The sequence below is a fragment of the Mytilus californianus genome, unplaced genomic scaffold, assembly GCF_021869535.1.
Source record: "Mytilus californianus isolate M0D057914Y unplaced genomic scaffold, xbMytCali1.0.p SCAF_8, whole genome shotgun sequence".
Taxonomy (NCBI): Eukaryota; Metazoa; Mollusca; class Bivalvia; order Mytilida; family Mytilidae; genus Mytilus; species Mytilus californianus.
Window position 1 is genome coordinate 42,870,213 of NW_026262734.1, and position 115,648 is coordinate 42,985,860.

The window sequence follows — 115,648 nt, forward strand, 5'->3', positions numbered from 1 at the left end:
CATTATCTAATTTTGTATTTTTATTCATTTTGACGATATATACTCAAACGTTGCCAAAATATTTCAAAATCTTTCCGGTTTGGACTATCTGCAGACTATTTAGCCGTTTATAATTTTGTGATCTGTTTAGAAATGACCCATTACATTGTTAGAACCTTAGAGAACATACATTGGGTTGCGATACATGTACTAAGAATTTAATTAAAAATTGATGTAGTTTTTAAAAATGGTTTAGGTGTGAAATAGATTCAGGGGAAAATAGCTCTTAGTCTTCCTTTTTAAAGTCATTTACAATTATTTAAAGCGTTCTTTTTGTACAGTAGATACGTATTAAGAACATAGCGACATCAAGAATATACGGAAGCGTATATGCACCTCGTCAATGAGTGCATTTCTTTACTAAGCGCGCACATGTTTTGATCATTTGTTTCAAACATACGTTTGCAAAGTTTACATAAACTTTGACAAACTATGCACTCGCTAAAAATGCGTCTGCAGTTTGTCGTTTGTCGTTTGTTAGTACAAACGCTACATTTGTTTCTAACTTCAACCTTTAATATATTAAAATAAATCGGGTCCAGGACCAATCCAGTATATCTTATTATAATCCTTCGTAATTCATCCATTGTCTATGTGCATATATTTAGAGTAATTTAGAGCTGATATAACTCTGTGAATGATACATATTTTTTCTTGTGGAATACATTTTTCATAATTCGTACTTGCATGCCTGTAGTATGAGACTTATGTGTGTATTTTAAGAATATAAATTCATATCTGGTATGTGTTTTTATTACCAGTATTACAAAGAGGTGTTTCGGTTATGGTCATGTAGACCTTGGCCTATCCTCATCAAGTATCCCTATATTTTACCTTTCTTGTAATATTTTAGAATGGTTCGAATTTGATTTCACTTATGGGGATACATCTGTTTACCAACAACACGTGCATGCATTATTGAATGTTCAAAACAGGGTCAGAAAACACGGATTAAACGATGCATTTGTTTCTTCTTTTGTAGCGTTTAGCAAACGATAACAAACGCCACACAACGTTTACAAAATTTTGGTTAGAAAGAAATGCACTCTTAGTTGCTTAATAACGCGAATGGCAACTAAAATAAGGTCTCTTGTGTGCCTTGTAGTGCAAGAAGACGCTTATTATTTATATGGCCATATATCAAATCATAATACATTAAAATGATGTTGTTTTAAGTAGCGTACTGTCTTATAAATTTAGCCTGGCCTGTTATTTTACATGATGTTATTTTTCATGTAAATGTGTCTCGGACAAGTTTAAAAATCAGTGCAGATCAACTATGTATAACTACTGATGTTGTAAGATTGAGTTGATGAGAGTTAATGCAAATTAAATAAGTTAGTTTAAAATGGAGGAAAAGATCGACAATAAAAATTATAGTAAAACTGTCTTTTTTTTAACTAGTTTCGCTAAGTTAAGAATTAGAATTGTGTTTCTTGCTGTGCAAGTTCTGATTTTGTGTCATGAATGGATACCCTATATCCTTTCTTTTCTATTATGGAGGGAGGTATAAAGTCCTTGTGAGAAAAACGTCGTTTACAATGAACGTAACGTTAAATGATGCATATACTTTATTGGAGTTCATTTCTGTACTAGATTTAGAGTTTAAATGTGCTATTTTGGGTATCTATACACGGGATAAAAGTCTTATGCAATTATAAGAAATTAAACACATATTACTGTTTCTGCTGTTCCTCGTCTTGAAGCTTCTGTGAGGTGTCCAACAATGAAGTCAATACAATATCGTACAGTGAGCAATCTCAAAGCGACTGACTCCTTTGGCGATAACATAATGCATGGCAATTATCACTTTTATAATCATTCATCCCTGATCAAATTTTGATTTGGATCCGATTTTCTTACAGCCCGTTAGTCTGACAGCACACAAAACAAAAATTAGTTTTACAGCGCATACCTTTAGTTACAAGCAAAGTCAGTATCAATTTGTGTCAATGGTATTTAAACATCAATACTTTAAAAGAAGTAAATTTTCTCACGAAACATTTTATTCCATTTATTTATGTCAAATATGAGAGGACGCGGTAATAATGGTATGCCGCCATTATTAACGATGATACAACTTTTAAAAGTATGAATATTATATAGATATTTAATAACAAAATTACGTTATTATGAATGTATTCTGATTTTAACCGAATCTTTTACACAAAAAAAACCCCATGAAATGCTGGTTATTACGAGGAGAAAGTATGCCATTGTAATAGTACAAAACCAAAAGAGGTACGGCCAGTTTTCCATAAATGTATGACACACTGATGGCCTTTTTTAAACATCTGAAAATCTGTACACAAATCATCACAACTATACTTTGAGGTTTCTACAACATTATGTGGTATTTCTAAATATTTACTAACCGGGTTATAAATGCTTTAAGTGACTAGCCTTAAAATTGTCATTTCGGTATCTGTTGGAAATTTGAGAAATGAATAAAAAGGACACAACCAAAGTTATGGGGGAAGTATAGGTAACATGTCCCGTCTTTCAGATATAAATTTAATCATTTTTGCAAAATAAAAAAATATGAAAACTTCGAAATTATTGTTAATATAAAAATAAGAAGATGTGATATGACTGCCAATGAGACAACTCTCCACAAGAGACAAAACGACACAGATATTAACAACTATAGGTCACCGTACGGCCTTCAACAATGAGTAAAACCCATACCGTATAGTCGGCTATAAAAGTTCCGACATGAAAAATATGAAACAATTCAAATGAGAAAACTAACGGCCTAATTCATAACAAAACAATCAACTAAAAACAAATATGACAGACATGAACCACCGACAACCACTGAACTACAGGCTCCTGACTTGGGACATACACATAAAGAATGTGGTTCAATATCCAAAATCTAAATACATTTGTAGAAGGTTAGATTCAGTACCAAGAATTTAATCTATTTATCAATGGACAATATCAGCTAAGTTTGTCAAGGGGTTAGCTTCATAAAAAAAAATTATATATATAGCATTCAGAAAATTAATTTATACAGAATAAAAAAACAAACCTACCACCAAGTTCTTAAAAATATTTACAAAAGAAATAAAAAAAAAACCCATTTTACAAAATATTATTCATCATTAATACAATATCTTTAAAAAAATCTATAAAACTTACCTTTAATTACTTTTCAAAATATCTAATATTGAACAATAAACTTCAAAATATATTTATACATGATTTCTTCTATAAAATTAGAATTTTATGCTTTATCTATTTTTAACTATGAATCTACTTACAATTTCTATTTATTGTGCAATACAGCTCTGAATATGGATTGTGATTAAATATTTGACATATCATAGGTTTCTGACACAGAATGAATGTGTCTAAGAACTTAAAAAATGAAATTGGATATTTACCTATTATGATCCAATATCCAACATATAAATACATGCGTAGATTAAGCAATTCAAACAAAGTTAAAATCAAACTAAGTTTAATTATGGACCCTTTGGACCTTAATGTTGACCAATTTGAAAACCGGGCCCAAAATAAAAAATCTAAATACAAGGTTAGATTCACCATAGCAAAGAACCCTAATAATCTAATTTTGGTGAAATCAAGCAAATTTAATTTTGGACCCTTTGGACCTTAATGTGGACCAAATTGAAAACGGGCCCCAAAATAAGGATCTAAATACAAGGTTAGATTCTGCATATCAAAGAAACCCAAGAATTCAAGGCTTTGATTTAAACCCCATTAAAATTGTTAAGAAATAAGCAAAGTATGCAAAGTATTAGAAAAGTATTGTTTTGGGCCCTTTTTCCTTAAACGATTCATTATAGACTTATGATTAAGTTTTTGTCCGGAAACCAGAAAATCCTATTTTTTTTACCGCTTTTTGGTCCATAATTCTTGAAAGTTTTGGGCCATAACCCCCACAATCAATCACAACATTCCTATTGAGGTATGAAACCTTGTGGTACAATTTCATAGAGATCCATACACTTATACACACGTTATTGTCCTGAAACAAGAAAATGCTTGTTTTTGGCCCTTAATTCCTACACAGTTAGCACAATAACCCTCAAAATCAATCCCAACCTTCCTTTTGCGGTATGGAACCTTGTGGTACAACTTCATAAAGATCCATAAACTTACATGTATACTCAAGTTATTGTCTGGAAACCAAATGTCTTCGGACGACGACGACAAGGTCATACATTATACGACCGCAAAAGCACTCTATTTCGCAAGGTTGTGCCTGAGATGGTAATGATGGATTTTTAATGTCCAGCGGCAAATTAAATGCATATTCAGGACGAAAACATGTTATTGTAATATGAATTATTAACCCTCCTTTGTATTAGATCGACACGCGGAGCCGGACGTGCTTGTTTACGATGTAACAGTTCGCAGGAAGACATGTCATCTTACGCGGATTCATTATTTTGACTCCGAGCCGACCAGTCTCTGCTTTTATTTATTAATGCCGCGTACTTGCAGAGAAGCAGCAAAAACCAATTTTAAAATCTCTGTTTTGACCCGACCGAAGTTCCAACCCACAACCTCCGCAATTTCATTCACATTACAGGTTACAACACTATAAAATGTCATTGGGTTCCAATAAATGTTTAGAAAATTATGTCAATGTGCTTTCCCATAGGGTTTTATGCAGAACAATTATCGGAAATTTATGGTAGTTTGCAAAATAAATGTCAAAATCGAACTCTAACTGAACAAAGTGGATACCCACATTGAAAGTGTTGAGGCATTGAAGGCCAAATAAATTTTCATTTTTCACGTTCTTGCGGGTCCAATTGTAATCAGATGGCCAATAATTGTAGATTTCCAAGAAGTTTACAAATTTATTTAATACAAAGGCAAAATTTAATGTAAAGTTTCATTGGTGAAATTAAGACGGCAATGCAAAAAGGTTTTGAAAATGAATAGTTTAACCTGCTGTAAATAAAAAAAAACCACTCACAAGAAAATGAAAGAATAGTGACGCTAGAGTACCAACAGGTGAAATGTACTGTTGTTTTTCTCCGCTTGACCCTCCTGATAAGTATAAAACCCGAAAAGTGCATCGGACGCAATAAATTAATAAAGTTTTCCCATTTTGTCACCAAGAAGCAAAAGAAGTTAAGAAACCATACGCTGGTAAATTATTGAGGCTCATGTCTTAATTGATAGGCATAAAAATAAAGAGAAAACGTAAGATTGCCAATATACCAGAGACAAAATAACGTTTGTATAAGCAACTAGTATGGGGGTCTGGATGGGGGGTCCTTCATTTCTATATTCTTTAATGTGTTAGGCCATTTTTCTCTATACTTTATACTTTTGCCCAATATTTTCTATTCTTTATATTTTAACACCTCATTATTCTCTATTCTTTTTATTTTTTGGTCTATTTTCTCTATTCTTTATATGTTTTGCCCATTATTCTCAATTCCGTAAACCCCAAGAAACACCCTCTAGTATAGGTCACCATATTGCCTTAACAAATGAGTAACACTCATCCCGAATAGGCCCCGAATGGCAAAATGATCGAATGCTAATCCCCGATTTGAATTGTAAACTTGCGGAAGTTTGTTTTTCAATCAAATGATCTTAGTAAGCAAAACATTCGTCCCGAATATTCGGGTAATATTGGCAGATGGACCATGTCCATCAATTCTAATCATCTTAGATTACCAACCTTTCAAAACTTAAAAGTAAAGATCATGCATCCTTATTGTTGAGATTGATAAAGTCTTTTCCATTCGTCGACATCATCTCCTATTTAAATACTATTGATCTGATAACCGCTGTGTATACTTTAACGACCGGGCTAGTTTTCTTATCAGTTAAGTAGTTACCTCCCTTGTTAATGTAATGTTGTAATCAATCTATTTATTTTTACCATCTCAATATAATATTTCATTGTATAATTTAAATTTGTGATTCATTTAATATTTAAATATAATAATTTTATTTTTTATTATAGATAAAAACAAGGAAATTTGAAAGTCTTTGATTCATTAATCACCTTATTTCAATTCATAATTAAGTCAGGCGGTCTATTTTGTCTACATTAAGTTGTAAGAACACCGGGGTAATAACGGGGATGAAAACAAACTACGTTGGCATATTAGCATATCGGTGGCTTTGAAACAAGAAAGGAAAACATTGTACAATATAAAACGAGAAATAATTAGAACAAAATACAGAAATTGAATTCAAATGTCGATTTCCTTTCTTGTTTAGTGAAATCAAAAACCAAAAACGAACACAATTTTGTTTTTCATTTTGGTTTTTGGGAAACTTTCCTTTTTTGTTTTTTGTTTTTGATATCTCAAAACGAAAAACGAATGGACGCAAATATACACGGACGCCTTTATACATTATATAAAGTTGACGTTTGTAAAGTGTAAGTTGGAAGTCGAAGGGTTATATAATCAGTTTAAGTGTATCACTTATAGACATACTTTTTATTTTGTTCTAATCTCTATTCTTTATTTCTTATTAGTATTTGTGTTACCATCATGGTCATAAATATATTTTAGTAATGAGAATAGACCAGTATTTGCTTTTATTTGATAATTATCGACCTTGAATTCATAAAAAAATTAGAACATGATTTGATGATTCTAGCAATTTAAATCAGTTTCAATGCCTATTTTGACAGGTTAATGATCTTCGTAAAATATGATTAGTGCTAATCGAAAAGTGGATTAAACATTATTTTTTCAATGACATTATGGTGTACTGGTAAACTAGTACGAATATGCTTCGTTTTTTCAATAAAGGGTAATTTCCGAATCATATTCCTAATATTGTAAATTCATACGATTTTTTCGTCTTCTATTAACATCATCAACGTAACTGAATAGTTGTGGAGATTTATTGATTGATTGTTGGTGTTTTATGCCCCCTTCAGCAATTTAAGCTATACTCGCGGTCGTCAGTTTTCATTGGTGGAGGAAACCAGAGAAGTCCATAGGCGGATCCGGGGGGGGGGGGGGGCTGGGGGGCCCGGGCCCCCCCTTTCGTGGGAAAAATTTGGTTGATTATATAGGGAATCACTGATGCATGACTGGAGCGCCCCCCCTTTAGGTCAGTCAGCGGTCCCCCCCCCCCCCCTTTATGAAAAGTTCTGGATCCGCCACTGAAGTCGTGAAGAGAATTAAGTGGTCATTTGAACTTACTAATAATAGTAGGGTCAGATTGACAAAAGAATTGTTATTGAAAAAGTCGAGTCGTCATGCAACATTAGTTTAAGAACGAGACACAATAGTTACTCATGTAGTAATTAAAGATAATATCCTTCGACTCCCGCCCAGGCTTATGGTATCTTTGTAAAGAACTAACGCTTATACGTTCAACTTGTATCTCAAACACATTACTACCACTTTTTAGCGTAAGGCTTCTTCCGAACATTTGAAGCCCCCTCCCCCAAGCTACATATAAAAATCATTCAAATCTTGTTTATTTCGACTTTTATTAGGTGTTATATTGATGAACTATATTATTGATATTTGTAATAAAGGATATGAAATAACGGAATTAACTATTGCTTGATTGTAAAAAAAACTCTTTGCATGTTTTAGATAATTTTTGTGCTTTTAAAGTTTCTAGTCATTCAATTTCTGATTATAAAAATCACTCTACACTTCCATTCAACTTTTTAAATCAGAATTCGAAGTTGTCTTTCTTCATATAAGAGAGTCCTTTGAAAACCCAGTAATAATTACAATGCTGCAGCTAAAATTTAGCCTTCTGTTATGAAGAAAGTTAAATATGCTTAAACATACTTACGGGAGTACTCTTTTTAATATTATATTTTCTCTTTATTCTTATGAATAATAGAATATATATGACCTAACTCAATAAGGATTTTTCTAAATTCCATTTTATCAAATTCAATTCACCTTGATACGATATTTGCGTTAAAAAAATCAAGGACTTTATAATCATACTACAGAAATTTAATCACGAAAACTGACTTTTTCTCATTGCCCTTGTGGTTGCTATGAGGACCGACAACCCAACTCTTTTAATTATTTAAAATATGACATGCAACTTTTCTTCGTGTGTTTTTCATTAATGTTCAACGAAATACTCTTCTTAGGGGTTTATTTTTTCAGTAGTGTCAGGAAATAACACTACTTGAATGATTTCGGAAATGAATATGCAGGTCTGGTTAGATACTTGAAATTGATAATCTTGACTCAAGAAATATTTTGCTCTACAAATATTGACAAGATGCAGAATATGATTATGTACAAAATCGAAATATAATTTTCACGTGGTAAAACCGTGCGAACTAAATAAGCATTATCTACCACAGAGTGAACATTCATATTCTGTCCGGGATATTTCAATTGTTCTTCCTCTCAGAAAATCATAAAGCCGTCCCCTTACTACGGAAGATAATCCGATATCTCGGATTGATAATCCGTTATCTTGGATTCCCAATCCATGATCTCGGATTTTTAATCCGTTATCTCGGATTCCCAATCCGTTATCTTGAATTGATAATCCGTTATCTCGGTTTCCCAATCCGTGATCTTGGAAAGTCGCAGTATGCGAGACATATGCATTAATTTACAATCCGGCAGCGGCGGCGTAAACTATTTGTATTATGCTTTATCTTTCAGAGGGTATAGAAGACCTGGATGCTCCATACATGTACCTAGTATACAGATGCCTTATGTTTCGAAGTTTCCGTCTGTCATATGTCTGTTGTCCTTGGCCTCATTTTCATGGTTCAGCAACTGATTGAAAAAAAAGTTTCAGTTTTTGTTTGTTATGTAAGTTTCTCACTTATTATGAGTAATAGGATAACTATATTTAGTATATGGGTTCCAAGACCTACCTGTCCGTCAGACAGGATTCACATGACTTCGACCTTATTCATGGATCAGTGATCAAGGTTAAAGTTACGTGATTAGGTCCGCTTTTCAGGTCAACTATATTTGGTGTATGGAGTGATTGTAAGGTGTATATGGCAATCTGGCAGGTTTCATCTGAACTTGACCTATTTTTCACTGTTCATTGGTTAATGTTAATTTCTCGTGTGTTTTGGCCTGTTTTTCTAATACTTTAAGCAATAGGTCAACTATATTTGGTGTATCGAATGATTGTAAGGGGTACATGTCTGTCTAGCAGGGTTAATCTGATATTGACTTAATTTTTATGGTTCATTGGTCAATGTTAAGTTTTTATGGTTTGGTCTGTTTATTGTATACTTTAAGCAAAAGGTCAACTATATTTGGCGTACGGAACTATTGTCAGGTGTACATGTCTGTCTGACTTGGTTTATCTGATCAGGAACTCTTTTCATGGATCATTGATAATTTTAAGTTTATGTGATACTTACGGAAGCCATAAAGGGACACATAAAAAATATTAAATTATCCCTCGCCATGCTCGTCCGAATTTAAAGCACTTCTTTACTAAAATCCTTGGTATAATAAATAAAACAAAACTCTAGGTATAGGGTTAGTTGCTCGCAGTAACTTTTCTCTTTTTTAGCAAACAATGTTTAATAACATTATAAACCAATATATATAACATCAATATTCAAATTTTATACAAACAAAATTATCCAATATATTCAAATGGACTGAAATCAAACTTAATAATGTAATCATACATTAATATGCGACAATAAACAGCAAACTGACTGTCGTAGTTACTGTGAGAACCTTTCGATGAAATGACACCCAAAAAAATTCTTTATATAATATAACGGAACCTCACCGTTTAAACCGCCAAAGTATTTCACGTGCATATATTACCTATACATATTTATATCCCAAAACAAGAACCCATTATACAACTACTCTAACCAGTATTGTACATATAAATAGTATAACTATAACACAAGGAAAAACCCAAAGTCTCAACGAAAAGAAATTAAAAAATTTAACCGTTATCTCGGATTCCAAATCCATGATCTCGGATCAATCATCCGTTATCTTGGATCGCAATTCGGTATCACGAATTAACAATCCGTTATCTCAGATTCCTGATCCGTGATCTTGGATTGATAATCCGTTATCTCGATTTCCCAATCCGTGATCTCGGATTGATAATCCGTTATCTCGGTTTCAATCCGTTATCTCGGATTTCCAATCCGTGATCTCAGGTTAATAATCCGTTACATCTTTGTAAAGTTTTTCCAATGCAGCAACCATCAACAACCATAATTAACAGTACTAGTATAATCAACTAAAGTCAAGGTCAATAGAATTAAATTTTCCTTTACATTTTTTGTAAATTTCCTTTTTATTTTCTCAAGTGATTCTCAATTTGTCTTCCCTAAATCAAAATGTCATCCATTTCAAATCTATCAAGAACCATAATTACAGAACAAATGAAAATGAAAGAAACTTAATGGCAAACTTTATTTAGTGTTACACACCTGTAAAATTTCTAAGCAATCAGTCAAATGGTTCTATTTTTATCATTGGAAAACAAAAATGGCAAAAAATTTTAAGTCTATCAAGAGCCATAACTCAGGGACGATAACAGTTAAATCAACCAAAACCGATCCCAAACTGCATAACGGAGTCCAAAACCAATGTGTAATGTGCGGACGGACGAATATGAAGTTGAATCTATATCCCAACCATATTGGGCGGTGGTAACATGGACTTTCTAGAAAAAGAGAGGCGAAAGACTCCCTAAGGACATTAAGACTCATAAGTCGAAAATAAACTGACAATGCCATGGTAAAAAACGAAAACATCAAAAGACAAACAAAAGTATACAAAATACAACATAGAAAACTGAAGGCTAAGCAACACGAACCCCACCAAAAACCGGGAGTGATCTCAGGTGCTCCGGAAGGGTTAGCATATCGTTGCTTTACATGTAACACCAGTCGTGTTACTCCTGTAAAATATGTTAATAGGCTATATCAAGTGATAAGGCATCACACGATAGCGGATTGGTAATCGACTCTTATCTATCCATTAGATATCACCAAATTTGTAAGCCATCGGTCAGGTAGATTTTCTAACCCTGAAACTTGACCAAGTGTGAAATTCTGAAATTGAAACGTTTTTCATGACAAAGGATAGACAAGACTACTACCGGTATAAACAACAACAAAAATTGACAAATTAAAAACACAAAGAACAACTCGTAAAACTAAAGCAAGAGCAACACGAACCCCTTTAAATCAAAACTAGGGGTGATCTCAAATGCTCCGGAGGGTAAACAGATCCTGCTCCACATATGGCACCCGTCGATTTGCAAACCCGGTGATAAGTCTAAATCGTTAGGTCACACTCGGGGAAAAGAGAACAGGATTGTGGTTACGACAATTGGAACATATCTGTCGTCATCTGTAAAACAGATATTCCATAACGGTCACCCAACTCGTGATGGCGTCCGTAAAATGCTAGAAGGGATGATTTCAGCTTCATCACTTAGAACTTTGGGTTTAACAGCTTTATCAAAGAAATCATGATAGGAAATGCAAGCCCTGGAATATCGTATCAACTGGGAGATATATACTCGATATGCAGGTGCTGCTGGAATGTTGCTACAAAGAAATGGAAAGTTCACAATTGGTTTCATTTGCATGTCAAAATAGTTTCAGAGAAGATTTCTAAATTTTGACCAATCAGAAATAGGTTTTGTATGTGACTGTCATATTAGTGGCTGCATCAGCAAGAAATATGGAAAGTTTGTAACGGACATGTCGGCCAATGAGAGACAAGTTTGCATATGACGAACATATTGGTTAAAGATCAGCTTTCAAGCAAAAATGAAGTCAATGAGCCATACATTTCCTGTTATACATATTTCAGCTTTTGTGCTGGGATTAAGTCAACCCTTTTTGCATCATGTCTATATAAACTATGACAATCTTGAATAGGCGAAGCGGATTATTCCCTGACCGATCAAGTCTAACATTATACCAAGTGTGTGTGTGATTCATTAATACATATCAAGTCTATATTGTCCACAAGGTAACATAAAAAGACACATTGTGGCCTTGACCTTAATCCCTGAAATCAATCCGAGATCACGGAGTATCAAACCGAGATAACGGATTATTAATCTGAGATATCACGGATTGGAAATCCGAGATAAAGGATTCAAAAACCGGGATAACGGATTGTCAATCCGATATAACAAATTGTTATTCCAAGACACGGATTTGGAAAATGAGATTACGGATTATCAATCCGAGATAACGGATTATTAATCCGAAATCACGGATTTTTAATCTGAGATAACGGATTGTTTATTTGAGATAACAGATTGCGAATTATCAATCCGAGATAATCGATGATCGAGATAATAAAATATCAATCCGAATTAACAGATTATTAATGGAATCACGGATTCGGAATCCGAGATAACGGATTGCGAATCCGAGATAACGAATTATCAATTCGAGATAACGGATTATCAATCCAAAATCACGTATTGTGAATCCGAGATCACAGATAAGGAAGCCGTTCCGTGATCTTTGATTAATAATCCGGTATCTCGAATTGATAATCAATTATCTCGGATTTCCATTACATGTTCTCGAATTAATAATCTGTTATCTCGGATTTGCAATCCGTTATCTCGGATTCTCAATCCGTGATCTCAGATTAAAAATCTGTTATTTTGGATTGATAATTTATTATCTCGATAATCCATGATCTCGAATTATTAATCTAAGATAACGGATTGGGAATCCGAGAAAATTGATTATCAATCCAAAATCACGGATTGTGAATCTGAGATCACGGATAAGGAATCCGTTCCGTGATTTTGGATTAATAATTCATTATCTCGAATTGATAATCCGTTATTTCGGATTCCGATTACACGTTCTCGAATTAATAATCTGTTATCTCGGATTCGCAATCCGATCCCAGATAAAAAATCTGTTATCTCGGAATGATAATTTATTATCTCGGTAATCCATGATCTCGGAATAATAATCTAAGATAACAGATTGGAAATCCGGGATAACGGATTGCGAATCCGAGATAACGGATTATTAATTCGAGAACATGTAATGGGAATCCGAGATAACGAATTGTCAATTTGAAATAACGGATTATCAATCCAAAATCACGGATTGTGAATCCGAGATCACAGATATGGAAGCCGTTCCGTGATCTTTGATTAATAATCCGCAATCTCGAATTGATAATCAATTATCTCGGATTTCCATTATATTTTCTCGAATTAATAATCTGTTATCTCGGATTCGCAATCCGTTATCTCGGATTCTCAATCCGTGATCTCAGATTAAAAATCTGTTATCTCGGATTGATAATTTATTATCTCGGTAATCCATGATCTCGAATTATTAATCTAAGATAACGGATTGGGAATCCGAGAAAATTGATTATCAATCCAAAATCACGGATTGTGAATCTGAAATCACGGATAAGGAATCCGTCCCGTGATTTTGGATCAATAATCTGTTATCTCGGTTTCCTAATCCGTGATTTCGGATTAACAATCCGTGATCTCGGATTGATAATCCCTGATCTCGGATTGATAATCCGTGATCTCGGATTAATAATCAATTTCTCGGATTCCCAATCCGTTATCTGAGATTAATAATCCGTAAATTTGGATTCCCAATCTGTTATCTCGGATTCCCAAATCGTTATATAGTAATTATAATCCATTATCTCGATTTCCCAATCTGTTATCTCGGATTCTTGATGAGTGATCTCGAATTCCTAATCCGTTATCTCAGATTCCTAATACGTAATCACGGATTCCTAATCCGTGTTTTGGGATTAATAATCCGTAATCTCTGATTTATAATCCGTTATCTCGAATTCTTAATCCTTGTTCTTGGACTAATAATCATTATTTCGGATTTCTAAGCCGTTTTTTCGGATTGAAAAATTTATTATTTGCCATGTCTCCACCGCCGGAAAAGCAACACCTATATCTCGCTTTCCGCGATTTTATTCGCAGGGGAGACAAAAATAGGAGAAAAATCAATATCTCAGTGGCAATAACTCTAAAACAAGTTGTTAGATTTTTCTTTAATTTTCCGGATGGATACACCTTGTCATGCTGATAATTTTTGCCATTTATACTTCAAACTAAATTAGCTCCTATAGTTTTTGAAACAAAGGCAGGGAAATGCTAAAAAAGTTAAACAAGAGTGCATACGCTGAAATGTCTCGCCTGCTTTACTAACCATGATTGATTTTATCTTCCGTAATAAGAGTATTTGTTTTAAACACAAAACCAATGTTCCGATTTCGGAATAGTTAGATATTTGACCCTATACTTTTGGCACATGTAAGATCATGTAATCCCATACAAAATATTTGAAATAGCAACACAATGGGAGGTACTTTATTATACCATGAAAAGAGATACACATTGTTCCTTTGTCTTTTGTTGTTTTCATGTACACGTAGTGATTTTGAGTCATGGATTGATACACCATATTGTTTCTTTCCATTATGTACACACAAACTAGTCAAAACATTTACTAAATTTCATCATCGGTACAAGGACATCATTCGTAAATATGAATCAACATGCAGACACCTTATACGTTCAGGTATTTCACATCCCATTTGTTATGGTAATATTCTATACAAAGCACAAAAATGTCGAAATTCACCTCAAAAGGTAACCAAACCTTTAAACAGACTTTTTACAGAAGGGATATTGTTATGATACTGTTGTTAGTTCATTAAAGATGGCATATTTTGGTATTAATATTGATTCCCTCATAGGGTCTCTGCATCGGAAATAAACACATTTATTCTAAAACCAGTTGTTGGCATGATACGGGTTATGTTTTCCTCATATATTTCATGATGGTATGATTCTAAACTCCTAACGGAAGGGAATGTGCTTGATTTTCATATGATGAAGACATAATCTTTCAATCAGTTTAATTGAGGTCTGGAGCTGGCATGTCAGTAACTGCTAGTAGTCCCTTGTTAATTTATGTATCATTGTCATTTTGCTTAGTTTCATAAGTTACCTTTTCTGACATCGGATTCGGACTTCTTCTAAACTGAGTTTTACTGTGCGTATTACTGTGAGTTTGTTTATTCTACATTGGCTAGAGGTATAGGGGGAGGGTTGAGATCTCACAAAACATGTTTTCTGCTGTTTGATCGGGTTGTTGTCTCTTTGACACATTCCTCATTTCCATTCTCAATTTTACCATACTAAGTATATTATCGTTCTAAATATCAACCTACTATTTACCTGTTATCTGCAGAAGCTAAACGCATGACTTTAACACGAAAAATTGATAGATGATCCATGAGCATGAGGTCACGGTCATAAGTCACCTGTCAGACCAACCTCAAAATCAATTTATATAGTAAGTCTTTCATAATAGTTTCTGAGATACTGACACTGTGACGAATGTTTGACCACATCTCACAGATAAGTTTACCATGATTGCAATTGTTAAATATATTTTACCCTTCACTCATGATAACAAATATTATCACTTTTAAAAAGCCTGTACAATTAATATGCAGTAATTAAATCATAAAAATGACACCAAAGACAACAAGTATATGCATTATCTTTTTCTTTTTTAGCAATGTCAAGCTGTCTATTATACACTTCGTTGAAAGCGAGAAAAATAAATTACAACTGGCAAACGACAGGTGCAAAGTTATGAACAAACACGCACCTTTGCCAATAGTGGACATACATGCAGGTCACAATACACGTTTACAATTCTCTAGTCCTTAAAGAATAAAATAAATGTATGTACTTTACCATTTGCCGATGCCATTGTGTTCAGTTTTAGTAAGTTCTGAAAGTAAACAGATATTTTACATCATGGTACATTGACATGACTTTGATATGTATGCATTTCTACTTCTTGACAAATATATGCTTAAATTAAATCCTTTTTTTTTATCTTTTTTGACAACAAAAACAGTACTGTATTCTTCAGATTGCCTGTTACATTTGTACTTTTCTGTCCAAACGTCTGTGAAATACTCTCTGAGTGTTCAGGAAAATACTCAGAATATAATTAAACTAGATGTGTCGGAACGACACGAATGGCCCCACTCGCAAAAAAAGCTTAAAGCCATTTTTAGGAGTGGAAATTTGAGAATGAAAGTCTGTATAGCTGTTATTTTTACGAAATTTTCAAGGTCTAAAGCCCGTAATTTCGGCAAAAATCAGCGGAGTGGAACCAAACGTAAACTCGATCTGTTACTCATCATAGTAGACTCGCATACATTTTGTGCTAGAAATCAGCTCAATATGTGAAGGCGTTTAGAAAAAAAAGTCCTTATAACTGTTATTGTCACGAAATTTTCAAAGTCCAAAGCCCGTAATTTCGGCAAAAATCAGCGGAGTAAAACCAAACAAACGTGATCTCAATCTGTAACTCATCATAGTTGACTCACATACTAAATATCAGCTCATTATGTGAAAGCATTTAGAAAAATAAAGTCCGTATAACTGTTATTTTCACGAAATTTTCATAGCCCTCAATTTTGGCAAAAATCAACTGAGCGGAACCAAACGTAAACTCGATCTGTAACTCATCATAGTAGACTCACATACTAAAAATCAATCAGCTCAATATGTGAAGGCGTTTAGAAAAAAATCGTAAGGAGTTCCGCAGAACCCTGTGTCTCGCCTGCGATTGCTGCTGTCAGTTTAAAAGGGTAATGTTGACTTAAAAAGTGAGTCCATTTATCAGCAAAATACAGAATTTGAAATTTTTTCTTTAGATGCTATTTCTTGGTCTTGAATGTTAGCTTCTGTCCAAGTTATATAACAATCCATGAAGGTTTACAAATATATCATGTCAAAAAATTTAATCTCAGACTGTCTGGAAATGTTAACTGTAAAAAAAAGTATAAGTCCATCTATTAGAAAAAAACTGAAATGAAAAAAATATATTTTCATAAGTTTTATTTAGACATTATAGTTTCATAAAATTTTATGAAGGTTTGACAAAGTAATTGATGTGTAAAAAACCTTAACCATAGACTGTATCTACTTGTTAACTGTAAAAAAAATAAGTCCATTGATCAGTAAAATGCGGAATTTTTTTTGCTCTGGATACTGTATTTTGGTCATAAACAAGCTTCTGTCCACAAAGACTTCCATGAAGGTTTGACCAAGTTATTGATGTCTAAAAAGACTTTTACCACAGACTGAACCTAAATATTGGCGTCGCCGACGCCGACGCTGATGACGGAATCAAGGATCGTTATGTCTCGCTTTCGCGACATATGTCCCAGGATCGACAAAAAAGTCTGTATAAATTGATAAATAAAATATGCTTATAACAAATGGAATTAAAAAAATCATACTATCTTTTAGTATTTTAATTTACAGTACATGATTTGGCTTTTCTCCTTTCATTTCTTGATCAAAATCATATTAACTCCTTGTTCGGAATTCTCTCCAAGAAAATTGGTCGCATAAATCGTTAACTCTTTGAACGAGTTTGGATAACTCAGCTTATGATTAGAAATACTGTTACCTATATATCTGATGTAAAACTAATAATAATACATTTTAATTGTCATTTTTGCTTATGTCAGAATACAAAATTGTGGATCGTGAGTTCAATATTTGTAATATATAAACAAGAACATCAGGTGTGATTGCCAATGAGACAACTATCTACTAGAGACAAAATAGCAAGCTATAAACGGCCCAAACTGACAAATGTAAAACAATTCAAATGAGAAAACGAAGGCCTGATTTATGTACAAAACAATAAACGAAAAACAAATATGATATACCACAACAAAAGACAACCACTGAATTATAGGCTCCTGACTTGGGACAGGCACATATATAATTGTCTTAATCACATAGATCTCAGCAACGTTTAAAGCAAATTTTGATTAGTGGTGTATTTTATTTCTTACACATTGGTGTCAAAATAAAGAAGTAGGGATAATTATTCATAAATCAATTTCAAATAAAAAGTATTTTTGAAATATACAATTACGCAATTCCGTGTGCATATTTGAGAATGTATTTATAATCGTATACCCAATTCAAAATGTTTAAGAATTACTTAAATTTGCGATTTGAAACATTTTGACTTGTTGTGCGTTTAAATAATGGAGCAATGAAAAGGACACAACATTCTTTTTTCAATCGGATTAAAAACTAAATTATAAATTCTTCTACATTAAATCCGTGCGCTGTACATAAAGCCAAGTAGAAAATAATCATGTCACTTCCACATCTCAGCTTAAGGTCTTCTCTGAAAATTTGAAGGTTCCTACTTGGTATAGGCTACCTAAACAAACATCAACGTTATACTTTTTTACATCAACTATCGTTTCATTTCGGCTTCTAGTAAGTATTCTACAACTAATATGTCTGTGCTGTTAACTAGTTTCCTTACTTTTTCTATCAAAGAACTCCCAATTAATTTTTGTAGTAAAGCATATGAAAACAATGGAATTATTTATTTTTGGAGAGTTAAAAACTCTTTTGGATCTTTGGAAATATTACCGTAACGTACTATTAATGGTATGCTCAATTCGGTTGATTGTTTCGACTTCTCGACTCTGCACACTACATTTTCACACAATCTTACCAAAACAAAAGTGTTCTTGTCTAATTCAATGGTTTTTTGAAAAATCTAATTGTAGATTCATTTGCTAAAACTCCTATAAAGCCTCTTCCGTATTAAAAAAAGGGAAATATGCTAGTCTATTATACTTTCTAGAACTGTGATAATATGCTTAATGCTTTAGATATTCTCCTTGACAATTAACATCTATGAACTTAACAAAATAAATGTATCGATAGGTTGTTGGCGAACCTAATGGCACCAATTGCACCCCATTGATAGCAGACTTGTTCCTTAGTGATAATTTTTGCTTCAAATAATCAAGAATTTTCCAATTTTACCGATGAAAATATGCCCACGGGAACTTACTTTATATCAATCTAATACAGCAATAATTGTCCTTTTCTAGATTTTGATATTTTAGTTTCACACGGGGAAGTATATATTAGAGATTACTCTAAAGAGACGATTTTTCGTTCCTTTTAATCAATGTTTGAAGGGGTGTTCCTATGGCCCCTTCTTACGGTATATATGTTTCACATCTTGTTCGCTATGCCAGTGTCTGCAGTCGCATCTTTTATTTCAATAAACGTAATTTATGTATAACTGGTAAATTATTAAGTCAGGGATTTCATTACCATAAAATTAATTAAAACTTTAAATACATTGTTTCTTAGATACAAAAATTTGGTTAGAAAGTATGGCTGTATCTGTAGAATTTCGTTTTAAAACATGACAATATGGTTTAAAGAGCCATATAATTTAGATACGATCCATGTAAAATCATTCATCTTTTTGGATAAACTTATGAACCATGATAGGGCGGGCCTTATTATCTCCAATCTATACAAATTTATACCAACTATCATTGACCTTATATTAGTGATTTATCTTAAACTGATCTACTCACAAATTTTAACATCTTAACAATGCAAAATATTCAGTCAATAGACCATGATGGAGGAGGAGAAGCCAAATAATCGCCATGGAAATGAAATGTGCCAATGCTAGAACATCTATGTACTAAATATCATTGACCTATCACTATACTTCGCTTAAACTGACCTAATCACAAACTGATACATGTAAACTTAGGAAGAAGTTTCAAAGTCAATAGCCCATGCATAACTGAGGGGGAGGAGCCAAATAATCTCCATTAAAATGAGATGTGCCAATGCTAATACAACTGCATACATTATACCATTGACCTACCACTAGTGGTTCCCCGTGTACTGACTTCACCAAAAACTTTTACATGTAAACTATGCAAAATATTGAAGTTCCATAGACCATGACTGTTGGGAGCACTCAAATAATCTCCATTGAAATGAGATGTGCCAATGTTAACACAACTGCGTACCAAATACTATTGACATATCATTAGTGGTTCCCCTCAAACTGACCTAATCACAAACTACAATGTAATACATGTTAAATTGGGAAAAGTTTCAAAGTCAATAAACCATGACTAAGGGGTCGGGCTCAAATAATCTCCATGAAAATGAGATGTGCCAATGCTAACACAACTACATGCATTATACCATTGACATACCACTAGTGGTTTCCCATATTGAGCTGTCCTCATCACAAACTTGAACATGTAAACTATGCAAAATATGCAAAGTCAATAGACCATGACTAAAGGAGGAGTCAAATAATCTCTATGGAAACGAGATGTGCTAATGCTAACACAACTGCATACCAAATATCATTGACAAACCACAAGTGGCTCCACATAAATTGACCTAATCACAAACTAAAACATGTAAAAACAATAATGACTTTTGATCAGTACAATAAGGAAAAATGAAAAACATTATGTTCAGAATGATAATATTCTGTCTTTTGGTCATAGCGTTTGTCAAAGTTTTGTAAATTTCCTTGAAGTTTGTCAAAGTAAATTGATTTTTAGCCAGAAAATATTTAACCACAGTCATAAACTCTAAACATAAATTATAACGCAAACGACACTGCGTCTACGGAATGTATGATCGCTATGTCTCGCTTCCGTGATGACTTTCGACAAAGGCTCGACAAAAATTACCTTTTACGCTTATAAACAGCTAGTTCTCAATTTTGTTTAAAGGGGAAGAGGGAGCACAGCTTGTGGATATTTAATGACTATCCTCCTTGACACGTTTGGAATTCGGCATGTTGAATTAACTTTATTTTCTAAAATGGGTAAACTGATATTACTTTGTTTGTGGGTATAAACAGGAAATGCAGAAAAATATACTAAAATACGCAATACCGTTGTCAGTGTGTCATGAAATAGAAGTGCCAAATGGAAGGAATATTCTGTAATATTATTTTCACAGAAACGAATATTACAGTAATTGTTCCTTGCGGAATAAAGGGTATAGAATAAGTTTTCCAACAGGAACAGATATCATGGCTTTGTTAATAACAACTTTAGTTTGGCGGAACACATACACTTTGACACTAATGCCATACAAACACTTGTGAGTTATTGTGTTTTCAGTCACGTTTGGAATATCTTTCGGTTTTTTGATTGTTCTATAATTTTTGAATTCAATTATTGCTTTAAAATAAGTTCTCGTCAACCTCCCTTATTCTTTAATGGGTTCTCCTTAAAGATTTATGTTTTACCTTTATAGTCATTTACTGTTATATATATATTAAATTATGTAAAATGTTTTCTCTAATTCTTCGTCAATTTATCCCTTTCTGCACCCATTGTATAAAAAAATTTAATCGACGTGTGGTTCGTTTGATCTCAGTTCTTCATTGGTTAAAATCCGATTATGACGTCGAATTTTCTTGCTTTCCTCTGAATTTCCTATTGTGACGGCATGAAAAAAGGCGACCATGCCTGATGACGTCACATAGAAAGAACACATCTTTTCGCAGATCATTCAAAAAGAAGGAATAAGTTTGCCTGCATAGTGTTTGAAAATCATTAGAGAAACAGATTCCACCACCAAATCTCGTGTAATACGATATTTATCCACTCTCGACAGTTAAATTTTAAATATTTAAAACGCTCGGCGAGCCTCGCGTTTTAAATTTAAAAATTTAACTGTCTCGAGTGGATAAATATCGTATCACACTCGATGCAGTGGTAGAATCTATATTTCTCTAATTCTTCGTCAATTTATCCCTTTCTGCACCCATTGTATAAAAAAAATTTAATCAACGTGTGGTTCGTTTGATCTCAGTTCTTTATTGGTTAAAATCCGATTATGACGTCGAATTTTCTTGCTTTCCTCTGAATTTCCTATTGTGACGGCATGAAAAAAGGCGACCATGCCTGATGATGTCACATAGAAAGAACACATCTTTTTGCAGATCATTCAAAAAGAAGGAATAAGTTTGCCTGCATATTGTTTAAAAATCATTAGAGAAACAGATTCCACCACCAAATCTCGTGTAATACGATATTTATCCACTCTCGACAGTTAAATTTTAAATATTTAAAACGCTCGGCGAGCCTCGCGTTTTAAATTAAAAAATTTAACTGTCTCGAGTGGATAAATATCGTATCACACTCGATGCAGTAGTAGAATCTATATGTATGAGTTTTGTCAGTGATGTAAACTTTCACATATTTCGACAGGAAATATATAAACATGATAAACATTACTCACCTTCGGAAGTTGTTACAGCCGCCTATGGAAGTCAGTGCCGAATATCGCGTTCAAAGGCCTGCAAGTAATAAAATGCTGACACCAGATATAATTTGTACAATTTATATGATAATAAAGATAAAATATATAGAACTATCAAAATTCGAGGATCGATTGCCAAACCGTGATCATTCTTTATTGACATAGACAATGTAGACTGTCAGATAATAAGAAATGGGATAATACTTTGTTGTAATAGCTAGTGTGATAAAAAAATGTCTAAAAGTTCTCTATTTGTATACACATTGAACATTTTTTTGTTGTCAAATAGTCTATATGATAATCAATATGCAAACTTATATATATACATAGATCTAGCGTATTGTGTTGTGCAAATTTGAACAACTGATTTATCATACCGCAATGATGATCTGTTTTGACATATCAAATGTTGCTAAGAAGGTTAAAGCATGTAATACAAAAGCAAGGTTTTAAACGTCAGTCTGTTTTACAAATTCTTTTTAGAGTTCACTTTAAAAGAAATGAAAGGAATTACCTGGCTGACCCACGTCCTAGGTCTGTCGTCCATTAAATTTTACAAAATTCTCTTCCTCTGACACTATTTTGCCAATTGGAATCAAACTTGACCAGAATCTTCTTTGATGTATTCAGTCTAAAACATTTATCTCATGATCCAGCTTACCAGCAAACATTGCCTGTCAATGCTTAAAATAGATCCTATCATTAAGACACATGTATTGTCTATAATCTTGTAAACCGTTATAGATTGCAGAAAATCTGACAGGGTTGAATAATGTTAAATAAACAGATCCATATACTGTCCTTTGTGACCAAAAAAAGACTCTTTTTTAAATTACGATTTTACCAATTGTTGATACGATATTCCAGAGCTTGCATTTCCTAACAGGATTTCCTCGATAAACATGATAAATTTTGGCTGCCTACAAAGATGCTATCAAACCAAGACTGTCAAAAAGTGAAGTTAAAATTATACATTCGAACATTTTACGGACGGCGTAACGAGTTGAATGACCGTTTTCACCGATGACGACGGATATGTTCCAATAGACTATTTTCATATTACCGACTTTTGACTCCGGATTATATAATTTGTCGACTGGTTACCTTGGACATCATGGTACTCGGTCAAGTAAGAGCAGCCAAAATATGAAAATAGTCTATTGTAGTTAACACTATCCCGTCCTCTTTCATTTAATATGACTTACTGACTACAACTTATCACCGGGTCTGTACTTTAATGAGAAACACGACGTGTACCTCATGTAGGGCAGGATCTGCTTACTTTGCCACAGCTCCTGACATCACCCTTGTTTTTTTGGTGGGGTTCTTGTTGCTGAGTCTTTCATTTTCTATGTTGTGTTTTGTGTACTGTTGTTTATCTTTTGATTGTTTTTCTTTTTTTTGCCATGCCATTGTCAGTTTGTTTTCGACTAATGAGTTTGAATATCCCTTTGGTATCTTTCGCGCCTCTTTAATCTTGACAACTGTATTATATATAGAGAATAGGTAAATGGTTAAATAGATAAATAGAACAAGATCTTCAAAAAATGTTAATCAATAGCAGAAATTGTCAGTCGATTCATGTTGCAGTTAATGGCAAAGTTTTACCAACTTTACTTTAAACATTTTTTATTTCAAAGAATTTCATGTACATGACATATACATATAAATGCAGTAATATATAAATACAAAGGGATTCGGAAACAAGGTTTCCCTTATATATTATTCCGTCTCCCTGTCAAAATAAAAAGGTAAATAACTGCTTGATAAATAGTTTTTTTTTCGTCAGATCTTTCCTATATGTATGTACCCGAGGCGTTGTGTGTGTTTCCAGGCTAGGACTTTGTCAAGAATGTCTCACCCAAATGGCGATCCCAACCATAAAAGAAGACGCTATAAGCCAAATCGCTTTGAAACTACTAAAAATTATTGAACTTGTTTAAACCCGAGTAAATTTTTTTCTTGACTGAGAATAATGCTCCCAAACAGAAGTGTTTTATATTGTATTGGAACGGAATTGTTTCTATCGTACGTTTTCGAACAATGGAGTAATTATTACTCTCAAGTAGAAAATGCTTACTGCTCCCGATTCTGTCGCAAGTACAGTTTTTACTTTCTACAAGATTTTTCTTAAATAAATGCTCATTTAGACTACTGCAATCCATCCGAAGTCTGGCATGAAGTATCTGTCCCTTCCTTTCTCCACAAAAATAATAATTTGGTATTAGACTTAAGTTTTGATTTAGGTAACTTTTAAGTTTAAATTTAGAAGGACTTAATCTGATATCTTCCGGAATAGCATTCCAAGATCGAATAACTGATGGAAGGAAATATTTTTGATAAAATGCTGTTCTACAGTTTATATCCTGCGTGTCATTCGTTCGTCTTGTGTCATATTTATGAATATTAAACAATTTGTTTTTGGATGATAGCTTGGTACCACCAGTAACTATCATAGCCGCTTCAACTTGCATGTTTTCTAGTTTATCACTTAGATAGTCTGGAATATTGTCCCAAATAATATCTTCATATTCAAATAAAGGTCTAATAAAGCTTATATATATAGTTTGTAAATGCTTTCTTTTCAATTTGAATTGTAATGCACGAAATAAGTTCAATCTGGGTGTTATCTTTTCAATTATCTTATTGACATGAGAATGCCACGAACCATCCTCATGAATAATTAAACCAAGGTGTTTATAGCTTTCTAAAAACTATATTGTCATTCATATAAAGAGGGGGATGATGGGATTTAACTGATTTCTTAGAAATTGTCATAGCTTCAGTAATTTTTGCATTGATTGCAGTTTACTAGCCATTGGATTGACCAATTGTTGATAGTCTCTATGTCAGAATTAAGTTTGCTCGCTGCTGCATATTCATCTTCAACTACGGTGTGTACTATGAAAAGGGAAGTATCGTCAGCATAAAGTTTTATATTACAGTCTCTGTTGCATACAATGTCATTTATATATACTTATAAATGTAGGGGGCTTAATATTGATCCTTGAGGGACGCCAGCATTTACACTAAAAGTATCCGAGGATCGACCTGAAATAAAAACCTGAAATAGCTCATAAACCACTTTAATAGGTTCCCTTTCATACCAATATTTCTAAGTTTATAAATAAGACCTTCATGCCAGACTCGATCGAAAGCACGACTTATATAAAAAAAAAAGTACAACACGAATTTCTTTTCCTGAGTCAAGAGCTTTGCCAAATAAATCTGTTATGTGTAAAATTGGTTAATTGTAGAAACTCCAGGCATGAAACCTGACTGGGCACTTGTTATTAGATTATGTTTTGTCAAAAAGTTAAAAAAAATGATAAAAAACACAACGTTCCATTCTCTTACCAATGCTAGACAAAATTGATATCGGCCTATAGTTTGACACTAGTTCTCTATCACCACTTTTGAATACTGGTATAAGGCTCGCTAATTTCCCGTTTTCTGGATAAACAGCTTCCGGTAAAGAATTATTGAAAAGTTGAGCCAGGGGACTACTTAACTCACGAGCAGCATACTTCAGTAGCCTACCACTAATTTCATCAGGGCCCGTCGCTTTAGTGACATTTAGCGTAGACAAGTGATCAAAAACTTCCGCTTCGGTTATTATAATATTGTTTAAGATTGGTATATCATCAGACAGAGGGATATTAGGAAAAGACGCTTCAGAATCATCCACGGTCGCTTGCTTACAAAAGAAGAAATTAAATGCATTTGCTTGTTCATAATCGTCTTCTATATATTCATAATTTACTAACAGAAGGGGGTAATTTGATGCTTTCGAAGGCTGCCCAGATAGGTTTCGCAAAAGTTTCCACCAATTCTTTACACTTGTTTCTGGATTCTCTAATATATTTACTTGTTTGTTGAAAAAGTCAAGTTTAGCTGTTTTGATTAAATTTATGCACTGATTCCTAACATGTTTAAATTGCCACTAAGAATCAGCAGTATTCTTATTTTTTGCCATTTTATGAAGTCTTTTTCTACTCCGAATTAGTTTCTTTCTATAACCAGTTAGCCATGACGGGTCTTGAGATCTTACTTTGACAAATTTACAAGGTATATGTTTTGAAGCTATTTTTTAATATAGTTTCTGTAATGTTTGTCACGGCAACATTTACGTCATTATTGTTAATAATATTATCCCAATTAACTTCACTTAGATCATTTATGCAATCAGTCAAGTCTGCATGATTATAGTCCCAAATCTTCCTACTAAAAACTTTATTTGGTGTTTTTTTAATGTTTATAATGCCACTTACGGTACAGTGATATCTTACGTTAGCTTCCAAAATGTTATCACTGACTTCAGTGTATAAAGGTATGTCAGGGTCATTTACTAAAATTAAATCCAGTAACTATGAACTGGTTTCACAAAAAAAATATAGTATTTCAATTGCTTGATTAAGACCGTTTTGCAAGATAATATTTGTAAGTCTTGTGTTACGAAAATTCAACAGATTTTCGTTGAAATCGCCCGTTACTACTATTTTATCAACACCAGAATTGAAAGCATTTTCTATTGACAAACTTATATTATCCCATGCTAGTATTGCGCATTAGAATCAGGGGGTCTGTAAAATACTCCACACAGACATTTATATTTTTGTTTGTGTTAATTTCTATCCAAAGACACTCAAAATGTTGTATTTCAAGATCGTTTACTAGGTAAATTTTCTTTTACATACTAGGACACCACCACCTATTCTGTCTACTTCCCAATCCTTTCGATACGGAGTCTTAAAATTAGATAATTTTAATTTGCTGTCAGCAATATTGGACTGAAGCCATGTTTCGGTAGGTAAGATAAGGTCCCTGTTCCCCAGCTTAGCTTCAACTATTGATTTTTTAGGGAGAAGACTTTGTTTGTTTAAGCATGAAAAAGTCAAAAGATCTTTATAACGATAAATATCCGACATATCAGTAGAATAATCATTATGCAATCTGTTATCTAGTAAGTCGAGCGTTGGGCCTGGATTTAGTTCGATATCACCTGCCGTATAGATAATAGAAAGTAGATATAAAGATAGTTGACAAATCACTAGGCAAGTGTCATAAATATATTCACATCTACCCAACAACGGAATTGTATTTTTTGTTTCTAAAATCCCCCGTTGCTTATTACATACGAATTCAAACTTGAAAACAAACATGCAGAACAACTTCGATTTTCTAAATTTGTTTGTAATTGAAAGTATAAAAATACTGTAAGAGCCTTTGTGCCAATTTGAACAAGTAGATTTACCAATTTTGTGCTGAGTATGTGATGCATAAATTTATATAAGTTAGAGATAAACGACAAATAGCAAAAACGTCAATATTGCCAAAATCGTCAGTCGACTATTTATAGGTGTTATTGCTCTTGAATGATGATTTAATCCGTTTTTATGTTTTTTGTGGTACCATGGAGAATAAAGTAATTAAGGCAAGAGTATTTCACCGCTGTTCAAATATCATAAATCTATTATTTTTAACTGAACTTATCAGGGGCGGATCCAAGATTTTAGGTTTAGGAGGGGGCGCGCAAACTTAAATTTTTGCCGAGCGGAGCGAGGCGAAATTTTTTTTGAGGTGAAATTATCGAAATATTCTCTATTAAGCTGAGGACAACCCATGCTTTGCAAATTTTAGGGGGGGCGCGCGCCCGCCACGCCCCCGCCTGAATCCGCCCCTGCTTATATATAGTGTTGTTATCAATTATTAAATGAATTTTACCTTTAACCTTATTATGAAGAAAATCAAAATAAAAACTGAAGAAACTCCAAAAGAAATGACACCTGTGAGTCGACAGGACATGCGTCTCCCACCATGCATGAGTCCCCCGCCATGCTAATCCATTCTCAGTAAAAATGTCGCAAATCAGGAATAGGACACAATACATACAATTGCAAATAAGTCGGATATACTAATATCTATAAAATGTCGCTGGTGAGTTGAGACAGATGCATATCACATCGGTCAATCAAGAGGTGATGGTATCCATGAAACTTATAATAAACAGACGATTTCAGTCGTTCTTCCTCATAACTATATTCGGGCATTTTTTTATGTAAGGACCACACTCCTGCTAATGAAATCCGTATAGTTTGATATGCACGAGCATATTGTATCAGTTGAGACATGAAACTCATGAAACTGTTAATATCAAAAAAGAGTAAGATGTACCAATATGTCAACGTTGCGGAAATACTTAGTTAACTCCTTATATGCGTTATTGCCCTTGAAAGACGATTTTTACCTATTTTAAAGGTTTTTGTGCGGAAATAAAGAGTAAACAGATTCTGTAAGTAACAATACTGATCAGCAAGAAAAGATCTACAACTAATTCAATATTGCCAAATTCGTTAATCGACTGTTAATAGGAGTTATTGCACTTGAATGATGATTGTTAACCATATCTGTAATTTTTCTTTGTGTGGAAACTATTTTTGATAAAGACTAAGAAACTGTATTATAGAAAAAGTATCAGCATAACTTGACCTACTGATATGTCAAGATAATTGAAATTTAAAGGAGTTTTTTCCATTGATTGGCGATTTTTACCCATTTTTGCATGGTATTTTATGCGGGAACTATAGCTGATAGAGAAAAAGTGTTAAATGTAGTTGAAATCGTCTGATGACCTCTTATTTGAGTTATTGCCGTTTAAGGGCATACGATACAGTTTTGATCCCACGGTGATTTTTTTACGAAAATTTGCATACAAGTTATTTTTCACCTAGTCAATTCAAATATGTCATAAAAAATATATCTTCATGTGCTTATTTAAGAGATAAATGGGGTCGAAATTTTAGACATTTACTCAAAATTTCGGTTTTTGGACATTTTTATCCTTTGGCTGGACATACATAACTTTTTTGTTTCAAAAGATAAACACAAGCGGATTTTTGTAAAAACATTTGGAAAATTTTCCTTACATAAGTATGCTCTAAATTTGTATAACAATTCTTTGGAAATAATTAATTTTGATCAAAGTTTCATGATTTTAGAAAAAAACGGCATTTTTGCTGTATATTTATCTAATTTAAAAAAGTTTCATCGGTAACTTTTTCATAAAAATTGGTACAAATAATCTTCATACGTAATCAAACCTAATGTCATTTTAAAAAAGAGGGGTCCATGAACTCGTTTTTAAGTTAAATCAGTCTGAATGATAAAAATAAGTCGAAAAATGCATCTTCTCCCGATATGTCACAGTTTGACGTCGCGAAAATAACATTTTACGTTAGCAACGTCAATACCTCCCCTGTAACTGTATCGCATGCCCTTAATGACAGTTTTTACCAACTTTTGCGTTCTTGCCTTATATCTGAAAAAACTATAATTTATAGATAGATAGAAACTTAAGTTAGCAAAAACGATCAGCAAGACAAGACCTACAAACAAGTTAAATGGTTGAAATCGTCTGATGACCCCTTATTGGAGTTTTTACCCTTTAATGGCGGTTTTTATCATTTTTTTGCGTTTTTGTCTAATATCTGAAAAACTATAATAGATAGATAGAAACTTAAAAAAAGGAAAAATGATCAGTAAGACAAGATCATCTACAAATAAGTCAAATAATTGAAATCGTCTGACGACCTCTTATTGGAGTTAGTGCCGTTTAATGGCGGTTTTTACCAATTTTTTGCGTTTTTGCCTAATATCCGAAAAACTATAATAGATAGATTGAAATTAAATATAGCAAAAACGATCATCAAGACAAGATCCACAAATAAGTCAACATGGTTCAAATCGTCTGATGACTCTTATAATTTTATGCGTTTTTGCGTACTATCTGAAAAAAAATGTATTTGATGGATAGAAACTTAAATAAGCAAAAATGATGCAGCAAGACTAGATTAACAAAGAAGAGATTTTTGTCATGAATTCTATTCTAGTCCACAAAGACGGAGAGTGTCCATATTTGAAGGTGCACATAGACCTAGGGGAGCGACACAGGCTCTAAACTAGTTTTGGTGAGTACCAATTTTCGTGGACTGATGGAATATTAAAATTGAGAATGGAAACGGTGAATGTGTCAAAGAGACAACAACTTGACCAAAGAGCAGAAAACAGCTCAAGGCCACCAATAGGTCTTCAACACTGCAAGAAAATCCCGCACCCGGAGGCGGGCTTTAGCTGGCCCCTAAAAATGTATACTGGTTCAGAGAAAATGGACGTCACACTAAACTATGAAACATATAAATGAACCAAAATTAAAAACCATACAAGACTAACAAAGGCCAGAGGTTCCTGACTTGGGAAAGGCGCAAAAATGCAACGGGGTTAAACATGTCTTGTGAGATCTCAATCCTCCCGCTATACCTCTAGCTAATGTAGAATAAACAAAAACACAGCAATACGCACAGTAAAGCTCAGTTTAAAAGATGTTCGAGTCCGATGTTAGAATAGGTAACAGAAGAAACTAAGCAAAATGACAATGATTAATATAAATTAACACAGGACTACTAGCAGTTACTGACATGCCAGCTCCAGGCCTCAATTAAACTGATTGAAAGATTGTGAAAATCAAGCACAATCCCTCCCGATTAGGGGTTAATATCATACCATCATAAAATATACGAGAAGAACATAACCCGTATCAAGCCAACAACTGGTTTTAGAATAAATGTGTTTATTTCCGGTGCAGAGACCCTATGAGTGAATCAATATTAATTCCCAAAAATGCCATTTTTAATGACCTGACAACAGTATCGTAACTATATCCTTTCTGAATAAGTCTGTTTAAAGGTTTGGTTAGCTTTTGAGGTGAATAACGACAGTTTTGTGCTTTGTACAGAATATTACCATAACAGATGGGATGTAAAATACCTGAACGTATAAGATGTCTGCACGTTGATTTATATATTTTCATGAATAATGTCCTTGTACCGATGATAAACTTTAGTAAATGTTTTGACAGTTTGTGATATCGAAAACCCTGGCGTAATAATTTTTCAGTAATACAGAGATTGCATTTTCGTGGATATTTGATTTCGAGGTTTTGACAAAATCTGCATACAAGCTTATCGAAAATGTGCACTTCGTTGAACATTTAAATTCGAGGTTCACATATATCCACGAAATCCACAAAAATAGGTAACCCACAAATAATAAAGAATCCACAGTAATCAAAATCAGATGAATACATTGATCTTGCCAAAAATGGGCAACAAATCAAAGAAAGTACATGTGAAAACTAAGGTTCTAGGTATTTTTGTTGATGTATCTATCTCTTGGTCTTCTCATATTGATCCTATAATAAAAAGAAAAGTCAACTCTTCTTTAGCTTTACCAAAGAGAATAAAGAAATTCTTGAATCACAATAGCGAGGAAACTGTTTTATAATAATGCTTACGTTTTACCTCATTTAGATTATTAATGATCAATATGAGGAAACTGCAACAACTTTCATTTACAATGTAAATAGTTTACTAAAACTGCAAAAGAGGGCAGCGAGAATAATTTTAGACGAACATAATTACAGCAAACCTTATAGCGAATTATTTCACGAATATGACATTGTGCCGATTACAAAGAGAATGCATTATTATAAATCAGTATTTATGTATAAGGCAAAAAATGGTTTAGCTCCAGAATATTTGTCAAGTCTTATTCATGTTATGGTATCAATTTCTGCAAACCAAAAATACAATACAATATTTTCATCATCTGATAATTTTACAATTCCAAAACCAAATACAGAGTTGTATAAGTCTAGTTTCTCGTACAATGGACCAAACGTTTGGAATGCTCTTCCTTATACAATAAAATTAATTAAAAATCAAAATTAGAATTTAAACATAACTATAGATCTATGTACTTTTAACATTACCATGATGTTTTAGTCCAGCTGATTCGTACATATTTTTAGAAGAATTGTGGTTTTGATGATAAAAGCATGAAACTTCGCACAATTGTACATATGTATTTGGTAGTTGATTTAGTCTATGGACCCACTCTTCAAAATTCAGTATGGCGACCATTTTCAAGATGTCTGCCAATCAGTCCAATTTTCAGAGCCATGTATAAATAAAAGCAAATAATGTTCAAACCAAATCCTTTAAAAGCACATAAAATGTAATCCAACGTTTCTAGTGAGTAAGGTTTTACGTTGTATTAAACTTATTTTTTTGGGCAAAATGGCGGAAAATTTCAAAATGGCCTCCAAAAAAGTGAAAATGTACAACACTGAGACAAGGCTTTGCTGATTTTTATTTCTTCTATCGAATTACATTTTGCAGTTCATACGATATTCTAGGGATTGTGTTTCTATGATACATGGATGCTTCTTGCAAGACAATTTAATCAAGGGTTCCAAAAATGGAACCATTTGAACGTTTTTATGCCGCCTTCAGAACTTGTTTGACTGTTAAGTACCATCTGAGTCAAAAATGACTATGGATATGTTCCACTTCTCTTTGCAACAATCCTTTCTTTTTCCGCGATTATGGTAATATCAAAGTGATCAACAAATACGAATAATCACCGAATTTCTACTTGCAATAAGTAACACCACGAGTGCTACAAGTTGGCCAGAAACTACTCACCCTTCCGGAACAACTGAGTTGACCCCTGGTTTTAATAAGGGACTCGTTTTGTTTATGCTTTCAATGTTGTATTATTTTTTTTTCAATGTCTGTGTTGTCAACCAGTGAAATATTTGTTTATCCATCGTACAGGCATTGCAAACCTTATTTCATTAAAAAAAAGGTACACATTTGGTCAAGTTTTAGATAATTCACATGTACCAATTAATGGTTTTTACATGTTTTAAATTTTGTGATTCTAAGGGTTAGAAAAGAGACATTTATAAATTCCTGTTTTTATGTATGTCTAATTAATGGATATGACTCATCAATCTATTCCAACAAGAGCACCTAGGCGGGTGTCACGTGTGTAACTCGAATTAATGACCCTTCTTGACCATCCCCGGTTTCAATTGGGGTTCGTGTTGCTTAATGTTTTTAATATTGGTGTAGTGATTACTTGACTGATGTTAGTTATTTGTTGCTTTTTTCATGTTGTTATCTGGTTTTGTTTTACTAATGATTTTGGAATGCTTAAGTATCTTCTCCATCTTTTGATCATCTAAACAAATACATATTTTTACATCAACCGTTTTCAAAATGTTTATCAGGATAGCACATTTAGTCTTTGACTCACTCCTCGGCACACGTATATACATTTTGTAGCAACATTGCCCTCGCTCATTTGCATCTACCGCGAAATCCATTTTTTATCTTTCAACCACATTTTATTAGCTCATTTAAAAAAAAAGAGCTGATACTGAGTGATAAATGGCGAATAAGGTATATGCTATCAACATTCATGTTAAGTAGCGTTCTTGGTAAAAGGCCGAAACATCTCCCCCCTTCTTTTCATAGCTTTCAAGATAATAAACAAAACTTGCATTTTTACTCCTTTGTTCTATTTTTTAGCCATATCGGCCATATTGGTTGGCAGACGGGGTCATCGGACACATTTTTTCAAACTAGATACTCTAAAATTGATTGTGTCTAAGTTTTGTTGAAGTCGGCCCAGTAGTTTCAGAGGAGAAGTTTTTGTCAAATTTAATGGACGATGACGACGGAAGACTGACGACGGACGACAAGTGATGAGAAAAGCTCACTTGGACCTTTCAGCAAGGTGAGCTAATAAGTATGTAATTCTACACAAAAACAAGAAGGTTGTATCTGCGTTGATCCTTTGCACAGGGGAAACACTAACGAAAAGATGTAGACAGTCGAAACGACTTATACTAAAAGAGTTTGTCTATTGATGCATTGTTGTTTTTAATAATACATTTATTATAAATGTTTTCTCAAATTCGAAGAGACGTTACTACGAATTATATTCATGCAGAGACAAAATATGGAATGAATCCAAATACTGTGGAAAGACGTATCGAGGAAATGATGATTTCAAAACGCATAACCCGATTTGCTGTAATGCAATAACCAGGAACGTTCGATACTAAAAGTCTGTAAAGCCAACAAAGGAACATTAAAGGGCACACCAGTTATTTCTTATAAAGTTTCATGATTAAAACTATAAATAAAACATGTACTGGTTATAAAGCAAGTTAAATATTTAGAAAATGCTTTTTTATTATATCAAAATATGGTATAATTGCCAATGCAATACACTATCAATGAAGGTCAAAGGACAAAAGGTGTGAACAACTACCAACGAAGGTAAAGGACATCGACAAAAGTTGAATTAGAGCAATGTCTATATCGCTTAGTACACTAACATACAAGACCCCCGAACGACAAAATGTGAAACCAACCGCTGATTTATACTACAACCATGAACGGAAAACAATTTTGTTAGACAGCAACCAACGACAACCACTGAATTACATGCTCCTAACTAAGGGCAGGCACAAAACATATTGGGTTGGTGTAAAAATGTATGCGAGCCCTCGAAACGCCCATTGAATAAGGGGGTGGTGTAAACATACAAAATAAGAGCAAAAACAGTTGGACAGGGCTTGACGTTTGAAATTGGTACTAAAACAGGACGACAAAACAACTAAAAAAATATAACAAAAAGACCCAAAAAAAAACCAACCACAAAATACTGGTCTTTGTTCTTACTAAAAGCTAGTTCAAAATCAAAATAAGATATATTTTCAAACGAGAAAACTCTCCACCAAAGACCAGATTACGTAGAAGATAGCAACTATGTGCCACCGTACGGTCTGCAACAGAGAGCAAAACCTATACCGCATAGCAAGATATAACATGCCCCGAAATGACACTTGAAAATTAATTCAAAGGAGAAAACTTACGGCCTGATTTATGTATAAAACAATAAATGAAAAATTAATTTATTCTACAGAAACAAACGACAACCACTGAATGTCAGCCTCCTGACAAAGCACAGTTTCAACTAAAATAAAAACCATGTTCAACCAGACTTAGATATCGATCAAAACATCTTATACGGTTTTAGTGCGTATGAGTCATTGGCGGTCTGAGAAATGCAACATATTGTTCATTACCAAAATCTAAGTATCGACAGGATGTGGGACCATAAGTGTCATCATAAAAATATATGTTCCGTAATGCGCTGTGAAATCATTATTATCAAGATATGCCATTTGGTTTTCTTTGTTGACACAGATGTTTGTTTTTATAGTGATTAAGATGACTGTTGAGCGAAAATTTCTGATATTTTAACCTATCATGTCTGTTTGTTTTGCTCACACATTGTTGTCAATATAGTGGGATTTTATGCGAATGTCATACAAGTGAGATGTTTTGCTAGCTATAAAACCAGATTTCTAACCCATTCAAGAACCCGGAGGTTGTGGATGCTTTATCCTCTTTGCATGACAAATATGTCGTTGTTCCAGCAGGTAAAGCCTCCAATAATATTGTCTTCATATGTAAACACCATTACTTGGAATGTCTCACAAAAGAGCTTGGAATATACAGCAGAATTGGCAATCCTACATATTCTGTAACATCATTTACAAAGGATGAAATTTTACAAAATCACAAATCTGTCCTTCTTTGTTTTGGTATTAACATCAAAGAAAACGAAGAAAATCTACCGTCATTATACTGGATACCAAAACTTCACAAAACTCCTTATAAAGAACGATACATAGCTGGATCATCAAGATGTTCAACTAAACATCTTTCTAAAGTGCTGACTACTATTCTTTCTACAGTAAAAGATGGCCTTCAAAAATATTGTGATGAGATATATTCCACCAGTGGAGTCAATCAGATGTGGATTCTTAAAAATTCTAAAGATCTACTGCTAAATCTTAGATCTCAATATATTTTAAATTTTGCAGCAACATTAAAAGTCTTGATTTTTCTACGCTTTACACTACTATTCCCCATGCTCAATTAAAAGATCGACTTCCTTCATCATCTCATTAAATTGAGGATTGATATTTCAACAAACAGTCGGTATTCCAATGGGTACTAATTGTGCACCCCTACTGGCCGATTTGTTTTTGTACTCGTATGAAGCAGATTTCATTCAAAACCTTGTAAAAGACAAAAAGAAAAAGCACCTTGCGAAATTCTTTAATATTACTTTCAGATATATTGATGATGTCCTATCACTGAATAACCCGTATTTCAGCCAGTACTTACATCTCATATATCCCAGTGAACTTGAAATTAAGGATACTACTGATAATAGGAGGACTGCTTCATACCTTGATCTTTTACTCAATATTGACACATATGGACGACTTCACACTAAAATCTATGACAAACGGGACGATTTCAACTTCCCAATTATCAATTTCCCATTTCTCAGCAGTAACATACCCTCTGCCCAATCGTATGGTGTTTACATATCTCACTTGATACGTTATGCTCGTGCATGTTCACACTATACGGACCTCATATACAGGAGTGTGCTCCTTACTCAGAAACTGCTCCAACAGAGTTATGAGGAGGAAAGATTAAAAATGACACTCCGTAAATTTTATGGACACCATCACGAATTGGTTGATCTATACGATGTGTCTGTGTCATAACTAACTAACGACATTTTTACCACGTCTTAGATTGTGGTTTACCATCTACGTCGTCTGTTCTTCTAAGTACCGAACGTGACCTATTCCCGAATATGACTGTTTTGCTGAGTGTAAATTCGCAATGCTATTAGACGTGTCTCGGTATATGTACATCCAACATTCGTGTATTTAGTTATGATGTTCCATTTGTAATTCTGTTTGGATGTTGTTTTATGTCTTATCGTTTGTGGTTTTAATTCTATTTTTATTTTTATTTATGTATGTAAAAGTAAAGATATTAATCACCTAGTTCATTTATAAGATTTTTAGGTTAAAAGCAACTATATGCACAGGATTCATTTGTTTTTTTACAGAAACCATAGTTATAAAATACAAATAATTACACCATTACTAACACAATTCTATTTTAATATTTTTGTAATGGTTAGAAAATACATCAAATAACACCATTACAATTTTAACCCCAATTTCATATTGTATTTTTAGAAATTTACATGTGACGTCACTTTTTGTGGCGTTGAAACATTCGTGTGACGCACAGTTCATTATTCTATTGTGCTGTATTTGTGTTCTGTCGTAAATTAATTTTAGGTATTCGTTGTTATTCTGTGGTTTACATGTTGAAATGGACTATTATATTATTTATTTGTGTATTTCTCTGTCCTGAATGTTCTTGCATTTGTTTGTACTTTATTCCTGTCACGTAATGTTGTCATTTTAGCGATATTTTTAACATTGCTATATAAGCGGGAGGTTTGGCTAACCATAAAACCAGGTTCAACCAACAATTTTTTTTAAATGTCCTGTACCAAGTCAGGAATATGGCAATTGTTATCACATAGTCCGTTTTTATGTATGTTGGCGTTTGTTTTTGTAGCAGTTCAGTGTTTCTGTTGTTCCGTTTTGTTTCCTCTTATACATGTTATAGTTGATGGGTTTCCCTCAGTTTTGGTTTGTGACCCGGATTTGTTTCAGTTAAATCGATTTATGACTATTGAACAGCGGTATACTACTATTGCCTTTATCTAACCCACCATTTTCTACACAAGGATATGCCTGTACCATGTTAGGAATATGACAGTTGTTTTCAATATTGTTTGATATGTTTGAGCTTTTGATTTTGCCATTGAAAAGGGACTTTCCCATTTGAATTTTCCTTGAGTTCGATATTTTTGTTATTTTACATTTTGTGTTATTCGAGTGATAGAGACTAGAAGGGTGGGATAAGATCGAAAATACTTGTTCAAGTACTCAACATGTTCATGCGCTATGTTAAGTCAGGATTCCGGTCATTGATAGTCTTGAATAAAATCATTATGTTGTCGATTAAACTAAATCTTAGATTTACATCATATAGACAGCAACCCTTCGAAACAAGATATTAACAGTAATCAATGCAGCAGTTGTCAACAGTATTCCCCAAAAGGCAAATGTGTAAATATCACAGAGACTTTCAAAGATCCGGCATCACAACACAAATCCTCTAAATGACAAAATATTATCATACAGTTCAAAGCCATCCAGAGACGATGAACCCATTTTTACACATTTATATGAACATGTGTCGGAGTTTAAATAGAATTTTTATATCTGAACCATCTCTGTGGAAATATCATTGATGTTGTCATTTATTTCTGTAAATTTTCTGTTTGTGAAATGATAAATTCATTCAAAACTCAAAGGTTTTTCTACCCCTAGGCAAACATAGTTTTAGCCTGATTTATCAAGGCTTCTCTGGAAATTTTGTGTTCCCGTGGTCTTTAACTTCGTTGTAGATTTGATTTACCATTTGTTTTGATGCGAGCCTCACTGATTTATTTTGTGTGAACAAAACGCGCGTTTGGCGTACTCATAATAAACCTAGTATATTACTTTTCGTTTCTGATATCGATCATGCTTATGTCTTGTAGGTGACTTTGAAAGTTATAATCTCTTTAAGGTTTTCGTGAATATAAGACAACAGGCTTTAGTGAACGTAAGGTAACGTGGAACTTCGTGTTTCTCGGACTTTCGCACACAATTTTGTAATGTAACGTAACGCTTTTGTTGCATATCTAAGAATCATAGGAAAAGTAAATCATCTCAACTAGCAAGTCGTTATTTTCTTTATACAAGTGTAACAAAGTTAATTAATCTCAAGATATAGATCTGTATCGGTCAGTCTTAATTCATTTACAACTTATCCAGAATTACTACAAAGAAGAGCATGACATATTCTAATCACAATTGACTACTTATGATGTAGAAGATTTTTGTAATATTTTTTCATATCATGCTACTCGCTAGAGATAGAAAATTATCGTTAGAAACTAAGGGCGTACGTGCCGTTGTCAATGTAAACATCAACGAAATCAGAGGCAAAATAACGAAGCTCCAACTCTTTGATCAGTATATTTTGAAAAGTATGTTATGATAACAGATTGAGATTTATTATCATGCATCTTCGTTAAAGTCTAGTTTTGATAATTTAGCGAATTGTAATGGAGATTCCTCACTATTATTTACAGCATTAATGCTAGCCCCTAGTTTGAATAAAGCTCTAGCTGTATCAAAATGGTGGTTTTGAATGGCAAGCAGTAAGGGTGATGATCCATTTACATCACTTAATTCTATATCGGCACCACGGTTGATCAAAACTTCAACACATTTCATATGTCCATTTTTTGCAGCGGCCAAAAGAGCTGAAATTTTTCCTTCACTTTCAAATCTTTGCCAGTTTAAATCGGCTTTCCCGTCTATCAAAGCAGTTAGACTCTCCAAATGACCACCCTGTGCTGCAAGTATTATTGGTGTAGTTCCGTGATCACAATAGAGGTTTGGGTCACCATGGTATTTCAAGAGATGTTTGATTACTTCAGTATGACCTCTATCAGCGGCAAGTAGCATTGGTGAACCACCGTGGTCTCTGACTAAATTTGGGTTCGCCCCATGTTGCAGCATATATTCAACCACATCTGGATGGTTTTGTCTTGCTGCATATAATAGTGGTGGAAACCCGGAGAAGTACTCTCCTATTTTAGGATTTTCTAACATTTGTAGTTGTGATTTCACATTGATATCAACATCTATCGATATTAGATATCTAACGACGTCTATCTTACCATATCCTGCTGCAAAGTGCAAAGGTGTTGTGTGAACTTTTAATTCATTTAAAAATTTCAGTTTATCCTCAGTTTTCGAAAGAACTGCTTTTAGTATTTCGCAAAGTCCTAGTCTACACAACCAATGAACTGGTGCTGCTGATAAAATTGCGACATCTAAGGCAAATTTTGTATATTCTCTGATATCTTTAAGCTGTTGACTTACTTCATGGGAAGTCGTTGACATTATTTTAAGCATTTTAGATTTGTCCATTGACATCAATTCTTTAAGAAACATGCTCTGAAATTCTTCGTCAATAAAAGAAGGATTTAAGAAAACGTTTGCAGAATCTCCCAATTCAATGTCTTGAATAAACCTATTTGCTAGCATTCTTTGAAATTTAGAACTTACGATTATTTCAATAATCATGTTATCGTCATCCTTTTTCGATTGCTTAGTTCGGACATATTCTCTTATGATTGATGAACCACTATATTTAAGAATCTTCACAATATTAGCCATTCCATAAGTGTATGCCACTGCGCTAGTGATGCTATCGTGTAAAATTTTATAAACTGGATTATTGTTGATGAAGTAAGCACCTGAAAGAGCTTCGAATCCGCTCTTCAATTTTTCAAAACAATCCTTGTCGTCCGTTTTGATCTGACACGATTTTATAATGCTAAGGATTTTTTTTGTGTCTGTAATATCAGATCCTGAGAACTCGATATCTTCGCAAGCAGTTAAATCATTAATATCAAATACGTTGTCATGCATAAAGGCTAACACAATACAGCAATAATGGAAACTTTCCACAGTCAAAAACTCTTTTAACTCTTCTATGAGAACAGAACAAGGATCGACTGTATCATGTCTATAGCGATGTGGATTTGAGCATATGAGGTGGCAAAAAAGTGGGAATCCGGGATGATACGTATCAGTTGTCATTTTGTTCTTTATCTTACAGTCTAAGTGTTTTCCAGTATGTTTGATAGATTTTGCTAAGATGCCGTTCTTATCTTTTATTGAAAGACGATTCATTTCTGATGAAAAATCAATAATATATTCTCTAAAAATAGTTTCCTTTATCCGGATTTCATTTTTCTTGAATAAAGGTTTTCTAATGGTGGATACTATTTTTATATGTCCACCAGCTAGAACGTCTTTAAGTCTTTTAGACATTTGAACCCAGTCACCTAGAGAACTTTCGTTCAAACACTGCTTACCCAGTGGATCATTGACGAGAAAAAACTGTTGTTTATCCACATCAATTGATTTAATAAGTTCATTTGGATTGAAAATTTCTAAAACTTCAAATGAAGGAGATTTTTGTCTGTATTGAAGGGCTGCATGTATTGCACTGACAGTTTTCCCTTCCCCTGACGCTCCAATTAAAGTTACACAATTCGAAGTTTCCAAGGCATCCATCACCAATGGAAACATGCTTGTCTCAAAGTAAAACCCATCCATCTTTTCCCAGACTTCTAAACTCGTCTTCATAAATTCTAAAACAAACGACATATTAATATTAATTGAAAAAATTTGTAAACTGTTTGACTAGCAGTATGTTTGGATGTATGAAATATGAAAAGTCTAGCAAAATGTTGTAGTCTGTATAAACATTTATAGAATATGTTATATATTTTACAAAAAACAGACCAGATTGTCTTTCATCGGTACAATGTATTTTCATAGTTTACCTTTTCGTATATACGACACTTATATTACAATATTGCAATGAAAGAACAAAAATTAAAATTTGACAAAAATGTCATATATTCGATGTGTAAATCATTTTCATGTTATTATATTTAATGTTTATCAGTTAAAAGTCTTATCGACTTTAGAAAGATACGTAATTGTTCACTTACTCTTTTGTGTAGATTCTTTAACACTACCTTGTGAAGTTTGTCGGTAATATTGATCTAAAACAAAAACTCAAAAATTATGACAAATAGAAAAGGAATGAAAAAGTTTATAAAATACTATTCACCTATCGCTTCGTGTCATCTCGCTACTCGATAAGATCCTTAAAGGGAAAAATACATCATTAGTCGCAGAAAATCAGATAACAGTACTAGCATACCCGAGAAAGGATGAACAGTTTCTGTTTTACATGTGTCAATGCTTTGTAGCATAAAGACCAAGAAGACCTACGAAGGACAGCCAATACTATCTACGACCAATGTTTCCTAACTTTTGGTGAACGAGGACCTCATGTCATATCTGAAGCCATAAATACGGAAAATATCTATATTCATCTGAAGATTAAACATTCGGTAGCGTTCAAATCAAGTCATGATAAAGTCCGTTAAAAGTGATAACGTCAACTCTACCGTAAAGAATCTTTCGAATAAAATATTCCTTGCGTGTAGTAAAATGATATCAAGGTAAACAATCTTCGAAACCGAGATCTGTTCTAGTAATTTAGAGACAAAACGTCCACACACTGGCAATGCAAGAATATTGCTACATGAAAATTAAAAGACAAAAAAAATTCATCTTACGAACGTAAAGTTTTGATAGAGTTCAATGTTGATGTACACAATGTGCGGAAGTAATCCAAAATATATACAGTAAATTGAGTCGTTTCTAAGATATAGGTCTAGCAATTTTGAATCGGATTATAAATATCAGCTTAATTACCAAATATAAAGTCAATCAATTTTAAAACAAAACTTTATAATTTTCGCGCGTCCAAAGCGCTTTTTTTACTCTAACCTTTACTAGGAACACTCAAACCTAAACATTTGAAAGCCAGAAATGTAAAAGCACGTAGCCAAGTTAGCGCTATATGACCAAAAGGGACCTAAAATGAATAGTCGAATTTTCGAAGGTCAACTTTCCCTGCTAGTTTATTATGTTTGATAAATCAAGTACTATTAGTTAGCTTTATTTCAATAATTAAATACCGTTAGTAAGAAGTTCATATACCTTTCACTCCTTCTACATAATGATTTTATGATGTTATATTGTCTTATGCCAAAATGTTTTAGCAAGTATGACGGTGAACTTAGATCAATTGACTCAAAAATCAATAGGGACTATAATTAAATGTGATCCCATATCCAAGTAATGTTGATACATCCTTACTTACTTACCGAATTTCAATCTTAGTTTTGTTTCTTTGACCTTGACCTCAGACATAATGACTTCAAAATCAGTGCAATCTTACTGTCATTAAATGTGACGATATATCCCAGTTGCTACGCCATATGTAGCATATGAATATGCTATCGAAAGGCATTTTTTTGCACAAAGTGCGGTGTACTCACAGAAAGTATGACTTTGACTTTAGACAAGGTGACCTCAAAATCAATTATAAAGCTGTAATCATCTTATCTTATATGTGACCACATATCCATGTCAGGTTGCAATCTGATATAAAGTATTTGAGTAGCATCCAGAAACAACCTTTTTGGACAAATTTCGGTATAATTGCAGAAATTAAGACTTTTACCTTTAAGGTGATGACTTCAAAAATTTTACGGGATCTTCCTTTTTTATATATGTGACCATGTATTCATATATTACTTTGCAAGTGTACGACACAACATTCGAACTAAAAGGGTTATAGGGACGATGTAGATAGGCATAAAGTTGACTTTAAAACATATCTTCCGTACCGAGAGTAACCTGTTGCACTTTGGCAAAGTAGATGTTACGCATGTACATCCACAGCCGCTCAAAATGAGACGGTTAATCAGACTTTTAGTTTAGGGAGCGTGTCATTCTAACTTGGAAGTTGAAAAACACATTAAACAAAGTCTTTCAGTGGTCTGCACTGGCCCGTTAAAAGGCGAATTATCCAAAAATGTCAACGTTTCGTGTACCAGACCCCAAGACAAATCATCAAAGATGCCAGTCTTATCAAGTTTTCGTTCCTGCATCCTAGTAAAACCACTTTACATACCTATTTATTAGATCATTTGTATTTTCTAAACTGAATATTTATGAAATATTTGCCACTGGACGTGAGCAAACAACAATTGATCAATTAATCAAGACTTCTTAAGAGTACCACATCTTATGAACATGCCTGGAAACATACAAAAATTCGTAATGGGTTCCATGGAACCCTGTGTCTCGCCTACGATTGCTGCTGTCAGCTGTGCAAAAGTATAATATTGACTTAAAAAGTGAGTCCATTTATCAGTTAAATACAAAATCAAACAAAATTCAAACTTATTCTATAGATGCTATTTCATGATCTTAAAGATTAGTTTTGGTTCCGGTTTCAAACAATCAACGCAGGGTTAACAAATTTAGCATGAAAAAAAAAACTTAATCCCAGACTGTCTGTAAATGTTAACTGTAAAAAACTAAGTCTATCGATCAAAATAATACTGAAGATGAAAAAAACATATTTTGAAAAGTTTGCTTAAGGCATTATCTCTACACCATAAAAGGCTTCTCCCAAAAATTCATAAAATTTTATAAATCTTGTATGATATTTTTTTTTTCTAAAAATCATATAAACATAATAGAACAGAATAACTGAATTCTAAATCAGGTGCACATTAAAATGTTAATTGCGCAATAGTTACAGAAAATGCTTTTTTTTTAAAAATCCTTCAAAAATGATAAAATTGCGCTAACAGCAAAGTATTTCTTTATGTATCAATAATTATATGTCAAAATAAAATAAATTTATCGTTTATAGATGAATGAAGCTTTTTTCGTCATTTTAAACTGCAATTAATATAAGATTGGTCAGGAACCAGCCTTCATATGAAGATTTTGCGATTGCCCTTAAAACCACCATCTGCATTTATTGATAATTTTGCCTTTCATTGTTTAGATAACACATCGATTGTTGACAATATCAGGAGAAAATGATTTACCATATCTAAACAAAGGGGTAATAAATGTGAGTAAGGAATATACAAGGTATTTATAATAGAAATATGTTTTTTTTTCGAAGACATATTAAGAAGTTTATTCTCGTTTAATATTCGAATAAATACTATTTGCACCACACGCTTTACAATCACAAATCCGGCTATTATTTATGTTAGCACATTATTACATACTAATTTAGTATATTACTTGTTTTATCAATTATGACTGAAAATGTATATTGTGGAAGAATGATTACCCTTTCTGACTAACTTCAATCACCACTGGTTTAAGGTATTGTTCGTACATTTCGTTGTAGTGTTGTGAGAACTGTGGTTTGTCTGTCCTATTTTTTTCGCTTTGTCCATGGTGTCACATGTGTGTTTATCCGAAATGTAGGAATCATCTTGTCTCTACGCTCATTTGTGTTTTGTTCGTTTCATTCATATGTCCATCAATTAGCCTAGAAAACTTTGTAATGAGCAATACTTCTCTTAGATTGCTTGGTAAATTTTAGTGAAGTTCAAAGTTTTAAAGTGCACATTTGGATATTGAACAGGAAGGGAGTTTATTCATGATAAACACATTCAAATAGAGTTAAATAGCAAGCAACTCAAATTCACCATTACAGTGCTGGTTGTAAGTTATCTCATTTTTAACCCTTTTTTATCTCGCATTTAAACATACCGTTTTGTATGTTTTATTTTATTGTCAAATAATATCAAACAATTAGTCTTATTGCAGTTATGAGATCTTCGCACCATTATAAAACCAAACGAACAGATTAAAGCATGCAAAGCTTTGAGATGTAAAAAAAATGATTTTACTTATTCATGTTATTGTTTGGATAAAGTTTTAGGTTTTTGTTTTTATAATTTAGTTTAGGAAAAGACAATACTTCAAATCAACCAATTTTGGCAACCAATGTATTTACGTGATATTTGTGATTAGAAAATAACGCAATAGAATTAACTTCGTTCTTTTTTAGTATGAAAATAATGTGTGAAAATTGCCAAAAAATTGCTGCCAGGTCAACAACAGTTGAGCTAAAAGCAGCAATATGAAAAGCGCTATGTTTTGTCAGAGGTTGCCTACTTTTACAAAATATTCTTGGTGATGATTGGTTGAAATGTTGGTGTGACACATACCCATTATTTTTTTTCTTTATAGCTATTTATTCTACATGTAAGAATTTAACCATTTAGGAAGTCAAATCAATACAATAATTATTGCGAATTGTTAGAATTTTAAAATCAGAAGAAATAGATTGTGAGTTAATGTAAATAATATCCTCATAGATACCTGGCTTAAAATGTTGTAAGCCAGACGTGCGTTTCGTCTACAAAAGACTCATCAGTGACACTCAAATAAAAAAAGTTTAAAAGCCCAAATAAAGCAGGAAGTTGAAGAGCATTGAGTTACCAACATTTCGAAAGGGTTTGTCAAATACAGCTAAGGTTTTCTACTCCCGGGGGTAGAAAATCCGTAGTATTTGTCAAAAATGCAATCCTTAACCATTTAATTTATAAATATGACCCTATCAGTGATAATTCTTGTCAACTTAGAAGTGCTGACTACTGGGCTGGTGATACCCTAGGGTAGGAACCCACCACCAGGGGTGTCATCGACCCAGTGGTTGTAAATAAACTCATACATACCAGGGTTAAATTTGTACGCCAGACGCGCGTTTTGTCTACAACAGACACATTAGTAACGCTCGGATAAAAAAAGTTAAAGAACCAAATAAAGTACGAAGTTAAAGAGCATTGGGGAACCAAAATTCCGAAAGGTTTTACCAAATGCAACATGCAACTGCATGTAACTGCAACAAGTAAATTTTTCACAAGAACATTGCGTAGTTTGATCGGGCTTTATTCTTTGGACAGACACAAAGAACATTTTCAGTGTCTAGAGAATAAGAATACAATGTATTTAGTTTTTTTTGGGCTAGCTTAATGTCTATATATAAAGTCCTTTATTTCTTTTCGTGATAATCATGAAATAACAAACAAAATAACAAGAAATGACAGGCTGGCAACTCAACTACATATTTAGCTCCCTCAATTCCCCGAAAAGCACGAATTCCGCGTGTATTATTGCCTTCAAACTTTTTTGCATTTTTTAATTGTGTTTCTTTAACCTAATATTGACTACATAAAATTTTGTTTTTAACGTAAAACAGCTAAAAAGCCATCTTTTTGCAGATGGTGGTATTTTGGGCAACTGTATAGGTTGTTATGATTGGTTGTGTAATTAGCAAGAAGCGTGGTTGCAGTAATACGATGAAGCCAAAACCTTCCTTAGCACTAAATGAAATATGTTATTTAGGTTTATGGTGATTTACAATTGAATTACAGATAAATATTTTGGTTTTCACTCATTTTTGTCATTTTCACTGTAATTTCTGGAAAAAGGCGCTATTAATTAAAAACGGCATAAATATTTCAAAGTGTGTTTGATAATTGACAAATAGTCTTTGTTCTTAAAGTTTTTCACATTTCCATACAGAATTTTATTATTTCAAAGACAGAATATGCAAAAATGCTGACATCTTGTAAAATAAAAATTGTCCGTCCTTGACCTTTCATCGCGATTTGACAAAAATTGTACCGTACGAATATGTGACGACCGGGAAAAAAAAATATAGTACAGATGATATGCGTTCAAATGGTATATGATTTAGCCGTATGTTAGGTGGGTGCATTAAAATGAAATTGTGTTGTTAATGTCACTCGACTATAACCAGCTTCTGTCCAAATTTCAAAGAATTCCATAAAGGTTTGACAAAGTTATTGATGACTGAAAAATTTTAACCTCAGACTGAGCACGAATGTTATCTGTTTAACAACCAAGTCCATTTATCAGAACAAAAATGGAAAATGAAAATAATATTTTAAAAATTCCCTCTGAATGTTGTATTTTGGTCATAAACAAGCTTCTGTCCAAATTTCATAACATTCCATGAAGGTTCGGTAAGTTATTGATGATTGAAAAACTTTAACCTCAGACTGAATCTGAATGTAAACTGTAAAGAACTAACTCTATTTATCAGTAAAATACGGAAAAATTAAAGAAATAATATTTTTAAAATTTCGCTCCGGATACTTTATTTTGATCCAAAACAAGGTTCTGTCCAAATTTCATAAAATTCCATGGAGGTTTGACAAAGTTATTGATGTTTAAAAATTTCTTAACCAATGACTGAACCTTAATGTTGACGTCGCCGACGCCGACGGTGTAATCTAGGATCGCTATGTCTTGCTTTCGCGACATAAATGTCCCAAGCTCGACAAAAGTGACGCAGAAGGTATCAAAGGAATAATCACAAATGATAAGTCGGGGAAACGTTGACAATAACATGCCAAAAAAAAAAACGAATTATAACAAAAATACTCCTTAGCGCTTTTCAAATTCAATGCTAATGTCATAACTTTCCCTTGCTTATTTCTTATTTTGAAACATTTTAGCAGCCAAAAAGCTTGGCGAACTATTATTTTCAATCTGGAGCTCTTAAAAATATTTCATATATTTCAGAACTTTATCGCATTATTATGTACTGACCGAATGAAGGAGATTGTGCATTCGAATGGCTTTCAATCTTTTCATCTAAAAAATAAATTAGATATCATAACCATTTTATTGTAGATTTGCCTTAAAACATGGCAACATGTCATTTATGCCTTGGTCACATACCCTTTTTTATTAATATTGTATTTATATTGTGTTATAGATCAAATTTATTCGTTTAGTGTATGTTTACTTGTTTTTGTTAATATGTCTTTTTGATCGAGTTAAGCCATTTCAATTGATATTTTATAATGTGTCTTTCTATGTTGTAATGTTACAATACTGTTTCAGGTTAGGGTGAAGGTTGGCGCCTGTTTAAACGTTTAAACCCGCTGCATTTGTTTGCACCTGTCATAAGTCAGGAGCCTGTTGTTCAGTGGTAGTCGTTTCTTGATGTGGTTCATAATTATTTCTCGGTTTTTTTATATAGATTAGTTAGGTTTTGCTGTTTGAATTGTTTAACAAAAGTCATTGTTGGGGCCCTTTATAGCTTGCTGTTCGGTGTGAGCCAAGGCTCCGAGGTGAAGGCCGTACTTTGACCTATAATTGTTTACTTTTTACAAATTGTGACTTGGATGGAGATTTGTCTCATTTGGCACTCATACCACATCTTCTTATTTCTATTTACTTTTAAAATCTACCATAATAATGTAGAATGTTTATTTGGTCTTTGAAAAACAACGACACAATTTGAGAAATGTAAAAGTGAAAGATTTGTTATTTTTTGTTGTTGAATGATTTAAAATTTGATGACTATATTGATTGCATGTATCCCCTTTCGACTGACATAAATTAATAAATTATACAGATAGTATTTAAAATTGCTTATGACAACATATGTAGATTTTTGGTATATGATGAAAACAATCAATAGTTCATAACATCAGAAAATTGTTATTTTCAAATCTTTCTTAGAAATATATAGAGCGTTTTTAAAAACGCAACATGTATGTTCTATTCAATGATATAAAATCAAAGCAACAGATCTTTTTTTGGGAGTTTGTTTAAGGGTTTCCCTATGTTTTCATAGTTTGTACAAGTAAATAAAACTTTTACCGAAAATTATTGTATAATGATGTACTCACCGACCGAAGGAGACTGTGTATCCGATTGTATTTCTTTCGTTCCATCTGAAGATAAATTTTCATATGATAAATTAAATCAATTTCTATTTTTACGAAAGTATGTACAATTTCAAAACGTGTTTGTTCTTATTTCAAAGTGTTTGCTGTTGAACTGTCGACGTGCATCTACTTTCATTATTTTGATGAAAGGGGTATACTTCAATGTAGTACAAAATGGAAACCCAAATTCAGAGACCTGCTTATTTCAAACTATTTTGCACTCTTACATACCGTCATAATTTGCCAACAAGACAACACCGTGGCTTAAAAGTGAAACGACGAAAGGATAAACAACAATAACAAAAGATTACACAGAAAAATAAATAACGAGCAACACAACTCCATAAAAAAACAGGGAGTAAACTCATGTGCTTCGGTAGGGTTAACAGATCCTCCTCTATATGTAGCACCTGTCATATTGATCATGCAAGTAAACATCCGGTGATAAATTTCATTCGGCAGTGTCGCCATTCGAGGTAAAGAGGAAAGAATTACGGTTACCACAAGTGGAACATATCCCTGGTTATCTGAAAACCACAAATAGAAAGGAATGGAAGGCGGTAATCTCGTTGTCATTCCAGTCAGGTAAACGACTTTTTAGGTACTTTTTGTAATATAGCTCTTCAAATCTTTGGTTCTTATACATCCTTGGCTTTCAAATATTCGGCTTTGAGCGTTCCTGATGAAGGTGAATCCAGAAAAGCGCTTCGGACGCATAAAATTTATAACGTGTTGTTTTCATTGTTTGTTGTTGTTGAGGTTATCAAAATATTTACAGTATGCTTTATTAGGAAGATTTGATTAAATATTGGAGAAACTTAACCGAAAAGTTTTATTTTAGAAGAGATATCATGTGACAGATATATTGTGATTTCCATTGAGAAGATGTACAGTTTTAGGTAATATTGAATACTTAATTATTTCAAAATGTTTTCTACATATAATATAGAAATAAAAAGATGTGGTATAATTGCCAATGAGACAATTCTCCACCAGAGACCACATGACATAGAACATGTAGAAGTAAGTCGTAGTGTATGAATGTACATTTCGTTTTACCTTTTTTGCAATAAGGAGTTTATTCTCCTTTCACATTTTAAAGCAAAGTTGACCTTAAATGTATTTGGCTGTTTTTAAGGTCCATTTCGGTATATAGCTCTTCAACTGTTTCGGTTCTTATACATGCTTGGCTTTCAAACATTCGGCTGTGAGCGTTCCTGATAAAGGTAGATCCAGAAAAGCGCTTCTGATGCATGAAATTAATAACGTGTTGGGTTTTTTTTTCATTTTTTACAGCACTATGTCGATACTTCTGCTAGTAGACTACCAGTCCCCGAGGGTATCATCAGCTCAACAAACCTTTCTAAAATTGTCCGTTTATGAATTTTAAAATTATACAGAAACTAAGGTTTCCACTCCCTAAGGCAAAGGTGACCTTAGATCGATTTGGCTTTTTTTATGTCCTTTTTTGTTATATAGATCTCGAATTGTTTCGATTCTTATACATCCTTGGCCTTTAAATACATGTATTTGGTTGTGAGCGTTCCTGATGAAAGTAAATTCTGAAAAGCGCTTCGGAAGCATGAAGTTAATAACGTGTTGTTTTAATTTTTTGATATCATGACAATATAGAGAGTTTTTATCTAAATACCGGACATGCAAAATTAAGTAAAAGGCCCTTTTTGGAACCTCGTTTAAAACGATCAATAATGCATTAAAATTCTGTGATTCGTTATTGTCAGGTCGAACTTCCTAAACTAAAGCCTCCAAAACATTTAACTATGACACATGTCTAATGTTTATACCAAACTTACTTTTTTCTGATTCAAAACTATTCTCTGGTTGTTGCTTCATATGTTGTTTCTCTGAAAAAGTGTAATAATTATTCAATTTTATTGAGTGTCGTCTCAAGATATGTACATATGCCATTCCTGACAGGCATTATTCGCATTTCTTTTTTTTGAATAGTGTTGTCATCAATTATATCACACAATCTAAAACAGCCAAAAGGTTCTGTTTAAGAGGATTGCAGCCTTAGTTGATTTACTGGTTAAGTCAGAATGTATCATAAATTATGTCAGTATTGAAACACTGACAATTTGGCAGGTGGTAAAAAGGCTATAGTATTATACCAATTCCCGTCTTCTAGTGTTTCTGGATAAATTTTTGTGTATGTTGCTGGTTATGTCCAATTTAAGATGATTCTTTTTGTCAACAAATTAAAAATGTAATGTTATATACATGTATAACCTAATTAACAGACGTCAAATTATTCACTAAAAAGGAAAGGAAAAAATTGAATTGGAAAAAATAAAGCAAGAAACATAGCAAAACGTTGGTGAAATGGAAATTAACTTACAATTTCTTAACGATAAAACAAATCTCAAAATTATCATATAAATAGACAAAACTTGTATTACTAATGTTTCAACTCCCTCAGGCAAACTTGGCCTAAGATGGATTTGGCTATTTCTATTTGTCCTTTTTTTGGTCATTGAGCTCTTTAACTGTTTTGGGCCTGCTTATACATCATTGGCTTTCAAATAACGTCTTATCTTCATTTTTTACCTGACTAATAATACACTATGTGATAATCCACGGAGAAAATCATATAGAACCGCAAAAATACAAAATTGTCATTGTTTATTTCTATGGATTGTATACACATATTGAATATTCCAAGTGTGACAACAGTTATCAACCAAATAAGCAGCAACAATGGTACAACCGATTGGAGACAAATCGCATTTAATCACTGAAGAAAGCTGTATTATTCAATGTTATGCGTGTCTCCATTCAGGTAATAATTGCTTATAAGAGCAACTAAATAAAATCAAAATTTGGATAGTAATACTCTACGGACACGCACGGTTGATTAGTCAAACCGGGACTGATTTGTTCATATTAGCCACCTAATTAAAGCTAATAGTTTTCAATTATGATAACGGAACGTTAAGTCTAAAAATATCAATTGATGCATTTCACTTTTTTTGAGAAAAAATTCCGCATTAAGCACGAACGATGACACACGGAATTGCATTTTCGCCACTGCTAAGTCTTTGTGGTCAATTTTCATGCAATGTCGATCTATTTGAAAAACAACAACGAGCCAAACTATAAAGCTAGGGGATTTCAGTGCATATCTCAAATTCTTTATAACAATATACGGAAGTTATACGGTATATATATATATAAATGATTAAATACGACAAATAAAACCAACAGAAAATGATAAAGATCCAAAATTAGAAATTGATACCTCCCAAAACATTTCAAATTCGTACTTGGTTTCTATTCAAATGCAACACATACGTAAATTATGCCTCAAGCATGATTCTGGCACTGTTGAGAACAATTTTGTCACACAATAGCTTTTCCATCGATTTGTACTCTTTCGAAGTAGTTTAAAAGCAAAATGTCAACATCCAGGTAGCCACGGGGTGTTGTTATATAAAACTGTAAATGTCAAAATTAGAGATCTCAACGTACATTCACTGGGGATACCTAGATGTTAACAATGTTATGCAGCAGATCGGCAGTTGTGTCTGTTGTAGAATTCATCAAATTTTAGATTTTAAATAGTACAGAGATTTTACTGTGTTTCTTTTAAAATTCGTACAAGTAAATGAAATATTTTCAGACGATAACTGTACTATAATGTACTTACCAACTAAGTAAGACTGCGAATCCGACTGTGTTTCATTCTTTTCATCTAAATAAAAAAATTCTTATTATAAATGAAAAATGAAACGATTTTAATGAAAGGATCTAGATTGTTTTCTTTCAACACTTTATGTTTTCATGAAAGTTTGTTTTCGCAAAGGGCGACCTATATCTACTTAGATAATTATTATTTTGATGTTAATTGTTTTACAATGTAGAACAAAATGGTAATCCTAATTCAAACAAATTCATATATCTCTAAAGGTTATACAGGAAAAACTTGTATACAAGGAAATCATATCAAGTGTATTTATTTTTACTTGAGTTGGTGGAAATCTTACCTTTCACACATATTACAAATCGGCCATCTACCACTGCAATAGCAATACCTATATTGAATAAGAATATTATTACGTATTGCTTATTTTCAAATAAAACCGAAGTGAAAAGGTAATATCGAACCCCTCTTATGTAACAAGAGAAGAGCCAAGCTACTTTATTTAGTTCGTTTCTATCATTTTGGTCACAATGTAAATGGATATTTAAGATTTTACTTTTAACTGTTGAAAGAACAAATTTCTATTATTTAGTTCCGACAAACATAATGTTGAAGTACATCTGTTTCAAATACATACTTATGAACAGAAATATACTGGGTCTGGAGGCGTATTTGCGAAAAATGCCGTCGTGAAAAGGTAAAATGTACTGAGCCGCTTGGCGAAGGAACTTACTTCTCAAAACTGGTATTATTCGCAAATATCAATCAAATTATGATTACACAGAATATATATCAATAGGAATTGTTAGTTTTAAACATTGAATTTAATTTCATTATTCTTTTGTTATGAAGACGTTTACAAAACATTTGTATTCAACAAAAAGCACATAGATCAAGCGTCTCGGTAAAAACTAGAGAAGGCATATACGTTTTGGCAAATACCACGACAGAGAGGATAAAAAGGCACACCCTTGTGCATATTTCCCGATGACGATGAAATAATATAAGAATTCATTAGATAACGGAAAACACACTCAAATTCCAACATACTTATATAAGGTGTTATTATTGTTAAAATGTAAGAAGAAATAGAAATGAAATAAAGCACATATTGTTAAGGTATTCTTAATCTTTTTTTATTTTTTTTTAAGTTTGACTTCTTTCGGATAACAACCAAAGTTCTAAAAAAAAAATCCAATCTAATTTTTAGCTGATTTTTTTGTTAGAAACTGTCGATAATACAGTGTTTGCCAATATTCGAATTACAGAAATGAAGGAGACAAATCCAGGCAGAGTTTCTTTTGTATGTAAGAATCTAAAATGAATTAATATTTGTTGAATGAATTCGAAATACCAGAAAGTACGTTTTTTAATATCATGTCTCCAAATAAATTTGATACAAGCACGGAAGTATTTGAAGAATTATAATCTCCCAGATAAGACTTGCAATTCACTTATATTTGATAGTATGGATTACAATTTTCCCAACGAATATGCTTTGCGAACAAGTGAAAAATCTCGGACTTGTTACTACCCTTGATTGCTTTTGTGAATGTTGCTCGTACTTTATGTTTGTATGTAGTATTTTTGAACTGTTATCTTTTCCTCTTTATTTGTAGACGAAGGCGACTATGATTCCAGATGCTATCATCGTTCTTGCCTGCATTACGTATTCTTACTTTATTCATTATGTCCTCGAAAATAAAGTTAAGATCAAATCTTTTCATCTGAGTGAAAAATCAAGATATCTTCAGCCTGAAAACAATTATTACATTGTCTTTTGTACGACAATATGATTGCACAGAATTTAAGCTCTTTGTTGAATATTTACATTAGTTATTCTTAGATGTTAGATTCTCCTTGTGTTAGTGAAGTTCATTTCGATCCATAATAATTTATGTCAAACTAAAGATAAAAATTGTGTGTTTGTAAAATATAACTTAATGCCATAATATGGTTATACATAGTTTGATACTCACCTGTTGATATTATAAACACGACAATCAAACTTGAAATTATTATACATGAAGTCATATCGGAATCTAAAAAAAATGAATTAAAAAATTTATTAAAACATCCATCATTGGCTTCAAAATTTCGTTTAACGGCACAAATTGCTTTAAAGTCATTTTATCTTCAAATTCAACCAATCATAAGCGTAAATTGAATTCGTCAATATTCGAATATAATTGTCTTTAGCCAAACCGAAAGCAGATGGAAGGTGGCAAACGTAAAACAAATAATTTGTATGTCGAGAACGGGTGGTCCGGTAAACTATATTTATTTATAACATAAACAGGTACAACTATTCAAGTTTAAATTCATTAACTGCTTATCCTGATCATGTTACGAATAAGAAAAAACAATATATGCGACCTCAGATACTTAGAATATAGTTAAATTAAAATTATTCTAAAAGAAAGACGACGAAAAGGCAAATAACAGTCTACAACACACTACACAGATAACTTTAGGCTGAGCAATTTCCACAAATTGAGGTAATCTTTAGTAAAAAGTAGGAATTGACAGTAGTTTACAGATATTATGAATTCGTAAATGTGTTTGTAATATATCAACTGTGATAAACGACAAAAAAAAAACCCATCGAGTTCGCATGAATACCAAACGGAACGGTAACGATTGCGTCAACAATTCAATCGTCATCTGTTGTATGCGTGATTAACTCGCCAGGTGATTCCAGACTCGATAACAAATTCACGAAAGTGAATAAGAATCAAGTGGTATATTTTTATTTTCAGATCGGACGACAATTTTTTTTCTCAAGAACAGACACATTTAATAGGTCAACTACTGTGGTATAACTACAGTTGAATTTGTGTGGTATTGCTTTTAGACGCTCTTCTTCTTTATTCTAAATGAGCCTATGTTCATGAAATCCGTTTATATACAGGTTGGAACAAGACAACATGAAAGGTGTGTCTATGATACAATCATAATGCAATAACTTTAAATTTTATTGAAAGGAAGTATGGGATTTGATTAATAAAAAACAGGAAAACGCAGTTCTATAAGACAAAATAATTTGACGAAATAGTTTATTCGATTAAAACAGAGGGGGGACATATTTACTCATGAGTTGTAAAATGGAATATCTAAATAAGTTGTGATCTTTTTCAAGAGAGTTATAAATAGCTATATTAGTGAAGAAGACAATTAGCAAATTGTTTCAAAAAGAGAAGTCGATTTCATAAACACGTGCAGAAGAATTTGAAATAACAGCAAAAAAATAATTTACCCGTTGGCTTTAAATCGTTTTCCTCTTTGTAAAAGACTGTTTCTACTTCTTTGTCTAATTGAGTTCTGCAAAATATAAATCATGACATTTACTAAATACAGATAAATAATAAAGCAAATAAAGTGTTAAGAAAAGAGAAATATACTAAAATAAATTGATATTCTGAAAAGTTAATGTCCATATCTACTGGCTATATTATGACGTTTTTAAACTGTCATTATCGGAACAATTTTAAATACTGACTATCAAAGCCCTCACTTCGGAATGGTTTAAAGATGCTCAAATGTCATATATCCAATAAGAAGAGACAAATCAGAGTAAAACAAAAACTGAGTGAATAATGGAATGAATTAAAGTGATAAGTTGAACCCGATTTTATACAACGCCTACTTCCTTACTTAATGCTGTTTATTGGGATAGTCAATGAGACAGCCTTAAACAAGAGTATCTGCAATCGAATTTTGCGTTTAGACAGCTTAACATTAAATGCACAGGAGAAGCTAAGGATAACAACGATTTATACATAGAATGAGAGCTAGCATTTTTCAAACAATTGTGATAATATGATAATTGGCGGTCAGCGCCGTAAACAGTACCAATTATATTGCACCAGATGCCGTTTCGACTATTAATAGCTCTTTGGTGATGCTAGACGTATAGACGAAGAGCTGATAGGATTGAAAAGGACATAAAGCATTTTTGTTTTGGCAAACACACAAAGGCAATCAGAGCTATGCTCGAGGGAGATATATAAATTCCTTAATTTTAAATGATTTTCATGTTTTACTGCTCAAAAATACCAATGAAGCTATGAAACTATACAAAAAAATGATAAGCAAATAATAACTCTTAAAACAGAAACAAAATAATTCACTTCCGACGCATAAAATTTTTCAACTAAAATAATCTTTGAAATCATACTTTTATGTATAATACAATGTAACAAATACAATTTCATCGAAATGAGGCTCTCAAAGCACTTAAAGATAAAGAGGTGTACGTCATATGACTAAGTAAATCCATGGTACATGTTATAATATTCATACGACTTTATCAGGATCAAGAGATGTATGATCTTGTTGGTTTACAATTTAATGAACCAAAGACTGTCGAAACGTTAAAGATATAAATATGGTCAAACCAATTCATGAATATCGATAACAAAGCAACGTTCAAAAAATATAGCCACATTAAAAAAAATCAGAAAACAATTACTATTACCCGACTATACCATGTCTACATGTGTTCTAATAATATTGATAGAAAGCAATGAGTAAAACATTGTTGATGAGATGTTTGGATTATTGAACTAATGTAATTGGTAGAAGCATTAAGAACTTCAAAGTTGTCTAATACTACTTAAGGTGATAAGTAAACTGACAAAATAAATGAGAATATTCCATTATTTCGATTGTCAAAAAAAAAAACAAGTTTATAATTTAGTATGCGTCATATTAACATCAATTTCATTAAGATATATGCATTATGTGTAAGTAGCTGGCAACCATACATTGGTAAAAAAAAGTAAGGAAAATCATGATCTTGAACAATGCTCAAGTAAAATTATATACGACAGATATTTAATGGACATATGTGAATTGAGAGGTACGACGCCGAAAGTAACAGATAACAGACAAAAAATCACACAGTTCATCAGCTATAAATAAAATTTAATTTGTAAACTTTTGTATTTAAATTATTTTATTGTCTAAGATACATTCATTATAAAGTTTTGGACATTTTTTATGGTATTGCTGAATGAAGATTTATCAAACTAAATCATAGTAAGAATATGCTTCTTTGCATCATTAGTCCATATTCGATTTTCTAATTCCCATTTATACATGTAAATTAATATAAATTATATAAGGTTGCAACAAATGAACCAGCTACATATGTTAATCTCTGTTTAAGTCAACGGTATGCTATAAATACTGTTTATTCAGTTTTTGTGCGTGTATTTATTATTTCATTTGCTGAATAATGGACACAAATGCCAAACTGATCATTGAGATTTCTGGCAATGTTGTATACAAATAATGCTATCAAAATGATTAATGCGAATTTTGAAATTTGCGAAACCTATTCCGTTATAATTTTCGCAACATTATCAACATCGCTAACAATTTCTGAATTAACAGTTTTTGTGTCCGATACCCCGACTTACCTTCCAAATTACTTTTTTTGCTAAAACGAATTTTCAAGTAATTAGTAATTGTTCATTCGCATAAAATAGCATTTCATTAAATATAGTCCTTTCAATAGAAGTACACGCGGAAATTCAATATTGCAGATATTGATATTAAAGTGTAAAACAGAAATTTAGTATATGAAAACGTAAATAAAAGGCTTTCCAAGTATTTGTACTATCTGTTTTGAAACCGCATGGTAAACAGTTACCAAAATAAACTGGTACTAATTCATATTATATTTATAAAAATTGATGCAGTGTTAACACTGCAATTTAAAAAATTATACTTACAAGTTATTGGATATAGTAGGGCATTTTCGTCCTAAGGAAAGCTCTTCGTTTTGCAAACATGCATAATCTATACAAAATATATAAGAAATCGAAATATTAAAAGTATAACAATATTCGTTACCTTTTCGGTTGATAAAAGAATCAATTAACAAAACAAATTGTTTCAGGCACTAGCAAGTCACAAAAACAAAACAAAAGAATGATCGGCTATGCTGGGTACAAAAATGCACAATTTTGACAAGAGAAAATTTAGCATTTGTATATCAAATGCGAGTGTTGATTCACTGTTGTGCAGGAAAAGGAAACCTTCATTTCTTTGGCTTGCGGCATACATTTGCGAAGATCCCTTTGACCCTACATTAATCGCTCAACTTAGTGTAATAATTTTTGTTGTAAAACCAATATTTTTTTGCTGTAAGATGTAACGGAAATTCTATACAATACCAAAATTTTTTCCAGAGGAGCCTTGTAAAAGTTTTCCATGCGAATTAAAAACAGATCATGGGTCGAATTAATAGAAACTATTTCATTTAGATCTCTTATGTCTTGTTTAGCTATATAAAAAAAAACCACCCACAAATAATGTAGGTATTGGTTACAACAATTAAGTTTGAATTAAAGTTAACGAAATCGTTGTACACTAATTTCAGGAAACATTGGTTTCCGGTTTAAATATAGAAAACTGAATATTTCTTTTCTTTATAACCATTAAGGCGTAATTGTGATATCTTAAATAATCTTGTACACATATGAAAGACAAGTACAAAAAGAGTGATAAAAATAAAAATATTGATTATATAGTATAAAGATTATAATTTATTTAATTCCTTAAATTCCAAAACAAATGTTCTAGGTTTATTCATATATACACTGAATTACCTGATGTTAATTTTGCACATGTTATAAGAAAACAGGAACAATCTTCTTCTGATGGCAGACAGTAGCAAATGTTCTTTGGTTTAATTACAAAGGTATATCCTCTTTGATAATCACAACGACAAGTTATGTCACTTGCATTTGTTCCTATGTTGTGAACAATCAGTCCTTCATCGTTGCAAACGGATTTTCGATAAACACAATCACTGTTTTCTGTTGTCAAGAATGGAATCGGCTGGTAACGATTAATGTCACATTGACTGTTTAATACATTTGGTCTAAGTACCAGTTTAAAACCTAAAATGCAATGGCAAATAATTCTACAAGATGTCTAGTACAGAAATATATGAATTATATTAATCCCAAGGAATGGTAAAAAAGGAATGTGGTGCATTTGTATGAGACAAAATAAATCACAGGCAATACCAGAATGAACAAAACATCAAAGTAACAACGCGTACATTGCTGTTTAATCTGTATTGTTACTGAAAGTGTTAATACGATGCAATAAAGAGGTAACTACTTTCTGTACGACTAAGTGTACATGTACAGTAGTTTGAATGTTGATTTGCAAAGGAAATCTTACCTCTTTGGATTCCATCAGGTCCTATGCACCTTTCCTCGTAACTTCCCTTCATTTCATGAAATAAACATACATATTTTGTCTCATTCGTGCAAAAACTTTTTGCTCTATACTGCCATTGTCTGGTTACTGGACATTTCATATCATATGCTATACATGCTGATATGACCTAAAGTTATGAAAACAAAATTTTAACTTAAAAAAGATATCGAAAACTGCTAGGGAACTTTACTTATATCTAACATTTACCTACAGAACATTAATACGGTCTTTTGGCAAAATTGATGTGAAAAGATTTTAATTTAGTGTCGGATTTTCCACTGTTGGTACGTGATATCTTTCACTTATAAGACTTGATGACAAAACATAATTAAGTGTCATGTATATCAGTAGCCCCTTACATTTAACCACATGATATGTATTTCTTTGCAGTATTCAAACGTGTGTTTGCTTTACATTTCATACCTCAGTTGCACAAAAATTGATATACCGATTTTTCGTCAGAACAGCAATGTTACTGAGAGCAACCTCGGTTGATATATTTCGTAATAGGAAGATATGACTATGTGCAATGCCAAAAGACGAATATATACAGAAAAAATAAAAGATTTTTTTAATATAACTTCAAACTATAAATTTGTGATACAATACGGATCACTATCTCGATTGTGTCTTATTATATTCTCACCAGTACGATTTGTAACCATAACATTAAAACCATTTTCTTCTAATTCAACTGTCTCTCCATCCTAAAAAAGTGCGTAACATAGTCATTTAAATTGTGAAGGAGATTAATGATAAAGGACTAATTACCTATTCAAAAAGAAGAAAATTAAATAAAGAAGTAACGATGAGTTATCAAAATATTGTTTGTTTTCTGTCCGTGCTTCCGCATATATATGCAATTTTTGCATATCCGGTACGCAGGTTTTCTGCTAATATGATTGAACATATGTTATGAATTGTATGCGTCCGAAGCGTTTTGCTGGACTTGCCTTCACAAGGAAATATGAGTATTGTTACAATTTAGTAGTCGTAATGTGTAATTAATGTTTCCCGTGCTTAAAATCCCATTTTTCATTAATTTGTTCCAGTTATTGTATATTTCCGATGTTTCGGTTAATTTTCTTATCGGTGTGTGTACGATAGAATGTCTCCTTGTACACACTGTTTACGGTTGGTTGACAAGCATGTTTATTATAAATGATATGTTTACCTTTTTAACTTATTCATGTTTTAGTATTATAACATGTTTTAGTCGTTATAATCCAAATCCCAACAGTGCAGCAGCCAATTACATAGAGCAGCCATATTCATTGTGTATTGCCGATTTATTACACGAGATTGTTTGTTTACATAACAAACATTTTGATTGGCTGATCTACTGACTCAAAAATGTTTAAATAGAAGGCTTACAAAACAACTTAAGATATAGTCGCATCGTCTGCAAGTGAAGACAAACTAATTACAAGCTGTCCCTAGTTATTAGTCAACCTTTTCACAAAATGTAAGAGAAAAAGTATAATTTTAGTCTGGTTAGCAGGTTTTATAAGTTTCAAGAAAAAACTAAACCTTCTACGGCGTTGATATGTCTATTTGTTTTGCATGTTTTGTATGAGTCAACCTTTAACGGAATTCCAAGTCAATCGGCGATCTCCCAAGTTAATCTTTTATTGTTATGATAATATGTGAGAGGTGATCTAGAAACCTACTTTCGTTTTGGCAGAAAATAAAAACAAAATGATTATTTTATGAAATCAACCGTAATAAATATTTTATTATATTGGTAACAGAAAGTTTTAATGGTCAACCTTCTGCCAAATGAACCTTAATAAAATCAAATGCTCTTAAGCGTAGTCAACCTTCCCACACCTATTTATTGGATGATTATGAAATCTTGTATATATATAGATATAAATGTACTGATTATGAATAAAGTTTGTCAGTCAATTGTACATGTTTGATTTCATTAATGTAAAGTTCATCTGAAATTATGCTGGATTAGTTTTATTTCAACCAAAAACCAGATCAATGGATCTATGTTTGTTAAAGCCTCACATTCTGAACAAATTATATCTACTCGGCTTAAGGTGCAAAACTGTGGCAGTACCGAAACACAGGAAGAGCGTAATGATCAAAAGAGACCTAAAATAATAGCCAAATCCATATAAGGTTAACTTTGACTGAAGGACTTCGAACCTTATATTAGTTTCTAAATTTAAAGAAAGGAATGCTATAAAGCATGTCAGTACTGACTATAGAGATGATGGTAACCCGAGGACTAATAGTCCACCAGCAGCGGAATCGATCCAGTATTATACAAAATGAGAAATAACACTTTATAAAATTTTATGTGTCCGAAGCGCTTTTTCGGATTCAACTTCAGCGTAAGATTCGTATTCTTTCCTTTAAAACTTCTGTTTGCTCATTACAGTTAAAAACATGATTAGTAATTTTAAATCGCTCTATTGTTATTCTGTTGGTACTTCCTGGTTGCATGCGTTTCGCATTTGAAGTCTGTTTTATTCTAATATCACGATCAGACGAAAACCTTTCCAAAAATAACAGAAAACTTACCATTTCATGATTTGAACACCTACTTAAAACTCCAGGTGGTAGGCAGTTTCTGGTCACTAGTTCCACTAGTGATAGGTTTCGAAATAAATTTATTAATTAAAGGTTTCAAAATCAGTAATGCTGATTTGATTAAGTTCTAGCCTTTTAGACCTGCATCATAACGTTAATTATGTTGTGTGTAGACGGCGTGTTATGTTACCCTTTGAATAAATATTCTAGTATGATTTCTATCCGAGAGAAGGAAGGTGTTTCATTCTTTGAAACTATACCAAGGACCAATATTTGTTATGTTTTCGAAGGGATTTTTTTATATCGATTACTCGACGAATTTTTACTTTCACGTAAGCTGAAATCATATGCAGCAACATATGTTTAAAACATATTCTTCAAACAGATTTTGCATTTTTATAAATTGAAAAACTAACATGTTAAACGGCTCAAACATTATTTACCAGACACTTCCCTTCATCCCTTCATTGTTATATATACATTCCATTGTACATATATATTGGAAGAAAACGTTTCAGTCATATAATTATATATATATATATAAAAGTCTAAATTGAAAACAACGCTCAAACCTATGATTGCCTTGGATAAAAACCGCAATTTTTATACGTGTGCATGTAAAACAAATTTCTTGGTAGAGGGGTCTAAATACAGCACAAACAACAATTTCCAAAAAGACCAAAAAAAGTGAAAAAGTCTATTATAACAAAACGCATTTGACTAACAGGTCGAACAACTGATGTTCTTAAACCCTGCTGACTGCCATTGGTGATTGCCAAATAAATTGATCACTAGATCTAACAAAATGGATCTTAATATTAATTCAATACCAAACAGAAAACAATAAACTTGTGGAAAAGATGGTATATATATTATATAGATGTTTGCATGGATCACTAAGTTTTGATATTTTTGTGGTGTTTATAAGTACACAAATATGTAAAATATTGAAAATTATTAGTCTTATACAGTTCCTGATGACGTCTTTAAATAAGATATTATCTCATGTATATTTTTTGCAAAGCGCTTAAAACTTGTGTATATAAATATATATACTATTATTTCGTCCCAAGTACAAAAAGATACAGTACACTATACACGTGAATATTCTGTTTAAATGACTTCCGTTAACAAAATATTTTTATGGAATAGCACAAAAGCATTGGTTAGCTCCCATGTTTGTAAAACGGGCGGATCATTTTCTGCTTATTTTGAAATTAGTATTGTTGTGTATTGATCAGACATTGCGTAATTCAATAATGCATTATAATAGTTTTTTGAGTGGTAACGACCTAGACATGTTATGTCAGCAAGAACCGTAAATAGTCCTAAGGATATTGATTTTCTCAGGGTCGTCCGTATATTTCAAATCAAGACTTTAAATATTAGTTTCCTTAAAGTAACTACTGAAATCCATCAACTACCTTTGAAGGTTATAAAAAAAATCTAGTTCATTTCCTATTGTCGTCTGTTTTTTTTTTTCAGTTAAGATTGTCAATTTTGATTTGATTTTTGAATGTTCAAACGCTGTTTTCGTGCTCTTCCTCGTTCATTAATATTGTCATGTTTGAGAAATTCTGCGTTGGCGGTCAACTTAAGAGACTCAAAGAAAAATTATTTGAATGACATCAATCATTAATTCTAAATTATAGGCAGTATATTCTTTCTATTAAATCAAGGTTATTCTAAATATACATGTACAAAAAAAGTAAAATCACAAAAAAACCGAACTCTAAGGAAAATTCAATACGAAAAGTCCCTTATCAAATGACAAAATCAAAAGCTCAAACACATCAAACGAATGGAAAACAACTGTCATATTCCTGAATTGGTTTTGGCATTTCCTTATGTAGAAAATGGTGGATTCAACCTGGTTTTATAACTAGCTAAACCTCTCACTTGTAAGATAGTCATATAGAAATCCATTATTTTTACAACAATGTGTGAACAAAGCAAACAAACATAATAGGTAAAAATGTCAAAAATTGGGAAACAGCAGTCAGCATTGTGTTATAATCTTAATCTCTATAAAAACAAATAACTATTTCAACAAAGAATTACAAAATGGCATATAGACAAAGCAAAAATGAAATACAAGAATACAAAAAATGACCATAGCACAATAACAGGATGTATAAGTTCTGAGCAAGGCCAAAAGGATATTACAAAAAATGGACGAAACAGGAAAGGCAATAATTTACAAATAAAAGAACACGTAAAAAAGATGATAAACAACGTCAGTACCTAGAATCTTAATTTTAAATAAAAGAACACTTTAACATGTAATTAAGATGATAAACAACGTCAATACCTAGGACCATCATGTACTATTTGTGAAGTTGATATGGAATATTTATCAACAAGGTCTTGGCATCTTCCGATGAACTGTTTTAGAAAAAGGGCAAGACGTTCTTTGACATAACCCTGGTTCATCATCTTGAATACCGAATGAGTTGGGAAATGTGTATCCCATATGCAGGTGAAGTTGGTATATTGCTACTAAGGTGGAGGAAATTGATATTTTCAAAATTAAAATCATAGATTCTGGTACTGAGATGACCGCTTATGTCAAATTCGAGGTATAAGTATAAAAAGTAGGTGGCGGAAGCCGTGTCTGTTGTTTCTTTAATTTTCTAGTTTCTGGAGGATATATTAATTGAACCCAATCAGAAAAGTTTGGATTTTTGGTGGAAAAAACATCATCAATATACCTAAATACGATATTAAATGATATGGCTTCTTTGATCTTTTTGTTTTTGACAAGTGTCTGAAGGAAAACAGACTTTTATGAAAATAAAAAGAGGTCGGCAAGGAGAGGCTCATAGTTCGTTCCCATAGGAATGCCGACAATTGTTGTTTAAGTCTACCTCTAAATTCAACAAATATGTTGTCAATAAGAAACTCCAGCATACTGATGACTTTTTCTTCTGTGTAGCATGTTTACCTTTTTGTTCAATATTAACAGAATACGCCGTATATGGTATTCCAAAATATTAAATTTATAGCGTATGCTACCATTTTTATATTAAAAAGCATTGTGGATTATTTCTTGAAGACGATTTTTCAATTTCTCAAGGGGAATGGTGGTATACAGGGTTGAAAAATCAAAACAATGTAAGTCCTCAGATTTGCTGTTCAATGTAATGTTCATTGAAGCCATGAAGGACTTCTGATTCGCCAAAATCTCATCCTTGTCAAATGATATGTTTTTGTATGTGGGATTATACAATCAATCCACATGACCATACTGTTTTTCTCTCAAAGTTCAAAAGTGATTGTTTTACTTTTTTAATCTTTACATCACTATTTCAATTGATTTTTTTTTTATACAGAAATTCAGGACCATAGAATCAATTTTTCTCCTAAATTTATTTTAATCATTCCTTGGTTGTGCTATTCGTTTAGTTTCTAGTCATGACGTTTTCCGTTTCGTTAGGTGTCTGCAGTGCGTCTTCAATCCCATCAAACGGAGAAGTTCATCCAAACATGTTCTTTCTTAATTTTAAACATCTTTGACTTATCACCGGGTCGGTACTTAAATGAGCAACACGACGGATGCCACATGTGGAGCATGATCTGCTACCCTTTCCGATCATCCCTGGTCTTGGTGGGGTTCGTGTTGCTCAGTCTAGTTTTATATGTTGTGTTTTGTATACTGTGATTTGTTTTTTGATCGTTTTTCGTTTTTTGCCATGGCATGTTCTTTTCGACTTATGAGTTTCAATATCCCTTTGGTATCCTTCGCCTTTCTTATACCTTTTAGCAGTAGAAACGTGTGGCTTATGGGGTACTGTTGTAGGTCTTCTGTAGAGTTAACAGGAGTGAAAGAATGATTTTTGAATAAGTATCCTAAATCGAGTTTATATCGATGTTAAGCATAACATTAAACCCTATATTTCAAGTTAACAATAAGTCATCTAAGAATAAAATGAGAGAGATAGAAAGAGGGGGAATATATATATATATATATATATATATATATATATATATATATATATATATATATATATATATATATATATACGTCTAAATTGAAAACAACGTTCAAACCTATGATTGCGTTGGATAAAAACCGCAATTTGTATACGTGTGCATGCAAAACAAGTTTCTTTGTAGAGGGATCTAAATACAGCACAAACAACATTTTCCAAAAGACCAAAAATGTGAAAAAAATATATTTAAACAAAACGCATTTGACTTACAGGTCGAACAACGGATGTTCTTAAACCCTGCTGACTGCCATTGTCGATTGCCAAATAAACGGATCACAAGATGTAACAAAATGGATCTTTAATATAAATTTAATACCAAACAGAAAACAATAAACTTGCGGAAAAGATGGTATACCGCAAACATGAGGTGCAAAATTTGTACACAATATCCGGATTTCGACAATTAATGTCTCGTCAGTGATGTTAGGAATCGAAACGGTATTTGGAAGGCCATATAGTTTACCTCAATTTAGGATAGACTCTTGAATTTTGAAGAGTCGAATTAGGATGATTGGATCATATAAACCCGAAGGCAAATATAGTACAAGCCCAAACGAAAAAATATAAATAAGTCTAAATTGAAAACAACGTTCAAACCTATGATTGCGTTGGATAAAAACCGCAATTTTTATACGTGTGCATGCAAATCAAGTTTCTTTGTAGAGAGATCTAAATACAGCACAAACAACATTTTCCAAAAGACCAAAAAAGTGAAAAAATATATTTAAACAAAACGCATTTGACTTACAGGTCGAACAACGGATGTTCTTAAACCCTGCTGACTGCCATTGGCGGCGATTGCCAAATAAACGGATCACAAGATGTAACAAAATGGATCTTTAACATTAATTTAATACCAAACAGAAAACAATAAACTTGCGGAAAAGATGGTATACCGCGAACATGAGGTGCAAAAATTTGTACACCATATCCAGATTTCGACAATTAGTGTATCGTCAGTGATGTTAAGAATCGAAACGGTATTTGGAAGGCCATATAATTTACCTCAATTTAGGATAGACTCTTGAATTTTGAAGAGTCAAATCAGGATGAACGGATCATAAAACCCGAAGGCAAATATAGTACAAGCCCAAACGAAAAAATATAAATAAGTCTTAATTGAAAACAACGTTCAAACCTATGATTGCGTTGGATAAAAACCGCAATTTTTATACGTGTGCATGCAAAACAAGTTTCTTTGTAGAGGGATCTAAATACAGCACAAACAACATTTTCCAAAAGACCAAAAATGTGAAAAAATATATTTAAACAAAAAGCATTTGACTTACAGGTCGAACAACGGATGTTCTTAAACCCTGCTGACTGCCATTGGCGGCGATTGCCAAATAAACGGATCACAAGATGTAACAAAATGGATCTTTAACATTAATTTAATACCAAACAGAAAACAATAAACTTGCGGAAAAGATGGTATACCGCGAACATGAGGTGCAAAAATTTGTACACCATATCCAGATTTCGACAATTAGTGTCTCGTCAGTGATGTTAAGAATCGAAACGGTATTTGGAAGGCCATATAATTTACCTCAATTTAGGATAGACTCTTGAATTTTGAAGAGTCAAATTAGGATGAACGGATCATAAAACCCGAAGGCAAATATAGTACAAGCCCAAACGAAAAAATATAAATAAGTCTTAATTGAAAACAACGTTCAAACCTATGATTGCGTTGGATAAAAACCGCAATTTTTATACGTGTGCATGCAAAACAAGTTTCTTTGTAGAGGGATCTAAATACAGCACAAACAACATTTTCCAAAAGACCAAAAATGTGAAAAAATATATTTAAACAAAAAGCATTTGACTTACAGGTCGAACAACGGATGTTCTTAAACCCTGCTGACTGCCATTGGCGATTGCCAAATAAACGGATCACAAGATGCAACAAAATGGATCTTTAATATTAATTTAAAACCAAACAGAAAACAATAAACTTGCGGAAAAGATGGTATACCGCAAACATGAGGTGCGAACATTTGCACACCATATCCGGATTTCGACAATTAATGTCTCTTCAGTGATGTTAGGAATCGAAACGGTATTTGGAAGGCCATATAATTTACCTCAATTTAGGATAAACTCTTGAATTTTGAAAGAGTCAAATTAGGATGAACGAATCATATAAACCCGAAGGCAAATATAATACAAGCCCAAACGAAAAAATATAAACAAGTCTAAATTGAAAACATCGTTCAAACCTATGATTGCGTTGGATAAAAACCGCAATTTTTATACGTGTGCATGCAAAACAAGTTTCTTTGTAGAGGGATCTAAATACAGCACAAACAACATTTTCCAAAAGACCAAAAATGTGAAAAAATATATTAAAACAAAACGCATTTGACTTACAGGTCGAACAACAGATGCTCTTAAACCCTGCTGACTGCCATTGGCGATTGCCAAATAAACGGATCACAAGATGTAACAAAATGAATCTTTAATATTAATTTAATACTAAACAAAAAACAATTAACTTGCGGAAAAGATGGTATACCGCAAACATGAGGTGCAAAAATTTGTACACCATATCCGGATTTCGACAATTAATGTCTCTTCAGTGATGTTAGGAATCGAAACGGTATTTGGAAGGCCATATAATTTACCTCAATTTAGGATAGACTCTTGAATTTTGAAGAGTCGAATTAGGATGAACGAATCAATTAAACCCGAAGGCAAATATAATACAAGCCCAAACGAAAAAATATAAATAAGTCTAAATTGAAAACAACGTTCAAACCTATGATTGCTTTGGATAAATACCGCAATTTTTATACGTGTGCATGTAAAACAAATTTCTTGGTAGAGGGGTCTAAATACAACACAAACAACATTTTCCAAAAGACCAAATGAGTTAAAAAGTATATTTTAACAAAACGCATTTGACTAGCAGGTCGAACAACTGATGTTCCTAAACCCTGCTGACTGCCATTGGCGATTGTCAAATAAAAGGATCACAAGATGTAACAAAATTGATCTTATTATTAATTTATTACCAAACAGAAAAGAATAAACTAGCGGAAAAGATGGTATTCCGCAAACATGAGGTGCAAACATTTGTACACCATATCCGGATTTCGACAATTAATGTCTCTTCAGTGATGTTAGGAATCGAAACGGTATTTGGAAGGCCATATAATTTACCTCAATTTAGGATAGACTCTTGAATTTTGAAGAGTCGAATTAGGATGAACGAATCAATTAAACCCGAAGGCAAATACAATACAAGCCCAACCGAAAAAATATAAATAAGTCTAAATTGAAAACAACGTTCAAACCTATGATTGCTTTGGATAAATACCGCAATTTTTATACGTGTGCATGCAAAACAAATTTCTTGGTAGAGGGGTCTAAATACAACACAAACAACATTTTCCAAAAGACCAAATGAGTTAAAAAGTATATTTTAACAAAACGCATTTGACTAGCAGGTCGAACAACTGATGTTCCTAAACCCTGCTGACTGCCATTGGCGATTGTCAAATAAAAGGATCACAAGATGTAACAAAATTGATCTTATTATTAATTTATTACCAAACAGAAAAGAATAAACTAGCGGAAAAGATGGTATTCCGCAAACATGAGGTGCAAACATTTGTACACCATATCCGGATTTCGACAATTAATGTCTCTTCAGTGATGTTAGGAATCGAAACGGTATTTGGAAGGCCATATAATTTACCTCAATTTAGGATAGACTCTTGAATTTTGAAGAGTCGAATTAGGATGAACGAATCAATTAAACCCGAAGGCAAATACAATACAAGCCCAACCGAAAAAATATAAATAAGTCTAAATTGAAAACAACGTTCAAACCTATGATTGCTTTGGATAAATACCGCAATTTTTATACGTGTGCATGCAAAACAAATTTCTTGGTAGAGGGGTCTAAATACAACACAAACAACATTTTCCAAAAGACCAAATGAGTTAAAAAGTATATTTTAACAACACGCATTTGTCTAGCAGGTCGAACAACTGATGTTCCTAAACCCTGCTGACTGCCATTGGCGATTGCCAAATAAAAGGATCACAAGATGTAACAAAATTTGTCTTATTATTAATTTATTACCAAACAGAAAACAATAAACTAGCGGAAAAGATGGTATACCGCAAACATGAGGTGCAAAAATTTGTACACCATATCCGGATTTCGACAATTAATGTCTCTTCAGTGATGTTAGGAATCGAAACGGTATTTGGAAGGCCATATAATTTACCTCAATTTAGGATAGACTCTTGAATTTTGAAAGAGTCAAAATAGGATGAACGGATCATATAAACCCGAAGGCAAATATAATACAAGCCCAAACGAAAAAATATAAACAAGTCTAAATTGAAATCAACGTTCAAACCAATGATTGCGTTGGATAAAAACCGCAATTTTTATACGTGTGCATACATATATATATATATATTTATATAAAGAGAGAGAGAGAGATATTCCAATGTTTTTTGTAAACAAATAGAAAAGTTCTTCAATGCTTCTCCCATACGGATTTCAATTTCAAACTGTCAATTCATAACTACACGCTTTACCACGCAGATGAACGCAAAAGATGCTTGACCAAAATATATGCGCAAGACATTTTCGGAATAGTACAATACCTACGTCATCAACTTATGATGTCTTTATTTCACAAATTGTTTATTTTAACTGAACTTGTGCCATATTCAGTCATTGGCAGAGCAAACATCATTCTGACTCCAGAACAAATCCGGTTGATCAACGTTAGACTAAATGGGATGAAGTATACGGACGCAATAACTTGTTAGTTTACCACTGCACAGTAGATATTTTTATCTAAAAATAAAAACCCTTTACTGAATGTTTCCCGTTTTCACAACGGATTTGACTAATTGTTTTACAAATCAATTATCAAATTTCCGTTTAAACACAATATAACTATGTTGCTTGATGTTAACATTATGAACTCCTTTTGAAGATTTTATAAGTAGTCTGTCTTTGTTTGTATATAGGATGCGACATTCTTTTAGAGACGTCAAATATGGCTTAAACCAGAGCATATGGGAAAAAATTGATCGTTATACATTAAAAAACGAAACCATGTATTTGTCTATATATGTCAATAAACCCTAGGCTCCTCATCAGGTCAATATTGCTAGCCTTAAAATGATAAAAAGTCAAATATCAACAGCAGTGCCCTACACTTTAAAGTGATACACGAGTTTTTTTTAAATAGCTCTTGACAAATACTCAACGGAGAAACTAACATCTCGTTTGATGTGTTTGAGCTTTTGATTTTGCCATTTGATTAGGGACTTTCTGTTTTGAATTTTTCTCGGAGTTCGGCATTTTTGTGATTTTACTTTATAAATTTACAGAATTTTAGTTTCTTCAAACATGCCAAATATCAATATAAGTGTAATGTTGTGTATATATAATATTGCTACACTTATATGCGATAAAAAATACACGAGTTCTTTTAAATAGCTGTTGACAAAAATTCCTTAACAAAGGAACTAAAATCTATATAAATTTACAGAATTTTAAGTTTCGTTTTGTCTACTTTTAAATGAAATGAACTGTATAATCCTACAGCCGTACACGCTTCGGTTAATATCGTGGATATCGAGATATCCTGCTGTTAATTACTTTGATGCTTGTTTCAACATTTCCATACTGCTTGTTATTTGTTAAAATGTCAGCCTCTAAAAATGAAAATTCGACGTGTTTTTACTGCCAAACGAGTGTAAAATATTTTATATTATTAGTATTCAAATGAGAAATAGAAACAGTACTTTTCGTTTTGTGATCAAATCTGTTACGATTATATGGACATTCCCAACAGGTGACTTCAAACCAAGATATCTATAGCTTACCTGATTGCCTGCGTTTGAATCCTATTTTTATCAAATAAGTGACCTTGGCTATGACATGTATAATTTATTTTCCTTCCTTGTTATTGAAACTTCCTTGAAGTGGTTACTTCCCTTCGATATCAAGATATATTTAATCAATTCACAGGGAAATCCCTTGTATTTACTGAAGACATGTTTTGATGTCCTTTATTGTCAAAATAAAACAAACCACCTACGGTATAGTTTATCTTCATTTGTATTAAAAATTGTATGAATTCGACTAGTACTATTAAAGTTTCAGCTATTGAAAATTTTTCTTTGTATGAAAAAATATGGCTGCATTTGTCTCCGAAAATAATTAATATTTAATTAACATGATTAAGTTAAACATGTCTAAAGGTAGAAAACCTTATCAATTTTACAAAATCGTAACCACAAACCCGTCTCAAAGAAAAGATGTATTCCTCTCGTGACTTTTTATTCTTTCTGGATTCGCATTGCATGTGATGCATGCAGACAAAGTTTAGCCTACCCTGTTAACCCACCGGTATGGTCTCTTTTTAATGTTTCTGCAATAACTCCAGGTATTTACACTTTGAAGGTAACTAATATCTGTCTTATTGAGCCCTTTGTAGCAGTTTCAGCATACTTACTAGTATCAAGTGTTTTAAAAGCGTTTTTTTTAGCATGGTACGATGTCTAATCTGTCAACTAAGAAGAAGAGGAAATCTTCGGAAAATTTTAACAGATTAGATTAATTACAATAATTCTTTTCGGAGAATTTAGTTGTGTTCGCCGATAAAGTTGAACTGCAAATTTAAACGTTTAATAGAATACAAATATTCTGTAGGCTTGCATTTTGTCAAAATTACGAAATCAACGTCTACGTCATCTCGTCTTAAGTGAAGTGTCTCATTGGCAATCAAAAAAATCCTCTTATCGATCTTTATAATCAAGTTTGTAATTCCAATGATCCAGAGGTAAGATCGAGATATCAATATTATTCTAGTCCTTCCACATATTCATGTATTTGTCCTTCCAAAATTCGTGTACTTGTCCTTTCAAACCTGGTATCTTTGATGAGTTCTAACACACTAGCAATGATAGCAGGCTTGGATAAAATTCAATTCCCTAGACGGTCGTAAACAACCTTTTTTGCACTTGTCCCTACTTGTAACATTTGTAACGTTTTGAGGTAGCATAACACATGTTTCCCTTTAAAGATTAATGTTTAAAAACAAATGTAAACTCAAGACATCGTGACAATCAACTGAGCATCTATACAATAATCTTCTTAAACACACTATTCTTTCACATTTTAATTCAAATTCGCATTCTAATATTTATAGTGTAACATTTGGGGGATGAAATTATAGTCAGTTCCTCTTGATAACAATAATATGTCATTATAGACTGTCCGTGTCTACGACCTTACTTGATCTATTCTGAGTCTAAATTAAATCTACAACCGACAGGAAACTACAACATGTACAACAATTTTGGTCATGAAATTAATACGATCGGAACATTACAGAGGATGGTTTTTGCTAATATTTATTGAACAAATCAAATTGAATATTTTTTTATACTATCATATATTTTTCGTTTACGTTAAAACAAGAAACAAATTACATAGAAGTGCATTACCATTCCACATGTCCCACTTTGGCCTACAGTGTAAAACAGAGAACTCCTTCAATACTTTTTTTTTAATTTTGAGGAATTAATCATGTACATGCCGACTTCCTGTTACGCCTGTTAAGTATCAAGCGATGTGTGAACGTTGTCCTCGGGTTTTGAAAGAGATTGTACGGATCTACTGTACGGTATGTAGAATAGTGAAACTATACAACTAAACTCTAATTTTACCATCTATAAAACCTCAGACGAATAAAAGTTTTCATACGAAAGATGGAATGCTTTGACACGATATGGAGTAAACTTGAGTTTGCTCTTTGCTTTATTTAATGCCAAAGGTTCACTCTTACGCTTATTGAACAATTTATCACTAAATTCTAATGACAGCATACGCTTTGAAACGTGTATATCTTCTCGTGAATGACGAATTTGCATTGTCATATATTCGTTTCCTTTATTAGTGGCCGCGGTTGATACATTTATGTCATTTTGGATTTTGATGGATCCAGCAGACATGTCATAACTCTTCAAGTTATTGATTGATTCAAAATCAGAAGATTCGTCCGTTGTTTTATGAACAATTATATTCGGTTCATATACATGCACATCTATCTCACTGGGTTGTTGTAATGCCAGGTATGGGTTCAAATAGATGGATTCGTCTCTATCGTAACAACTATAATCTGTCGAATCGCCCGAACCTTTTCCACCTTCACTTTCATCATCTGGTACATAACATGGATTAAGATAGCTTCCATTATCTTTCGGCTCAAAATACGATCTGTCCGAACTACTTTTACTTTCAACTGATACTGATTTATTTTTTCGTTTCAATTGAAATAGACTTTCATCAAGCCAATTGTCATCAATTTCCTCGTATTCATTGTCTACTTCGATATATTCATGATGCTGAAGGGATATAGTTTTATTGGTATTTCTATCCTTATCAACACCTTTATTCCTATCAATTTGAAGTTTCGATTTTCGCATATATTTCCGTACATGATGTGGTACACAAATCAAAAGAATTATACCAAATAAAGAAAAAGAAAATATCCATCCTCCGCTTAGAATCTCTGAAAAGATATTATACAGAGCTATATATAATGACAGGCATAACGGTATTACTGAAACGTATTTGTTTATTTTGGGTATTAAACCCGTGAGAAATAAAATGTTTTCAAATACACAATAAAGAGATCAGAAAGTTTATCACTATTAAGACAATTATTTGTGTGTTTTGAAAAATTAATACATTCAAGTGTTCAACAAAATGAACTTACTATTTTCGTCACCATTGTGAGGCGTGGTTTCTACAGTTATCTGCTCTGAAAAAGTTTCTGTTTGTACTGGTCCTGCAACGTTAAAACATGGGAAGATTGCATGTCTTTTTTGAATATTTGCTAGGTTTTGTTCAAATTGGATATGCATTTATTGAAACCAGACTAATTACTCGGGATTAGTTATTTTTGGTTGCAATGTGTATGTGGAGTGTTTTCTCCTTTACGAAGTTTATCCCGTAGCTACATTAAGTTTATAAATGTATTATTTGGCTACGGGTAACACCTGGAAAATATTCCGATACCCGAAACGCCGCCATTAATGGCTGAATCAAAAAAATGGACTATTCATTGAAACATGTGAGAAATACAATGGTTCAAATACACAATAAAGATATCAGAAAGTTTATCACAATTATGACAATTATGTGTGTGTTTTGAAAATTTGAAACATTTAAGCTTTCCACAAAATGAACTTACTATTTTCGTCACCGTTGTGAGGCGTGGTATCTACAGTTATCTGCACTGAATAAGTTTCTGTTTGTACTGGTCCTGCAACGTTAAAACATGGGAAGATTGCATGAATATTATTAAGTCTTTGTTCAAATTGGAAAAATGCCTGCTAAAAGCAACATCAGTTCTACGAGAGATGAGAACTTATATAAATGATTGATTAATATTCGATCAAGGTCAATTTTTAATGTTGCTCGAAATTTGTGTTTTATCAAACTCATTTTCTTTCCTCGTGACAATGAGTTACGTTCACCGGTCTGAACTGTACATCACTTTTTAAATTTCAATGACACTTAAACTGAGATTTTGAGAGAATTTATAATTTTTACATCAAACTGCAATTACTTTTGTACTATGGCATCCAAACCTTTTTGATCAGATTGTTCGAATATCGTCAGATGTTTTTTTACTGATTTAGTATTTATTTCTGTTTTAAGTGATTTTCTTTCTCTTCGTGCAATCTAAAAAGAGGTACACGATATCAAGGGAAATGTCATTCATAATTGAGAAAAACAATCTATTTTTGAAGAAACATACCGTTTTAACATGGACGGAGTATAAGAAATACATCAAATAGATACCAGGAATAACGCAAAATATTTGACAGGACAACATACTAGGCAAACCACAAAAAAAAGCCCTTCTGAGAAAAGATTAACAAAGACAAACAGCAACGAACAACACATGATCATTGCTTTTGGTTGAAAACTGACGCAAACAAAATAAAAAAGAAAAAAAAACAGTCTCACAGATTTATGGTGTCTCCATACAAATTAAAGTTATTATTGAATATATACTTCTATGGTTTTTTTTTTATTAATTACGACTTCCGTTTTAGAAATTTTATGAGTGTAGTTTTGTATGCAAAATATATGTACATTCTTTTAAAGATCGTGAAATTAAACAAAACAATGAAGTAAAACACAAAAGAAAGGCGTAGTCTAATTGATTGGTAAGATAGGTAGTTTGAAAATTATAATTCAAAATTCAGCAATGCAATTGCGAAAATAGATATATCTAACGTTCTCATAAACTTACCACTGACTTTATCACTATGTGACAGGGTTGTAATAGTAAAATGATTCGCATTAGTTTCTGTTTCGTCTGATTCTGCATGAAGAAAACGAACATTTATTCATTAGTATCTACTTTTTATCCAAATTGTGTCAACATATTAGTTACTTTGATATAGACTTCAAATTTCAATTGCAATGTGGTGATGGTTTGATTTTACAATTAAGTTAACCCAGCAGTTTTTTTTAATAATTTTTCCAGTTATAAATAATAGTTTCTTTTGAGATTTATATGTGAAAAAAAATGTTCTGATAAAAGCCAATTTTAAGAGATTAAACATCAAAAGGTGTCTTTGTACGTTTTCGTTATTTAAACTTTAAGTTAGTGAAAACTTATATCATAAATGTTTATTTTTCCAATCCCACTTTAATTGAATACTGTGGATTCATTTATTGTCGTGGATACCAATTTTCGTGGATTGAGAAAAACTTTCATTTTCGTGGATATTTAATTTCGTTGTTTTTTTTCAAAGTCTGCATAAATTCCAATAGAAAATTTATAATTCGTTGGACATTGCAATTCGTGGTTCTGGGTAACCACGAAATCCACTAAAACTGGTATCCAACGAATAATAATGAATCCACAGTATTGTATACATATTATAAGATAAAGATTAAAAATAACATTACTTAATTGCTTAAAATGAAATGTTATACATTTAGATTATTGTGATAATATACGACATTATAACTTAACTAATTTGATTTGATGTACCATATGCGCATTTCATTTATTCAAAGAAATTAATATTGGAAATCGTTAGGCATCAAAACTTAAAAAGCAACCAGAAACTCATAAGATTGTCTCCAAAATAAAGCTTAAGCATAACTGTGTATTGGTTGTCTTATCTTATAATTAAACAAATGTTACATACAAAATGAAAGAAACCAAAGGGAGTTGAAAACCGATAAAAGTTCATCAAATATACTAACTATAATATTAAGCCGTTGGAAGACAGAAAACGCCAAATGCCATACGACAACATAATACGACCAGACAATTAACAGTTTATAAAAGACGACAAATGATTAAGGTGTGTCAAAATGATTTAAAAAAAAGAACAAAATTACAATATGCAATTTACCAGTAACTGTTGTGCTGCTCTCAGATGTCACCGTTGAAGTCACACATCCAATAACAGGGTCACATCTGTCAATTGATACGAACATTTCAAGTGTGAATTTTTATAAATATGTAAATATTTTTTTCAAGGAACTAGCTGTTTGCAAAAAACGAATAAAATAAGTAAAAGAAAATAAAAACTTTTAACCCCATTCGCCAATGAGTTTTCCTAAAAGTCGTCCGTGTGGAATAAAATACTGTTTTTCTTATCCCATTGTTGTGTCAATAACATTTTGTATTCCAAATTATTGACTGTTTGAGACTTTAAAACAGCATAAAACCGCATGAACTTTACACAGACAGTTACTTTTTGTCTTACCTCTGATGATAGTTGCAACTACAAGTTTTGAGACATTTGATGCCATATATATTGTCCTTACATGGCAGACAAGAGCCTCCGTCCCATGAAGTCGAACCTCGTTTACACTCTGAAATAAATCTATGAATAATTATTTCATTAAATAATCTCCATGCTTTCATATTAAATACTAAAATTTTCATTGAGTCATCTGGATTTTTTTCCATGAATCTTTTATAACACATAAGTACATATAGTGTTGTTAACTATATAATTTCAATATTTAAAGGGGCTTGAATTCATTGTGTTTAAGTTGTGTGTGAATTTTTTTCTCAATGTCTATCGACACGGCTCTTTTATATTTTTTGTGTCTGATATTTTTACTTCATTCCATATATTACATTCGTTCATGTTTTGATAGAATTTTCATGTGCCAACATAATTAGCGTGTACCAAAGGTTTTTGATATGTTAATGTCTTATGAGGAAATGTAGGAAGAAACAAATGGGGGGGGACAATAGACGCATGTCATTAATGGAACAGGAAATGCTGATCCTTCTGGAGAGCCTGGGAGTTAACTCACGTTTTTTGTTTTTTTGTGTTTTGATGATCGTTTTTTTTTTCGTGTGTTCAATCTGGGTTTTCTGAGTTATTTTTGATGACATTTTTTGGGTTTTCGTCTATTTCTCTTGCTAATCCTGTTGTCTCTCTGGTTGATTTTTGCATGTTATGGATCTGTTTGATCATTGTTTTCTTCCTTAGTTTTTTTAATAAACTCATTTCATTTTTGAAAAAAAAGTTTGATAGTTTTTCTGATATTGTCTCTTTTACAGGTAAACCATACACGTAGTCGTTATGTAATTGAAAATGCTACTTTTGATAAAAACTAAATAATCAACTGACAACACATCTTCAAAAATATAGAAAATCCTTTGTAGTGAAAAAATTTCTTTCTTTAAGCGTGAAAAAAAAAACAATTTTAGTTTGCGTTTTAATTCATAAAAATCAATACAATTACCAACACATTCACCATTAATTTCTTCATAATTGAAACAGCAAATAGATTTTCTGAAAATGGATATCGTGAAATTTAATATTTAACAGAAAACTTATTACTTAACCATGCACACAAATTTATTCTTGTATCGATTTTAGAACACTCTTTTCCATAAGGATTTAAATAGTGACATAATATACACATATGTTTGGTTTAACAGCTAAAGATTGATTGCATGATTGTGTGTATACATATATAAACTGAATTCATGTGGTATATCTCGGACACGCGTTACAAAACTTTGAATTGTTAGAAATTCTAAGGATTTTCTACCCGAGGAGTATCATCAGCACAGTAGTCAGCACTTCTGTGTTGCCACGAATTATCATTGATATTGTCATATTTATAAACAAACGGTTTATAAAACTTTGAAATGTTTGAAATTCGACGGATTTTCTACTCCAGGAAGATGACCATAGTTGTATTGGACAAAATGTTTCGGAATTTAGGGCCCTCAATACTCTTCGACTTCGTACTTTAGTTGGCCTTTTAACTTTTTTTATTTGAGCTTCACTGATGAGTCTTTTGTAGATGAAACTCGCGTCTGGCGTACAAAATTATGTGCCTTGTATCTTTGATGAGTTTTATTTATTGAGAGTTGTGTTTAAGAGTCGGTAAAGCTTTCTTAATTAATATATCTAATGTCAGCAATAGCAAAACTTCAACAAGGTAAACATCCCAAGGGTTGGTTAAGGTATAGATATAATCACTGGACTTCTCCCTCCCTACGTTTACCTCTTCTACGGGGTGTTTAACGACATTTACTACTCAAAAAGGTTCGCACGGTGGGTTCCGAAAATTCAACTAATGCTTAAGCAAGATGTCCGTTGAAATATATGATACGCAGCTACTTCGGTTTGTAATAAAGAATTGAAATCCAAAGCTTCGTGAAATGAGAGTGCTACGCTTCGTGTATGCTTAAAATCCGGCCATGCAACAATTTTTAGTGTGTACCGTAGAAACACTGTTGAAAAGCAAAAATTCGTAAGGGTTCCGCGGAACCCAGTGTCTCGCCTACTTTTGCTGTTAATCGCAGGCTCAACAAAAATGAGGAAAAAAATTAATAAAAATATTCCTCTCTATACTATCTTTTGATTGTAAGTAGCTTCTGTCCAAGTTTGGTAAAAATCCAGGATAATTTATGAATCTAATAAATGTTTTAAAAACTTAAACTGCAGACTGTATGTAATGTTGACTGGAAGAAAAACTAAGTCCAATTATAAGTAAAATACGGAAAAAATGGAACAAAATTTTATCAAAATTTCCTTCTAAATACTAGCTTTTGATCATGAACAAGCTTCTGTCCAAGTGTTGTACAAATCCAGGATAGTTTAAGAAAGTTGTTAAAATTTTAAAAAATTTAACTACAGAGTGAATGTAATGTTAACTGGCAGAAAAACTAAGTCCATTTATAAGTAAAATACGGAAAAAATGGATTTTTTTTTTACAAAATTTACTTCTGGATACTATCTTATGATCATAAACAAGCTTCTTTCCAAGTGTGGTACAAATCCAGGATAGTTTAAGAAAGTTATTAAAATTTCAAAAACTTTAACCACAGAGTGAATGTAATGTTAACTGGCAGAAAAACTAAGTCCATTTATAAGTAAAATACGGAAAAAATAGATTTTTTTTTTTACAAAATTTACTTTTGAATATAATCTTATGATCATAAACAAGCTTCTGTCCAAGTTTGGTAGAAATCCAGGATAGTTTTAGAAAGTTATTAAAATTTCAAAAACTTTAACCACAGAGTGAATATTTGTGGACGCCGCCGACGACAACGACGACGACGACGGCGCCGACGCCGACGGAATGTAGGATCGCTATGTCTCGCTTTTTCGACAAAAGTCGAAGGCTCGACAAAAATCGTCTTATCCAACATACCCTCATTTCTAGTGTAAGTCAGAATGTCCCACCCGTAACAAATTCGACTTTGCATAATCTCCCTGTTGTCGTGTCAATATTTTATAGTCCTGAATATGCAAGATGTTGAGAAGGAACCAATTAATCAATCAACAAAGGAAAGCTTACTTGTATTCAGTCTCATTACTCGGTAGCAATGCTACATATAAAGGATTAATTCAGTGTTATGACATTGAACAACATAAATGTGCGGTAAACTAATTTTCAGTATAAGGATTGATCGATTGAATGTTGCTTGTTTAACTTCCAATGGCGATTATTTCATACATATTTAGGAGGAGAAACTATTAACAATTATAACAGACGGGACGACAAGGGTGAAGAGCGGGAAATTTGGACTACCACTTGAAGACAATAGAATGTTTGTTCGGGGTAGAAATTTTGCCACCGACGAACCCCTCAAAAATGTTTTTCAAGGGTTTTCTTAACGTGAAGAGTGTGTGGCGTTCTTTCAACATGAGTCATCAGATTTGAAATCCACATTCTGACTGGACGTGGTTGTGAATTTATACATCTCGCAGAGCCAAACGGATGACCCACTTTGGCATAGGTTAAACTATCGGTTGGAATAAGACTAAGGTGACCAAAATTCTACAGCTCAGTCACCCTTGTGCATGTTGTGGTTTCGGTATACGGACATGAACTGTATTCCGCAAATAGATATAACAATACTAATATTGGTGCCGACGTCAATGGTTAAATCACGAATAATAGACAGGAAATATGGAGACATTAAAAGTACAATGATTTCAAAAATATGCATCCGCTAACCGAGTATCTATTGTTCTACAAATGGATCACAGATCTATCGTTTCCCAAATGTTTTGAAGCTATATAGGTCAAGGTTGAACAAAATTAATTTTAAATGCTTGTCCCATTTTCTAAATTCAGTAACGGCGTGATCATGCTTATTTGAAGTATGTTCTCAACCACAATTTCAAAGAAATTATTATTCAAAATTTTGTAGCAATTGATCGTTTACTTGATTTTTCAGGAACATTCAGTAAAGATCGCGATCGCAGATAAATTTCACTTTAAACTGATACATCATTCTAATGATTTACTCCTACTTGCCACATGCTAGCCAATGAACGTTAACTCTACCATAGTGAAAGCGACTAGAACATGATTTATTTATTAGTTGTAATATGACTTGAGCTAGCTTTCAGTTCTGCTCTTTTTTGAAGAATTCATGGTAATCTATAGTTGCTTATATCTATACATTCACTCTGCTGGATAGTCGTCGCATTGACAATCATACATATTCTCGAAGTATTTATACATTATAATTCTCTCTGAGCTTTGAAAAATGACACATTTTGACATTAAAATGTACAAATGTTATTTTTGGTACTTATATTATCAAATAGGACAGCATGCATTATTCATACACATCGTATTACTGAATATGCATATGAATTGTTTTGAGATCCTCCAAACTTATATCCGTTTAGAAAACTGTTAACACAATGAGAATGTATACTAGTATATACATATGGGATCAAATTAAAGCTATGTAAGCCATTTTAGTTATAAAACAAAGACAATTAAGATATTCAAAAAGTAAGTTAAGTTAATTATAAGACACATATATTTAAAAGATATTGTGAAGTTTGTTTAATGAATGCATTTATATAAAACATGTATGCCATACCCCGTGCGATCCAAACAGACATTGCTTCCCTTCACTCCATACAATGAATAGCTTATGATTAAAACCGACACAAACACAAAGCTTACTATTGGCATTTCTTCTAATTTCTATAAATTCACTATTAGGATACTTTAAAATATGATCACATGTTATCATTACATATGAGGAAGAATTATTGTATTAATAGTAGGTTAACAAGTGAACTGCAATTAAGGTACTTGTAATGTATTGTTTTATAACCAAGTCAAAAACAACTGCCATATTCCCGACTTGGTACAGGCATTTTCCGAACAAAACGCTGGATTAAACCTGGTTTTATAAGCAAACCAAACAGATTAGTTAATGTGACAATAATTGAGATCCAGCAGTCAAAACTGTGTAAACATACATCACATTGTATAATTACTTTCGAAATTGTATTGCATGTCTTTTAACAGGGAATATTTGAATGTTTGCGAACATGGTATATACATTTTCTAAAGTCCTTACTTTCCAAGTGTGTTACAAAGTAGGTAGACAGTGTACATATAGAAGAGGAAAAAGTTTGTCACTATTGTAACAATGATGGTATAATTTGATAAAACTTTATTTTTATTTCATCATGTTCATAAAATATAGTGCACGAGATGTCTTTTGTGGATTTGGGTGCGTGTTGTTAGGACAGTAAGTTTATGTTTCGTATGAAATTGTCTATACACCTCCTTTTTATATTAAAAAGTTTCCTTTTCAACATTAATGCAATATTAAGAGAATTCTTAATTGCAAGATAATTGCCAAATGATCCAAATTACATAAAACGTACATGCTGAACATATTCATTCTAGGGATGTCAACTCGGTAAAGATTTACTAATCGAGTACTCGTTGGATTTACCGAGCGATACTCGAGTACTCGCTCGGAAAAAAAACATCTACAAAATGGAAACACAAAATTATACCCATTTTATGAATTGTTGTGTCGTTATCCTATGGACGTAAAACCCTTAACATTATTACCTAGCCTAGGCTAGGACAAGATAATAGTTCCAGGAATTTTATACCATAATTAATAGCTCATTTACTACTTGTACCAATTAAGAGAACTGGCAATAATCTAATCAATTAATTAATAAACATCTTTAGAAAAATGATTACTCAAACAACAGTATTTGGGAACCGTAAAAAAACGCATTTAATGATCAACAAAGGGGTGATGATTAGAACTTACTGATGCCTTTAATCATTTTCTGAGGGTCGACACAGGGTGCAACGAATTTGTTCTTATTTAGAAATATTATCTTGTCAATTTTTTCTAGGACGAGACGATTTCTCAACTTTGTTACGTAATTAACAGTCCTGCTGATGAAAATATTTGCTCTGACGGTACAGAGGTGGGGAATGACTAAGATTAGCTAAGAGTGTAAGCCTTGGAAAGGTGCTCTTGTTCATAGCCTACCTCTGTTCGGAGGAATTTTAAATGACAATTAAACGCAAACATTCAAAACGTATTTTAACTTTGATTAATATTGGATTTCCCGGAAGGCGCTCTCAATAAATATATTTTTGTTTAAGCTTAAGAAAGCACCAAACTTCTAACAGGAAACCGATTAGTCTAGTATCATTTTGGTATTCGATACTCGGTGCTACCGAGCGATACTCGAGTACTCGTTGACATCCCTAATTAAGACCATTGTCACCTCAAAATGTCTTCACATTTTGCTTGAAACTGATAAGTGCTACTGCAACAGCTTGATTGATTTATTGTTGTTGTTTTAACATTACTTTCAGCACACTTGGTTATATCATGGCAGCCAATTTTATTGGTGTGTGAAGCCGGATTACCAGGAGAGAACCATCAACCTCTGGCTGGAAAAACTTGCGATTCTAGTCAATTACGGTCGGAGTCGAACGCATCTTGTCAAACATGCGGGTTTCGAACTCACAACCTCAGTGCTGACAGGCTAGTGATCACTGTAAATGAACTACTTAGACCATTATGCCTACTGCAACTGCACACTGATTATAAATGGCCGGTTTTCAAGATAATAGACAAAACTTGGAGTTTACCCCTATGTTGAATTGTTAGCCATGTCGGCCATGTTGGTTGGTAGGAGGGGTCATTGGACACATTTCTTACATTAATTTCAAATGATGATTGTGGCCAAGTTTGTTTCCGATTGGCCAAGTAGTTTTAAAGGAGAAGATGTGTTTGTAACAGTAATGGACGACAGATGCTAATTTATTTGTTTATTGTAAACGATGTCCAGGTGAAACTGCAAGTCTTTTATACATGTAAAGACAAGTAGAGGTAATTTCAATAATAATAAATAATGTCAAAGCCGAAGTAGTGATGTCTGCTGTTATACTTAGAGACTATAATACTTTAATAGACCTTGAGGTAAAAATGAAAAGATCACAATTGCATCATATTTTATTTGGAATTCAAAATGATTATACAACCATTACAGCAAATAAATCAAATGATACTACTATAAATGATAAATGTGTGAATATTTATTTAATGTTAATATAATGCTCAGTAAATTTATTCATTAATTTGTTAGATATATAATTTTTTTGTCACAACTATGATTCACTAAGTTTTCCTATCACTCATTTTGATATAATATAAATGCAATCTTTGTTTGCCTTTATATTATATCAAAATTAGTACTACTAAATGGAAAGTGATAATCGTCACAAAGGTGCTCTTTCCTGAAGAGGTGCATTAAATCACAAATAATATACTATGCAGCCATGTTGTCACAAATGGCTAAGTCTCCCTTATATTTAGTTGTGCTCTAGTATACTGCAATTTATTACAGAAAAATCACTTAACTGTCTTACTCAGTATCATATTTTTTTCAAATAGTTTAAGGCAGGAGTATGCAAGATTTTTTATGACATCTATAAGACCTACAAGCTATCTGCTTTATTTTAAATGATTTTTATGGCGTTTGTAAGATCTAATCCATTTCTTTATAAAACAAGATTTTTTTATGACGTTATAAATAAGAGCTAGTCCATTCGATTTGTCAGGACGTTTATAAGACCTAGTCTCTTACTTTAAAATACAAGATGTCTGATGACGTTATAAAACCTAGTCCATTTCTTTATAACACAAAATGTTTTATGACGTTTATAAGACCTAGTCCATTCCTGTATTACATTAAATTTTTGAAGACTTTTATAAGACTTGTCTCTTACTTTAATATACAAGATTTCTGATGTCGTTTATAAGACCTAGTCCATGCAAATGTTTTCCCACAATGGCAAATGATCTGTTGTTTCTTATGCTTCCCCTTTATATGTTCCTGCAGGAAACGTAAACTTTTGGAAATTGTACCACAGTATTCACACCTATATTCTTGTTTTTCTTCTTCAGGTGAAAACCTGCATTCCCTTTTATGTCTGTCTAAGGATGTTTTATACGAAAACCCTTTATTACAATGGTCACAAATGTGGTCACGCTTGTTCAGATGCACACTATTTCTGTGCCCTTGGTAGTGCATATGTGTACTGAAGCTTTTTCCGCAATCCTGGCATAAAAAACGTTGATTTCCTTTATGTCTCCTTATATGCACATGCAACCCTGAACTAGACATAAAGGTTTTACCACAGGTATCACAAACATAAGGTTCTGTATGTCGTAAAACATGATTTTTTAATGCCCATACTTCTGTGAATTTAGCAGGACAAGATGGGCACTGCAAATAATGGCCGTGAGTACGCTCGTGACGTCGCAAAGAGCGTTTACCAACAATAATATCACATAATTTGCACTTTACTTTTTCGTCCATGTTTGTCCTACCCTTTGATAAATCCTTAGCAGTGTTCAAAGGGTCCTTCGTGTCTACAATGGAAGTTTCATCCTGTTGAATTCCAGATAATGAGGGTAGAATGTTTGCAATCTCTAATATTTGTTCTAAATTTTCTAATGGTTGTGCATCTAAAATATCGAAGTCCTGATTTTCTGATGATGTAGTTGTTTTATTTGGAATCTTTCCTGTACATGATTGTCTTGTTCTCTCAGTGCCAGTAGACGTTCGATCACCGTTAATTTTAGTTTTCCATAATTCTCTGTTACTTTTGGATAAAGTGGTCAGTTGAGATGTTGGTGAATTATCTGTGAGAAAAAAAGATCAAGACCTGTCATAATTATTCAAATGCAAAAATATACAACAATTATCATAAGATTCACACACTAACATATAAATAGCAGTATCTAGATTTCCTTAAGCCGTCTCCCTGTGTAATTTTCTTAAGGTTATGACATGCGATATAATCGATCAAACTCACATTGACATTACAATCTGATATAATTAACACACTTTTCTTAAAATAAGTACCACTTGTTTTAGTGTGTTTTACAGCATTGACGAGAATAATTTATACGGAGTTTTTTTATCTGATAATTTATGTCTTTTTAAATTTTCCTTACTTTATACTCACAACATCCTTTTCATAAAACCACCATACTAAAACCGAAACTATTTGTAAATATATATTTGAATAAATAAAAACAAGAGACATTTATTTATTTGTTAACTTTTTCCCTTTGTTATCTACTGCAAAAACAAGTAGCACGTCTATGCTTCCAGTAGTCAATTATTCGATATGAACTATCACTGAATATGTATATTTGAGTTATCTAAAATTTGATTCAAATGTTCATTGCGGAAAAAAATAGATATGAGGTGGATGTTGATGTGGATGCAAAAAAAATCTCCAGATACATATGGAAACAGTTACATGCATCAACAACATTAATGGTACTAACTTTACTGAATCAGATGAGCATTTCGACAATAAATGTCTCTATAGTGATGCTCGAGGCCGAACTATTTGAAGAACCAAATCTTATTAAAACATGAAGAGCTTATAAACTAAAAAGACCAAAAAAGAATAGCCAAAGCCGGGCAAGGAATCACAGCTTCCCATGAGGGAGACATATTCCTTAATTTAAAATAATTTCCAAAATTTTGTAACAGCAAATTTCAATAACATAATATCCGTATGTTCATGCTACTGGGCTGGTAATAACATCTGGGACTAACAGTCCAACAACAAAGGTATCGACCAAGTGGCAATAATAACATTAAAGGTACCATTTTTTTTGCAAAGTTGATTTTATACATCCATGTTTGTCTATACAAAGTACCAGCGCTTCTGTTGACCATTTCCGTCTTCATTAAGATAAACCATTTGTAAAAGATTACCCTATTGATTGTATTTACTTCAGCATTGCTCATTAATAATATTCAACGTTTACTGCTTCAGGTGCTGACATTTATGTGTTAGTTCTAAATTGTTATATGAAACACTTGGAATAGACATTGTCATCTCCCTGATACAAAGCTGTTCCGTTTATGCTTTCTTTTTGGTTTTCTTTTCTGTTATTGTTTGCACTTTTAATGTCCAGTATTTGGTTTTAAGCAACAATGACGAGAAACAATTATTAAATTAGGCAAACATATAGTGCTTCCAGTTAGTTTTTTAGTTCTGAATTCATACCTGTGTTTGCATCTTTTCTTTTGATAAGTTTCAAAGTACTGGATAAGATGCTTGGTGGATGAGGTTCATCACTGTCGGATCTAAATCAAATATACAAAATTTTAGTGTTGATGTTTTGTTAATTGGATGAAAATTATATGTAATTCAACTGACTAAAATAGCATTTTAAATAATAAAACAGGCATGGCGATTCTCCTTGATTTGTTTCACTCACAGATTCAAAATCAGAAAGCTTTTTGAAACCTTCTGGATTGAGTATCACAGGATTTTAATGTTATAATTTTTCAACCATTTAAAACGTTTACATAATATCAAAATGTTATTCTAAGGAACACAATGTGGCGGAAGGCAATGTTGAAACAACATAGCATTGATATTTGTAGGACAATGCCGCTTTACTTCTAATATATAATATAATATTGTGGGATGGGGGTAGAGAAGGGGTAAGTATGAAAATTTGCTAAATTAATCAATATTGCACAGCTGAATGTTTAATGTATCAGAATTTAATAATTTGATCAGAAAAAAATAGTTGTTAAATACTTGAAATTATATATGAATCTGACATTGTAAATTGGAGTAACGATTATGCTGAGGGACATAAAAGTAGTCATGGTGTCAAACAAGTTGATGTAAAATTTTCTATAACTGTTATACTATTAGTTATAATAAACCTAGTTAATATACAGAAATTGATCTTCCCTCTAACTGTATCTCACAGTGTTCGATGGTTTGTAATTTGACAATTACCAATCATTAAAGATTGTATTGGTTTTTCTACCTCCAGGTATATACTGCCTTAGCCTTTTTTTGGAATTTTCGGTTTTAAATGCTCTTCAACTTCGTATTTGATTTGATTTGATTCGAGCGTCACTCATGAGTCTAACGTAAACCAAACGTGCGTCTAGCGTACACAATTATCAACCTGGTATCTCTGATGACTTTTTAACCTAAATGCCTAATGCTATCCCTGTGAGTTTGATATTTTTTTTTTTGCTTTATAATTTCGATTTTATAAATTTGAAAAAAAGTAATCGAAATCGTCTGAACCCAGCAACCCGTCAATCTTTGCAAGAAATTCAATTGTTGACAATGTTACCTTATTCAGTTTAAGAATTAAAAAAAAAAACGAACCTGTAATTAATTTGAAGTAAGGGGCTTGTACAATATTCAAAATGTCTAAAAACATAATATCCTAAGAGTTAAAAAATGTGGGTAACTTGATAAATTAAAATTTTCTAAATCCATCAGCGCCATCTACATGATCTAGATCGGAAATGTACAGAAATGAAGTTTGATTTATTAATGAAACTAATTATCACGTAACAGAAAAAAAAAAACTCTACATGACAGGCTACTAAAATACAATTTTTACAATGTTAATAAGGTTTAGTAAAAGCAGCAATGTTAGTTAGTCAGCGGGATTAGTGGGTGCAACTTTGAAACTAAGATCTTTTTCGGAGATTGTGGCCAGAATTAGGATATTTCAGGGGGAAATACTTCATAAGAATTTAACACCAAAAAAAAAAAAAATACAAATGGACGACTGGACTGTCACGTAGTTGTGGCAATCCTTCACAGAGGCCAATTACAATGACAAGTCTAATCATGTAGACATATGACAGAGAAACATTTAATTTTAACAAAACGCTTGATATTTGCAAAAAATCTATCAACATTTTCGTCAACATTTTCAAAGCTAAATATATAAGAGTCATGAGTATTTAACCGATGAATGTTCAGATCTCGTTAATCCGATCAGATCATACCAAAATCGAGGTAAAAACCAAACCTGAGGGAATTGCATGAACAACAAAAGGAGTTAACAGAAGATATGCTATGATTGCCAATGATATAAATCTCCACTAGAGACCAAATGATATAGAAGTTACTAGCTATAGGTCACCATGGTACGGCCTTCAACAAAGTGCAAAACTCATACCACATAGTAAGTAATAAAGGCCCCCAAATGACAAATGTAAACCAATTCAAACGAGGAAACCAACGGCCTGGTTTATGTGCAAAACAACAAACGAAAAACAAATATGATATACAGTAACAAACGATAACCAGTAAATTACATGCTCCTGGTTTAGGACAGACACATAGAGAATGCATGTATTACCATGCGAATCCACACTCTGCCATCATGTGACAATTGGTAAATTACAGATCAGACGACTATTCTTGTATCTAAAAGGCCAAGAACAGTTTTATGGAGATTGTAAATCATGTTGCACATTTTTTAATGTGTACACTGTTCGGATTTTTCAATATCAATAACCAGGTTTTCAAAATTAACTAGTTCAACCAACACATGATACAGTGTTCCAGCTACCTTATAGCACATCAAAGTACTTAATTTTCGTGGGAGTAAGGCAATGTGAACACTAGGTCAATATTGCTGCTGATAGATTGATTGTCCCGAGGGTTGTATCAGTCCAGTAGACAGTCAAACCTTTCCAACATTTTCCGTTGATAAGTTCAGAAATTATTATAAAACCTAAAATACCATCTATCTCAGGCAAAGTTGACCTTAGATGAATTAGGTTATTGTGTTTATTCCCCCTTTGGTTGTATAGATCTTCACATACATGTACCTATATATAATTTGCTTTTTCTTTAAACCTGGGACTTTTACACTACAAACGTTTATACATTAGTCCTAGGTTTGAATGTTCCTGACGCACCAAATTTATAAATGTATATTTCATGTTCCTCTTGTCGTAGCCATAACTTTGCCCTCATTTTCTCAGATGTGATAACAAATATTATAAAAAGCAATTTACCGCCGAATTTTTGGCACAATAGTGGCACATCTGCAGGGACTGTTATACTGCAAACACTTAAAGAACGCCAGAGCACCCTTTCCCATCGATTGTGACAATCAAACGTTTTTATGTGTAGTGTTTTGTGTCTGTTTTCATTTGACATATGATTTTGATTGCATCCTTGGTATCTTCTCCATACCCTATTCATAGATTCTTATTTCGATAATTATTTTGTTCAAATATTTCTGCATTATCAAATATATCTTTTGCCAGCACAACAAATGTCCTGTCATATACCAGATTCATTAAAATTAATCTAAATAGTAAAATAAACTGCAGTACGGTTACTTACAGCTGTTTACAATTAGACTCTGGTGGGTAGTTGTCTCGTTGGCAATCATACCACATATCCTTATTTTTATATCAAGTCTAAAACTCATTTACCAACCAATATAACGATTCTTCAAGTTTTGAATGTTAACAAGTTAAAATGTTAATGCAAAGATCTCAAAATTATGCTCTTTTGAATTTTTGCATTTCTCCCTAAATGCAATATGTTTGAAGGCCTAGAACAAATATGTAATTCAAAAGTAAAATCACAAAAATACTGACTCCCAGGAAAATTCAAAACGGGAAGTCCATTATCAAATGGCAAAATCAAAAGCTCAAACACATCAAACGAATGGAAAACAACTGTCATATTCCTGACTTGGCACAGGCATTTCCTAATGTAGAAATTGGTGGATTAAACCTGGTTTTATAGCTACCTAAACCTCTCAATAGTATGGCAGTTGCATAGAATTCCATTATATTGACAACAATATGTGAGCAAAACAAACAGAAAAAATAGGGGAATTTGTCAAAAATTGGGGTGAAGCAGTCAATATTGTGTTAAAATCTTTATCACTATAAAAATAAACAATTATGTCAACAAAGAAAAATAAAATGGCATATATACACTTTATAGACAAAGAACATACGCAAAAATGAAAGACAAGAATATAAAAAATGACAATAGCACAATAAAACAATGGAGGGATGTATAAATACCGAGCCACGCCAAAAGGATATTACCATAAATGGACTAAACAGTAACAGTAACAGTTAAACATATACAAAGACAACAAAATGAACACTATAACACGTAATTAAGATGAAAAACAACGTTAGTACCTAAAATCTATACTTTGAGACCACCATGTATCATTTGCGAAGTTGATTCGGAGTATTTATCATCAAGATTTTGGTATCTTCCGATGAACTTTTTCAGAAAAAGGACGAGACGTTCTTTGACATAACCCTGGTTCATCAACTTTCTGCTCAGACACTGGTGATGTTTCATAAAGTGTGAGTAGCAGCTGCCAGCTCTTGAATACCGAATTACTACATTGTAATTTTCGAAAGAAATCGGGAGTGAAATAGGTGACCTTGTCATACATTGTCCTATAGTGTTGAAGTTGGGAAGAAAAGTTATTGGTGTTTAAAAAAATTCAATCAAAACATTAAGTTTATGTTAACTGCAAAAATAGTCCATTCATCAGTTAAAAAAAAATATCAAAATTTGACTATCAAATTTCCAAGTTCAGTGAATCATGAAATTGAGGTAACATCGTAATTTGGTATACAAGTAAAAAAGTTCACATCATGATGAACATGTATGTACAAATTACCAACAAGTTTCAAACTGTTGTGACTCAACTTCATGGTAAACAACCATGACAAAAAAAATTATGCTGATACAGGATTGATGGACGATCGGAATTATCATGATTATGGGTTGACAAACTTAAGAAGACCAAAACACAATACCTCTCTACTATCAGAGGCAGGACATTACTACCAAACACACGCTCTAAATATCAAAGTTTTCTCTACTATCAGAGGCAGGACATTATACCAAACACAAGCTCTTAATATCAAAGTTTTCTCTACTATCAGAGGCAGGACATTACTACCAAACACAAGCTCTTAATATCAAAGTTTTAGCATGTTTAAGAACAAGCTGACATTGAGCTTAATATTCATATTTTTGGGTTTATAATGAACAACATTAACAAAAAACAAATTTATTTTAGGTAGTTTTAATCAAACATTATGCTATTGTGCACATTTTTCGTACACTTTTTTAGATGATATGCCAATGAAGATCTCCATTTAAAGTCCTTTCCACAATATTCACAGGTCTTTCTTTTTAAATTGTGCTCAACATAAGTATGTTCTCGAAGCGCATCTTTTGATCCATATATAACGTGGCAGATGTTACACTCAAATTTTGTTTCTTCTTCTAGTATTTTCTGGCTATTTCTATGATGCGCCTTCTTATGCTGTAAAAGAGACTTGCGGTACTGAAATGAAGCATCACACTGGTCACATTTTTCTATTAACAAATTGTTTTGTAACGAAATGTGACCTTTAAAGTTATATAAAGTTCCAAAACTTTTTCCACACACATTACATACCGTGATTTGAATGACTTTCCACATGAGCTACATAGATATATTTTTGGTTTTGACCTTTGTTCGGAATTTATTGACGGGTCAACATTTAACTTGTGTCCTAAATTGTTAATTGTCTCTGTATGACAAGTATGTACTTTACGTAAATGTTTGTAATAATAACATTTAATACTTGTTATATATTTACAAAGTGTACATGTGTATATTTCCTGGATGGATGGATTTTCAACTACTACATCCGGAAGTCTATCAAATTCAATAGAGTCATCTATTGGTATATTTGAATTCCTGCAAGAGAAAAAATTGAATATTATTGTTTTTTAAATAAAGAGGTACTCTGAAGGAGATGGGAAAACAGATATGGATTATATAGTCCATAGTTAGCGTTTTGTAGACGGTTATTTGCTGTTGTTTGGTTTTCTTCTTCCCAAGGTTGTGTCAATCTGTCTTCAATTGAGTTTGGTTGCTGCTTTACAGGTTAGACTACTCTTCTGGTTTATCATGTTCATCTGCAATTTGTACAATTTTCCTTTGATCCTACTGCCTAATATTTGTTTAGATCGTGAACAGGACTTGATACTCGAAAAATATTAGGCAATGACGTCACGTATCAATGCAGCAATGTTGCCTGTTCATGTCCATCCCCATCAGTTTATCATTGAAATTGTAGGTGACTTCATTCATACAACCAAACAACTATCACAACATTTTGTATGCGTGAAAGTAGTTTTACTTTTTAATTCATTTTATTTCATATTCTCAACCAAAAACACATATTGTTAAAACATTGTATGGCCTATAACAATGAGAAAATCCCTCACCGTATAGTTGGCTATAAAAGGTCCCGATATGAATAATGTGAAACAATTCAAATGAGAAAACTAACAGCCTAATTTATAACAAGACAATACTAGTACTCAAAAAACAAAAATGACAGATATGAACCAACAACAACCACTGTACTACAGGCTCCTGACTAGGGACAGGCACATGAAGAATGTGGCGGTGTCAAACATGTAAATGAACGCTCAACCATATCCCCAACCTGGGACAGTAGTGTAACAGTACACCATGAGAACAAACTGTAAAAATCAGTTGCAATTGGCTCAACTTACAAGATCGGTACGATGGATAGGGATAAAAACTTAACAAAATTTAATACAGGTAGGTAAGATGAAGGAGGGGGAATTTGGATAGTAATTGGAAAATGGGGGTATGTTGGATAGGGGTAGAAATTTGATAGGCAACAACCCAATGTGGAACCCTCAAAGAGCTGTTGCAAGTGTTCTTTTAAAGTGCGACAAGGGTAGTGCTCACCCTACAACAAGCATCATATTTCACATCCCCCTTCTGACATGGATACATTATTATTTTCCAAAGGAACCTCAGACTTTAGCTAAGGTTTTACAGAAATGACTACAAAATCCATGTTTTGGCAAAAAAAATCACTTAAATCAAAATAGCAGGTTCACAATTTCATTTTTTTTTTATTTGTTGTTGAATTTTGTAAAGCTGTTTTCAAAGAACTTTGCAGATTAACAAAAAAATGTGATGGGGACAACGATGAAAGACAACAGAATTGAAAAATAACACAGTAACACCAGCTGTAAGCTGTCTGGCCACACAATAATATTTTATGTAAGCTGCATACCTACCTACATAAGCCATTCTGTGCTCTAATTTAGTATGTTGATATTGCATCCAGCAGGTGTCAGCTCTAACCAGTTTCACGAAAGTCGGTTAAAATGACTGCATCTTTGTGTATCCAAGACATTAAACAACATTTTTTGCAAATCATTTTCTATCTTTGACATACAGAGTTAATCGCCATCCTCAGTCCCTGCTTATGAAGTTATGTAAAGTTTTATCAATATCTGTCAAGCTGTTCAAAAGGAGTTGGGCTTACATGACATTACTATTACATATCGCAATTTGGAGAAAGTAAGTTTGATTATCTCCCCTTTTCAATGTATGGTCAAGATTACGTGTATATTCCTATATCTAATTTTCTTCTTCCACCACTTTTTTGTTTGTTTTGCAACATGTTGGCGACATATTTGGTATATATATGCATATCAAACAGTATTTGTGCTTTGAAAACTCTCCCCTTCAAGTAAACACTTTATATTTATCTCCCATGACACTGTTTTTGTGTGAAAATTCTTTTTTAAATTAGAGTGTTAGATGTTTTGGTCAATTTTGATCCAGTAAACTCTAATAATATCTCCTTTAAATTTTTAATAAGCAGTAACCCAGAAGCTGTAAGATGTAAAAACCTAGGGTCTTCTGATCTGAAATACTTGGGCAAAAACTTGAAAATGCAGGTCAAGGTCAAAGTTGAAGGTCAATGTCATGTTCTAACTTTTGACCTTTGCTTGTGATTGTATCTCTTCTGAGGCTTAACTTTAAGAGATAAATTTGCTGATACTTCAAAATAAAGAAAAAGTTACCATGGTGTTAAATTTTTTTTCCATATCAATGTTATCTGCATGATCTGAATAGAATTTATAATAGAATGTATTATCAAATATGGTGCTGTAATTTTAGTGAAACTTGCTATTTTAAATCCCATGGTGCTTTTCGCAAATTCTGGGAAGAACACTAATCTGTATCCAAAATCAATGAAATGAAGTAAAGAGAGTTATGATAAGAATCATTAATTTACATGTAAAAAGATGCTTGGGATGCATGATTTACAAAAATGATAACCCATTATTAGTATTACACAGATAGTTTTAGACACTGCCATTTAGGAGATAACTGTATTGTATTTTAATTATAAACGGCATCAATTGATGATTTAATGGTCGCAAATTAAGTTTACTGGCCACGCGTTATCGGAGCCAGTAAACGGGTATTTGCGACCATCAAATCACCAATTGATGCCGTCGGAGCTTAAAATACAATATTGTTATCTCCATTCTAATGAAACTGACAGAAAACAACGTCAAATCATATATTTAAAATCTGTCATACGCCATCTGCGCTTGCTCCTACGTTTTCATAGCATCAAATGTGAATTGATGCCATGAAAATTGGTGATGTTATCCAATCAAAATGAACGTTACAAACGATGTTGCATTAGAATTTCATATTTCTTATTTCAAAATGCTGAACCAAAGACTTTTCAAATGCTTCCCATTGGGTAAGAAACAATTTTCATGGACATCACTGCACCATTTAACATAAAACAGCAATCGTATCACAGAAGTTTACAAAAACAAACAAAAAAACTTTATCTAAAAGATAAGAATACTTACAGTTGAATGTGTTCTTGGAAAGGTTCGCCTTGTGTTATATACATTAGTTCACATTCTTCAGACATGTCTACAGTCTAAAAATAGAATAACATAATGCAAAAATGTCTATATCTAATTTACTATGGTTGTATAAAAGCTTATAAGGTACATGTACATGTACAACTGGTTAGCAAGATTAGAATAACATGCATGTAGAAAATTGTTGGAATAGGAATATGCAAATTTTTTGAAACATACATGTACAGTTTACATGATGTACATTTCCCCTTACAAGAATATTCCAGGAAGAAACTCCAAAAGTGGCTCTAGTGTTTATTTGTTTTAATCTTTTAAAGTGAATGCAGTTAATTGCTCATGATACATTCAAAATTGCTCCAATTAACAGTTGATTATCATGATTATATACATCTATTCCATATGAATCACAAGACGGAGTCATTAATCAGTTGTATCACTCTAAATCAGCATGTTCACCCTTCCTCATCACATGAACATGATGAAAACACTGAGAGTTATAAACATATGACAAACTGAATCACTCTGTCATGTACCGTTACTGTATCAGGGGTTAATTTGACATTTTATTTTCAAAGCCTGTGCTGAAAACATTGGGAAAATTTTATGTAATTTTCCATGAATTAGGTAGGAAAATTTCAGGAGAAACTTTATAAATTTGTAAATTCTGCACATAATTTTAAATTAATTTTCTCTCTGACACGTCAGACTGGCAGTGATTTTGCTAGCGCTCGTCATTTTCGTCATTTACGAAACGCTTTTCAAAATGACGAAAGTACATGTATTCCAAATCAATTTCGTCACTTGAATTTGGAAAGAGTAAAAATATTTTCGCATGAAAATACTATAATTCTACCTGTCTTATTGTTTCTGACAAGTTTATGACCCCCAGCTAATTAACATTTACAACAGGTGTTATAAGTTGTGGTTACAGATAATCCGCTTATCGCCATTGGATGGCCTGGGTCACTAATCCGTTAATTATTTATCAACCTCATAATTGATCATCATAATTATTTTCCCCAGTAAAATCAGTCAGTCGGCATTTCAATTTCAATATTTATCAAACAAGCACAATTTGCAGTTCGTTTGTCGTAGTTTCGTCATTTGAAGAAAATTGTTTTCCCTCGGACAGTTCGCATTTTAATTTCAATATTTCTCAAACGATCACAATTTGCAGTTCGTTTGTCGTAGTTTCATCAAATGAACGTTTTTTCATCATATTTGATATAACTTTTAATCAAAAACTTTCGACAATTTCGATTAAAAAGATAGAACTTTATTCATAGATTCAGAAATGTTTTCACGAGTCAACCAGCCTTCAGGATGAACTGCGCACGCGCGAAAGTATTCCAATGAATTTAAAGACACTAAAACGTAAAATACGAAATAATTAAGTATCAAACTAAACGAGAGAGACAAATATAGTTCTTATTTAGCAAATTTAATTTAAAAAATGATAATTTCCTGCCTTTTAAAACACGAACCACTCCGTAGATGAATCCGGATTCATTCTAAATTTATTATCCACTTGTCACTTTCGTTTTCATTTCATTTGGAAATCGAAAGTAAACGTGATCTAATCATAATAAATTTACAATTTAAAGTCATTAGAATTTTTCCAATAAGGATTTGTACAAATCCTTGGTTCCAACTTTATAGAATTAATTCTAAATATCGCTTTCAAACGTTTTTAAGGATAATGAGTATGAATATGATGAATAATGCAGTGAAATAGTCCTTACAAGTTCATTTATGCTGTGATTCCTGGTTAAAAAAAAATGGATCCCAACTTTTGTTGATTTATCAGATTAGGAAAGTACCCTGAAACTAACTGAAGTGAAATTGTAAACTAGATTTCTAGATCTTATATCCTAATCTTCGTATTAAAGTGCCACAGCAGTCAAATCATGCAGTAACTGCCTAGTATGCCTAAGTCCTTCAAAGTCTGACAAAGATGTATAGATAGTAATATACATCCTAGGTCCCTTGCTGTTACCCAAAATAAGGTTGATTTTCATCCCGCGCAAAAGTGACTAAAGCCCTCAAAATTCTAGCTTAAACCCTGCACTGGGACCTACATTTGGCCTATGATTGAACATGTGTTATAGATTGATGCCTGAGTATTGCCCTATGACCATTGATGACATATAACTGTAGTAGTACCTACCTTAATGCCACAGATTTTCCTGGATGAGATGACAACTTTATGCTGACTATGCATATGATCTAATAGATGACCAAGTTGAGGTCTAAACCAATCACACAAGGGACAAGTAAAAAGACAATGTTCATTTTTCATATGTTTCAAATATTCATTTATCTCCAAAAGTTTGTTACATTTTAAGCACATTCTCTTTTCAATCGTATAAATTTGGTCTGATGAAGTCATTCTTCTGACAAACTCTTGAAGTCTTTTTTCAATTTCATCGTCATCAAGACTTTGGTTATTTTCTGAGAGTCTCAGCATTTTTTGAGGACTTGCAGTTTCACTGTCATCATCTATATCAATCGATCCATCAACTGAAATGGTTTCATCGTGGCTTTCATTCTTCTTTTCTCTTTCATGACCTCTTTTGTTGTTGTCACATGGTGTACTGGATCCATTTCTAACATTTAAGGTAACAGAATCACCAGCAACTTCTTTCTTTACTTCTACAACATAGTCATTATTTTGCTGCATACAAGAATCTTCAAAAGTTTCTGACTCATTGTTTTTGTTAGTAATAAGAGAGACAGGAATAGCAAGCTGTAAAGCCCTTTGGGGACAAAAACCTGAATTATCATCAAGATATGTCACTTCCTGTTTCAAATTCTTGTTCAAAAATTCAAGCTCAGTTTCTACTCCTAAGACAACACTGTCTAAGTCAAGCAACTTGCATAGTTTAATGAATTCACTGATCAACTCCACATCGATTATTATTTCCCCTGTGTACAGGTATCGAACAAGTATTAGTACAATGACACGATCAAATCTACTACAATTATCTATAAAGTTATTAATAGGACTACTTCCATCTTTCAAACCGGTATTACACAGGGGACCAGTAAATGCTTCTAACATCAGTCTGTGAACTGGTACCATTCTTGTTTTGGTACAGATCCATATGTCACATAAACAATCGGCTTGTTGTAATTTATATAATGCTGTAGATAAGGATTCTTTATATCGCGATTCTTTCCACTTTACCTCCTGCATGGTAAACAACTACAAAATATATTTAAAAGGTAATTATTACATTAATAATTGTTTAATAGGGATTCTAACATTTTGACTGAAGACACATGCCAGGTGTTTTATATCATTTTGAAGCATCTACATGCAGTCAGGGGTACTACTTGTACAAGTAATATTTATTTACTTGAAGAAGTAAATATTAATATACTTATATAAGTAGATTTGTATGATACTTATACAAGTGTATTTTATTTACTTGTATAGGTAAAAAAAAATTGGGCTTAGTTATGTCCCTTAGACATTCAGATTTTTTTACTTATACAAGTAAAAAGTCATCCTATGTTCTTTTCTTGAATTCTTAGGACTTCTTTGCTCTAATAGAATTTTTAACTGTATGTCCTTTGCAGATGTCTTTACTAATCATTTAAGTGTAATTTCATGGACAATGAAAATCTCATTTGTCTGTTATCTTCAGAACACTGCTCATTTACAAGCCCCCAAGAGGCAATTTTTGAAGGCCTTGCGCAAATACTTAAGATCTTTGCGCAATCAGTTTCTTTGTTGAATTAATGAGATGAAACATTGAACTCTAATCATGCTATTAATCAAAAATTATGAGCTAACCTGAGAAAAATTGTTAAAGGCATGTTTTTACATCTCAAACTAGAGAATTTTTGTGGGATTGTAAAAAAAATTACTTATACAAGTAAATTTTTGAGAAAATTAAGGGGAGATTATTCAAACATTATAATTAACTTATATAAGTATATTTTATTTACTTCTTCAAGTAAATAAAGATTACTTGTACAAGTAGTACCCCTGACTGACATGTAATTACTGAAGTTGTACCATTTATTTAAGGTTTTGTACACAAAATTGCTTATTTTGAAGAATACTGCTTCTGTTATGGGTACTCTAAGTTTGTCTAAAAGGTGTACTTATCAGTTTTTTAGTTAGAGTTACAATGTAATGGGGCTTTATAGGGGATTATGCGGATGGCAAAATCTGACAACTGCAAAGCCCGTTTTGGGACTTTCCAGTATATTTACTGCTAGACTGGGTATTGCTCAGCAATGAGGATACACATTAGGTTGTTGACTGCGTCTTAGACTGTATTCCTCCCATTGGTCTCAGTACATTCTTTAATCTAGATAGGAATCAATTAAGTGCTTGAAACCCCTTTCAAGCACTGGCGATGTACAATTAGGTTGAAAACGTAACAATAACAAAACATTATTGTTACCGTACATTTAAGACTAATTGCCTGAATGCAAGGTTGGGTTGTGAATCCATTAAATACAAACATAACAATGATATGTGTGTCTACAGTTACATTGTGTTATTGATACGTCAATGCATTTCAATACATGTAATGTTAAAATGCAACCTTTCATTCTAAATTAATTCAAAGATACAATGTTGCATATAAACATGATAAATTGTATATTTTATTTAGGATGGCAAATTCTGCACAACTAGTATGGAGCAAACCATGACTGAAGGTACAGGGCCAAATAATCTCCATGGAAATGAGATATGCCAATGCTAGTAGTCTAGTACAACTGAATGACAAATAACATTGACCTACCACTAGTGGTTCCCAATAAACTGACCTAATCACAAATTAGTAATACATGTAAACTAAGCAGAAGTTTCAAAGTCAATAAACCATGACTTAGGAGGCGGGGCAAAAATAATCTCCTTGGAAATGAGATGTGCCAATGCTAATCACTGCATACCAAATATCATTGACCTACCACTAGTGGTTCCCCATAAAATGACCTAATCACAAACTAATACATTGTTGATGCTGGCGCCTGAAACAATAAGGTAAGTCTCGCTTTTTTTACTCCGTCTTGAGTCAAAAACCAAAGTCTCTTAAAGTTTTAATAAATATAGCGTTATGATAATGCAATGTTACCCTAGACACAAATAGTATGTTTACGTCCGTGATTTATTTGGTTTCTAACCCGACAGCACAATTTGTCCTAACAGTAACAATAATTTTTGTCAGTTACGTTTTCAAAGTAATCTTAGCCATACAGTACCTTCATAATATTGAATTTCTGTTTTATTCTGGCACAGCAAGATTCAATTGATAGTTTGTGTGTGGATGCCTGTTGTTTCTGGGTCATTCATAAATTATATATGAGTATTGTTGACAATAGTGGTATATGTACATGTATATAAACTTCACATACTGGTAAACTATATACAAGTATTGTTGACGAAACTGGTATATAAGTATTGTGGTCCCAAAGTTCAATTGATCCCCTATTTCGATATTTTAGTCTCCCACAATAGACAACTTAAGAGAACAGCTCACTTCTGCTGTTCTCTATCCTCTCATTTCAATATAAAACCTCTTGTTCAAAATATCAACCACTAGTTAATTTGTTCTTCTGTAATAGGCCCTTTCATGGCTATTGCAGCCATGTTGAAAAGGGGGGCAGATGTTCAAATTGGAAGTAAAAATGGTTAAAAAATATGGTAAAACATCATTGAAACAGAACTATGGCAAGCCATTTTACTATTTATTTCAAAGTCAAGATATCTCATATAATATATAAGATAAGATATCTTAGGCCAATTAAAATTAATTGATAGATTTTCATCCCCGCCCGCCCCGATTTTTTTAATTTTCAAAAATTTAAGATTTCCGGATTTTGTTCATTTCCGTTACCAGTAACCGCAGATAATTTCGTTTCATTCAAAACTTCCTGTTTCAAATTACGGTTTTCGTTTTTCTTCCGAGTAATATAAGTCAACATATTCTTTGGCTCAATGATGACAACATTATCTTCTGAGAATATAGATTGATTACTAGAAGGGCATGAAATATTCGGGCGTCAAAGAACGCTAATCGCGGTATGTCACAAATTTCAGTGAATAGAAAACCAGTGGAATTTTTTATTTATACAATACACCTTATCGCTATTTGTCCGCCATTACTGGACATCACACAGGTTCCCGTAAAATTTTGACGTCACAATACAAAATATCTGACGCCACAATCGAAAAGTGATTGTTGTATGACGTCAAAAGTTCAAGCGGGACAGATTCTCGGGTCAGCCGGGAATAGCGAAAAGGTGTATAATAATGACTTTATGTCAGGAAATTTGGACTGTGAATGATATCCAAAGCGTAAAAATCTTGGAACACATTGGTACAAAAACATGAATGGAATAAAGTAATTGACACAAAGACGAACTTGTGCGATTTATGACCGTATATTGAGTACAAAGAATCGGCCAACCTACAACATGTATTATAGCAAGCTCTTAGATTTAACACAAAGCTGTCGTTTTTCGTTGACAAACAGCAAACACCCTATGTCCCCAGCCCCTCAACAGAGTCATTTAACAACTTTTTCTTTTTGGTTAAGTTCATGATTTACATTGTAATTATATTTGCACCTTGAATACATGTAAGAATCTTAAAAGCATCAACCCTAGTATTTTCAACACAGTTTGAGTTTCCATTTCACTCTGTACTCATAATATTTGTGTTGCATACCAATGCATATGCTTCATTTTATGGGCACTACAAATCATAGCTTAGAAAGCAAAATAAATTCATTTAAGAATTTGAAAAATAATCTAGAATTCCTTATATATACATGATGTAACAGAGGTCGACTTAACAAAATTTTAAAGTATGGTCAACAGTCAAGGATATAATATAACTCTATAGGGTTATTAGAGAAAAATAACATACATTTGTTATTGTGGACTAAAAAATCAAAGAACTGTGATAACATATGTATGTTACATGTTTCAAAGGGACAATATACATCATTAGTTTTTGTTAAAATGCATACAAGTTCTATTGATATTACTATTGTCTTTGTGTTTACTTAACTATAAAAAGATATAACAGTTCATAGTTTGCCAATCATGCATAGTACACCTATGTTATTACAGAAAAAATAAGCCTGTAATAACTAAAGGGTGTTATTACAGCTTCTCTACATCTTTCAAAAGCATTTGCTAAGACTTACATCATGCTTAATTACAATGTATTTTTATTCATTTTAAGAAATAATGATCAGAGCATGTAATGAGGTTCTGCGCAAGCTTCCCAGTAATTCCCAAGTGTCTCATATAATAAGTTACATGCCTTTAATAACAAAGCCTTGTTATTACAGCTAAGTTTATCCCTTAAAAGCCTTGTCTCATTGATTTACCATGGTTAAGGAAAAATGTATTAATTTAATTTCAAAGTTAGTTATCAAGGCTATGCATTTAGTTTCTGCGCAAAGTTTCAATAGTTCCCTAGAGCCCACTATAAATTAAAATATTTATGATTTATTTTACAAATAACAAACATATGTTATTACAGATTTAGAAAATTTAAGGATTAAAGAGTAGACAACTCATGAAAGTATCTGTAATAACACATGCAAGATATTTACTGTAATAACCCTATAGAGTTATATCCTTGACTGGTCAATAGGGCCAGTTAGAGCGTAAATTTACTAGCCCAACTCAAATAAAATTTGCCCTAATAATACTATATAAGTGAAAATATATTCAAATGTAATGGCCAATGGGGCCAGTAGTCTTTATGTTCAACTGGCTCTATTGAAATTCTACTGGCCTTTGGCCAGCGGCCAGTGCTTAAGTCGACCCCTGTGTAATCTTTTTATTACCTTTGTATATCAACAACACGTCACAAAAGGGTTTAGGAGGAAATAAAAATTAAAAAATTAAATCCTCCCACCATGTCCACCCGCCCCATTTAAAAAAAAAAATCTGGATGAAAATCTACTAATTAATTTTAGTTGGCCTTATATAGTCCATAAGATATCTTATATAGTTTATAAGATATCTTATATAGTCTATAAGATATCTTATATAGTTTATAAGATATCTCATATAGCTTATAAGATATCTCATATAATTTATAAGATATCTTGTAAAGAAAATTATATGAGATATCTTATAAATCATATGCGATATCTTATTAATTATATGCGATATCTTATAAATTATACATGTTATACATGTTATATGAGATATCTTATAAACTATATAAAATATCTTATAAACTATACACATGATACATGCTATATACAGTACACACAGAGAGGATGTAATCTCATACTCCCTACACTGTGTAAAAACTTGGTTTCACACCAAGAGACTCCAGCAACTCTCTCCAAATCTTGGGAGGAAATTGGGAGAAACTTGGAGTAATTCCTCCCTAAAACTCCTGAATTGTTTATTACCTTGGTGTGGTTTCTCCCAACAACATGATTTTTATTGCTATGATTACCTTTGAAGTGTGCCAGTAGTTGATGACTACAATAAACATTTCTTGTGTTTCCTGTCATTAAATGACAGTCACAAAAATGATGAAAAGTGTGAGATTTGTTAAATTTAATCAGAGACATATTATAATCTGATTTTATTAAAGAATCCTGTACAACTTTATTTATTAAAATTATATTCAGCATTTGTTCTGACAGTGTTGGTTTTTCATACCTAAGAAACATGTATAAAACAAACAAAACATCACCTGTAAGTGGAGTATTATTAATAGAAAATAAAGACATATATTTTAATTGAATTTATTCAATCGTTTTTTCTAAATTTAAATGATAAGAAATAAAGGAAGATTATATAAATATAATATATATATGTAATTTATCTACACTATTTTATTTTATTCATTATTTTTTTTTTGTATCATTACTATTATTTTTTAAACCATGTATATACTAATATCTATATGTTTAAACTGACTATAAATACAACTTATTGTAAATATCAAGTTGCCATTCTTGATTATGAGATTATGAAAGAATGTAAATAATTTTCCAATCTAAAAATACATATTTGTATAAAAATTTTAAAAATCATTTCGTTAACCTTTTTTTATAGCTTTCAGAAATAAAACTAAATAGGAAATGATTGAAATAGGAAGAAGTGAGAGAATAGATGACCTGTAATTATGTCACTGTCAGACCATGCAGTCGTGCTTTGTCGATTTTTATTACTCTTACCTGCAATCAACAGGTCATAAAACCCTCCCAGATGGGAGTAATTACTTGGTGTTTTTTGGGAGAGAAATCTGTGTTTCACTTTATAAAAGTTTATAAGATATCTTATATAAGATATCTCATTAAATATATAAGATATCTCATATAATATAAGATATCTTATATAATCTAGTTTTTATAAGATATATTATATAATCTAGTTTTTATAAGATATTTAATCTAGTTTTTATAAGATCATGAAGATATGTAATATAATCTAGTTTTTATAAGATATATTATATAATCTAGTTTTTATAAGATATATTATATAATCTAGTTTTTATAAGATATCTTATAAACTTTGTAAAATATCTTATATACAATGTACTTTATAAGATTAAGATATATGTTTATAAGTTTATTAGGTATCTTGAAGTTAAAGTTTAGACTACTTATAACACTACTGTGTTATAGTAGTCTCAGGTTAGAATGAATAGTAAAATGGCCACACAGAACAGTTGCTTGGAAACATGCAAAGGATTTCTGGTAATTGCATACTATTCCCACCAATATCAAAAAAATCTGCCCCCTTTTCAATATGGCTGTAATTATAACTATGAACTGGCCTATACCAACAAATTTGTTCCAAAAAGCACAGAACTTCCTTATTTTACTTCATTGATTAATCATTGTAAGGGAGCTACCATTTGATTTTTATGGGGGCTAGTATGAAATTTTAAAAAAATAGGCAGGACAGGAGTGTTGTGTAAAAAAAAAGGCAGGATGAGACACTTTGCAAAAAAAAGGGGCAGGATGACAATTTATGTAAAAAAAAGTCAGGATAAACTAAAAAAAAAGGCACGACCGAGTAGAGTGAAAAATAAAAAGGCAGGACAAAGATTACAAACTAAAAAAATGCAGGACAAAATTTTTCATCCTAGCGCCCCATAAAAATCAAATGCCAGCTCCCTAAATATGACAAGCATAGAACATAATTTAATCATCAGACTGCTTGATGGTGTAGTGCATATATAAGCAAGAAGAATAATGCTTGAAATATCAACAACAAAACTCTTCGACTTCGCAAAATTATAGGGGGGGCGGTGACATTTAGACCATTGGTCCCAAATTGTGACATGACATGATGCCTTTGCATGTATAACCATGTTTTATTCCCCTCTCACTTTCCATTTTCATTTAATTGTTTTACACTATGTTCTTAAACCTTACCTAAACCTGTAAATATTAATTTTCAGTGTATTTTTGTTTGGACCGGAAGCAATTTCAGTGGTGCATTTAGGGGAGATAATACAGACTGAAAGTAAATTGTGGCGGGAAATATAAATTCCGGACAGGCTAACGATCGGTTATTTTGAGTTAGAGACCGAGGATTGATTTTAGTAAAAGTTCCAGTTTAAACAGTGGCGGATCCAGAAGGGGGCGTAGAGGGCGTACGCCCCCCCTTTGCTTGCACTTTTTTTTTTTTTTTTTTGTAAAATGATTAATCAGACTAGACTTTGTGAACTTTGCCATTTCCCGTGTATTTAATTTTTATGCGACAATTCTTTACTTATAAAGATATTTTTCGCTCGTATTTTACTGTAATATATTATTGATTGTGTCAAAGTCATGTGATTCTCTACGGTGGAGTTGACCAGTTCGTCGAAAAAAAGTCACTCAGTCATTTTGAAATTCAAATTACAGTAACACATTGCTTAGGCTGAGGATGACAAGCATGACGCCTTCAAAGCGACAAAGTATTGAGCAAGAACGTATTGACTTCTATTTCACAATTCCACCCAACAGAAAGTTATACTCTATTACACTCTCATGAAAAAAAAAGTTCCACAGCAATATTATTTACCTACGAAAACATGTTTAACCCCACACGCCCCAGCCCATTAATAATATTGATGAATAGTGATCCGCAGTCAGTAAGCTCTAGATATACATTTAAAGTCTAAGGTACGGACCATTTGATCTGAAGGGGCAGTCTGAGATATTTTAGAGAAAAAATTATGACCCTGATTTTTGCCTTAAACAAAAATTCTGGCCGTATCTGGATTGAAAACAATAATCTTGTCCACTTTTTTGCTATTAGAAAAAAATATTTTCAATAGAATTATTTAGCATTAAATGAACATGATGAATAAAAAACGGGCGTAATTTTTTTTTTTTTTTTAGGGGGGGGGGGGGGGGGTTGCATGTGAATCCCATGTCTGACCGGAATGTCTGTTTCGCCGAACTTATATACTGAATACTTTTTCAGGTCCGACTGCAACCTGCCTGCTGGGTGTGGCCTATATGTCTCCATGTGTCGACCGTCATTCACAACTTCATTGTCATTTCCGACTCATTCGTAGCCTCTGGTTGATTTGGAACCCCTCACTTCCCTTGTTGGGTGAAACATTTCAACCAAACATTTGGATGAAAATTGCTTGTTTGTCTTTCTTCGTGTCGGTCGTATTGTAAATTTCATTGAATAGCCGTATATCTTGTTTACAACAAGAAATCTGTGAGGTTATGCTAACTAACCATACAACAAACGAGAATTTTCCATGTCCATTTTTTACTGACAAATCCCACATCAAATATATTAATTAGTACATTATTATAGCTTTGGATCCATCCAATCATTTGAGAGAATACGGCACCAGAAATGTCCAACCCCTACACTTTAAGTATAAAATGCATTTTACACTTATTTTATGTTTTTTAGTGAAAAAAAGGTCCAAAAAAACTTTAATACTTCGCCCCCCCCCCCTTTCCGAAATCCTGGATCCGTCCCTGGTTATAGTCATAAGCGGATCCAGGGAGGGGGCCCTGGGGGGCCCGGGCCCCCCTTTCGTGGGAAAAATTTGGTTGATTATATAGGGAATCACTGAAGCATGACTGGAGCGGGCCCCCCTTATGTCAGTCAGTGGCCCCCCCCCCCTTATAAAAAGTTCTGGATCCGCTACTGATAGTTCTAGTTCGAGATGATAGCCTCATGATTTATAGACAATAAGACAATAGATAAATCTTATTTGCACAAAAAAATTTACGTTAAATACGGTTCACAGTCTGGCCAGATATAATACAAGAAGGTCTTGATGGGGGATTCTTCAATTCTGTATCCTTTAATTCTTAAAACCATTTTCTCTATTCTTTATAAATTTTGCATAGTATCCTCCGTTCTTTATATTTTAGCCCCACCCATCCCTTTATTCTCTATTGCTTATGTTTTTTGCCTACTTTTTTATACAATTATTTTTGTCACATTTTTCTGTAGTATTGCCCTATTATTCTCCATTCTGTTAACCCCATACAGACCCTTATATAATTGTACAACCAACCTGAAACATTTTAAAAAAGTTGAACTGACAATTGTATCATAAAACGGGCATGACAAAGCTATCATTTCGAAAGAAATAACTACAAATACTGCTGCTCACTTGTACAATGTTAATGGAAAAAATTTAACCTACTTTAGGTTTAAATAGTTTTTTATTTCTATATGAGGGTCTGGATGGGGGTCTTTCCTTTCTTTATTTTTTAATTGTTTAGACTATTATTCTCAAATCTTTATTTATTTTGGCATTTATTCTCTATTACTTATATATCAGAACCCCATTATTCCCTATTTTCAATTGTTTATCTATAGCCTATTTTCACTTTTCTTATTTTTCCCTTTATTCTGCTCCTTTTGCTCCAACCATCAAAATTAATAGTATATGGTGTATACTAAGTACTTGAATATGAAGATATATGTAGCCAAAAGAGGCCTAAAAATATAGCCAAATCCATACATCATGTATATAAGGTCAACTTTTCTTTTGGGAGTTGGAATATTCAGAATTTACCAACAGAAAATTTAAGGAAGCCGTCCTATTCTTTAAGTCATGTCAGGACATAATTGGAAGCAGTGACTTCTGAGTTGATGATACCATTTTGGAACAAACAGTCCAACAGCAGCGGCTCCGACCCAGTGTTAGTAAATGCAAAATACACTTAAGAAGCATTTGGCTCGTCCGTACCGCTCTCTCGATTTACCTTTAACAGTAACACTGAAACCCCGAAAATTGTAACCAAGGACGTAAAAGCGCCTGAATATGTGAGGAGCTTTATGACCAATAGGTACCTAAAATAAAAGACGCCAAATCCATCTAAAGTTAAATATGCTTGTGGAGTGTCTTAATCATTTCTAAATATATCCAGGTATGCTATAAATCACGTCAGGACTAAGCAATGACTACTGATCTGATTATACCCTCCAGGATTAGCAGATACTAGTCCGTAAGCAGCGCTAGTGGTATCACCTAAATGAAAATAACACTTGATAAATTAAGTGCATTGAAGCATTGAAGCACTATTTTGGATTTGCCTTTATCGACAAGTTCATTATAATCATCATACTTTATTTACTTCTATAGGGGATCGACAAATTTAACAACATGCATATATATTAATATAAAATTTTAAAGTTTTAAAATCGTAAATGAAAATGTCACATAATGTTTTGGATGGAAAAGTATTTACAGTCTACAGTATTTTAGAAATGAAAATCCTTCGTTAAGGACTTCCAAATAATGCTCTGGTGTTAAAATGTCCCAGAGTTCTTCCTTTTTCCCCCAAGTAGAAAACATAAAATGTTCTCGTTTGATTTTGAAAATAATCTGTATTATGAAATTTTCACTAATCAATTCAGTTAATCGATCATATAGCAAGACTCTCTGTGTTTGTAGTTCTGTGCACAGACTTGTTTGATGGTTCATGGTATCCTGAACAAAGTGTCCACATAATTTGCAGTTTCGTTAGTCGGGGGAGTAGTCCAAAGTTTGGCAACATGTTTCGCTGTTAAAAGTCTGCCAGTGATTTTAACATATTGCCATAGGAAGTTGGTCATTGTTCTCAGTCAATCTTATAAATCTGATAAAACGTTGTCTCTTCGCATACGCTTACCCTTTTGAAGTCTCTCTTTTATAGTAACATAGTACTGAAATTTCGCTGGAAAAGTGCCCGTATCAAAAATTCAAAAACAATTTTTTTGATAAAATGTTATTATAATTATGTCTGGGATGAATCTATATTGTCGTCTACAGGTATCTCCGAAAAACTGGCACAGTCTGTTAAATGAAAATTCGTTTGGTAATTGAGTTGACATTAATATCGCAAAGTTAATGTAGGAACATAAGTTTCCGTTTTTCTACTAATATCAGTAGTCTCTCAAGTTTGGACATTGATTCTCACATATCCGACCGTATTCGCTTAGGGAAGAATTGAATATTTTTGACAATGAAATGCTTGAATTTTATAAGAAGAGACCTTACATCTTTCAGATTTAACCAATTCCAAAGTTCATATCCATAAAGTACCGCAGGAATAACGATTTTATTGTACAGGCCACACACAATTAACAAGACCCAGTACTTGATATAGGAAAATAAGCATTTCGATCTTTTATACATAAATGAAAAGGCCAGTGAAGAGAAAAGTAAAACCAATGTGAAAGGTCAAATTTTGCCCAAGGAAGTTGGAACCTTAGTTTAATTCTTAATAATTTATTATAAACGGACAATTAAAGATAGGTATCCATTAAATCAACACACTCCTGTGGATTAGCTGAGAAATCAGTTTTATAGTACATGAAAAGTACACAAGTTTGATTAATTCAGTGCCTTTAAAGGCAAACTCATACCCAAAAAAATTGAAGGTCAATGATGTTTTTAAAAGTTCTCGCATATATACGTGATGAGCTATTATATGACAAAACGGGAACTACAAAAAGAGCAGACAAACCCATCAATAAGGTCAACTTTGCGTGAAGAAGTTGGAACCTTAGTTTCCTATAATTATTAAAATCAACGGAATCGTGAATTTAAGAAAAATATTTAAAATCATTAGATAAAATTTGGTTTATAGAATCCAAAAAAGGTTCTTGAGTTTTTTTAACCTTTTTCTGCACTAACTTGTTGGGCCTTTACATGCATATATTAATTTTAGAATATAGAGACATATTTAATAGTGTCAGACCACGGTTTTACTAATGTCATAAAGTGAATCAGTGTCATTTTAGATTTTAGACTATTTTTAACGAAGTATCAAAGTGAATAACTTTTAATATCGTCCGTGTAAAATAAGCCCATCGTATTTTAATATATGCAATTGCGTTTTATACTGGGAAATAACAAAGTGATTTTAGCTGTATATAAGTCCGTGTAATATAAGCCCATTATGTATAATCAAGAAATTGATGTGCTCCTAACCACAGGAGGAAGTTACTGAAAGAAGAAGAAGATTAATTAAGTTATATAGGTATTTTTTCAGGAAAGGTGTTTGTGCCTTTAATACACTCAAATGTGGTTCCATTCCAAGTAAGGTTTTATGTTATATAACTATGTAACAACTATAGTTTACCGTAGGCTTTCAAAAATGACATGCAGAGCAAACTTCGTGCCTTGTAGTAATTAGCTATAAAATGTACATGCATGGGAAAATGTGAAGGACTACTTGGTTTTATGCGAAATTAATAAACGAAAAATTTACGACGAAAGGTTGTTTATTTTCCCCGTTTTTGTCTGTGATTTTATTTTTAAAGTGTGTATATTTACCGTTCGTAACTATAATCTCTCACAGGCACTTGTCTCTGAGAAAATATATACCTACATGTACACCTTTCGGTTATACATCAGCTCTTCTAAGTTTGTATTAAGTTTGGGATTTTCAAGTTATTTTGGCCTCCAGCATCACTGAAGTGACGTTTGTTAATGGCCATTTGGTGCAGTAAAATTGGTACATTTAATGTTAATACTAAGGGGGGGGGGGGGCATTTGATTTATTTGATAAGTAATTTGGTCAATATGATTGGCATTTAAGGAGGTGGGACATTGTAATTAAGGCCCCACCTTACCTCCGATTGTTTGGTAATCTTGGCAGTTGTCAAGCATTATGATATTGTATCATTGGCCGATATCTATCAGCGCCAAAAATGAATATATTTGTGCAAATGCTACTTCTGCGCCACTTCATTTTGAAAACTATAGGTTTCATTTGCGCCAATAAAACAATCATACAATTGCGCCAATTTTACCAACTTATTCATATCAGTTGCAATTCACTTGTATACTGTTCTCAAGATCTGTCTTTCTAGTTACTGAGTATTATTTACATGTATATGGTCTCATTCTCCACTCAAAATAACTGTATAAGATTCATCTGTAAATAGTCTAGCACAACACGACTTCACTGTACATCTCTATCTAATTTCTCTATTTTTCTTAACAAATGCCTGACATAATTTGTGATCTTCTACAACGATGATGGGTTTCCCTCTATCAGACTATTTTCTCGAACAATATATCAAAGATCATTACATGAAAAAAAAACTATTATATTACTGAACAATTTATTTATTTATGAGTTTCTTAATTTTGATAAGTGTTCTGTTTAATCTAAAGTCAACAGGTTAATTATAGTGCATGATCATATATAATATAGGTAAAAAAATATACAGGTAAATGTGGCGCACTTAATACCCTCAGAAAAATAGAGTGGCGCAATTGATACCTTTTCAAAACTGTAATTGGCGTCAATTAGTTCTGGCCGTATCATTAATTAAAATGACAAAAAAAGCCTACAAATTGACAAAACTTAAAAGACATATATTTGCACATACTTGAATGAACGGCTCCAAGATATAACCCAAAATTTTCACAGTTCATATGTGCATAAGTTCACAGACATTACAAATATAGGGAACTATATCGCAGTGTATATTCAATTTGTAGATTTAGTAGCTAACCTGTGCTACTTCTTGTTTAGGAGGCCGGTGCCTTAGGAAAGACTAGGAACAATACTGAATAGTTCCAATCTTTCCAAAAAACAAAAAAAAACAGATGCATTTGCCTGCTCAAACCAGGCACCTCATCAGTGATTGTTATGTCGTATTCTAGATTTTTTTGGGAGCAATTTGGAGAATTTAGGGAGCAACCATTTAACTTCAACCGGGGGGAGGGGTTATGGTTTTTGTCTGAGTCAGAATTTTTTTTCCGCGCAAAGCGCAAAGATTTTTTTTTGTTTTTTAGACGCTATCAATCAAATTATTTTTTTCAAAAATTTAACACTATAAGGTATGGGGACAATCTGGAATCAGAATATTTTTTTTGTTCGTCTGCATGACCACAATATTTTTTTTCATCAAATTGGGGATCAGAATATTTTTTTAGGAAAAAACCATAACCCCCCTCCCTTGTAGTTAAATGGTCGTTCCCTTAGTGTTCATGGCATGTCCTTCAAAGTAGAATTAATCTTAAGCTTTTTAGATTCAGGACGATTTAGAGTTTGATATAGATACTGGTCTCATATTTTTATTGTTGAAAACTGTATATGGCCTCTACATGTTATCATTTATTTGTGTATTGGGTGGCGGTCTCTTTGATGAATACCCCACATCTATCAGTATAGATAACATATATGGGGTAAATGAATGTTAAATTTATACAATATAGTCCATGCACAGATTAAGGTCTCTAACACAGTAACTGCCAGCATTCTAATGAACCAACTTTTCTGAATGCATATTTTACTGTCAGTAAATATAAATCATTAGGATGCAGCTCTTTTTCTGATTTACTGTTAGATTATACCTAAACCAATCTATGTTATAAAATTGAGAATGGAAACTGGGAATGTGGCAAAGAGACAACAACCCGACCAAAGAGCAGAAAACACCTCAAGGCCACCAATGGGTCTTCAACACAGCGAGAAAATCCATATGTCCATTACAAATCCTCCTGTTTTGGACAAATCAGAATGACTTCTAAAAGTAGCAACCAAGTCTAGGTTAGGTATAAAATACAATCATGACCAGAACTTACAGTAATAAATATTGATAAAATCACAGATAAGACTTACCAGATGGTGTTTATACTTAATCAATGTGTTAAATAATTCATTTAAAGGATTTTTGCATGAACAATGTATGTTTGTTTTTGCCTGTTACATAATATGAGGGTCTGGATGGGGTTAATAAAATAAAGAATAAGATTGGAGAGGGGGTAGAAACAAATAGGGGTTTTCAAATATTAATAATAGAAAATAATGGACAAAAAAAAAAGAAAACAGGAGAATAATTGGGTGCTCAAATATAAAGAAAGGATCAATGGCAAAAAAAAAAGGAAAAATTCCATAAAACAAATGAAAAGATGCTAAAATGAAGAAATACCATCTTCCCATCCCAACCCTAATTATTTCAAAGAAGCTGTGTCTGATATATTAAATAGGCATAAGCAAACATAAAGATTACATACAAACACACAAAATAAGTATAAGCTGAGACACTCAGAACCATTAACAACAACAAAAGTTAGGATTTCTTGACATCAATTGTCATACACAAGGG

General features: G+C 32.6%; 3 protein-coding genes across 5 annotated transcripts; all 3 read right to left on the reverse strand.

The window, feature by feature from the left end:
* Positions 1-38,751: 38,751 nt before the first annotated feature.
* LOC127712327 (uncharacterized) lies at positions 38,752-72,640 on the reverse strand. Of its 2 annotated transcripts, none has more exons than XM_052218695.1 (14): positions 72,574-72,640; positions 60,822-60,882; positions 60,137-60,302; positions 59,554-59,847; positions 58,675-58,741; positions 56,193-56,257; positions 54,916-54,978; positions 53,280-53,327; positions 52,943-52,987; positions 51,090-51,140; positions 49,237-49,281; positions 48,146-48,190; positions 41,617-41,670; positions 38,752-41,250 (listed from the first exon to the last, which is right to left on the reverse strand). In XM_052218695.1, exons 2-14 carry the CDS (start codon positions 60,852-60,854, stop codon positions 39,098-39,100), a joined length of 3,129 nt encoding a protein of 1,042 aa, XP_052074655.1. In that variant the 5' UTR covers positions 60,855-60,882; positions 72,574-72,640; the 3' UTR covers positions 38,752-39,097. The 2 variants fall into 2 exon arrangements, with proteins under 2 accessions (XP_052074655.1, XP_052074656.1); XM_052218696.1 differs by lacking the exon at positions 72,574-72,640 and adding an exon at positions 61,350-61,446.
* A 1,216-nt stretch (positions 72,641-73,856) lies between these two features.
* LOC127711799 (uncharacterized) lies at positions 73,857-78,888 on the reverse strand. Of its 2 annotated transcripts, XM_052217933.1 has the most exons (6): positions 78,499-78,888; positions 78,142-78,206; positions 77,022-77,093; positions 75,951-76,022; positions 75,474-75,545; positions 73,857-75,266 (listed from the first exon to the last, which is right to left on the reverse strand). In XM_052217933.1, the coding sequence occupies exons 1-6, from the start codon at positions 78,720-78,722 to the stop codon at positions 74,425-74,427; spliced, it is 1,347 nt and encodes a 448-aa protein (XP_052073893.1). In that variant the 5' UTR covers positions 78,723-78,888; the 3' UTR covers positions 73,857-74,424. The 2 variants fall into 2 exon arrangements, with proteins under 2 accessions (XP_052073893.1, XP_052073895.1); XM_052217935.1 differs by lacking the exon at positions 75,951-76,022.
* A 6,670-nt stretch (positions 78,889-85,558) lies between these two features.
* On the reverse strand, positions 85,559-107,569 carry LOC127710996 (zinc finger protein 595-like). The gene is made up of 5 exons (XM_052216937.1): positions 107,500-107,569; positions 99,279-100,316; positions 97,094-97,167; positions 88,607-88,686; positions 85,559-87,218 (listed from the first exon to the last, which is right to left on the reverse strand). Exons 2-5 carry the CDS (start codon positions 100,305-100,307, stop codon positions 86,296-86,298), a joined length of 2,106 nt encoding a protein of 701 aa, XP_052072897.1. The 5' UTR covers positions 100,308-100,316; positions 107,500-107,569; the 3' UTR covers positions 85,559-86,295.
* Positions 107,570-115,648: the final 8,079 nt, after the last annotated feature.

Excerpts from the sequence above, each read along its gene's own strand:
- LOC127712327 (XM_052218695.1), bottom strand. The coding sequence starts at position 60,854 with ATGGTTTTAATGTTATGGTTACAAATCGTACTG. Across the intron at positions 41,671-48,145 it reads TGCACAATCTCCTTCATTCG|ATCAATATTACCGACAAACT; the intron begins GTCAGTACATAA and ends TTTTTGTTTTAG. Across the intron at positions 41,251-41,616 it reads TAAAGAATCTACACAAAAGA|AATTTATGAAGACGAGTTTA; the intron begins GTAAGTGAACAA and ends CGTTTGTTTTAG.
- LOC127711799 (XM_052217933.1), bottom strand. The coding sequence starts at position 78,722 with ATGTGTTATAAAAGATTCATGGAAAAAAATCCAGATGACTCAATGAAA. Across the intron at positions 76,023-77,021 it reads ACATAGTGATAAAGTCAGTG|GACCAGTACAAACAGAAACT; the intron begins GTAAGTTTATGA and ends TTAACGTTGCAG. Across the intron at positions 75,267-75,473 it reads TCACAATGGTGACGAAAATA|AGATTCTAAGCGGAGGATGG; the intron begins GTAAGTTCATTT and ends ATATCTTTTCAG.
- LOC127710996 (XM_052216937.1), bottom strand. The coding sequence starts at position 100,307 with ATGCAGGAGGTAAAGTGGAAAGAATCGCGATATAAAGAATCCTTATCT. Across the intron at positions 97,168-99,278 it reads GGAAAATCTGTGGCATTAAG|ACTGTAGACATGTCTGAAGA; the intron begins GTAGGTACTACT and ends TTCTATTTTTAG. Across the intron at positions 88,687-97,093 it reads TTCCAAGAACACATTCAACT|ATCCGACAGTGATGAACCTC; the intron begins GTAAGTATTCTT and ends TATTTGATTTAG.